At 28.8% G+C, this 121,896-nt stretch overlaps 6 protein-coding genes and 1 non-coding gene across 8 annotated transcripts; 4 read left to right on the plus strand and 3 right to left on the minus strand.

The window, feature by feature from the left end:
• Positions 1–69: 69 nt before the first annotated feature.
• On the minus strand, positions 70–462 carry LOC136074505 (late histone H2A.2.2). The gene has a single exon (XM_065786831.1). The coding sequence runs from the start codon at positions 460–462 to the stop codon at positions 70–72; it is 393 nt and encodes a 130-aa protein (XP_065642903.1).
• A 292-nt stretch (positions 463–754) lies between these two features.
• On the plus strand, positions 755–1,159 carry LOC124810055 (histone H2B, gonadal-like). Its single transcript, XM_065786832.1, has one exon. The coding sequence runs from the start codon at positions 755–757 to the stop codon at positions 1,157–1,159; it is 405 nt and encodes a 134-aa protein (XP_065642904.1).
• An 843-nt stretch (positions 1,160–2,002) lies between these two features.
• Positions 2,003–2,314, minus strand: LOC136074506 (histone H4). Its single transcript, XM_065786833.1, has one exon. It carries the CDS (start codon positions 2,312–2,314, stop codon positions 2,003–2,005), a length of 312 nt encoding a protein of 103 aa, XP_065642905.1.
• Positions 2,315–2,810: 496 nt separating this feature from the next.
• Positions 2,811–3,221, plus strand: LOC124810051 (histone H3). The gene has a single exon (XM_065786834.1). It carries the CDS (start codon positions 2,811–2,813, stop codon positions 3,219–3,221), a length of 411 nt encoding a protein of 136 aa, XP_065642906.1.
• An 8,021-nt stretch (positions 3,222–11,242) lies between these two features.
• trnav-aac (transfer RNA valine (anticodon AAC)) lies at positions 11,243–11,315 on the plus strand. Its single transcript has one exon. It is a non-coding gene; the product is annotated as a tRNA-Val (tRNA).
• A 30,759-nt stretch (positions 11,316–42,074) lies between these two features.
• LOC100214577 (DISP complex protein LRCH3) lies at positions 42,075–99,115 on the minus strand. Of its 2 annotated transcripts, none has more exons than XM_065788503.1 (18): positions 98,921–99,115; positions 98,706–98,847; positions 97,339–97,465; positions 91,437–91,542; positions 85,796–85,935; positions 68,657–68,722; positions 68,347–68,414; positions 62,057–62,168; positions 57,084–57,272; positions 56,484–56,602; positions 56,302–56,391; positions 54,736–54,757; positions 53,961–54,023; positions 53,279–53,339; positions 52,861–52,940; positions 52,589–52,726; positions 52,139–52,216; positions 42,075–42,537 (listed from the first exon to the last, which is right to left on the minus strand). In XM_065788503.1, exons 1-18 carry the CDS (start codon positions 99,051–99,053, stop codon positions 42,403–42,405), a joined length of 1,869 nt encoding a protein of 622 aa, XP_065644575.1. In that variant the 5' UTR covers positions 99,054–99,115; the 3' UTR covers positions 42,075–42,402. The 2 variants fall into 2 exon arrangements, with proteins under 2 accessions (XP_065644575.1, XP_065644574.1); XM_065788502.1 differs by having other exon boundaries at positions 52,861–52,955.
• Positions 99,116–108,769: 9,654 nt separating this feature from the next.
• LOC100202684 (uncharacterized) lies at positions 108,770–121,303 on the plus strand. Its single transcript, XM_065788504.1, has 5 exons — positions 108,770–109,139; positions 109,265–109,378; positions 114,344–114,378; positions 120,425–120,482; positions 120,912–121,303. Exons 1-5 carry the CDS (start codon positions 109,067–109,069, stop codon positions 121,202–121,204), a joined length of 573 nt encoding a protein of 190 aa, XP_065644576.1. The 5' UTR covers positions 108,770–109,066; the 3' UTR covers positions 121,205–121,303.
• The last annotated feature ends 593 nt before the right edge of the window (positions 121,304–121,896 follow it).

Below are 121,896 nucleotides of genomic sequence, written 5' to 3' on the forward strand. Positions count from 1 at the left end.
CGCAAAAATGTTTTTGACAAATGTGTGGCTATGAAAATAGCCTTTTGATTGAAGTGCCAAGACCACTGTTTACTTGGCTGCTGCTGGTTTTGGAAGTTTTTCGTTCTTCTTGGGCAGCAAAACGGCTTGAATGTTTGGCAGCACACCACCGCTTGCAATGGTTACACCCGACAACAGTTTGTTCAGCTCCTCGTCGTTGCGAACAGCGAGCTGTAAGTGACGAGGAACAATTCTGGCCTTCTTGTTGTCTCGTGCAGCGTTACCAGCCAACTCCAAGATTTCAGCGGATAGGTACTCCAAAACAGCAGCCAAGTAAACTGGAGCGCCTGATCCGATGCGGTTAGCGTAATGACCTTTGCGTAAGAATCGATGAACGCGACCAACGGGAAACTGAAGGCCGGCTCTGAAAGATCGCGTCTTTGCCTTGGCTTTGGCTTTACCTCCTTTGCCACGTCCTGACATTTTAGATTTCTTTGTTGTTTACACGAAGCAACAGACGAAATTGTGAAACGAGTTTATTTTGAAGATAGCTCTATTCGTTTGTCTTTAGTTATTTCAAAGTAATGCTCTCGAAATCGACAAAATTTCGACGAATAGAAAAACAGCGTTTTCCGAAACAATGGATTGGCGCGAGCCAATCGTCTTAGCGCGCCGCATCACAAATGGACTCGAATTGGAGAGCACAATTCTGCCATAAATAACTAAGGCGTTCAACTGCACGCTAGAATTAATCGATATCAATCTCATTGTAGAAATGTCTGACGCTCCGAAAACAGGAGGAAAGCAGGCGCCCAAGGTAGCCAAAAAGGGTGAAAAACGAGCTGGCAAAAAAGGCGGCAAGATCGCCGGCACAGGAGATAAGAAACGCAAGAAGAAGAGACGCGAGTCCTACGCCATTTACATCTATAACGTGTTAAAGCAAGTGCATCCCGATGTCGGAGTTTCGTCCAAAGCGATGAGCATCATGAATTCGTTCGTGAACGACATTTTTGAAAGGATCGCATCTGAAGCTTCGCGACTCGCCCTTCAAAACAAAAAGTCTACAATCTCTTCGCGTGAAATTCAGACCGCCGTACGCCTCTTACTTCCAGGTGAATTGGCAAAGCACGCAGTGAGCGAAGGCACCAAAGCTGTTACCAAGTACACGAGCAGCAAGTAGATGTGCTACTACAAAAAGGCTATTTTCATAGCCACAAATCTTTTAAAAAACGGCGTTGTGCGCATTAGAACAAGACAGCTTGTGATATAGTGCGTGAAAACAAACGGGAGATCATTCTGTAAACTAAACTAAAATACGCTTTTAAAAATGACTTAATGAAAGGAGGCACACCCCTACTATAACTATATGATACTTTTTTTTGTTTCTTCTTCTTCCTAATCCGTCACATTTACTAACGCGATGAGCGCCTAAACTGTACTTATGCGATTTTCAAAAAGTTTTGTTAACTTAACATTAGAACTTTTGTTTACGCCAACAAGCTTCTCGTTACGTTGCACATTGCATTCGTTATTAGTTTCAAACTAAAAATGTGTTCGCTCAACTTTTGTTCAAATCGATTGTTTTCATTCGATCTTTATGTTTTGTTTATCTGTAATACTGTCGAGGTTTCGATTGATTGTTTCAGTTCTTCGTTTAAGATATATTGCGCACATATTGATATATACATATATATACATATATGATGTATATATATAGACATGATATACATATATATGTATAGACATATATATCACGCATCTTCGAAAAACCATGCAACAACAACATGACAAAATAACGGCTTCGCAAGGCTTAACTCAAAACAGAGGCAGTGGAATTTAAGCAATACCGGTGCATAAGGAAAAAAAAAAAAAAAAAAAAAATAGCACCGTTTCAACTTCACAAACAATCGCAGCCTCTATAGAGTGCATGCCAGTATATATATATAGTAGTAGTAACATGCCAGATAAAACGTTTTCAACAGATTTGTGGCTATGAAAATAGCCGTTTTTGTTGCCGAAGAGTTTATCCGCCGAATCCGTACAATGTGCGTCCTTGCCTCTTCAAAGCGTAGACGACGTCCATGGCGGTAACAGTCTTTCTCTTGGCGTGCTCCGTGTAAGTCACAGCGTCGCGAATCACGTTTTCCAAAAAGACTTTGAGAACGCCTCGAGTTTCCTCGTAGATGAGCCCTGAGATACGCTTGACGCCACCTCGGCGAGCTAGACGACGTATAGCGGGCTTTGTGATGCCTTGAATGTTATCACGCAATATCTTGCGATGACGCTTGGCACCACCTTTGCCGAGACCTTTTCCTCCTTTACCACGACCAGACATGTTGAATTGTTCAGTTGAATGCTAACTTCTGGCGCGATTGCCGTAGTTTTTATTGCAAGTCGAAGCTAACCCGACATAGATGGAAGCAATGCGAACACGTTGACTGCGCAAAAATAAAGGCGCGCATTTTCATCGTTTGCGTACGTTCACACGGACATTTTCGATTTTGTATCAGCTATAGTTAATTGTATAAAAAAAGAAAGACGAAACGTGAAGCGAACTAAAAAAAATAGCAAATTGATAAAGTCCGCTTTATCAACGCAACGCTTGAAAGTAAAACTAAAAGCTAGAGAGTCTGCAAGATCAGAGCCCGCGGAGTTCATTTTTTTAAGCAAAAAAGACGTTTTTGCACATTTTTTTGAGCCAATCAAAAAGCACTTTCTAAGCGCCAATCAAATTGATGCAGTCTTATAAAGGCGCTAAACTCTAACATGTCAACAAACCAGCGAATTAGTTTGAACTAGTGCTATCTCGAAAGCAGTGCAATTCATCGACTATGGCCCGAACAAAGCAAACTGCAAGAAAATCTACCGGTGGTAAAGCGCCTCGAAAGCAGTTGGCAACGAAAGCAGCAAGGAAGAGTGCCCCAGCTACCGGCGGAGTGAAAAAACCGCACAGGTACCGACCCGGCACCGTAGCTCTCAGGGAAATCCGAAGATACCAAAAGTCAACTGAGCTCCTCATCAGAAAACTGCCGTTTCAGCGATTGGTACGCGAAATCGCGCAAGACTTCAAGACCGACTTGCGCTTTCAAAGCACCGCAGTCATGGCCCTTCAGGAGGCGTCCGAAGCCTACTTAGTCGGCCTCTTCGAAGACACCAACCTGTGCGCCATCCACGCAAAGCGTGTCACCATTATGCCCAAGGACATTCAGTTGGCGAGAAGAATCAGAGGAGAGCGAGCTTAAGGACTTCCTCATTCACAAAACGGCTATTTTCATAGCCACAAATCTGTTAAAAACGTATTCGGCTTCGACCGCGGTAGTGTGTCTGCGCTACTTACCCCAGTGCGTATTTTCAGTGGACCAAATGCGTTCAACCAACAACAACAAAAAACGGTCACGCTTCTAGTGTGCGTTTTAGAGCTCTCTACGACGATGCGCGCCATAGATGTTTAGACTTACCCTGAGAGCGTTGATAATTCTGCGACGGCCACAAAAAAGAGATGAAGCTTCTGATTTAGAGATTTTGCGGAAGACTAGCTAGCTAGCGCACTTTAGGGTGTTTGCCAATATTCTAATATAATATTCTAATATGGGTTTTCCTGATCAACTGCCTGTTTTTCCTGATTTAATTTTAAGTTACTGTCATTCAGCTCCGGAAAAAATAGACTTAAAAAAATAGAGAAATACGCTCTTTCGTTGCAAAAATGTTAATGTTCAAACAATAGACATAGCAAAGTATTAAGTCACGTAAGTTTTAGGACGAGCCATTTTCGCTGATAAAACTCTTTGATTTTTTTGTGCAAATGTCTGAATCCCCCCCTGACTCGAGTAACTTTTTTTTATTTTTTTTAACTCAAGTCTTTGATGAAAACGTTCTATGCCTACGTTCTATCCCCTCAACAAACTCGTTCAGACGAGATAGACACGTTAAAGCTATACTGTACACTGAAACTTTGGCATGTTAATAACGGTATCAATTAGGCTGATAAGAAAAACTTTACAAACTTCATTATTAGCGATTGATTGATAAGCGTTTGTCTGTTGAGAAAGTAGTACACGTTTAAGGTAAAACTTAAAACCAAAAAGTACTTGAAAAAAACAACCAACTCCAAATAAGTTCTGGGAGCGTTTTCGTTGATTTTAATAGAGCAGCTTGCATTTTAAAAAAATCTCCATATTTTGTCAATATACATCAAACATAAAAAAATGACAACCTAGCTCTGAGTTTTTCCAATTTTTTTATTATCATTTGATACATCAAAACTGTTGAATTGTAAAAATTTAAGATTTTATTTTGCAACTTTTTAAAGATAATTTGATAAAATATTTTTAAAGATAATTTAATAAAATATTTTTAAAGTTAATTTAATAAAATATTTTTAATGATAATTTAATAGAATATTTTTAAAGATAATTTAATAAAATATTTATAATTTCAATATTCAAAAAAAAGTAATAACTTTAATAATTTCGCAATTGATTGATTGACTAGTAAGCAGGGGAATTTTATAATATTTTATAAATTTTATCAACAAGGCTATTTTTCTAAATTTACCAAGACTAACTTGGCTGAAAGTAAACAGAAAAAGTGTACAATCCAGTTTTAGAGCTCAAGGTCTATATCCGTTACATCCATCAAAAGCTGGCAAAAAAGTGGTAGTGGCGACACTTCAATATCAATTCAAAATTCAAAAGATAATGACTCTCCTAATTGTGAACTTACGTAAAACTATTATTGCTTTTCGAAATGCATTATGCACTGTGTGCAAAGTGTAACTTACAAATGGTAATTATCCATTAAAACCATTGCTATGAAGATCAGCATTTAATAACTTCCAAATGGCTTTGTTAATATTAGGACCATCAGCTGAAATATTAAAAAGTCGATCGTGATATATCAAATCTTTCATTATGTCATAAATCTGCAAGCATTTTTTTGACATCTTCTGCTGTTGCTCTGCAAATTTTTATTTTTTGTGACCATCATTTGTCATCCCACTTACCTGTTTGGTTTGTCGAAGATTAACCCTATCTGCTCACGATAACGTTTCTGTACCAAGGTCTTCTTCTGTTTTTTTTTTGTCGTTTTTTTTCTTCACCTTTAGCTGACCATTTTTGGAAAGACGGGTTGTAGGAAATATGTAATATCGTTTCTATACACTGAATCCAGACATGTAACTGTTGACAGTCCATATTGATACAAATTTTCATTTTCTGGCCTAGCAGACACTTTAGTCAAATCATTCATCTGTCGTGGAGCAGCTCCACATATTGTTTATGTAGACGCAGAAGGCGTGTCCGTTAATACCTGAGCCACTTTTGCATCTATTATTATTAAAAAAAGTTCATGTTTTACTTGTATTCCTTTACAACTTTTGTTTATTATAGATGGCCGTAAAGAGTATGTTTGGCTTTTTATTTCATCTACAACAACTTTAGTTTTCTCAGGAGTCTCTTTGCAAAATTCTATGCATATAGGTCGACGAAAACGTACAGACAAAGGAGCCGGATTTCGCTAAACAACTGCGCCAGTTTTAACAAATTTGATAGGTACCAAAAAACCAATAAATAAATTCGCATCAGAAATTAGTTCAGATTCCATCGGAAGTTTCTGCTCGTACTCGTTTTGGCCATCACAACCCCATTTACTGTTCAAAATTATTTGTTTAAATTTATTATTGTACACGGAATCCATAGTCAAAATTTTATCTACAGTGTGATCCAATAAATCTTGCAGTTTCATAAATTTTGCATGTGTGTTCGTAATTTCTATTGCAGAAGATGGTGGATAGCAAGTTTGTTTAATTTCTTGCCACTTAATATACGGTGGGAATAAGGTAAAGTTTTTTTCGTCTGTCAACTTTTTCAAGTATAAATATTGTGCTTTAGTTAAATCTAAATCAACAAACAAGCTTAGTGCTTCTTCATCTGTCAGCGAAACGTTTGTGTTTTCCATAAAACTCGAGACAGAGACCTTTTTTTTTTTGGAAATTCTTAATGCTTCCACAATCTTTGCTTCTGTTTTTTCTCCTATTGAACGTAATGCCTGAAGAATGTAATGCATTAAATATATGCTCGAATCCAATTTCCTTAACTAATGTGGAATTTTTTCTTTTTTTACTGGTCTCTGACAAATCTCCGTAAGACATGCACGGTCTTCCACGTTTTTCAAACGATGTAGATGGCTTGGGGTCTGTTATTGCGTTTTTCGATTTTGATAAAAGTACACTATATTTCGAATCTAACCAATTACTGTTGTTAGATAAAAAAGCGTCCACATTCCGTGACGCCTTGGTCCATCATTTATTAAACGATGGAATAATGTTCCTTTGAATATCACTAACAATGAAACACAAGCTATCCTAAGAAACTCGATAATTTTCTTTTAAAATTATTGATAGTGTCTCAGTTGCTCTTTCTCCATCAATATAGGAAAGTAATAGTTGACGTTTCGAACACTTAAAAGCTGTCATTTTAAAGAGTATTTAATTTCCACTGAGAATTTGTTGCAGTTATATAAATATTTCAACTCTTTAAATAATATTTTTTAAGTGACGCAGTGTCCACAAATTGCTGATAAAATTTTCACCACAAAATGCAAAAATAATTGAATGTATGTCCATCAAAATTAATTTTCAATAAAAGTTGGACAAAGAAACTTTTGTTATAAAAGATAGTCTGAAACCACGATAAAAATTTTCTGTTTTCTAACATTTATTACTTTTTTATCTATAACTTTATAAACCGCACGCACCCGCAATATCACGCATCCGCACCTGATTTTTAATAAATCATTTTTATAGACACCTAAGCTACTAATTAATTATAAAAATAAAGCGTCGGGAAGCGTCGGTGACTGCCAAAATTATCGGTGAACTCTTAGAATTTTTATTTCTTACTTTATAGTTCAATTAATTATTTGTAAACAAAACCATATAATTAAAAAAATGAATTTGTTCTAAAATCTTCATAACATGATGCTTTTAAAATCTCCATAACATGATGCTTTCAAAAATATATAATACTTTATACTTATTCATGAAAAGTTTTATAGAAAATAAGCTTCATAAAACTGCCACGCATTTTGAATAATAACTTGTCTTGCTTTAACCTTTTGCCATGCTATTCTTTTTAAAGTTCCTCCTACCCCATCAATGGCTCCTTTTCCGTTGACTGTAGCAAAAAAATTCCACTCGAAAGTTGAAATATTAAATGTATCTTGACAATACTTCAGGAATTTTACCATAAAGCGGTTTTTAAATTGAAAAGATGTACCATCACTCTACAACGTTACTTTGTGTATAAAAGTATGATAATAATAATATAAAAGAAAAATCCTTTAAAGTTAATTCAAGGAAAACGCTGATACATTTTTTATTTGTGATCATTTTTATCTGTTAAATAAGCAACCATATTTTTCAAATCTTTACCATAAACAGCGACAGTGAAGATTATTATTTGAGACTGACTCCAATAAGCACTTTGAACTTGTTTTTGATGAGTACAGCATTAGTTTTGGCTAAAATCAAAGTGTATTAATAATTCACCATCCATAATATTATCTATTTGGTGCCGATAAACGGACGCTTGGTGACGTTTAATTAAATGGTGAATCCAAAATTGAAGTAGCATTTTCAAAAACTTTATATATGTTGCATAGACTGTTTGATCAAACCCTTGATGTAGACCAGGGCCGTGCAGAGGGCGAGTCACCTTAGCAAAATGCTCGGGACCCCAGCTCCTAAGGGGGCCCCTACCAGTGGTTGACTTAAAAAAATTTACCCGCAGAAATGCAATAAACTTCCGGGTTTTTTTCTTCCATCCCTTATAAATTACAACTTTTCACACAAATATGCAGCACAAATGTTCAATGCCGCCAACAATAGAGCAAGCAAGTTTTATCATCGTCAATAGAAATAACCCTGGTCTTGAAAAGCCATTGTTTAAATTTTGTTTCTAAGCTGATCTTGAATATTAAGAAAATGTTATCATGTGATCAAACCAAGTGCAAGACAAACTAAAAAGTGACGTATTATAAAGAGTTGTTTTTACAGGCAATTCGCTAAATTTTATAACTTAATTTATAAATTAATAATGAAAAACATACAATATTAGATGCAATATATCATACTGATATATTACATGTAATATGTGGATATATAATATATATAATATAACAATAACAAATGGCTGCTTTTCTGCAGCCATTTGACATTGGTGACTTTTTTCCTTTATTCAATTTTTTTTTTCCTTTTTTCAATTTTTTCCTTTTTTTAATTTTTTTTTTACTAAGCTGGATAGGTTTGTCAGGGCTGGTCACGTTCTCTTTCCGCTGGAAATGCTGGAAGATGCTTGAAATCATATATTTTCAATGTCTGTTTTAAAAATCAGAAAATGAAAAAGAACCGCGAGATTAGCTTGCATTCAGCATTTTGTTTTTGTTGACAGATTTTGTTTTCTAATTCAATTATTTTCACCTGGAAATCAAGTTTCACATTTCCACATTTTGTGAATCGCCAAATCCTCAATGAAGCAGCTACCTGGAGAAAAACTATAGAACAATTCTCGGATGTGATACTGTTTCTTTGTGAACGTGGATTGGAATTTTGTGGAAAATCTGACCTAATTGGAGATTCTTAAATGGAAATTTCTTAGGATTGCTGAAACTAATTTCACATTATGACCAATTCTCAAGAAACATGCGATGGAAGTTAAACAATCACGGGACAAGGGTCAATGGTTTTAGGTGCATTGAACCAGTCATTGTTTTCAAAATGAATTTATTGGTCTTTTTGCAGCTGAGGTTCACAGGCGAATTGTACAAGAATGCAAGTCTGAGAAGTATTTTTCAATTATGGTTGATGCCACTCCCGATGCAAGCCTTACTTAACATACTACGTTTATCATTCGATATGTACAAGAAAAATAACCTTGAAAATTTTTAATTGAAGAACGGTTTTTTTATCTTTGAAGATTGTCCAAAGAAGAATGGATCTGATTTTGCAGGATTATTTCTGTAAATTTAGGAAACTTTAGAAATTTATTTTGAAAACTGCCGTGGCCAAAATTATGACAATGGAGCCTACATGTCAAGGGTGTTCAAGCAATCCTACAAATAAAGAATCCATTGTCTATATTCTCAACCTGTGGTTGTCATTAATTGAATTTGTTTGAACAGAATGCTGCCTCAAGCTGTACAGATGCTAAAACTTTTTTTAGAACTGTTCAAATCTTCAGAAATGAGGGGAACTCTTCAAAAATTCAGTGATTGCACTGCGTACTTTTGCTTCAACTCCAATTTTTTATGGTTAACTATGGGACAAGAACAAACAAGTAATCCTGTCATTTTTAGTATTGAGTGTCTATTAGCACAAAATCTTGATTTCCATAATGCGATTGAAGAATTTGCAAAATAAAAGACAAAAAAATTTTGTAAGAAACAAAAGCTGGACTACTTAATTACAATTATATATGAGAAATATATACTTTTGTTTTTAGGAGGAGGAGGGGAGGGGGTTGGGCCCCCAAATTAAAGGATGCTCGGGGTCCCCAAAATCTGTGCACGGCCCTGCTGTTCACTATTTGTAACCATATCTTTGTACCAATTTAACTGACGTTAATGCATTCTTCTTTATGCTCTTTGGATGGTGGTAGCATTTGGTTGTTTGAAGAGTTAGCATAAAAACTACATGACAGTAAGACGCAATCTTGAGTGAGAATGCTGCAAAGAATCCATTTGTGTATCCAGTTTGTGTTATAAGGTTAAAAATTACGGACTGAGGATAAAGCGTTGCATATATTAATAAAATGATCATGAATTAGACAATAGCAGGTTTCAAGAGGCGTCTCTGAATATGTGAGTACTTGAGCAGGATGAAGTGCACAAAATTTGGAAAGTTTTATCTCTCTAACAAATTCTTCTGTGTACAGGACATAACATTTAAGTAACAAGTAACGTTTTTGAAAATTTTCACCTCCAATTTTTATAAAGTCTTTCATGCATTCGCGGTTGTAAAACTTTAGTACATGATTGAATACGCTTGAAGATAAATGGATGGGCTTTTTTATCTTTTATATATCTGGTAAAGAGATGTTCATTTCTATTGCTAATTGTTTAATGACATAATCTGCTTTTCGTGGCGACTTTGGTAAAGCCAATTTAACGCGGTTCATAGCACGCGCTTCTAACGAACTTGAATGATAGACGGGTTTGTCCGTTTGACTAGGAAAAAAGAACAAGGAATATCAATGATACCTTGAGCTTTTAGAAGATCTCTGTGTTTACGCTGTCGTAATTTAGCAAGCTCCTTATTTTTCAATTCTTGCTCTGGCGTTGATTGTTGGCGATGAATATTGCTTCGTTCTTTTTCTATTTCTTTTAATTCAGTTTTCTTTCTATATATTCTTTACAAACTTGTTTGTGCGATTTGGGCATTGTTTTAATATTCATATGTTTCCTGTACTTTTATATAGAATATGTCAAATAAGTTATATTTTAAATTAGTTCATAACCTTTAAATGCACAATTATATCAATTGTTTGAATTACTCTTTATAACACGTGCTTTAATTAAGGTTTTTTCGAATTAAATCTTCTTCCTTAACGCATTTGAACTATACGAAATCTATACGATGGATTTAAACATTGAAACGACGCATTTAAACATCGAAACGTCGCGGTCTTGACAAAAAAGAAATTGCATTTTACTTTTTTCCAGATAAGGATGTTACGTTATAAATTTTTAAAAAAATTAAATTTAGGTTGTAAAAAAAAACTAAATTTGTTATAATAACAAATTTATCGCGTCGGTGAAAAACATCTTTTTTCTTTTTAATAACTTACGTTAGTAAGTTACTAAAAAACTAATAATTGAAATAATAATAATATCACTTATTAAAAAACTTATTTAATCACTAATGTTTATTTTGAGAACTAAAAATTAAAAAAATAAATAAAAAAGTTTAAGACAACTCCATGTTTAGAGATCTATGTTTTTTAATCATAAAATATTAAAAATGGCTACCAAGTTTTAAACATCTCCTACACATTTAAAATTCAAATGACGAAGTAAAGATATTTTTTTTAGATGCAATAATTTGTCTGTTAGCTTAAAAAATCTATTTCTAATATTCAGTTTAAATATTTTTGAATAATGGCAATCTTATATGGAATGAGCCTGATCTCATATGGAATGAGCCTGATACATAAATACTAATTGCTCTCAAAAAATTGATTTATAAAAATACTAACGCGGAGGATACAGGAGTTCCATAGTGTAGTGGTTATCACGTTCGCCTAACACGCGAAAGGTCCCCGGTTCAAGCCCGGGTGGAACTATTTTCTGAAACAATTTTATAAATTATTGATTATTTTAATAGACAACTTTTTTTTTTTTTAATGTTTAAAATCACACAAATAAATTGACCAACAAAAACTTCAACATGCTAAATCGATCTACAAAATTAAACATCTACTAAAAAGTGAAAATATTTTTCTGATGTCGTATTGCGATCTAATTGTTTTTAACCGATAAATGTTTTTATTTTCGCCCGATTTAAATTTCGATTGGTTTTAGAAATTTTCATTTTTAATCAATTTGAGATAACTTAATTTTTAAGCTACAGGCCCGTAGGAACAAAAATTATATTGGAGGAGGGGGGGAGGGGGGGGGAACAGTGCTGGATTAAGGGGCCCCGAAATAGTTTTAAGGACCTTTTTTTTTTAGTCAACTTTTATCAAAATAATTTATTTGAAAAATTATTGATGGGGGGGGGGGGGCAAATGCCTCTGCTGACCCGCCGCTTGCTACGGGCCTGACCTATTATAGGCGATGTTCAATTCAACCTACTAGTCTGTGTTTTTTTAACATTTTTTTCTTTGTGGTTTTAAGGTATTTTTATATAAAAAAACACTAACAATAAATCAGTTATAGACAAGTGAGAAGCCTATCTGCAAAAGGTTCTAAGTCCGAGTAAATTGATTTTGAGAAATCGAAGAAAAACTGGCCCCTAATTAGTGCTCCAAAAAAATTGTGCCGGTTAAATTTGTATCATTAAATAAGCACTATAAAATCACGTGCATAAAAAAAAATGCAACTCAACAGGATCTCGAAATAAATCTATTTGAAATATGGACTTAGCTTATTTTGATAATGTCAGTTGAACTTAGATTATTTTTAAAATGTTTGGTTAAATTCACATGGCTCGTTAGTTTATTAAAAAGCATTGAAATATTTTGATTTAATTAGCTTGCGCGAATTATAGGTTTTTTATTTTTATATTATAAATAAGGTAACGGAAAAAGAAGTATAAAACAAAGGGAAAAACAAAATGTTGCAAGCTTTTTATTAAGAAACTGATCAACAACAAAATAAAATTTGAAATACAACAAAAAGTTAAACATGTCTGCTTACCGTATCTTCATCAAAACAACTACATATAGTATCTTCCTCGTCTTCTAGGCGTTCTTATATTAAAGAAACAATAACAATACTTTTTAAAAAATTAAAACGATTATCCTGCTCCCAGTTCACTACTGCTTGCACAAGAATTAAACTTTTGATATCTTTCTTTTTAGCATCTGCAACTGGGACTCCTTTCTGAATCTGAGATGGACAAGAAAAACAGTCACGCCCTATCTTTGTTATAATCTGAGGACTGTTCAGAAAAAATTTAAAATTTGGTTCTCCTTGGACTTCAATATTTTTAAGTGATCCTCTTGTGATTAAAAAGCGTTTATTTTCCTGAACTTTGATTAGCAATGGTTTTTTAAGAACTCTTAGAGATACTGATTTAAAATCACTCCAGTTTTAAAATCTAACACACTCTTTCTGAAATTTTCACTTTTCCCTGTGTACTGTAAGCATTATAGTTCTCTTCTGGGGAATACATTCGTTCAATCTTTGTAATCTTTTTTTCTCAAGTTCCAAATACACAGTCACAAGGCAAGAATGTTTGTCCTCGAACAGAAAACAAAAGTTCAATTGTTTTTACTAATATCGGTGCATGTCTTAACAGCCATAAGCCTGCCATATTTTTATTTTGATCTGCCATATTCATAAAGCAATATTTTTATTTTGACCACAACATGCATCAGAAACTAAACAAACAGTGTCTATGCCATCCATGTTTGTATTGCAGAGCTTGTCAAGTACTGCACTGGAACAGGAAGAACTATTCTTTTTGAAATCATTTTCATTCCAAGTATTAATAGTGACATTATCTTGATTTAATGATTCGTTATTTTTGTTTTCTACAACACAAAAGTTGTATATGTATAGTTGTCTACTGTAATAAGCTTGCTGATCTGGAACTTTAGGGATGACTTGATTTTGGTTTCGAAAATGATGCATGATTCATTCTGTGAAAAAATTTTTCACAAAATGAACATGCATCTGATTTAGGAGAACCAAACCCTAAATTAAAGTTGATTATAAAAATTTTTTGGAAAAATTCATGTCACTGGTAGATTGGGTTCCTTTTCTGCATACAATTTCCATACTGTTTTGATACTTTTAAGCTCTGATGGTAGATAAAGTTTTATAGATTTATTTCAGCTATAATAACTCTCCCTTTCAGGAAGAGTCTTTATAAATTCTATCACAGCCTTTCGCTTATCCTTAAAATTGTGGCTCTTTTTATCACCACCTCTGTTTTCTTTTTTAGGATTACCATGTTTAAAATGTTTTGCAATATTTTGAACACGAGTTTTACCTACATGTAAGCATTTTAGAAAAGTGTTTTTACAAACACGCACAATTTGTCTGTTTTCTTTTTCCATAAAATAACTAATATCACAACTAGACCTATTTCTCATTTTTTGAGGATAAAATTGCTCTTTTGCTCTAAATTGTTGTTTTTTCTGAACAGACAAAAACTTTAATATATATTTGTCTCGGTCACATTTTTTAATAGCATTATAAAAATGAGCATTAAAAAGGTAGAGGTCAGTATTTTTTATTTCAGAACATTAGTATGTCGTTTTGTGTTCATGTCGACAATAGTGTTTTGAAGTAACATTTATGACAATAGTGTTTTGTAAACTAACATTTATATATATATATATATATATATATATATATATATATATATATATATATATATATATATATATATATATATATATATATATATATATATATATATATAGTAAAAAAACTAAATAATTATAACACTCGATTTATTTAAAACATTACTCAGAGTTTCACGCAAATAGCGATCATCAGATGTGTATATATATATATATATATATATATATATATATATATATATATATATATATATATATATATATATATATATATATATATATATATATATATTTATATAAACCGAATCAAACAAGTTTATCTTATATATATATAAGATAAATTTGTATGATTTTGTTTATATAAAACTTTTAATATTCATAATATAAAAGTACACTACTTGCCTTTCCACTTGTTTTCTATTCCTTGCGTTACCCTTAGTAAGACGGTGACTTGCTTTTTCTCCAACAACTATAAAACCTTGAGTAAATTTTGTCTATACTTGTCATTTTTTACTAGGCGAATATTGCTAAAAAAAAACTTGAAGGGCCAACAAAAAGTGGGCTAATTTTAAAATAAACACTCCTTTTAATGGTTGCTAAAAAATCATAACGTCATTTGATTCGCTGCGGACTTAGTACGTTTTTGAAACTGTAACCCTGTTTGACTTAGCGTGTTTTGAAAATGCTGTGATATTTTTCCCTAAATATTTTTAGGATAAGAGTCTTTTATTAGATCTAATATTTAAATAGATTATAGAATTCAGTATCTAGAATGTAGAAATGTAATTAACTCAATTTTTTTATTTTTGTAACTTAGCGCGTTTTGCAGATTGGCTCCTCAAGTGTGAGGTCGTACTGAAATAACCTGCTATATATGAGTGTATTTTCAAAATGCGGTATATCCATTGCTGTGGTATTGAGATAATTGACTTTTTTCGCCACACCATCATGTCTCGTATATTTGGAAAATTATAGTTACATAATGTATATATAATAATACATAATACATAAATTCATAATACATAATAAATAATACAAATACATAATACACAATACATAATACATATACGTAATACATAATAAATAATACAAATACATAATACATAATAAATAATACATAAATACATAAGTTAATACATAAAGTATATTAGATTATGTTAATAATTGAAATATTGGTAAATAAAAAAATACATTTTTTTTGTCTATAAACTTGCATTTTCTTTCAAAATACTGTAAATCCAATTACAGATTATTAGCAAAATGCGATATATCCATTTTATAAACATATTATGGAAAGTTTATAAACTTTAATTTGGCTTGCAAGGTCTTCGCAATTGGCGGATACGTTTTTATAACGGCAAAAGAGAAAATTAAAGATAAATATAAAGAATATTGAAAAAAAAATAATCTATATATAAAAATTTAAATTATTTATTTTATAAGCACAAATAACTTATCAACGATCGTATAAATTAACTTGAAGCAAACACACACCAAAAAGCATTCAAAAAGGAAAAGAAAAAATATATATAAAAAAATAAAAAAAAACTTCGAATTTTTTAACACTTTATAAACTTAAATAAGAAAAGAAAAAAAAAAAAAAAAAAAAATAAGGAAAAAAAAGGTAAACAAAAGAACGAAAAGTAAAGTAAACAAATAAAAAGAAGAAAAAGATAAGAAGAATTTAATAATCAATTAAAAAAGAAAGAAGAAAAAGTAGTGTTAGAAGATTTTTTATTTTTTATTATTTCTTTATTTTTTGTTTTAGATAGACTTTGCATTTATTTTTTAAACCTCTATTTTACACTTTTGTCACTTTAATTAGTTAATACTGCATATACATAAAAATATTTTTTCTAAAGATTATGGCATTCAAATCTCTCTGCAATACTTGTCATAAAAATATAACTGATAATCAAAGAGCCATCCAATATGATCAGTGTAACTCATGGGTCCATGCAAAGTGTACTCATATTAATGCGTACTCTTATAATCTTCTTTCAAATGACTCGTCAGATTTTTATTGTCATAGTTGTTTATCTAAGAGTATGGCGTTCAGCTCGATTTCCAACTTGGAGCTTAAATCAACATTATTATGTAAGAATATACCTACTAGTTCAATAAACTCTTTTGAGACTCCAATTAATCATAAAAAGATCTTTAAAGATCTAAATAAATTTCCCAGTTCTGTTAATTGCAAATACTATGACGTTATTGATCTCAATAAAACTATGCTCCCCAATTCGGAACTATATATTCATCTTAACATCGCTTCTCTACCATTCCACATTGACGAACTCTGTAGTCTTATCAGCTCTCTTAATAATTTTCCCTTAGCAATAGGTATTACAGAATCTAATTTATATATAAACGATACAAATATAACTGATATATACATAAACGGGTTTAATATTGAGCATTGTCCTACTGAGGCTAAAAAAGGAGGAGCACTTTTATACTTACGCTCAAATTTAAACTACGTAGTTCGCAATGATCTTATGATTTACTCATCTAAAAATTTAGAGTCTATTTTTGTTGAAATCGAAAAACCTTGTGAATCAAACATAATAATTGGCTGCATTTATCGTCATCCCTCAATGAATCAACATGAGTTTACTTCTTTCCACTTAACTCCTCTACTTAAAAGGCTAAGTAACGAAAAAAAAAAGATCTTTCTAATGGGTAATTTTAATATGGATTTATTAAGTCACAATGAATCTAACCCTGTTTCTACATATCTTGATTCTTTAACTTCTTACTCACTAAGCCCTTCTATAATTTTACCATCACGCATAACGGCTACATCTAAAACGCTGATTGACAACATATTCACAAACTTTCATTCAACTGATCAATACTCAGGTAACCTTACGATTTCAATTTCAGACCACATGGCACAATTTATTTGCATTCCTGGCATACCCAAACACCCCAAAAAAGTAAAAACTTACAGACGATGCTTCAAAAAATTTAATAAAAGTTTATTTATTGAAGAAATTTCTAATATCAACTGGGAACTCTCTATTAAAAAAGATGATGATGTTAATAAGTCTATGGTTTTTATTTTAAAAACATTTGATGAAATCTTAGACCGACATGCTCCTTACAAAATACTAACCAACCAACAAATTAAACTAAAATCAACATCTTGGATAACGTATGGAATACTTAAATCTATCTCAGTTAAAAACAAACTTTATAAAAAGTTTATAAAATCAAAAAATATTTATAAGAAAAATGAATTATTTACAAAATTTAAATTTTATAGAAACAAAATTTCAAATTTATTAAAATTTAGCAAAAAAACATACTATATCACGTATTTTAATAATAATCTGAATAGTGTTAAAAACACCTGGAAGGGAATAAAAGAAATCATTAATATTAGACCTTCTACACACAATACATCTTTTAAACTTAAATTGAACGAAAATCTTATCACTGATCACACTGCCGTATCTAATATATTTAACAATTTTTTTAGCACTATACATAACAAACTACTTAGCAAAGCCATACCCCAAAACGCGTATTTAGTGACTTTCTTAACATTCCAAATGCTAAATCGTTTTTTATTAATCCTGTTACTGAAAATGAAATATCTGGTCTCATTACAAACAAGCTCAAAACTGAAAAAAGGCTTGGTCCTAATAGCGTACCTACATTCCTCCTTAAACTAGTCCCACACATTATTTCAAAGCCTCTCTGTACTGTTATAAATAACTCATTTAAAAGTGGTATTTTCCCAGATATTTTTAAAGTTGCCAAAGTTATTCCAATATTTAAAAAAGACTCTTTACTAGATTTCACAAATTATCGACCCATCTCCTTGCTTTCTAATATAGGTAAACTATTTGAGAAGGCAATGCATATTAGGCTTTATGCTTTTCTTGAAAAATTTAAATGTTTTTACACCCATCAGTATGGATTTCGTGCCAATCACTCCACAACTCATGCTCTCATTGAAATGACTGAACTGATTAGAAAAGCAATCGATGACAAATATTTTGCATGCGGTGTATTTGTCGATTTGCAGAAAGCGTTCGATACAGTAGATCATTCAATTTTGTTAAAAAAATTAGAATATTATGGGATCAGAGGCGTACCCCTTAAATGGTTTATTTCGTACTTAAACAATAGAACACAATTTGTTGCTATTATTGATTCAAAATCTACCCTTGTAAAATGTTCTAATGGTGTTCCACAGGGTTCAGTATTGGGACCACTGCTTTTCCTTCTTTATATTAATGATCTTCATACGTCCATTAAGTTTGCTACTGTTTACCACTTTGCTGATGACACTAACCTAATTCTAATTAATAAATCCTTAAAAAAAAATTAACAAACACATTAACCATGATCTTGCCAATCTAGTTCAGTGGCTTCGCTCCAACAAACTTTTTCTAAACTCTAATAAAACTGAACTTATTATCTTTAAATCAAATAAAACAAAAATCTATAAACATATGAACTTTAGATTAAGTGGCAAAAAAATTGAACCTGTTAACTCAATTAAATATCTTGGTATAAAAATTAATTCAAATCTTTCCTTTTTATCCCACTGTGAAGACTTAGCAATGAAACTAAGTAGATCTAATGGTATGTTGGCCAAAGTTCGCCATTATGTTAATCTTGAAACACTTTTGAACATATACCATGCTATTTTCGGCTCACATCTTATATATGCATGCCAAGTATGGGGGCAGTCCCATCAACAAGCTCTTATTAGGTTATCCCACCTCCAAAACAAGGCTTTAAAAATTATTTATTTTCAGAATATTAAATTTAATTCTAATGTGCTCTATCTAACTTCTAAAGTATTAAAACTATGTGACTATATTCAATTTTCAAACTGCCAATTTGTCTGGAACCACCAACACAATAACCTACCTTTAACTTTCATCAATTTCTTTTCCAAAAGTGCCAACTCTCGTTATCACCTTCGTTCCAATAGTAATTTAAACCTGTCTGTCTCTAAACATTGCTCTCATAAATACGGACATAAATCTATAAAGTATCAAAGCATTAAAACTTGGAACAACCTTCCTTATGAACTAAAAGCTCTCAATTCATTCTCAACCTTTAAAACTAGATTATTCTACTTTTTATTAAAAAAATATAGTTAGTGTTTATAATTTCTATTATCAATTTTTGTTGTATTTAGTATTTTTTTTTTTTTTTTTTTTTTTTTTTTTAATTTCTATTATATATTTTGTTGTCATTACTATTGCTTATTGTTATTTCTATAAATATTTACATTACTATTATTAACTACTTTTAACTATTACTACTAATATTAATATTGTTATCATTATTATTATTATTATTTTTGTTATTATTGTTATTATCATTTATATTATATTATTATTGTTATTATTATTAGTGGTATTATTAACACCGTTGTTTTTACGTTATAAAGTTATTATTAACATCGTTATTTTTATGTTATAAAGTTTATTATTTTTATTATATATTATGAAAATTAGCATTATATTTATTTGAATTAGATATTATTAACATTAGCAGGTGTTTACTTTATATTAGTAAATTTACTATTTGTAAACTTCCTTGAGTGTAAAATCTTATTTCAGAAATAAATTATTGATTGAAATTATTGATTGATTAAAAAGCTTAAATAACTTTTAATGATTAATTTTATTTAACATATTGTATAACTCTGTGTATTTAATGTTCGGTAATTAATTTAAACAATGTTTACATTCACATTATCAAACATTAAATGTGTATTTAATGTTTGATAATGTGAATGTAAACAATGTTCTGTTAAAATAATGTAAACTATTATGTTTCAAAATTCGCGATTGTGAATTTATATTTATTTCGAAGAGTTAAATATGAGACAACAAATCATAATATTTTTTTAGTGCAGTGTAGTTGTAACAATGAAGATCAGATTTTTAAAATATTGCTTTTTCAAGGAAAGAAGCATCAACTTATTTCTTACTTTGTCCATAGCAGGCATATAAAAGTAGACAAAGAATTGATGCATTGGAAAATGCATGAAATTTTTAAAACATCTTCCTTATCTTCATTGGCCATTAATTTTTTATTTCCGCCTCTATTATTAAGTCTTTTTAGAATTAATGGACAATTAATATAACATAAAAGTCATCGTTATATTTTTTAATGAAATAAAATATTGAAAATGAAACTTTGCATTAGCCTTATTTTCTTTGCAACAAAGCAATTGTCAGTTTAACAAAAAAACAAAATATAAGTATGAAAGAAGAAACAAAAACTAGAATGAAGAAATGTTTTTGCTTTTTCTTGTTTCAAGCATTTTATCTTTTTTTCTATGTGAAATAAGAGATTAGATAACGCATTAATCTTGTCCATCGTAATCCGCCTTTTCATTAATGCAACTTTACAAGTTTGCGCTTGCGCAGAAGTAATACACATTTGCCACAGATTGGTCACAATTAAATATAACACTTTGAAAATAAATTAAATACTTCATACAGTGTTTTGAAAATAAATGCTTTTTAAAAGTACAAAAATATAGGGTTAAACTTCGCTTAGCATATATTCGAACACAATGTCCTTATAACCTAAAAATAAACCACACAATTTCTACATTTTTTTGAAAATGGCGCTTATATATATATATATATATATATATATATATATATATATATATATATATATATATATATATATATATATATATATATATATATATATATATATATATATGAGGCACCTCACAGGATAAGGGACCAAGTCTTAGAAATGGAGTTATTAGCACTACTGTATAATAGAAAGAAAAATGATCAAAAAGTAAAAAAAATTAATTTAATATCTTTATTTTTGACCAAGTTATAGCTGCTTGTACGCCACAACGACCGGAATAGCGTTTTTGAGAAAATTAAAGTTGAAAGTTCGCATAATTTAAAAATGTTATAAATTCAGTTTGATGAAGAAGTTAGTGGTTTTTTCTGTTTTTAAATGCATAATACAGTTTAGATTATGGGTACAAATTTTCACATCAAATAAATTTCAGTAACTCTTTAAAAATAAAAAAATAGAAACATAACTAAAAAATCAAAAAGGTACCAACTCTTAGTTAAGAACAAATTTTTGTATCTGCTTTTCGTTTGGGGCAAACTGCAACTGTTTTTAGCATTTTATTTATATGTCCAATTTGTTTGCAGTAAGAACACGTGGACGGCTTTCTTTTAACCGGGGGCAAACCCATTGAAAAATCTAGATTGCCAACCGTTTCTTGAACTGTTTTGCGAACATTTGCTGCTCTGACCTAGAAATAAAAAATAATTTAAGATAATTAGTGATGTTTTCATTGTTCAAAGCCTAAATGTTAAGTCAAATATATCCGTATTTTAATTCTCGTAATGATGGTAGGTTGAAAAATAAAAAACCTGGGCAAACGTTATCCTGTCAACTTGTGGTTTTGGACAAATTAAATCTTTCCCGCGTTCTGGGACAAAAATTCGGATGCTATCGTAGAGATACCATTATCTTTCTGGTGAGAGAAGTTTAAGTTGTAATATTTGTGGCGTGGTAATTTTTGAGATAAACTGGTGTTGCCATATTGGAATTCTTCCTCCGCACTGTCCGAATCAATCTTACAAGTAATCATTCCAGGTTTATTAAATTGAAATGTGAAAGAGTGCCATTGTTTGATATTAGGAATCGTTTTAAAATTAGGTGAAAGCTGTTCTTGCCAATCATATGTTGGAACAAAAATTTAACCATTCTCGTCATTGACGATGACTGATTTATTCAATTTTGAAATTGGATTACTAGCTTCTATGCATGCAGCAAGCTCTTTGACCGAAGCTACTTCACTTCGCCGAAACTTGAATTTCAGAATCCCAAATCCTGCATCTGGAGAGAATTTCGTGTGACCGACAGCCAAAAGCATAATAGTTATTTTTTGGTTTAACCCAACAGCTACTCTCCAAGAGAAATACTGCATTGCAATGTTGTTTTTATTTTTCCCTACGCAGTTGTCAGCATGGCAATACAGGGTATCTTTGATAGAACATTTATGTTCTATCGAAGATGCCATTTAGTTTGCACCCTTTCCGGTTAACATGTTTTCAGGTATCACATAATTGTGCTGAACACAGGCCGATTCATTTGCAATACCAAAAATCCCAACTTTAAACGGAGTTAAAAAATAGATAGGTCCAGGTTGATCTGGTAAGTTTGGTAGAAAGATTTGCTATGCATAGTCGAAAGAAATGTGTGAAATTTCATTTTTTTTTGCCAGTTTGATACAATCATAATAAACGGAACGCTCTTTCTCAACTAACTTTAGATGTTTTAACAGTTATACGCTCTCGTTTGACTTCTACTTCTAGATTAATCATTTCAGACATTTTTATATTGTTATTCTGACACACACTGCATAAGTCCAAGCGCGGACGTTGGATAACAATAAAAGGCAAGGTCATTCTCCAAATCTTCGAGAAAGCTATAATTTGCAGTGAATGCATTCCAGACAACTTACATGCATTTATATTTTTCAGGTATGCTTTTCTTTGTCTCCCATGACGGAAAAAGTATCATCCGATGATCTCTTATTCCTTGAGTTTTTCCGGGTAGAACTAGTGCATTGTTTTCAGCATAATTTATTATAAATTGAACAACTGCTGTGGCATCTACTTTTGTACAAGTATTTTTGGTAGAACTAGTGCATTGTTTTGAGCATAATTTATTATAAATTGAACAACTGCTATGGCATCTACTTTTGTACAAGTATTTTCGGGTTATCTTCCAGTATTTCCATGTCTACGAGGAGCAATTCCAAACTTAATGACTCGCCTGCGTAGTAGACGGAGACGTTTACGATCAATCCCACACAAAAACAGGAATGTTTTCAAAGATATCTTGTATCCGTGAAACCGATAATCCATCAGTGTTTTGATCAAAAGTTCATTTTGATCTTCATAACAATTACAACACATTAGCCTTTCACTTGTGTGAAGCAGAGCACTTAACTGGACAACAATATTGTCATTCAGCTTGTTTTCATGTTCAAACATCCCATCAATCTCAAAACATTGTAGTCTGTATTCGTGTATTTCTGAATGTGAGAAGCGCGCCAAACAGTTTTTATTTTTTACTCCTTTGTTACATCCACAACCAGATTTTATAAATTTTTGTATTTTTTCCTCATCTTCATTTTCAAATAACTGTGAGTAAAGTGAACGGAGAGGAATTATTGTCTTAATGGTGTTATCAAGAATAACAATGTTATTTTGGATCGTCAGTTCATCCTGTGAAGTTGAAGCCAAAGGTGCATACTCATTCATTGGTTCATCGTGCAAAGTCGAGGTTAAAGGTTGATTCTCATCTATCGCTGCTTCATCGTCGCTTGATGCTTGGTTATCAGATGAATCAGACATTAAAAAATCATCATCGAAATCATTTTCACGATCTCTATATTCAAAGAAATCGTGCAGGGCATCGTTAACTTCTGATGGATCTAAACCATCAGTTCCACAACTATTCAAAAGCTTTACTATATCAGCATTTTTAGAAGTACTGGATTCACGGTTCATTATAATTAAAAACCATCACTATTAAACAAGTCATTAAAATTAAACTTAAAGTTTAATTTTATCTGAACTTTTTTCTACAGCTAACGTGAGTCGGCTCTTATCGTTGGTTTGAAATACTAGAAGAAATTTCGCAACGTATAGTTGTTTATTTGTTATAATTAATTTGGTGTGTATGAACATCACTGTCATGCACTTCTATTTAAATACAAAAAAAACCCCGCAATACATAGTTACATTTATGAATTAAGCGGGCTTATTACGTCAGCATTTGAAATCAATTTGTTTCTAAAGTAGCACCTGTTAAAAGGAATTCAACAAAGAAAAGCATATTTAAAATTATTCTTTATTTAATCTAACAATTGTTTTATCAATCAATAATTGTTGGTACTACAATTAAAAACATAACAAAAAATTTAATAAAATATTTGGTCGCCATACTCGGTTTAAAGGGTTAATAAATAACATACAAATAAGTTATATTTTCAATAACTTCTTAGGATTTTCAACGATTATTGATCAAAAATAAAAAGTATTATGTACTAGCACGCTAAAACGTTACGAATACAGCTTAAAAAATAATTAATGAGGAGTTCTTTACTTCTAGAGGAGAGAACATTATCAAAACAGTTCTGATGAAGAGTTGGTACCTTTTCCACATTAAAAAAAATCCTTTTTTGCAACTACCAAAAAAATTTTTTCACAAAAAAACACCTAATATGTATTGTAATATGATAAAACTATAAAAAAAACAATAATCTCGTTTTTGAATTTTTTGACCGGGCTAACTTTTATGTCAAATATCTCTGTAACTAGAAACTAAGACTTAGTATCTTTTTCTGTGAGGCGCCTCATATATATATGTAATATGTATATACAGTGCCGTTACTTTTTAATTTAGCTTAGATTTAAATCAACAAAAAAGTATACAAAATGCGTACCGGAAAGAACTTCGATTAGAGTCAATCAAAAAAACAGTATGTCGAAAGTACAGTAAATTGAAAATTCAGTCGATCGAAATCTCAGTATGTTGAAAAATTAGTAGCTCATGTTTTGATTAGATGTAACATTTTAATTAGTTGTAGATCAAAATTGTTTGTATTCTACTAATTAAGAAATTTCAAAATTAGGTTCAGTTATAAGCCACCCTTAAAAAATTGTTTTAAGGTAGATTAGGGTATTATGAGCACTTTAAGCAAAAATCGGAATATTTTCAAAAATAGTTATGCAGGATCAAAATTTTTTGCAAATAAATAGTTTTAGGGATTGCTATTAAGGGTCTGCATCTAAAAAGGGTACAAAACGAAACGAAACGAGGAAAAATATTGTTTTGATAAAACCGTTACGAAACGAAACAATTTTTTTATTTTTTCGCAAAATACGGTTTAAAAAGAAATACAATTTTCTTGTTTCGTGATAAATACGGGACAAATTGACAATAAGCTCTTGTTTTGAAAAAACCGGTACGAAACGAAATAAGGTTAAACTTCTTCCGAAATGAAACGGTTAAAAACGAAACAAACAAACAAGAAATTTCTGAGTTTTACAAGAAATACTAATATTTTTACGACAGATAGGGCTAGCATAAAATAAAAAAAGTAATTTACTTTTATATTGAACCAATTTACGCACACATTTTCGATTTTTACGAGAAATTAGTTTTATTTAGACTATTATATTTCACGATAAATTTAAATTTCACAATAAAAAGTAAAACATTTTTATATCAATATTTGTTTCACTTTCGGATAATTCTTCCGGAGTTTCCATTGTTTGTCTTTTGATTCCTGAAGATGTTGGTGTTGAAGGTAAAGAGGAAGAACATAATGGCGTTGATGAAACGTTTTTTGTTTTGAACGATAACTTTTTTTGCTTATTTGAAAAAACTGTTTTGGGTATAGGATTCTTAGGAGGTGTTCTGAATGGAGTTAATGATGGGGGGTCGAGGGCTTCTTCAGCACCGTTTATAATTTTCAAGGTCATGTAAGGATAGACAAGATCATAATTGACTTTTATCAAAGTCAATTGTTTTGCTGTCTGAGTGGAAAGACTGTGTCTTTTATCCTTTATAGTTTCACCGCTGAACACTATCTCACTACAGCTTGATGCAGCTGGAATGCAGAGCACATTTCTTGCCAACTGTGCTAACAATGGAAAAGTATAGGCATGTTTCTTCCACCATTTCAGCACATCAACTTTATGCTTTTCTTCAACATGAGGCATAGTGTGGAAAGATTCAAACTCCCTTTCAATTTCCGTTACATTTTGACTAATGGTGTGGTTATTCTCTGTTCAATCTCTATATTTTGTAAATCGTCGTACTCATCCACACCAGCTGGCACTTTAACTTGTGTAACTTTATGATTATTTTTTTCACTGATCAAAATAACTTCCGATGATGGACGATCGTTGATGACTTTCCTGGTGAACTCTTCCAAGATATCGTAATGTCTAAGCATATATCCTGAAATCATAAACAATAACTGTTAAATTTAGTCTTTTAACAAATAATGAATATTAAAGAATGGTTTTTTTTACCGAGAAATAAAACTTATAACCTCTAAAGTACGGATGAAGAAGGTTTCCCAAGGCATAGTGTTGGCTGTATCTTCCATGTTAATTGAATCGCGTGGCTATGTGTAAATGCTCACTTAGTTTTTTACAAAAAGCAATTTCTCTGTTTTCCATATCAATGTGGTTATGGAGAAAATTGTCAGTTTTATAAAGCATAGTTAGCATATGATGAAGCACTGGTTCAGTGTCCTTGGATATGCAATCTAACATAATCTTCATTTTATTTAATACTGGCATCAGTGAAGCCATCAGTGAAAAGTGGTTGTCACTTGGAATAACGTTCTGTAGTGGGTTGTTATTTAGTGCATCTTTTTCTCTAAGAGAAATCAACATAGTGGATCCATCAGTTAACTTGATTTGGATTTGACACTTTTTACATTCCCCACACTTAACACCTGACACAGAAACTTTATTGAAATAATCCCATAAAATTGTAGCTTTTATAGGCATGATTATATGATTGAGAATAAATATGATGTTGAAAAAATCAAAATTTTCGTCTTTTTAGTTAAGTGGAAATTAATTTGAATGTTTAAGATCAAAAATGTTTACGTCCGACAGATGAAAAACTGGTTTTTAAATAAAATTGCTTTTATAATAACTTTTTTAATAATTTTCAAAAAATATTTTATTATTAAAAAAGTTGGATAATTTTAGGAGGAACAAATTTTTATACAATAAACTAATCAGTTTTGCAGAACAATATCGTATTTAGAAGGTTATATAATAGAATTTGAAGTATTTTATTCAAACAATAATTGCAAACTCTTCATGCGAGTTATATACAAATATATAATTTATGTTTGATGAACTTAAAGTTAAAATTTTATTACAGTAAAACCTACCTACAGTAGGCAATATCTTTTTTAACTTCGTTAGATGTGCCTTAGGAAAATGATGCTATTGCATTGCTTTGTTAATAAAGTTTTTAGTTAAACTTTCGTTAACGTTTAAATGATGCTATTGCATTGCAAAGTTTTTAGTTAAACTTTCGTTTACGAAGCATTAGGTATTAAAAATTCATGAATTGCTCGGGGGCGTGGGAATCATGAAATATCTGTTTGGGGCGGGGAGTTGTGAAATGTTCCGTAAAAACCGATACGAAACAAAATTTTATTCCGTAAATAACGGTACAAATCAAAACAATAATTTCATGTTACGTAACAACATGATACGAAACGAAACAAGATTTACGTGTTTCGTATAAATGCGATACAAAACAATATGATATTTTTTAATTCGTAAAAGCGGAACGAAACGAATATTCACATTTTGTACCGTTTTAAACCGAACTTCCGAGAGGATACGAGCAGACGCACACCCTTAATCGCTACTCATGATCCACTTAGATATTTGGGCACCCAAAACTATTTCTTCAATACACAGAGGTTTTAATAAAGTAGTAAATATGCCAAACCACTAAAATAAAGTTAATTACTTACCACTTTAATAAAAAGGTTTTAATAAAGTAGTAAAATTACCCAAACCACTTGGTACCCAAACCACATGAGCACTTTAAATTAGCTACAAAAAAAAAACATTAATTAAATAAAAAAATACCAACCTTACAATAGAACTAATTTGTGGAATATAATGATTCGTTATTAACAAAACTTATCATCAAAAGATCAAATTTTAAGCCACTTTTTATTGAAACAATACTACTTTGTTTTACGCGCACACAAAAAAAATTAGTTTGTTATTTTTTCAATTTTATTACCTCAAACTTTTGAACGACAAAAGTTCAAAATTTTTGAATTTAAATTACAGAAAAATATTTAGTATTGTTAAAATATTAAATTTTTTTACTATGCTTTGCTTTTACTCAAAAAGCAATCAAAACCACTGCAATTTTAGGAATTTAAACTAGATAATTTTAATGAAAAACACTGGGTAATTTGAGCATGCTCATATTATACAAAAAATACTATCTTTAAATAGAGTCAAAACTAAATGTTTCTATGCATTATTTTTCAAAACAGATTTCTAGCTGACACATTTTTCTTATGAAAAATTAAATTTAATTATTTTAGTATCAACCCAGGGGCATTTGTTTTTAAAAGTTACGTTCTAAATGTATTTTAAATGTCTTTTAAACTTCTTCTAAACATTCTTACATAAAGAATGTTTTAAAGACGTTTAAAAAACGTTTAAAAGATATTTAGAACGTAACTTTGAAAAACAAATGCCCATAGGGAAAATTTCGCACCACAGATTCATTCATGCTAGTATTTTAACAACGCAGAATATTTAATAGCGTTTTAATTTGATGAGAGCCACTATTTACTGCATACAAATTTGATCTAATTATACTGATTCCTGTTACTAGCACATAAAGTTGATTCTAAAAATAATAATAATAAAGTGTGTGCAGAAAAAATAAATGTGTAATCAAAAAAACTACTAAAAAAAATTTTCAATTTTTATTTGAAACTAAGTAATAATTCTAATACATTAAAATAATAATAATAATAATATTTCAAAGAAAACAATTAAATTCTGTCGGCATCAGCTAAGATTTCCGATTTTTGCTTTGGCGTTACCCATAAGCTTGCGCATAGAACAACAATCAAAATTTGCTTTTTTAAATATTTAATTTTTGTGCCTTTTTTTTTGTCTTTTTCATTTTTTGTTTAATTATTGCCAAGCTCTTTTCAATAACTATCAATTCGGGGCAGTTTAAAGGATTTGTCGTTTTAGGCACAATTTTCACGTCATTTTGTTTTTACTATTCCATAGACAGTTTACTATAATGACTTGAAGCTTGATCAGGTGAGAGGTAAATGACGATTTTGTAAACACTCTTTAACATATACTTTACCAGAAAGTGTGGACTCATAAATGTTGGGTGCTGTTTTTAAGCCACACCTGCAAAAAGTATGCCAAATCAAGGCTCTGGAAAAACTAAAATATTTTATTAAAACAGTAACATGTTGTAAACAAAAATATAAATAAAATCAAAAATATATTATTACAACCATTGAAAAAAAAATATTTATTTATTCTTTCACATTTTATGAACACGCTTTAAAAAAATACAACAAAAGTCGTTTTATGAAAACAAAAATAAAACGTTTAAAAGTGTTTCCGTAATGCTTTTAAAGTACAGATATAACCAATGATGTTTTGAAACCGAAAACTCGTCAAGATTTCTGACTCCATGTTTTAAAAAATTCAATTTGTCGATCTGTCCTGGCCTCATGGTTTTATCCATTTCAAATGACTGAAATATTTTTCTCTACCACATTAACTCAGTAATTAATTAGTAACAAAGTAAAGTAATTACGCGGTGTAATACAAATGATTGGAAAAACATTTTGCTGACTATAACGACACATTATGCTTAACATCTTTTATGGAGATATCTGTTTCTGTTAATGATAGTTGTTTTAAAAAAGTACGTCCTTATATCGTGGCGTTAGAATTATCTTGTTCTATCTCCACATTTTGAAAAAAATTATTATAAAAGAGTTATTAATAGTGTTATGTACCTAAGAAAAATAATAATTAAGAATAATATTTTTCTGCCGTATTGAAACCGAAGTTATAAGTAAATAAAAGTTTCGGAGAAAACATAAGCTGTAAAAATGCTTTTATATGCTTTCGCCTAAAGTTTTTTTTGAAATCGTTTTATCTTAAAACTCAAAAATGTGGAGCTAGAAAAAAATAATTCTTACGTCACGATAATCTTTCATTAAATAGTTGGTCATTTATATCTGCTGGTTACAATTCAACGAATCATTTTATTGATATTTGCTTTTTTAACACGGATGTTGATATCATAAAATAAAAACAAACAACACTTTACAATTTCTTTTTTTTTTGTTTACTTTTTATTTTAGGTGCCCCAAGAAGTCCTTACAGTCTTATCACAGAGCATTTGAAAGGTAGTTTACGCCTTCTTCTTTACCGATGTTATAAAACTTGCCCAAAGGTGGTATTGAACCACGGATCTCTAACTTCTGAGGCAAGCACGCTAATTGTTGCGCTCCAGTGAATGACGTCATAGCATCAACTATGGCATAAAATGTGTCAATTTTTAACTTTTCTTTGCCTGTCAAATGATCCACTGATTCGTTACAGTCATCTGATTTGCGTTTTGGACAACGTACTCCTTTATCTTCAGAACTTGCAGTTTTACTGGAAACAAAATTTGGCTTCATCATTGTATTGCTCAAAATTATTTTTCTAAAAATTAGAAATTCTAACAATGAATTTAAAAGAGCTACAATTGTACCGAGATCTCTTGATTCTGACTAAAAAAAGTTTAAAAGTTTTATTTATTTAGTCTTGTATGACTTTCCTAAAAGACGTTGAGTTTCACGCTCGTCCAATTTTTTTTACCAAACTTGGTGGTTCTGTACTATTTTTATTTTTGTCCAAATTGACACTTCCTAGAATTTACAATGCAGATATGTATGCGTTGTAGTCAAGGCTGTCCCGAAAAAATTTCGCCGGATAGAGGAGAGACGAGGTATCTGTTTTTTGACGACTAATAACCAAGGTTTAAAAAAACGCAGCGGTGAGGCGGTAAGGCGTACGCTTTTTGCAAGATTTTTAAAAACTTGACAAGGTTCAAGGTTTAAAAAAGCGTACGCCTCACGCCTCACCACTGCGTTATTTAAACCTTGCTAACAACTAAGTCTGCAAAAAACAGATACGTTAACCAAACTTTTTTTTTTTAATAAAGTTTTTGTAGCGGGTAATACACCATTATACGCCCCTTTCAGGACGACCCTGGTTATAGTAATGCGTTAAACAAATTAATACGTAACATTAGGCGAAAAAAATTTGGAAAAAGCTCTATTAATCAACAAACGCCAATAAATGAAATCCTCATTTACCGTCGGGTAAGAGTTAAACGAAAAAAATAATTCTCAGCAAAATAATGACAGAAACATTTTTTTCAATTTTTTTATTTATTTTATAAACACTGATAATATTGACTCCCGTCTAGAAGGCGTTACGCCCAGCAAGCAGAATAAACAGAAAAACTTAGGTAAGATAAAGATCAAAAATGATCTTTTTGTTTTTGAACCTGCTCTTACCCTCTCTAATGGCCTAAGAAATCGGCCTACAAAAAACGCGTGTAATATAATATATAATAGTAGGTCAACCGCGACATGGCTGTTTCAAAGTGAGCTTTACGGCTTTTTGTTATTTTTGAAAATAATCACTTAAAGAGTGTTACTAAAACTTTTATAACTTTTAAAATACTAGAGATAGTTTTGTTTTGTAAAAAGAATAATAACACCAATAGAAATTTTAATTTTATGACATTTAAGGAATCAATCAAAGCCTATTCGGATTTTAAATAAACGGGCAAATAATGAGCATAGCTAAACTATCTATAAATTTATTGTTACTTTTTATCAAAACAAAAAAATGAAAAAACATCTTTTAGATATTCATTATTAAATATAAACATTGTTAGACCATTATAATTTAAAAAAAGTTTACTTAATATGAAACAGGGATTATCAAAGATCAGACAACAAAATCGCAAAATTATATTAGAGAAAATATTTTAGGCCCCTATGAAATGCAAAGTTGTTTCCCGTCCCCGCCCGCCTCATATTTTAAAATAAAATGATTTTGTCCATTATTTGTTTTTTTGAATTTTTTTTCCATTTTTTAAAAAACTTCAAAAAAAAAAAGTTGAGCGGTATGGCAAAATATGAAAATACTCTTGTGAATTGCTGCATACATGACTCCAACTGTGGTGAAAAAATTGTGTGCTGGAAACTATTTTGTGTAGACGATGAAGAATTAACTGTTCAAGGGTTGTATGATATGGTTTTAAGCTCTTCCAATGAAACTAATCTGCATTTATCCGACCATTTTCTGGAAAAGTGCAAAGTAGGAATATCTTTAGAAAACCTCTACTCTGTGGATGGTTTCAGTAAGTCAATTTTAATAGTGAGAATTTTTAATTACTGTGTCGTTTTTCATATTCATTTGTCTGTTTAAATTATATATATATATATATATATATATATATATATATATATATATATATATATATATATATATATATATATATATATATATATATATATATATATATATACATATATATAGACATCAGTGATGGGCACAGTTAACTAATTTTTTAGTTAACTTTTAGTTAAACTACTTTTTTTTAGTTAAATGCAATAGTTAAACTAAATTTTTTTATTTAAGTTAAACTTTTAGTTTAACTAACTTTTTTCCTAGTTTAGTTGAAAAAGTTTAACTAAATTTTTATTAACTAAATTTTTTATATATCGCCAAATAAATTGTTCTATTTCTATGCACCACTCACCTGACCAAGGACTCCAAGGATTCTGTTATTACTATTTTTATGTATTTATTTATTTAGTGCATGAACTGGACTTTTCAACATTATTTCCGCTTGGTCTGTATCAATAAAACGGTTAGCGGAAACATAAATTCATCACCAAATTTTCTTGAGTTGAAAAAAAAAAAAGTTAAAAAAATTGAATTTTAGTTAACTATTTCTAATTAGTTTAAGTTAACTACTTTTTATAAAAAATTTGTAACTAAAAGTTTAACTATTTTTTTTAGTTTTAGTTAGTAGTTTAGTTAAACTATAATAAAAAAGTTTGTGCCCATCACTGATAGACATATATATCTTTATAATATACATTTGAGTCTTTATGATGAAACACAGTGTATAATAAGAAAAAATTTTGTTAAGTGATTTTCTACTAATTTATAATTGCTCTTTCTTTTAAGAACATTGAGCACTCTATTTTGTAGAATACATTTTAAAATTGTTTAAATATATATATATATATATATATATATATATATATATATATATATATATATATATATATATATATATATATATATATATATATATATATGTATATATATATATATATAATATATATATATATATATTTAAATATATATATATATATGCATATATATATATACATATACATGTATACATACATTTATATATATAAATCTATATATATATATACATATATATTATATACATGTATATATGTATATATTTTTTAAAGATAGACATATATATCTTTATAATATACATTTGAGTCTTTATGATGAAACACAGTGTATAATAAGAAAAAATTTTGTTAAGTGATTTTCTACTAATTTATAATTGCTCTTTCTTTTAAGAACATTGAGCACTCTATTTTGTAGAATACATTTTAAAATTGTTTATATATATATATATATATATATATATATATATATATATATATATATATATATATATATATATATATATATATATATATATATATATGTATATATATATATATATATATATATTTAAATATATATATATATGCATATATATATACATATACATGTATACATACATTTATATATATAAATATATATATATATATATATATATATATATATATATATAAATATATATTATATAAATGTATATATATATATATTTTTTAAGGTGCCCCAAGAAGTCCTAACGGTCTTGTCACAGGGCACCGCGGAAGTGCATTTAACCAGAGAATTCACGCCTCCTTCCTCACCGTGACGCGAAAATATCTCCAGAGTTCGTCTCGAACCTGGATCTCCTGCTTATAAAGCAAGCACTTTAACCACTGCGTCACGGCCGCACTAATATATATATATATATATATATATATATATATATATATATATATATATATATATATATATATATATATATATATATATATATATATATATGTATATATATATATATATATATATATATAAATTATGTTAGTGTATTCTACAAACAGAGTGCTCAATGTTCTTAAAGAACAGAGCAATAATAAATTAAATTAATTTATAAATTAGTTTAATTTATTATTGGAGTTAAATAAAATGGCAAATCGACTGTAGCAACTGTAGCGAAAGTCAATTTGTCATATTTTGAAACAACTCTATACATACCCCCGATAATTTTTTACATATTGAGCCTATTTACGTGCAATCTTTTTATTAACAAGGAGGTCTTACGTAGTGACTAAAAGTCATCAAGCGAGAACCTGTAGCAAAAAAAAATTGTGTAGCAAAGACAGAAATTCTATAAAATATCCACTCTCCGTTAATAAAACTTATTTTGCTACCCACTTTATTGAAGTGGGTAGCAACCATTAAATGAAGAGGTTTTAAAATTATAAAGACTAAATTAAATAGCACCGTCTGTTGGTTTATTTATTTAGCCTATTATGAAAATGGTGAAATTTGTTTATGTTTGTGAAAAATGGTGAAATATGTTTATTGCTGTTCTACGAGTTATTTATCATTGAAGAAGTCAAACGATTTAAAAACGTTTTTAAAAATTTATAGATTTCCCAGAGACAAAGAGAAGAAAACACGTTGGATAGAACGTTTACCTTATGCGAGTTTTAAAACGTCTAACAACATTTTATTATATGATCTGAGAATTTCAAAACTAAAATGTACTATTTTCCTCTCAGATAGATTTTTAGTTTATTCTAAAATTGCAAGGAACCTTCTACTACTTTTTTTTAAATTGGAAATTTCTACTAGGAAATTACTATTATTCTCTGTGACAGGGTGTATGTTACAAAAATGTTATTGTATCAGGAAGTTGCTGTTTTTGAAAGACCAATGATATAAATTCTCTTTCGAAAATGATTATAATTTAGATATAAATCAATGTAGGGGAGAGTGTGTATGAAAGAGCCAGTTTTAAAATGGCGTGAAAAAAACTCAATTGTAATAACTTTTTTTTTTTTTTTTTTAAATTTAATAATTACATTATTGGGTAATATTTTAAGACTAAAATAAAATGGATAACAATGCTAACAATCTATCATACACCTGTTTTAAAAAAAGAAAGAAAACACCTCTTTCATAACATTGTGTCAATGAAAGAGCCACCTCTGTGCCGTGAATAAGCCGTAACTTTTTTCGAACGACTAACAGTAGTAACTTTTTTTTGAACACTATCAAGTGTCTTAAAAATATTAAACTGTTAAATAGACTTCTAAAAATAAGATTGTACTTAAAGTTTTATAACTCTATGATAATCAATGATAAAACAAATGATAAAACAGCCTTAATACTATAGTATTAAGGCTACTAAAAAAACTAGTACTAGTTTTACAAATTATTCAAAATCAAAAAATTAAATGAGAATGAGAATAATGAAATAATAATAAAAATACATAATAATATAATAAATACATAATATAATATAATAAAATGAATCAAACAATACAAAGAAAGTTTTAAAAAACTATTTAAACTTTAAAAAAAAAAAATGACTTTTTCAGAACTTTGACTTTTAAAAATTTTATTAAATATTATTTTAAATTCAAACGGAGCTATGTTTCACAACTTCACAAAAAGTCATTAAAACAACTAATTTCGATAGAATAAGCTTAATGAAATTCATTACGAAATATATATGAAGTCGTTAAAGCGCAAAACAATTATTTATTATAAACAAAATAGTAAATAAAAAAGTCGGTTTAATCATAGCATAAACAGTCGGCTCTTTCACAAAATTGTTTGGTTAAATACATAACCTTAAATTAAACAATTTTGGCAAAAGCTTTAATCTAATATTTTTTATGTAAAGGAAGGGCAAATATATATGGAAAGACTAGTATTTAAAGAATCTGCACGAATATCATAAATCTTCCAAAGTTAAAAGCTCAGCTCTAATTAAAAATTACGAGACAGTTTTATTAGACGATTCCCATAGAAATTGTCTAATAAAACTGTATCAAAGGAACTTTCTTCTACTTTTTTTTTTAACTTCTACTAGGAACTATTGTTCCCTTTGACAAGGTGTATGTTACAAAAATGTTATTGTATCAGGAAGTTGCTGTTTTGGGAAAACCATTGATATAAATTCTCTTTTGAAAAGTATTTTAGATGTTATGATAGCTAGTAATACAAGTTATATGTTTGATGGTCCTAAATTTCTTTTGAAAATATTGTGAAAACCTGTAAACAAATAAATTCTTAATTTTTATGTGATCAAATTCATTTAACTTTAGAATAAGTTAGAAAGTCAAATAGCAAAGCAAAGGCAATTATATGTGATTAAAATCTAACTTTAACATTTAATGAAAAACCTTGGTTAACTACAGATAGAACTCTTTTGTTGTTTGACTTTTGTCCACGTTATCAAAAACATACAAAGTAATGGGCTCAAAAAGCAAAACCTTTTTTTTCTGATAATACTTAATCAACCTAAAACTTCTACTATCTCGAGCGTTAACAAGACTGGTGATTTTATTAAACTTGCATTCACATAATGAAAAACTTTTAATCTAAAAAGTGTGGGCATATATTTTAGGTTCAATAATGATCAAAAGGCTTCCTCAGAGATGTAAATGATAAACAAATAAAGTTTATTTCAGAAAAGTATCGTTAGACATATTTTTTAAGTGTTCATCGAAACCAAAGAAGTCTCTTGTTTAGATTAACATGTATTTTGAAATTATGATTTGCTTAGCGAATATGAAATTTTGCCAGTATAATATTTCATTTTTTTAAACTTTGGTCAATATCTAAAATCATTTGAAGTAGGTGGATTAAAATGTCCTTTTGACAATACTGTTCAATGGCTTTTCTTCAATTTGATTAAAGATAAAGTTTATTTGACTTCCATATTCAATACTTTTATGCTTTAATGCATTACTTAATTGAAATTGAGTGTTATCGTCACAACATACTTTCCTATATTTATTTATAAAAAACTGAAAACTTTCTACACCCAAATCAAACAAAGAACTATGTTGTTTTAAACAAAGAACGACCATATTAAGTTTGTCTTTTTAGGTTGACATCTATTCATTGACACTTTTATTATTTGCTGACATTTGTTAATTGTATCGTTGTTAATTGTAATATGCCTGGAGTTTGCTATTTTGGGATCTTAAAAGCAATCTTTATTTATTTAAAGCAATATATTTTTATTGAAACGTTTATTTACTATTTTTTATTTGATTTGAAACCTGTTTCTTTTTATCATTATTTGACAAAAAGTTTATTGTAATGAAGTAATATGAAATATGAAAGTATCTATAAATTGTTTTTATAAATTGTTGAAGAGTCTTTTTTAATTTTCAGATATTTTATAAGGTAAGCCATTAAATAAAGTATGTGTTTTAAAACAAATTTTGATTAAATAAAAAGATTGAATTTTAAGCAAATTTAGATTAAATTTGTCGTTTTCATTTTCAAATATCAACCTCCAATTTTTTGCCGGCCATTTTAACATTTTAACAACCACAAATATTTTGTTAATTTAAATATATAGATAAATTTATATGATAATGTTTTGTGTATTATTTGGCGTAAATACATTGACTGGCAATAGGAATACCAAGAACTAAATTTAAATACATCAACTGAGGATAAGGGTTCATCAGGGTTCATCAGGGTTTTAGTCATGATTAAAAGTCATAAAAAACAAGTAAACTATCATTTCGTTAAAAAGTATTCAGTTTAACTAAATAGTTTTAACGTCGCGTAAATCAGGTAACGTTCTTCCGCTCTATACGGACGAAAGAAGAAGGCAGTGGTAGGGGACCTCATGTATCACTACAAGCCACTGTACATCCAAGGCTGGCGCAAATGGTGTGTGATTCTCTTCCCCCATCCCCTATCAATGAATTTTATTTTATTATGTCTGCAAATTTAGCTCTTTTAAACCAGCAAATCGGCATATGTAGATCGTATCCGTACTGTCGACAAATGTGAAAAGCGAGGACCTTTTTTTTTTTCTTTTAGACCAAAAAATATTTATGGCATTTTTGCTACAGTCAATAAAAATCCTGGATCCCCCCTGAGACCATTGTTTCGATTTTACACTAAAGTTAGTGTGCTGCTTTTGTATATTATTTAAGTAATAATATTAATTAAAAAAATGTTAACTTAGACTTAATTCTTAACTAGACTTATATTCATCGATAAATTTTAAGTTTCATAGTATTATCTATTAGCGTTTAAAAATTATATTATAACTTTATATGGTCATAATTTTTGAACGCTAAAATATTTCAAAAAATGAAATCTAAAATTTATCGATGAATATAAGTCTAGTTAAGAATAGTACAAAAAATACTTCATCAACTTGTTGCTCTCACGTTTGGGGCAGGGGGGGGGGCGAAAATTTTGGGGCTTTTTTATTCCCAGCCTCCAATCATCGCAATTTTTTGCAAACCCTCATTATTTGACATAAGTATAAACATATAAATGTTTGGAGTTTGCTCCATGTCTGGAAGTTACCTATCTTGAACAAAAAATTCTACGCCTCTGGTTTTGCATGTTCACGTTTAAATTTAGAGTATATGATACGGCAAGCGTGTTTTTGTAGCTTATAAATTTTCAAGTTTTGTTTTATGCGTACTTGCCCATGATATATTAGAATAGTTAATGAAACAGTGAATCAGTCCAAAATATATCAATTTGAGACTTGAAATATTCACTTTTTTTTTTTTTTTTTTTTTTAATTCACCTCCCCAAGGCCGAGAAGGCCACTTCAGATGAGGAGGCTACTTGTGGTTATAACCCTCTCTCAACTCTCTAACTCCGAAACACGAACCTTGATGAACAAGGCCGCTGCGCGGAGAAACAAGTTGAGCGCGGTACTACCAGGGGTGTGGTGGGAATCGAACGTATGGGCGGACTCGATACATTACGCCAATAGTTCTGGTGATTATTGATTGAATATAGTTTATCTGGGGAAGCCAGGATAAACTTTCATCGACAAGAATTCCTAGGAACTTTATATTTGTTTGCTTTTTAATTAAATTATCATTTAAATAAAGTTCAGGCAACTTAAGTGGAATGTTTGATTCTTGTTTGTTTTTTTATGAAATAGAGTATAATTTGTTTTCTCAACATTAAGTGACAGTTTGTTTGCCCTAAACCAAATATTAACTTTATGTAATTCCATATTCGTATCTGAATAGAGATGTTTAATATTATTATTTGTTAGAAATAGATTTGTATCATCTGCAAATATTATTGAATTTAGTTTTAATGATGCATTACAAAAGTCATTAATATAAATAAGGAATAGGAGCGGACCAAGGATTGATCCCTGCGGAACTCCGCATACGACATTTAATGTTCCGGATTTTTCATTATGAACATATTGCTTTCTATCTGTAAGATAACTTTTTATCCAGGAATATGTTGTATTATTTATACCGTAATGCTTAATTTTTTCTAAGAGAATGCAACTTATAATCTATTATATATGAATGTTATGTTACTTAAGTTATGTTATATGCATATTATATTAACTTATGGCGTGTGCTATTGTTGTGTTGTTGTTGTGATGTTGTTTCTTTGCTATATTTTGAGTTGATAGACATTTGGCTGACCTTCACTTGGTGTCTGTTGTTAAAAATGATAAATAATTATTTCATTATTAAAAATCACTGCTTTTAATCATTTACTAAAAGCCAAGACAAATTATTTTGCCATATATACAATTTGTTTTATCTCAATTTGATTTTTTGTCTTTAGCCCTGTTTATTACATGATTTTGCTAAAAATATTTTGGAATCATGATGTACCAGCATAAATTATTTTTCTAAAAGCTAACATGAAATAATAATATTTAACAACTACTACTCTGGTAAATCACAAAAGCTTTTCTCTATAAGGTACATTGATTTTCCTTTTTTTTATGTAATGTTTTTCTTATTTATTTACTTATTCGTTACATTCTTTATTTTAGATTTATCAGGTTTATGCGGTATAGAAGAACAAAATATTGTAAAGTTTTGTGAATTTTTTAAAAACGTTTACTAATGTTAAAAAATGTTGTAAACCCTTTTTTGCAAACTTGAAGTTTGCAAAAAAGGGTTTACAACATTTTTTTTTTAATTTTTCTGTGTTAGCAGTATGTTTATTATTAGAATTGCAGGTTTTTAATAATTTTCTTATATTATTATTTACTATGTTAATTTTTTTTCAAACATTTCCTAGCTGACATATATATTTTTTTAAAGTCATAAAATTATTATATAATTTAATTTAAATGACAGTTTGTTATATATAAAAAGTATTTTTGTGTGCTATTTAGAGTAGAAAAAATATATATATATAGGAAAGATCACAATCTTTGAGATTCGTTTAAGATTTTTCGTTACTACTTTCAAAAAAAGTTAGGTTTAAATGGATGATATTAGGTAAGAAGCAGATATTAGTTTAGAAAATGGAAATGTTAATAGGCAAGGTAATCGTCGCAGAAATGAAAGAGATAGGCATAGGTAATATGATATTAATAATCGACAAAACGCTAGAAATGCTGCTCGGCAAGCAGAAAATAATTCGAACCCAAATGAGGAGAGCTTGGTTAGGCTTAAGACACTTAAGTAAAATCAAATTAACTTAAGAACAAAACTAAGTATGAATTTTACTATTTATAATAACGATTAATAAGTCTTAAAGTTGAATAATTTTATTCTTTTTTATAAATTCAAACATATAATTATGTCCTTTTTTTAGTTGCATTTGTCATCACTTTATTAGCTTGCTTACTGTTGAAACATGGTTTTAATTTAGTAAATTTATACGATGTAAAGTTCACTCTTTTGATCATTAGTCAACAGTTAAGGAGAAGCTGGTATTACATAATAAGGTAAAAATAATTTTATTTACATAATAAAACCAGTTTTTATGGTTATTTGTGTTTTAGCTATTTTGTGCTACGATGTTGTTTTTGTCGTTAACAGTAACATTAACTTTTCTTATGGGCATAAATATTTATTGCGTGTCTTTTTTACTTTTTTCAGCATGCGGCTTTGGAAACACTGTTTTAGGTATTGGCAGGCTTTTCTTGATTTTCCTCTTCTGGTACCTGCTGTGTTGTAACAGATTTAAAAAAAAACTTAACTGATGTTAAGTTCTTTTTTGTCTTTATATCGTTAAATATAAGCAATGAATTGCTGATAAGGAGCCCAATTTAAAATATTATTTATATATAAATTTGTGATTAATTATATTTTTTCAGATGAAATATCAAGTCATGTTGTTATTAATGATTTAATTACTAATAACCCGTATTACGGGTTGCTTTCTGCCAGTTGTAATAAATTATTTTATTATTTTAAAATCTCATTTATTTGTTAATAATAAAATTTATTAATAAAAAAATAAATTTGTTAAAAATAAAATTATTGTTAATAATAAAATTATTGTTAATAATAAAATCTCATTTATTTGTTAATAATAATGATCCAGTTGTTGTTTGTTTAGAAAGTGTCTAGATTGAAGTTGGATCTTTTTGCGACTACACATATTGTTAATTAAATTTCTTTAATGCAATATATTTTTTCATGTTAAAATTTATTTTTGTTTGCTATTTTTTATTTGTTAGTTTTCACTCCTTTTTTAAGTTCTTAAATTTTGAAGAAAATTTTTTTTTATTTAAATTGATTACTTAAGTTCAATCTTTGTTTTATATGAACATTAAAACATAAGCAAAATAGCAATTAAGATAAACCCGTAAATAATAATAAACTGAACCAACAAAATCTAATGGACACCATAACAATTATAGACTTTATATAGACACTTGGGGGTGGGGACTCTTTTCATTTATCCCTTTATTCCACCAGAAAAAACACAGCACAGAAAATCTTTTTTCACCGAATTTTATAAGTCATATAATCATCCTATTATTTTAAATCAGCGTTTTGAAATTCTCCCGCGAGGTATGAACGATAAAAAAGCACGTCACCTGCATACAAACGAAAGAAAACCAAAACTTACCTCAATAAAACGCAATATACAAAAATATTTAAAAAATAATTTAGACATTTACTTTAGACATTTACTTAATTAAAATACAATAGCTAAATTTTTTATAGATTTCGTTTTAGAGTGGGAAAACATACTCTAGAAATTTTAAAATTTAAATTCTAAATTAAACTTACCTATAAGTAATAGAAAATATATACCAAAAGTATTCATTTGAAAGATATATATTTAACGAAAATCAAACATACTTCAATTTCAAAAAACGAAATCGTGTGCCGTTAAAAGATACAGAAAAAAGTTTAATATTCTATGCTACATGTTTGTATATATTTATAACAGATAAAAATAAATGATATTGTCAATTTACAAATAAAAAGTGACATTGATTAGAAAAAAAACCTAGAAATATGAACGGAAGACGAAGAAAAATATTTGAATAAAAAACTTCTAACTAAATCGTTGTTTGTTATACGAATGTTAACATTTTCAACTTTCAAATTATTATTCAAATTATACTTCAAATATGATATACCGTGCTACACAGTAGAAGTAGTTTTTGAACCTTGCAAAGGTGAACTAAAATTTAATGCAACCAGTAGCGCTTGTACAGTTTTACAAAGCCTAGTCGGACTTTTTTCTTCAAGAATATCACCAGGAGAACATAGTTCAACCTAACATTATATATATATATACATATAGATACATACATACATATATATTTGAAGTAAACTGGAGTAAATTTCTTACTCCAGTAAATTTCTTACTCCAGTAAACTGGAGTAATTTCTTTAAATTTAAACAACTTGAGAACCAAAAAAATGCAAATAGAAAAATATTTTTATTGTTAATAATAATATTTTTAAACTACAAAAAAAATTTTTTTTTAAAAAAAAAAGAAATATTTTTATTAATGAGGACAGAAAAAACGGGGTGGCAAAATTACCCTAAAAAATAAACCCAAAAAGTTTACAATGTAAAATAACAGTTTAAATTTTTTAAAAACACATTTACAATCGGTTAAAAAAAATTCTAACAATACTAAATAAGCGGGGAATTAACTAAAAATAAAAGTCTTAAAATCATCATGAAAATTTAAAAAAAATTAGTATACTAAAAAGTTTACCAATTATAATACATGAGAGATTAAAAACTTGTACATGAGTTTAAAAACTTATTGCTTTCTACATTTTATTGAGCAATAAAATTGTACTGTATTTTTTTTTGGGTCCACATTTTTCACAAACCCATTTTAGACGAGCTTTTCTCAAATTGGATCCAAAGGTTTTGCTAATCAGTTGTTTAAACATAACTGATAAATTACTGGGTTCTCTCTGCCATCCATGATCATTGTAGGAGCACCATCACAAGTTCAGGCAACAATATCTTTCTCGAAAGAAATGGTAAAGTTTTCTAAATGAGTTTTAACGAGATACACTGCAGAACAAGATTCAAGATTCTCACTAATCTCGCTCTTAAATCCAAGATTATAAAGTTTATAAATATTATAAAGTACTTTTTCTTAAGCATCATGTAAATTGATATTAACATAGCATTTCATCTAAATACTTGTTCACTCGTCTAGTGTAATACTGAATCCTCTATTACCCTTCAGCTTTTCAACTAATATTTTACTTAGTTTCGCTTTTTCTTCTTCTTAACTTTTATGAAAAAGTCCCATGACATCGAATTGTTCTTTTGGCAGATGCTTGGTACATTTGGCTATTGACTCTTGTATAAAATTAGATTGCGTAATTGCTCTAATTAAAAATCCATCAACAACAGCTAGTTTAGTGACAATTTCTTATTGGCTACAACATGTCATGAAATTAACAATTATTTTTTGTTTTTTTATCACTGGCTCACCATTATCACCATCTTCATGGCTTGACTTACTTAGCATAATTCTATAAATCGTTTTTATGTGGTTTATCATTGCACCAGTAGAGTCATTGCTGTTTGAAATCTTTGTCAGACTGTAAAATCGCATATTTTACATTCTGCTTTTCCATTAGAAACTTCTATTAGAAATTTTCCATTAGAAAATTGTTCCCATATTTTGATGTTTTTTTGGAACTCATCTTGATGGGTTAAAATAAGAGACTTTAATTTTGAAAGGAAAAACTAAAATTAACTGAAAAAATTATTTACATTTATGTTTTGTTGATTCTAATAAACTCTTAAGGCTTGTTTATGACCAATTAGTGTCACGATATAATTTAGTGTAAATAATTGTATATATATTTAGAGATAATTGTATTTTTCTTGGAAATATAGTTTGTATGTACATTTTGTATATTTGTAAATTCTGTGTAATTTTACAAAGAGATATCGACGTTTACATAATTAAAAACTATCGTTTTTAATGTGAAACTATAATATTGATTACGCTTAACAAATACTGGATTAAAATTTTAAATTTTGAATGCTCAAGAAGTTTTAAAAAATTAATTAACGGATATCGGATACTTTTATCGGATGTCGGAATCGAATACACGAGAAGAAAACTGCAGTATTTAGGATTCGGTTTTTCGAACCTTATTGATAATTGATCGATTAAATTTTAATAGGTTACAAGACCAATATGACCTGAGAAATTATTTACCAAAACAAAAAGGGGGGAAATAATAATAACTTATTCTAATTCCTATTTAATATTATTAGGTCTCAAAATAATCTACTCAAATTATAACAATCTATACAAATTCCTATTTAATATTATTAGGTCTCAAAATTCCCCCATTAGTATTTCTGGAATAACTCTGAAAACGATCAAAATTAGGAAAAAAAACAAAAAAAACAATACACAGATTCTTTGAAAAATTTTCTACATTTTGATCTTATAAACTTTTGACGGAAATAAATAATTAGAATTTTAAGAGCATTTTAAATTTTCTGTTATTTTGAAGATTATTTTTGTTAATTAATTTTCATATTAAGTCTTTGAAAAAATAAGTATTTTTTGACAAAGATTTATAAGAAATTAGTACTTTTTCTAATAGAAATTTAAACCATATATTTTTTCTAATAGAAATTTATAACCATATAATCTTATTCCTGAGTAAAGTTATAGTTATAAAAGTAGAAATACTAATCAATTGGTAGCGAAATTTGCAAATTACCCTATTTTACTCCATCTCAATTTTAAATTAACTTTTTATATAATTTTAAATTATATTTTAAATTATCTGAATGCGTTGAATTTCATTTACATAAAACTTTTTTAAGAATGAAACAACAATGTTTATAGATTATTAATTTTATTGATTCATTTGCCAAAGTGAAAACAAACATCAAAATACCCCGATTGCATATTTTGAAACCCTATACAGAATAGGCAGAGTATGGCAGAATAGGCAGAGGTATGTTCAGAATAGGCAGAGGTATGTTCAGAATAGGCAGAGGTATGTTCAGAATAGGCAGAGGTATGTTCAAACTAATTCGCTGATTTTGAAAGGGAAGCATGTGCCCATTTATTAAGAAATATAATTAAAATAAAAGAAAAGCACATTTTATAAATAAATATCAAAGTAATAATAAACTAAGTTTATCAATATAAGTCTTATAAGTTGTTATTATCAACAGGGAATTCATTTTATTTTAGTAGTCTTCTAAGTATTTAAAAAGTATCAAAAATTTGTACAAGAGAATTTTAACTCGTAAAAATCTCAAATAAAGTTCCTCAATTTCAATAAAGTTTATCTTGGTGATGAGGACTTGTTGTTAATTTAAAGAAATGGAAAAAAATCTACTTGTTATAGGGGAAAGGTGCCTATGACGGCATACCGATCATATTTTTATAAATATTGGTGTATAAATATGGCGAAAAAGTGATTAGACCTACATGTCTATACAGACTTTACATTAGTTACTTTACTTATTTTAATTTTATCTTTTGAACAAGGCAAAAAAGCTTGTTTAAATGAAAACGATGACTTCTTCCTATGATGACATACTGACGAGTTAGGTGTGTTGCAATATTGACGAGTTGAGAAAAACATCATATTTGTTACTTCACTAAAAAATTTTTGGTTCAAAAAACACATAAAACGCAATATCTTTTATGCCCATACGCGAAATTCTACACTGCTGCTGTGCAACACAAAAAGGTTAATTAGGATAATTATGTGTAATTTCTGGCATTTCTGAGGGAAGACTCTAAGGTCAAATGAAATCGTCAAGTTACCCTTGATGCTAACCAGCCCCATCCTCCCCTATACCATCATAGGAGCAGTAGTTGCCTATGATGGAATACTTGTGCTTTTTTTATATATAAGATTAACTAATAAAAGAATAAAACTGATGAAAATTTCTAGGGTTATTATTGTTCTACATGTAACTCAATTTCCTTAGCCTTGAAGCGTACTCAATATAAAAGTTTATATGAAGTTGTACCAGACAACTGGTGAATTACCTTACGCATGCAAACTTTATATTCGTCTATAAACTTTTAAACACTTATTCACACTGTGAACATTTAGAAAAAGTTTGGCAAGCTACAATAATTTAAATAGAAAAGATAACAAGTGGATATTAATACTCTATTTAAAAAATTTAACAAAATAAGCGAAGTTTATATGTTTTCAAATGAACAATAATTTTTTGTACATTACACACAAGTAAAAAAATCAAAGTCAAAAGACTATGAACCATATAAAGGTGGATTTTCGCATCAAAAGATAATAAAACTATTAGAAAAAAGGACAGAATAAGTTGTCATGCTATGTGTTTTTGTTTAACCTAAAATGGCATTAGTTATGTTGTAGCCTTGATGGATTAGGTAATAATAAATAGCTATATTTAGTCTCGTAAAATTAATTAAGTAGTATTCAATAAAATTTAAAAAATAAAAACTTGATTTTATTGATTATACCAAAAATTAATTACGAATAAAAAAATTTTTCTTTCGTATTTCTAGAGCTAACAATTTTTTTTTTGTTCTTTAAAGCTATTTAATGTAAAATTGTAATATGTAATAACATTATAATTATAAATATATCAAAGTTTGTTTTTTTCTTTAATTATTTTAATTATAATTTATTTACTATCAATTGCTGTTAGAGGTTATTTTTTTTTTACCATTTATAGAATACAATGACCTACTGACAAATAGGTGCAAGGAGTGCTGGTAAATCAACTAAGGTTTGGGCAATCTATCAGTTAAAAATGTCAATCAATAAAAAAAACAAAAAAAAAAAACGTTTGCATATGGTCTGGTTTATTAGCCTTTGATTTAAAACGACAGTTCATGGAAGAAACTGACCATGCAAGAGTATATATATATATGTATATATATATATATATATATTTTTCATTATCAAATAAAAATTACATTTGTCGACAAAGAGAAGAGACACCAGGCTTCTTTGTTATAACAGTTTCATGAGGCATCAATTGAGTTACATTGAGAATCTTTAAACTTATTTACGTAGGTCATTTAAAATGACTTCTATTTTTTCTAGGAAAGACAGCTAAATTAACTGAAGCAAAAAAACTTTTTAATGTAGCTGTAGTTATGTCATTATGAATGATTTTTTCAAAGTTTATAAAACATCAAACTCTTTTCGCAACAAATAGTTTTTTGTTTGACAAACTAATGATTATGGCTTCTCATATGGTACTTTATCTGGGAGATTGAGAGAGTCTGATGCATGAAGATTTTTATTACATTTTACTTTATTATTTATTTAATAAAGTATAATGTAATATATTATTATTGAGGGTGTAAAAGTTTTGTTACACAGTTAAAAAATTTTTTAACTTTAGAAGTGAATTTTAGAAAAAAATAAATTATTTGTGCATTTTTTTTTAAATAAAAATCGTGTTTGTTGATTCTGTAAAAGTAATAATAAAGTTCTTTAAACTTTGACATCTGAAATGACAGTTTCATAATTTTCGATAACTTTATTAAATAAATAATAAAGTATAATGTAATAAATAATTTTATTACCTTTTTCAATTTTGAACTGTTTGAAAAAAAGGTCTCCTTTAATCCTCCTCTGTTCTAGAGTGGTAATACCGAGGCAGTTTAACCATTCTTTATAAGTCAAGTGCTTTATAAATGCTAATGTCTTAATGACTCCATGTTAAATTTTTTTGAGGGTTGCAATGTCTTTCTTAAGATGAGGTGACCAGGTGTGTACTGGAAATTTTAGATGTGACCAAATATAAGTCAAATAGAATGTTTGCTAAAGATTTAGATTTTAACTACAAAAGACTATTTTTGAGTTTACCTAGCATGCAATTTGTATTTGATGCCGCCATTTCTATCTGGAATTGCCCTTTCAGGTCATCTGATATCACGACCCTAAGATCTTTTTCAATTTTAGTGAACTTAAGTGTTAAACGTGATCCAAGTGTTTCAATCGTTGAAAAATCTTGAGTTCGTCATGAAACAAAAAATTTTTGTTTCATGACGAACAAAATGCATAACCTTAAATTTATCAACCTTGAATGAATGAATGAATGAATGGCATATACCAATGTTCAGACCATTTGACAGCTTGCAAAGATTCCTTGTCTTTAGAAGACTTAATGTTTTCAATGATTTTCTTTCATCCACATATATATTTTAGAGCGGTTTACTACTTTGTCTGGTAGATTATTTATATGCAGTAGGAAAAGTAGTGTGTCATGAACTAAATTTTTACAAGATTACAACCTTCCAGTCAAATGTATAACCATTAACAACAACTTTATGTTTCTGCCCAATTAACCATGCTTTAATCCAATTCAGCAAAGTACCTTGAATACCATCACTTATAGCGTACATATTTGACAGAGATGGTTTGTTCTCATTTTATGATTGAATTGATTAGAGATTAGATTGGTTTTCATTGAATTATATGGAAACCTGTAATTAATTGGACTGTATCTAATTTAATCTAATTGGACAGAAGTTTAAAGTAATATAGACTCTGGCCTTAAAATCTAGCATAATTAACACCTCAAGTTATTTTAAATTTGATATGAGCAGGAGGGAATAAAAACTGCATGTTCATCCAACTTTATTTTGTCATCACACACATGTGCTTTTTAATAACTACTCTGATTTGAATAATATTAGTTATTCAAATCAGAGTAGAACCAATCTAAAATAGGGAGGAGTTTCAGAATAAAAAGTAGGCCTTGGAAATTCGATGTTAATACTTGCAGAGTTCTGGACTATCTGACTATGAAAGACCAAATAGATACAATACATCTCGTTCTTTTGTGCAAAAAGTCAAGAATTTTTGTTGGAGTTTACTCTCATCTCAAGATAAAATATTCAAAACATACATTTGGACAAAATTCAATGGCTGCCTAATTCTTGATGGTAAAACTTATGTCAAATTAGACTAAAGACAAATACCAGGTCACAAATTTTATGCTGGCATTAAGCATAGAGCTGTCAGTGATAAATATAAAAATATAAAGCTAGAAAAGTTTGGCAGGAGCTGTATAATTTGGCAAGCAATTTGTAGCTATAGTTTGTTTCCTATAGAAAAATTTTAGGCTATTTGTAAGTTCAAGTTAAATAAAACACAGGGTTCAATACAGAGTCTGAGCTGTTCATAAGTAGATAAAGATAAAGTTTGTGATAACATTCCTGATAGTAATGTGAAAAACTTGATGTGGGGCTTAAAACTAAAGTTCGTAGTCTTACTCAAGGAAAGGAGATCAAACAATTAAAACATGACAAAATATAGATTAATGAATACGTTATATATAAAAATTTTAAAAGACATCTTAAATAGTTTAATATATGATTAATTAAATAAAAACTTCTATTATGGATGTAACTCTATTTATTTTTTAATTAATTTTATATTTGTTTCAAGGGAGTCTAGACACCCGCCCTATAAACTATTATATATATATATATATAAATATATATATATATATATATATATATATATATATATATATATACATATATATATATATATATATATACATATATATACATATATACATATATATATATATATATATATATATATATATATATATATATATATATATATATATATATATATATATATATATATATATATATATATATATGGCTGTGCTTTATCTATATAATCTAATACCTGTCTATAGTGCATCTATAGTGACAGTGTTCACTCACTCATAGACCTATATGTATGTTTGTATTCTATCTGAACCTCTAGCACGGTTTTCATTCACTTGTAACTAACTATATGTATGTGTGTGTTCTGTCTGAATCTCTGGCGCAGTGTTTATTTACACATAAGTCATTATTTGTAGGTTTGCATTCTGTCTGAACCTCTGGCACAGTGTTTAATCACCTGTAAGTTACTATATGTATGTTTGTGTTCTGCTTGAATTTCTAGAGTAACTTACCAATTACAATTATATAACTTATGCTCACCTTAATTTCCTGTATTTCTTTATATATGTATTTCCTTATGGTGTATCTGGAAAATGTGTACTTCTTCATGATGTATTTCTATATGTGTATCTCTTTATGGTGTATCTGGGAAAGTCTTTAAGATTATCAAATCGTTTCTTTCTAACCGCTTTATTAAAGTCATCCTTGAAGGCCAACACTTTTCTTGGTCTTAATTTATTTTTTATCTACATTATTGATCTTCCCGACAAGCTTACATCTAAAGCGGCTCTTTTGCTGATGACTCAACTTTATATTCCTGTCTTGACAAAAAGTCTTCTCTTTTCGATCGCTTAAAACAGGCAGCCAATCTTGAATCTGATCTCACTTTTGTAACAGATTTGGGCTCACAGTGGTTTGTAAATTTTAACCAAAACAAAACTCAGTTATTTATTGCAAACAACTATTGCAGTACTGTCGACATTCCCATATTAATAAATGGCAACCCTCTTACTGAGTCCTCTTCTTTACGTTTTCTTGGATTATCAATTACTACTGATCTTTCTTGAAAACCATACATACAATCGATTACTAGATTAGCATCTGTTAAGGTTGCTTCTCTTTATCATGCTTGCCATTTTTTCTCTCCTGATTCCATTTTCTCCATATAAAAATCTCTTATTCGTCCCTGTATGGAATACTGTTGTCATATTTGGGCTGGTTCTTCTAATGATGTTCTTTCTCTTCTAGACAAGGTCCAAAAACCCATTGTAAATGTAGTTGGACCCGGTATCTGCTAAGCTTGAGCCGCTTTCCCATTATCAAATGAGCTATCATCTCGAAGGAGCTATCATCTCTAGTTCCATCAACTAAAACTCATTCTCGCTTGACTCTTCATTCATCAAAGTCTCATTCTTTTACTGTATCTGTCCCTGCATGCTTCAAAAACTTTTGTCTAGTTTTTTTCCCGGCACTTCAACCTTTGAAACTCTCTCCCATCTTTATGTTTTCCCAACTCATACAACCTTTAACTTTTTAAGCCTTCTGTCAACTGTTTCCTTGCTCTATAACTCTATTCTTTTTTTTCTTGTAACTCCCAACTTAATAGTGGTTGCTTGCAGCCTTGTTGGGAGTGAATCAGAACTAAAAAAAAAAATGAAAAAAAAGGTGTAATGCTTTTCCTAATGCATTTCCAATATATCCTGTTCAATGTTATAAAGTACTGTTTACAGAAGTAACTTCTTTTGACTACTCTAGGTCCGTCAGATTCAGGATCATCATGATCACCTTGCTACTGGTAACATGTAACCCAGTACTACTTGCCCCTTGTCCTGCAGCCTTGTAGTTAGGAGCTATTGTTTCTAGGCAAAGGCTAGGATAAATAAACTCTGACTTAAAATTCCTCCGATTTTGGGCTCTTGGTTGAATAAAGGCTTAGGATGAGTCTTGATAAAAATACTAATTTTGGGCAGATGTTAACTGCATTCAGCTACTGTCTTGTAAAAGATCTTCTAGGCAAAGACTACTACTACTCCAAAGCTGACAGGGATTCTTTTCATGATTTTCTTAGTGACAGTCCTTGGGCTGAAGTCTTTTGTCTCTCGCTGATTAATTTACCTCCTACATAACCTCCTGGATGTAGACAGGTATAGAAGTTTTTATTCCTTCACATTGGTTTCAAGTCAAGCTTTGTTCTATTTTATGGTTTTTACATTCTTATGCAGCAGCTATATCCAATCGTAATCATTTTTCTCAACTTTTTTGAAAGAACAACTCTCTTGAGAACAAAAGCTATTTTATTATTGCAAGAAATAAATGTAAAAAGGTGCTGTCTAATGCTAAGCTACAATATTTCCAGTTTTAATGACAATAACAAAAACTTCCTAATCTATATAACTATGTTTCAATATGAGTTAATGATATCAAAAAAATAGGACTTACCCTTTCTACTCCAACTTTCCTACAAGCATCTAAAAAAGCATCAACATTCATTTGACACTTCGGCATTGTTAACTTTGGCTAAAATAAAATTTATATAACTTAAAGCAATATCTAAGAAAACATTTTTTTTACAATATCATTACTTTTAATTTTTATAAAACTTACCTAGAATAAATAAACAATTAATATTTTATAAGCTATTTAAGTGAAGTTAATAAAAATAAACCAATATAAGTGCGAAAATAAACCAATGATAAATAATTAGAAATTTATGTAGAATCATAAATAGTAAATATATAATTACAAATTTTATGCAAAAATTTTCTTGCAAAAAAAAACAACAAAAAAACAATTAACTACCTGTATCAATTTAAAAGTGTTTGTGAATTATTAGTATTGATTCTGAAGGTATAATACTCAAGCAAAACTCAAAAAAAGCAAAACTCTTACCACTCCTGCACTAGGTACATGTATCACAGAAATGGTTCCTTTGCGCAAATGATTTACTAAATGACATAAGACAATTCCATCTGAAAGAGATGCGGGAAGGTCGTCTGGTAACTTAATACGAAGTCTTGTTTCAATTGCCTATTATAAATAGAGACCAAAAATTAAAGGCAATAATAGTTATAATTCTTCTCATTAAAATAAAGCAAATTATTTTTATTCAAAAGTTGAAAGAAAAGAAACCTAAAAAATTTGATTCCCAAAAACAATTTAACCTCTCTTAATTTTTCTAATTGTTCAAATTCTTCTTTAGCAGAATCAAAGATTCTTCTCATTGTGTAAGATGATGCTGCATCTAAGAATTTTGAATCTTAAACAAAACAAACAATAAATATCAGACTTTAAACTCTCAACTTTTATATTCAAAAAACTTGTTACAACTATTATTAATATTATGTCATTTATATATATACTAATAATATTAATATATATTATTGTAATATATAACTATTCAAAAGTTTGTTAAGTAAAACAAACTTTCAAAACTTTAAAGATAAAAATAATATTCTATTTCTCAATGGTGGTAATATATTCCAAGAGTGGCCTAATAAAACTTTATTCAACAATAATTTATTTTCATTTGAAGCCATAATTTAACCACCTTTACATTGGTTAATACACTCTAAAACATACTTTTATTTTTTGAAATTAGTGGATTTCTTGGACCAATACCCTCAAATACCACATCTGTTTTCTAAAAAAAAAGTAAATAAGTGTAAGATTTTAACACCAAAACTTAAACCATGATTTCTTACAACAAAGAGACAACTTATTTTCCATACCACTAATAGAAATATTTTTCTTATAACAAAGAGACAACTTATTTTCCATACCACTAATAGAAATATTTTTCTTATAACAAAGAGACAACTTATTTTCCATACCACTAATAGAAATATTTTTCTTATAACAAAGAGACAACTAATTTTCCATACCACTAATAGAAATATTTTTCTTATAACAAAGAGACAACTTATTTTCCATACCACTAATAGAAATATTTTTCTTATAACAAAGAGACAACTAATTTTCCATACCACTAATAGAAATATTTTTCTTATAACAAAGAGACAACTAATTTTCCATACCACTAATAGAAATATTTTTCTTATAACAAAGAGACAACTTATTTTCCATACCACTAATAGAAATATTTTTATTACTATGCTATTAAAAATATCATTAATAATTAAGGAAAAAAAAAGATTTCAATACGTCAAAATTTAATAAACAAGACAATTAGTATTGTAATACATACTGGTGCTAGCGTATTTATATATTTAGTTATAATACATATTGGTGCTATAATACATACTGTTGCTATAGGTAGCGTATTTGTATAAAGCTTAGATTGATCGCTAGGTGATAACATAGGTGACTAAATACACAAAAATACCAAAGTTAATGATTAAATAGGACGCCTAATATTTTGCAATACTAGGTGCTTTTTTATAGTATAAAGCAAATCAAAAAATCCACATTACAAGTTACACATCATATAACTTATACTTCATCATAACTAGCATATTAAGTTGTAATCACTAGCTTATTACCACAATCAACCAATTTGCTTATCAACATATTTAACAAGCTTAGAAATACTTATAATAAACTTATAAATAGTTAGAAGCTATTGTTACATAAAAAATGTCACACAATTTGTATAGCGGCAAAACATATAAAAAAATATATATATATTTTTTTCACACATATTGTACTTTTAAATTGTTCCAATATAATACCCAATTAAAAAATTTAAATCGTTTCAACTTCCAGTTAATCTTAAAACAACAAAGTATATTTATAAAATGCAAAATATAAGCACTATAAATTGTGAAAAATGCAAAATACTGTGAATTGTTTGACAACTTTTATAATAACAAGGGTTCAATGTGATAATCATGAAAAAATTTTTACTTCAAAAGTTGAACTACTTAGATTAAAAATAATAAGCAAAACAACTTCTGCTTAAAAACATAATTATAAAGTAATATTTCTCTATATTTATATCTTAAATAAATATAAAGAAAGATTTTTAGCCTCCATTAATATTAAGCAAAAATATTAATAAAAAATAATATAAAAATTACCTGTTTTGTTTTTATGCCATCGCTAAAAATAAAAATAAATTCTTATAGCATTTTGTAAATGTTCATAGTCAACCAATACCAAAGAAAAAAAATTAATTAACCAATACCAAAAAAAAAATACCAATACCAAAAAAAAAAAAAAAAATTGAGCTTTTAGGGTAACTTGTTTGTTTTGATTTCTTAACATTTTAAAACTATTACTTACGTTTGTCCTTTAAAAACTAATTAAAAAAAAAAATCTCAAATCATAGCAGTTATTTGTCTATCTGCAACACATCTCTAAACATTTGAATATAAGAAATAAACACACACAAAATTTAGAAAGAAAAAAATTATTCTAATGCTTAATTTGGCCTAATTAATACAGACTGTTGCTTAACTTTTTAAGCAGCTTAACAAAATATAACTTAATTTCAAATACCAGATTCCAACAAAATAACTAAAAAAAAGTTAAAGTATAAAACTTGAATCAGTTATTTCAAAAGTAAGTAATTAAAACCTGAAAATCAAACAAAGCTGTTTTCTAAGCAACTATAGTAACTATAGTAACTAATACCTTTCAATATCAAAACTTTTGTTTTAAATAAAATGTTGTAAAAATTAATGTATTCTGGAGAATCATAAAGGCTGTTTTATATACTTGTAACTGAAGAAGGAATATAAGTAAAACTTAAAGTTTATAGCTCATTAACATGTTATCTCCTCTTGACTTTTCAATTTTCAACATTAAAAAAAACCTTTTAAATTTTTCAAAACTTAAAAACTCAACATTTTAATAAGAAAACTATTTCATTTTTAACAAGAATATTTATATTATTGTACAAATAAAAAGCATTTTCTAAAAAATTATGATTAAAGCTAAAATTAACATTAGATTATAAATTAATGCATTAATTATGCAAATGCATTAAATAAATTTATCTGATTATTTGTTTAAAAATTTAAAAAACTTTTTTTTCCTAAAGACTTTAAAAATGTTCAACCACTGAAGCTTAATGGATTTTCTAAAATGAAGAGAATATTAAGATGGCCTGGGTTGCTGTGCAAACTATTTTTGTAAATATTTGTAAGTGTAAACGTCATATGTATGAACTGGCATTATTTCAAACTAAATCTGGAAGCCTAGATCTGCTTAAGTGCAATAAAAACTTACTAAAGTTTTGTACTGCACTAACTAGATGACTCACTCATATGCACTTGGATAACTTTTCTGTGACTTAAATAATTTTTCTAAATTCAAAATGAATACAGAAACTTTGCTTTGAATGTAAATTAAAATTGTTCTAAATATAATTTAAACCTGTGAATGTGAATAACCTTTGGCGTAAACAAATACACAAGTAATTGATTTAACACATAATTCATTTTTTTATTTATTTTTTATTTTATATTCTTATTACATTCAAATTACATAATATAACATTTGTTATATTATGTAATTTTAATTTTAACATTATTTTATATTCATTACATTAACTTATATTTAAATTTTTAATTAATATAACTTATATTTATAGTGAATATAAAAGTATTCAAATATTTATAGATTAAATCAAACATATATACCTTATTAACTCAACATTTGATTGTGAACGACTATTTTTTCTCTCAAGTGACATGGTCCCATGGGCCATATCAAAAGTTTCATTTGGAGTACTAAAAAAAAAAAACAAATTTTAAAACACAGAAAAAAATGTTGTTTAAAAGATTACAAAATATTTATAAAATTTGAAAAATGGAAAAATTACGTGGCTTGAGGTGTAAGTTCTCCTTTTTCATTTAAAACAGGCTCTTGGGTAGATAAATTTAAAGTTAGAGGTGTGGTTCCGATTTTAGACTTTACTTTTTCTGTTGTCGGATTGTTCAACTATAAAAATGATTAAAGTATTCTTTAACTGTTTTTGCCCTAAAACTACAAAGTTTAAATTTAATTCATTTTTTTGATTTGCTATTATTATTTTCTTTTGACAAAAACCTTTATTTATGGCATTTCATTAAGTATCTAATAGAACTTAATTACAAGTTTTAATTAATTTCTGAAAAAGTCAAGTTTCAAAAAGTTAAATCAGAATCAGAAGAAGCATTAATGTCTTTTAGATATTCAGAATTTGAATAATTTTGTAATATCTTGATTATTTCAAAATTAATTAACGTTTATGCTCATTTTTACCTTTTGATTAGTCAAACACACATGGACTGAAAGTAAACACACATGGACTGAAAGTAAACTTATTAATTTATTATATTTAAACTTGGGTATATGAAAATAAACTTATTGTCTTCATTAAAAGACAATTGAATTCAGAGTATGTCAAATAAATAAAACATAGTTAAAAAAAAATTACTACCTTTCCAATTTCAACAGGTGTGGAAGTTAATGTAGTACTATCTATTCTTGATTTAGCAAAATTTTGCTGAATAGTTATATTTGGCGATTGAAAAAAAAAATTATTTCTTTCATCTCCATTGCCATCAACAGAATTTATGAAAGATGTTTTACACTGCAACGTTGTATCAACAAAGTCATTGTCCTGATCCTAAAAAAACATAGTATAACTTTTTTTATATATTAATGAAAATTTTTTATATTTTAATATATATATACATATATATATATATACATACATACATATACACACACACACAAATATTATAATATGTTATTGTTAAACTAGTTAATAATGGATAAATAATATATAAAATAAATAAATAAATAAATATATATATATATAATATATATATATACATATATATATATATATATATATATATATATATATATATATATATATATATATATATATATATATATATATATATATATATATATATATATATATATATATATACACATATAAATCATGGAAAAATGTTTTAAAAACCTAAATTTTTTCCATTTTTAGGACAAAAAATTTCAAATTTAATCCAATTTGATATTAATTATGCATTTTTTGTTTAGTCTGGTTTTTTGCAAATATGTGGTTTAAAGAATATATTTTGTCTTTAACTCTTTGAATTTCTCTAAATATGGGATAGTTATTATCAGATTTGATACAATTTTATGTTTGTGGATTAGCTAAATATATTGAATAATAAATACAATTAATAAAATTTAGAACCTTAGAACATCCAAAAATAGTAAAATCTAATCATTACATGCAAAATTATAAAATTACTTTTAAGTTTTACCCTCTCCCCTAAAACTCAAGAGTAGACTCAATTTGTTCAATTGGAAGACTAAAGCTGAAAGAAGTTCAATTAGAAACACAATCTTTGTAAAAAGTGTATCTGGAAACCCAATGTAAAGATTGCCACTGAGAACAGGTATTATAAAACGTATTATTTTTTGAATGTAAATATGCATTATTTTTAACCAATTCAATCTAATAGAGCTTGATCAACCAAAAAGTCATTATTTCCTGACCATTTGTCTTCAAATAGCCTTGTATAAGTTCAACTAAACATAGACATGTCAAACAATGATATGAGACAGTTGATGTCCACACTTAATCAAATTGGTCAAAGTTAACCAACATCAGCAAAAAACTTCTTTAGTCACAACAATGAAAACATTTGAGAAAAATGGTTAAACTCTAATTGATGTAATCTAATGTTGACATCAAGGACCTTGTCAAAAAGTTGCAATAAACAGAAACAACATTTAGAGAAATATTTTTGTAAAACTAGACATGAAGGCAGACCAAGCTTCCTCAAAATGAGTCTACAACAAAAAGTACACCCAGAGGTGTCAAAAAAGATACAAGTATCAAGCATTTGATTTGGTTACACTAGCTGAGGATGTTGCTGAAATTTACCTCAACATAAAACATATTCAAATAAATGTTACTAACTTCACTATGTTCACTAACCTTAAATTTTAGCCAATATTATATGTAGCATTCAAACATACTGTTTAAAATTCATTATCTCTAGTGATAGACGAACTATGTCAGTTTTTATTTTTTTTGGATGGTTAATAAGCCAAATAAACAAAATTAGCAGTATTTTGTTGTAATGGTTCCATACTAAGTTATTTTTTGAGATACTGCAGTTCACTGACCTTTCATCAAGATAGCATTAAACACCTTGAAATAAGACAAATTTGAAGAGTGTTATTTTCAACTTTAATGCTGTGCAAACAAAGTCATAATGCTTAAACTGAAGACTTTTAAAATTTTTCTTTGAACAGCATCAAGCTATTATTTCAATATTTTCTTAAAGTTTAAAGTTTTTTCCAGCATATATATATATATATATATATATATATATATATATATATATATATATATATATATATATATATCTATATATATCTATATATATCTATATATATCTATATATATATATATATATCTATATATATATATATATATCTATATATATATATATATATCTATATATATATATATATATCTATATATATATATATATATCTATATATATATATATATATATATATATATATATATATATATATATATATATATATATATATATATATATATATATATATATATATATATATATATATATATATATATATATATATATGGTGAAAGAATCACAGATTCATTTTACAAAAAAAATGTTTTTAAATCAAAAATCAAAAAAGAGCTATAAAAACATTAAAGTACAAAAAACAACAAATAAAAATGCATTAGAAAAGAGCATATATCTGTTATATCTTGTTCTCTATAAAAAGTATGAGAAATATTTTTTGAGTACATTCATTTAATTCAATATCAATATCGCTTTTAATGCTCCTTTATATTGATCAAATATCTGAGCTAACGAAGTGAAGACTACACGCAAATATCAAGAGACATTGTATGTCAGTTACCGTAAAATTAGTATTCACTTTGTTAAAAGTGTCTAACTTTTTTTCATCTAAAGATCACCTTCCTGTAGATTTTAAATCATTCATTGTTTACAAATTTGTTTGTTCAAGATGTAAATCCTGTTATATATGCGAAACTTCTCGCCACTTAAAGACATGAATGATTGAACACTACAGAAGAGATAAAAACTCTTTTATTTATAAGCAGTTTCACTCAAAAGAAAAATATTTTACAAATTATAATGATGAATGCTTATTGATTTTTGGATCATGCCAATAACAGAATTGAATTAAAAATATATTAATATAATTTATAAGCTTCTTTTTTTCACCACACTTTCTGAACTCCATGCGATGAGACAAGGTTGTATTTTGACTCATCTGACCACAAAATTTTTTTCCAATATGATATCGACATTTTTTCGTACTTCTTTGTAAATTCTAATCAACATTTCATTCGTTTTGCAGTTAAAAAAAAGGTTTTTTTCTAACTACTCTACCTCTGTATCCTTGTTCTCTAATACAATTTCTATTTGCTTGAGGGGTTACTGTGATATTGTGATCTTCTAGAACTTCTAAAGGTAATTTAGCTGCCAAAACAAATCTATTTTTTTCATATTAATGATATTGTGATTAATTGCACAGGTGTTCTTGCATTTTTGTCCTCTGCCAGCCACACTAGCAACAGTTCCAATCAGATTATGCTTCTTAACAATTGAGGATACTGTTGTATAAGGAATTCCTGTTTCTTTTTGGATCTGAGGGTAAGATTCTCCTTGATTTTTCAAATCAACTACGAGGCTTCGTTGATGGAAAGACAAATGTTGTTTTCTTGACGCCATTTTGTTGAAACACTATATTTTATTTCTAAATTTTAAGTGTATTTAAAAAATTACTGTTTACAATTTTACTAACTAGTTTGATTGTTCAATTCGCTCGATTTATGCTAAAACAATGACCTATTTTGTCAGCATATGATTATGAACCCTGTATACACCCCCCCCCCATATATATATATATATATATATATATATATATATATATATATATATATATATATATATATATATATATATATATATATATATATATATATATATATATATATATATATATATATATATATATATATATATATATATATATATATAACGTGTGGTTACCAAAAATCTGGATATACTTTATCTGACTTTAATTGCCAAAAGCTTTTTTTTTCATGCTTATAAATTTTAAAGCTTATTTAACTATTTATAAATTAATTTATTTGTTTATAGATAATTAATAATATATAACATTACTTACCTGTTTTTAGGTAATAAAAATTAATTAAAAAAATGATGTCCAAGCAAGAAGAGATAAGAAAAGGGATTTATGAGTTGTGGTCAAAATCATAACCCCGAAGGTGATCATGTTTCTGAAAACCATGTAAGACCACAGTGACTGAGTTTTAATGAGGCACACCAGTCTAAAATTTGGATGCAGTCATTCGCAAATCGTTAAAACTCTTACCAAGTACACTGATCAAAGCAGGGTATACCTAATTGACAAGAGCCACATAGAGCAAATCAAGACCGACATTGATTATCTTTATGGCAATTTTCAAGGAAAATCTGTCATCCTTGATAACGAGTCTTACTGCACTCTGTCTCACACAACGATTAACAGAAAAAGCACCTACTACTCTAATGACAGAGACAAGAATCCACCGAGTGTTAAATATCGCAAAAAGGGCAAGTTTGAACCCAAACTGCTTGTCTGGGCGGCTGCTTTTGACAAATGTATCTCCAAGCTACTTTTTGTTGCAAGTCATTTTTTTATCCCTAATTCACCAGCTGTACCAGAGTATCGCCCAACAAAAACTTTTGGGCTAATTTGAAAGGCAAAGTGTATGAGGGTAAGCAAATACAAACCAATACAAAGCTTTGTCTAAATAAATTAACCAAAAAATGTTAAAAAATAACCTTAACCTTGTATTTTCACTTTTTGGATCAACTCGTCTTAGAGTTGGCTGAATTCAAATATAAATCTTCTCGCAATTTATTTTTTGCTATTTAGCTTTCTTATTTGTTTTCTCTCAACTCCCATCTTGATTAGTGGTTCCTAGCAGCCTTATTAGATGCAAGGTTGTTTATAAAAAAAAAAAAAAAAAACAGAGCAGATATCTCTGATCATATATATCAGATATATATTAACTAAGTTAATATAAAAAGTAACATAAAGTTAACTTGTTATTGACATGTTAGCTGTAAAGAAATTGTTTTTCTGTTGTGAAAAAAAAAAAAAAAAAAAAAAAAAAAAAAAAAATTTCTTTAGCAAATACGGTTGCTTTTTTGTTTGAAAATAATAAATTAAATATTTTACTATGTATTATAAATATATATATATATATATATATATATATATATATATATATATATATATGTAAAATTTAAAAAAATTTAAACATTTGTAAAAATTTAAATTGTGTTTATGAAGTAAGCTTACATTTAAATTTTCATTTGTAATGGTAGCTCGCCTTACTCGTGGCTGAATGTCATCTTGCTGCAAGTGACAAACATCATGATTCCTTTCTAATGTAGAAACTTTCTCATTGCCACTTCATTGTAAATAAAGTTTAAAAGAAATAATATTATAAAAACTATTAAATAAACTACAAAATAATAAACTTTACAGAAAAATAAAGGCTTATTAAACATGAATGTTTTATGAACATTTATATTATTATTATAGTACTATGCAAACATGAAAAACATAACTATATAAACACAGACTTGCCCCTTCTAGAATAGTAATAAACCATTTATTTAGCATTTTGGCTGAATTAGAATAGTTCTAATTCTAATTCAGGAATTTGAATTTTATCAAATTTGCAGATAAAATTTCCAAATAGCTTGCGAAGTGCATCTTTTATACAATACCTAATTTATAATTTATTCATATTTTGTGAATTAATTAAATGCACTATACAAATTATCAATAAATATAACTCCATAGGTCTGGATGAAAGACTAGAAAATCACATTTATCTTTTAACTAAAAGCATTAAAAAAAAGTCATTTGACCGAATAACACATTTCAACAAAGATATTTTATCAGAGATAATTTTAGGTTGCCTGGATACAGTTTTTGATTTCAAAACTACAATTAGATTTTTTGTAGCATGTCTTTGTTAAAAGTCAATTATTTTATTAAATGGCTTTTTGTTTATTTTGTAATGTTATGATTGGGTAAAATTATCATAATCTTTCATCTAGTCTTTGTATATTTATCAACTTAACTAGATTATCTGAATAATTTTTGGTTTGAAATTTATGTGAAGTTTAATATTAATATAATATAAGAAACTTGAGTTATAACACATATCTCTTTATTGTCTTATAATACTAATTGTAGTATTATTTACAGTTTTAAAATAATAAAAACATATATTCAAACATACAGGTTTATCTTGATTGCCACCTAGGTGACAAAATAAACCATGGAAGCTGCATCAAATCTGCTCTGCTTGTTCAAAAGGATGAGGCGGTTGGATGAACAAAAAAAAAATCCAGACAATGGTAAAGATTCCATCAAAGATGAAGTAGATAGTGATGAAGTTGCAACTGGTGGTGTTCCAGACCATCTAATTACATTGAAAGACAGAAATTTTGTTAAATCAAGGACAATATAATGATCTTGTTATATACTTATCACTGTCTAAAGAGAAAGCAGAGCTTCTTGCCTCAAAACTAAAGGAGAACAATTTAATTGTAAAAAATCTTCGCATCAGTTACTTCCAAAAGGGGCAAATTAATTTAGCAACATACTTTATAGTAGATGGCCCTATTTATTATTGCCATGATATACATAGTCTATTCAGAGAACTCTCAGGTGTATGCGACCTCCAACTGCTTTCTTTATAAATTCGCTGCAGATAAGCCTGAAAGCAGTACTTTTTCATAATGAAAATGTCATGCCATATTCTATTGCCCATTCTGTACATCTAAAAGAGACATATGACAATATGGATATACTATTAAAAATTGTTATTTGTCAGCCCACTCTAACGTAAATTAGTGATGTGCAAAACTAAGATTTTAAGTTCAAAACAATTCGAAACGAAACTAAGCCACTTTTGTTTAAATTCGATTCGATTCGAAAGTACGCTGCACTGATATTGAAATTTGGTATTTAAATAGTAATAATTTAGTGTGTGACAGAACACAGAACAGAAATGAAACATTATACATTTTATATTTAATAACCAATCAGATTGCAGTTTTATTATGTAAACAAAATACTAAGCAACACAGACTTGACTCTAGAGTCAAATAAAAGTGAATGAAATCAAATAAGACTAGTACCATACAATACAATTACAATGTGTAATAATTCAAGTTTAAAAAAATTAAGTCAAGTACTTGCAATGCAGTGCATAGAATAAAGACTAGGACTAGTATTATATTTACAGTTATAGTTTAACAGATAATACAATAGGGGAGACCGGGGCTAGTTGGCCGCAGGGGTAAGTTGACGAACTGCGTTTATCTTTAGAGCCTTTCATCAGAAAGTGAAAAAAATTACTCAGAAACTTCCTTATTGACCATTTCATCATTCACTGTAGTATTGTCAGGATTCGCGCATGCGCATGGGAGATATTGAGATTTATGCGTTTTTTGGACAAAAACATAACTTTTAGAACATCGCTTCCTTTACAATGAAAATATTTAGTCCTATGAAAAAAAAATTGTAAAAGTTCCAGTCACAATTGGTTTAATATATCCGGTCAGACTTTTTTTTCAAAGCTGCCGTTTTTCAGGATCTATAGATTGTTTATTAAAAAAAAAGCTTTCGGGGTAAGTTGACAAATTTTTCAGGGGGTAAGTTGGCTCATAGCATTTACTATGGAAAAAAATATTTATTTTTATAAAATTATTATTATTTTTTTTTTAATTTTTAACAATATTGAAAGTATTTATTCTTACAAAAAAATTAAAAAAAAAATTTTTTTAATTTTTTAAAAGGTGGGCTACTGTTTGGCTTTTATACGGACTAATATTTGGTACCAGCTAAAAGTAATATTAAATTTTGAGATAAAATTGTTGCAAAAATAAATTTTAAAAAAATTTCTATTAATTTGGCACTTAATAGTGCATTAATAATCATTTTTATAGTTTGCACCAACTTGTGGTGGGGTAAGTTGGCGCAAATTTTTTTTTTTTTTGAGGGCCCAGAAAGGCCCCAAGAAATTTTTTTTGTAAATGAATGCAAATTTTATAAGATACCCTAATCCATACTCTTTAAGACTACACTTTAATATTTTTTAAAAAATGTACTGTTAGGGCTACAGAGCTCATAGAGTAAAAACTGAGCCAACTAGCCCCGATCTCCCCTATAAGTAAAAGTACAATGCTATAATGAATGCAAATGCTATACAGTTATGTAAAGTAGTAGTACATGCATAGGCAATTGTTCCAGAAAGTCCGAGACCTTAATCTACAGTGTACTGTACTGACTGTGACTGGCAGGGCAGTCTGGCTTCGGTACACTACTGCTATGTGCTAATCTCCAAATTTTCGTGAATAAAAGTTAGTTCAGCCACATGCTCAGAGAGTAGATTACATCGCCTTCTTGTAACAATGTTACCAGACGTCAAGTTCAACCTCTCCAAATTTACAGAAGTTGCTGGAATAGCCAATAGTGCCCTCGCTATTCTTGAGAGTTTCAGTAGACGGTGATGATTAACTTTCCACCAATCAAGTACATTGGTGTTCCTTCCAATAGGAGGTTCAATCATATACATTCTGACCTCCTCTTGCACAGAAGCTGCATCATCAACTGGCAGCATCCTATTCGCAGTTGCTGTTGTATGCATGCTGTCGAAGTCATCCTATAAACTACTTGGCTTGGAGGCTGCAGCTGATGTCCGACCAGGACCTGAACCAGGACCAGCACTTCCAAAAGCAGGAGCGGGAGCACCAGCACTAGCAGATGTTCCTACAAAGTATTATATAATATAGATAGATGCAAAACTAAAATAGCAAACAGAAATGAAAACCTATGCATTATTGTTTTATTATTCATCTGTAATTAAATTAAACCACAATGCAGTAAATCTGAAAGTTAAATCTGAACTGCAGGCCATTACCATTACCATCAAGTCTTAATCTGTGTTAATCACGTAACATAAAACGTAATTGAATTGTACCTTGAATTAAGTTCAATGGCACAATGTCCACCTCCACCAACACCAGTACCGCGACGAGATCAGAATTCCTTAGAGTACTGATGAAGACTGTCTACAACAGTAGCTTGCTGTTGTTCAGAGAAGAAGATGGATTTGTAGCGTGGATCAAGAAATGTACATGCTGCATCAGGCAAAGCTGATATGAATTGCGGAAATCGTCGGTCTAGTTTTAACTTTAATTTTTGAGCAATAAGTACACCACAACCTTTATGTGAAGGATCATTGATGAAACGCTGCAATTGCTGATTTAAGCCATGCAAAGCAGGAGTTTTCATAAACAACGTTGGGTAGTTCTTGCCACATAATTCTCTACTTGCTTGTTCAAATGGAGCAAGAATTGTGTGATAGCCTTCAGCAAGCTTCCAGTCTGCATTAGTCAAGTTATCAATTTTTTCACTTATTGCTAGCTCTGCAGATATAGCATCTTTTTCTTCGCATAATCTCTTCAGCATAAAGTAATCCGAGTTCCACCTAGTAGCAACATTGATTATCAGTTCTCGTTCTACCTTTCCTAATCCAACTGCTCTCTGTGCAAATTCTGTGTAGCCTGGCAGCTATGGTGATGTGACACAATACGACGGCTTTTGGAAAGGACAGTCTGCATTCCATCAATTTCACTCACGGCATCATTGATGGTTAATTGTAAAGTGTGATCAAAACAAGAAAGATCATAAAATGATTGTGAGAGATTCGTGGCGCTCTTCATATTACTGCCATTATCACGCAACGCATAAATTGGAACAGTCCGAGGAAGCTCCTAATTATCAATAGTCTTGTCTAAAGATTCAAGAATGCTTTCGCCGGTATGTTCTCCTGGAAACGGCTTTTTTTCTAATGCAAATGTCTTTAGCTCAAATTCAGGGCTTACATATGACAGACAGAAAGAAATAAATGGATCTTGGGCCCTCGAAATCCACTAGTCAGTCGTGAATGAATATGAAGGAATATCTTCAAAATCTCGATATATTTCATTAGTGGTTTTCTGTTTTACACTACAATAAAACTCAGATACAACTGATCTTGAAAACGTAGTTCTGCTTGGCACCAGATATTGTGGTTCCATTAATTTCATCAGTTCTTTGAATCCTCTGCCTTCTACCAAGTCGTATGGCAACATGTCTAGAGCAAGCATGCGACCAACCAAATTCGTTATAGCGATGGCATTTGGATGACTTGACGACCAATGTGCTTTCTTATTAAAAAGGTCATTAACTTTACTTTGCTTCTTATTTTCATTTTTCAGTTCTTGTTCTGCAAGTTTTCTTTTACAATTCTCTTCATTTCTCGCTACACACTCTTTATGTACTTTTGGATGAGCAGCACGTAAGTGAGCATAAAGACCTGTTGTTGCTCCAGTTGGACACTGAACAGGTAACTTGCATGTTCCTATTTTGCAAATGCCTATAATTCTATTGCCATTCGTTTTTTGTCTACTAAAAAATTCCCAGACAATACTTCGACAATTACCATCGTTACTATCCGCTATTGTGGAACTGTATAACTTTTTTCTTTCACTTTTAAACAATAAAATTCGATTAACTTTGGGTTCGCTTCGAAACAAAGATACTATACTTCGAAAATTCGAATTGTTCGAAACTAAAAAAAAAGTTCGATTCGAAACAAAACTTAAAGTCAGTTTCGAATTCGCAATCGAAGTTTCGAATTTCGCACATCACTAATGTAAATGTTACTTTTCCCAAATAAATGGTTTGCATAAAATGTGATTTACTAAACATTCCATTTTCATATAACTATGTACGATTTCATAATATACAAAAAGGAAATAAAACTAAACATGCTAGAACAAAACTATAACCAGATTTGGATTCAGAATCGAATATACATTTAGAAAAGCTTATTTTTGTGATGAGAAAAAAAAAATTAAATTTTGTTTACCGGTGTAATATATAACAAAAAATTTTTTGTTTCAAGGTACTGTTTTGAAAACAACAAATAGTATATAAGTATTAACTTCACATATTATTAAATCAAAACATTATATAACATATAGTATTATTGTCAAAACTAAACAAAATCAAATTTTAAACTTGTCAGTATTGTCTAAAATAATAAAACTGTCTTTAAATTGCATTTGAAACTTTTTAATTGATTTTGTGAGGTATCTTTTGTATAATACTTGTACTATTTTAGTTTTCTCAGCATTTACAAATTATTTGAAAATATTTTACAATTAGTTTGTAAATAATTCATTATTTATTTTATATTACATTATTTCAATTACTTTATTTATACTTTTCTATTTGTATTTATATTATCAAAGTTTGAAATATTATCAAGTGTTATAAAAGTTTTAACTTGTATCCAGACTAGAACAAGTACTTGATTAGGGTGTTAGCCAGCCTGATGATATCTAACACCCTGGTTAACACCCTGTTGATATGTAAAAATGACTTTAATTTTGCTTTAAATTTAAATTCTTCAAAGTTTAAAATTAATATAACAAAAAATCATTTTAAAAGTTTAACTTTAAACTCTTAAAAAGTTAATTATCATAAATGAAAACATAAAATTATTTAACGAAACTCACTTGTTACTTGATAAACTATTAGAAGAAGGTGATCTCTGAATCCGAGATTCTGATGTCATTGTCCATCTCTGAAAATAAAAAGCAAAAAACTTAATATAAAAAAAAATAACTCAAATCTCAAGAAAACTTTAATTTTATTCAGTAGTTTAATGCAGAACTAAATTGGACAATTTTATAGATATTTGATTTGACTATGTTATAGATATTTGTAACAAATCTATTTTAAAACATCGGTAGAAATTAGAAAACAAATTTTAAAGTAATAACTACATTTGAAATAAAAAAATAAAAAAAAGTAAATTAATGCAACCTTTTCTTGTTGTTGTGCAGCTAAAATAAGATACTTTACAATATGAAGTCTGCCTTTCAAACAAATCTATTTTAAAAATAAGATACTTTACAATATGAAGTCTGCCTTTCAAACAAATCTATTTTAAAAAAATTAACTTTAAAAGTATTTATTAAAAATAATGCGAATATAATATAGAAATATAAACTAATACATAATTTCAAGAAAAAAAATTATGTTTGTAAGCATAATTACTAATACAATTAATTTAAGTAAAAATTATTAGTAATTACAATTAATATTATGCATTCTGTATAATTTTCTATATCTTCTTATTAATCTAAATATTAATACGCTAATTTAATAGTAGCAGTAGAAGTGTCATTTCACTTTCATTTTTAAAGTAGTTTCTAGACTTTTCTAATCACGCTTCTTTATTCCTCGCGGTATTTCAAGCAAGGTCTGCAAGCAAATTAGAGCTGATAAATTTTTAGTATTCAAAAAGAATTAATATTACTTATTGTTTAATTTTAAAACGAAAATTTAAAAAACGTTTTTTTGTTGTTAGTTGTTTCTATCTTTCTGATTTTTATAGCCTCTTTTTTATTTTTTATTTACACTACATTTTTTTATGAATCAATTTAATTTATCGTTATTTTTTGTTATTAGAAGGTTTAGTAAACCATTTAGACAAATTGATTCTAATTTGAGTAAGCTCAATATTCAGTTTTATTTTAAGTTGGAATTTTATCTTTTTAAGATGAAAAGTTAAATAAAATGTCTGTTATTTGTGGACATATAAGTTTATATACATAAATTTTAGTGTATCTTAGGGTGACCATTCGCTCTCTTTTTAGGTAGGAGAGTTTGCTAAACTACATGACAGTCAATCATACTAGAATTTAATCGCAGCTGCAAACATCAAAATTAAGAACTAAATGTAATTGACAATTAGGAGCAAAAATATATTTTAGCACAGGCTCTTTTGTAAAAAGAGGATGTCTGGTGTAACCCAAGTATACTTTACATTTCTCTGTATCAATATGTATATTTTCTCTCAGAAAAAATAATAAGGAATAGAAAAAGTAAAAAAAATTCTGCTGGAAGTTGTTAAAAGAATGTTGTGTTATTCTTCTTTTTAAGGTATCTAAATATATATTTATTAGAAACTTTTATATTTGTTCTTAAACCGCTTCATCCTTTTTATTACTTTAGATAAAAATATACTGACTGAAATTGCTTCATTTTCATTAACAATACATTGTAGTTTGCATTCTTTGGTTTATCTATCATATATATTTTAGAGGTTATATATCATATATATAGGTTTAAATATCATATATATTTTAAAGTAATTGCATTTAATTTTTATTTTCGTATATTGCTTTACATGAGACATTTTATTTTTTTGTTTTTGCTCTTTTAAATAGTTTTTAAATAGTTAAATAAAATTGTTTTATAGAAACAAAGTGAGATTCAAAATAGTGTTTTTGTTTTTATTACTTTGTTTATATCTTTGTTATTAGGATAGTAAGTTTTTGTTGATTTTTACTTGAACATTGTTATTTATTACTTTTTAGATATGCTTTCACCACTTTATACTATTTATATTTTGATATATTTATATTTTGATATTTTATAGAAAAGATCATAATTCTTAAGATTCTTTTGGGTTTATTTGTGACTACAGTAGTAATACTACTGTTGATATGTTTATTGATAATGGTCAAGTTAAAACGGATGATATTAGGCTTAAATAAGTTATTAGAAGAAATACTATCAACTTAAAAATAATTGATATTTTAATGAAATGATTAGAACTAGGCAAGCTGAAATTAATTGTCATCAAAATGTAAGAAATACTGCTTGGCAAGAAGAAATTATTTATACCTAAAGCATTAAATTTTTAAAAAGCAGCAACATAGCAATTAACTTGGCTTCCATAATTTAATGTTTTATATGTAAACTATAGTAAGTGAAGTTGCAGTTGTATGCAGTTGGAGAAGATGGTGCTCCATCTGCTTCCAGGGAAGTTATTTACCTAAAAGGTCATTTAAAAGTTATATTGAATATGTCAGCTAACTTAGATCCTATGGTTTATTAACTTTTTTTTTCCAAGAGATGGCATAATTGATGTGCAACCCCGAACATGCAACATTGGTTAGAAACCATGTTAAATTATCACAGTTTTACAATTATGGACCTTCAGTAAAACAAAACCTCTGTTCAAAATTTATGGCAAGAAACTATTTCACCAATATGCTGCTGGTGCATATGTTAAAATTGAAGAGCAGTATCTTGCTTTCATAGAAGTTACCAAAGCAAACTGAGAAGCATGCAATATGATGCCTTACATGAAGATGTAAGCAACCTTTACCTTAAACAATTATAACATTAGACCAGGGTACATTATTCTATTTACTTAGGAAGTCTTAAAAAAAACTTTGAAAATGCTATGGCTATAACTAAAAAGTAATAAAGATCTGGTAAATATTTTTATTTTTTTATCTTTAGTGATGTGTGGTAAAAAAAAGTACACAACTTTATTTTCAAATGTTGTTAATTGATAGTTTATGATAAGTATGTTTTCATGTGTAATAAAGAAAATGTTAATAGTTTATAAAATATAATATGTATATATTATTTTGTCAGATCATTATTTTGTCAGATCAGTTTATAAAATATAATATGTATATAATATTTTGTCAGATCAGGTTATCCTGCTACTGGTAACATGTAACCCAGTACAATCTGCTTCATGTCCTGCTGCCTTGTAGGATACGCCTTTTTAGGCAAAGGCTAGGAGATGCCAACTCCGATTTAGAACACCCCCTGCCTTGGGGCTCTTGGTTGAGTAAAGGCTAGAGATGGTGTCTCGATAAAAATACTCATCTTGGGCAGATGTTAAATGCACCCAGCTACTGTCTTGTAGAAGGCCTCCTAGGCGAAGACTTAAGGGGTAAACAGATTCTATCTGTTAACCAGCCTCGCACCCCTTCTTCATCTATTAGGCTGGCGCAGATGTATTTTTAATACATTGTTTCCAGTTTAGGATGTTGAATGCTGGATCTTCTTGACTCAATGCATGGGTTTGCTTGTGTCACTGTTTTTATGACTAGGCAACTCATTCTATTATCTCCTTATGAGGGTACAGCTCTAAAACTCAGTTTTATGGTTCTGAAGCCGGCTGGTAGTCAGGTTTCCCGAACTCTGTGGTAGCTCTCAGAGAGGCTGATTCCATCAACAGCTGAAAAATATCAAAGTATTAACAGTGCCATGTTGCGCATGGATGGTGTCCCTGTTTGTACTTTTGGTGTGCATTGCGGAGGCCACATTTGGAGCCCTTTGTTACGGCTTAGGGTTTATTAGTGGTGATGAGGCAATTGCTTGGGCTATTAAACGGTGTTCTGAGTACTATCTATGCTTTGAGTCAAGTTCTTCAATCTAATTTAAAAATGAATAAAGTACCAAAAACTATAAAACACAAAAAACCATCATCATCACCAAGTTCTCTAAACCTATCATTCACTAATATTCGTGGTCTTCGAAGTAACTTTTCTTCTGTTGAGTCTTATCACTTGCAAAGTTCACCAGACCTACTTGCTCTTTGTGAGACTAATTTGAGTTCGGCTGTCTCATCTTGTGATCTTAGTGTTGATGGTTATCTTCCTCTGATTCGTAAAGACTCCAATAGTCACATGCTTGGCCTGGGCATTTACATTCGTAAGAATTCACCTGTTTGTCGTGAAACTAGGTTTGAATCCACAGACTATTCTTTTATGTGCTTTCGTTTAGCACCACTTCACTCTATAGTCTTTCTCTTTGTTCTATATCGATCTCCTTCATCTCAAGACTGTACACTTTTTGATGTTATTTCTGATCATATTGACCAAGCCCTCTCTCTTTATCCATCAGCTAATATAGTTGTTGTCGGTGACTTTAATGCTCACCACTCTGAATGGCTTGGCTCTAGTGTCAGTGACTCTGCAGGCATTAAAGCCCACAACTTTTGCCTTTCTCAATTCCTAACTCAAATAGTCAACTTTCCGACTCGCTTTCCTGACAACCCGAATCGTTTACCTTCTCTACTCGACTTATGTCTTGTTTCTGATCCTAGTCAGTGCTCAGTTTCTCCACATTCACCCTTAGGTGCTTCTGATCACAGTTTGATCTCTTTAAAACTAATATCTCATTCTTCTTCATCACCTGAATACCCCGACTATCGAACCTCTTACAACTACAGTAAAGCTGACTGGGATTCTTTCCGTGATTTTCTTCGTGATGGCCCTTGGGTAGAAATCTTTCAACTTCCTGTCGACAAATGTGCTTCTTATATAACTTCGTGATTCAGGCTGGCATGGAATCTTTTATTCCCTCTCGACTTAGAACACCCCCTGCCTTGGGGCTCTTGGTTGAGTAAAGGCTAGAGATGGTGTCTCGATAAAAATACTCATCTTGGGCAGATGTTAAATGCACCCAGCTACTGTCTTGTAGAAGGCCTCCTAGGCGAAGACTTAAGGGGTAAACAGATTCTATCTGTTAACCAGCCTCGCACCCCTTCTTCATCTATTAGGCTGGCGCAGATGTATTTTTAATACATTGTTTCCAGTTTAGGATGTTGAATGCTGGATCTTCTTGACTCAATGCATGGGTTTGCTTGTGTCACTGTTTTTATGACTAGGCAACTCATTCTATTATCTCCTTATGAGGGTACAGCTCTAAAACTCAGTTTTATGGTTCTGAAGCCGGCTGGTAGTCAGGTTTCCCGAACTCTGTGGTAGCTCTCAGAGAGGCTGATTCCATCAACAGCTGAAAAATATCAAAGTATTAACAGTGCCATGTTGCGCATGGATGGTGTCCCTGTTTGTACTTTTGGTGTGCATTGCGGAGGCCACATTTGGAGCCCTTTGTTACGGCTTAGGGTTTATTAGTGGTGATGAGGCAATTGCTTGGGCTATTAAACGGTGTTCTGAGTACTATCTATGCTTTGAGTCAAGTTCTTCAATCTAATTTAAAAATGAATAAAGTACCAAAAACTATAAAACACAAAAAACCATCATCATCACCAAGTTCTCTAAACCTATCATTCACTAATATTCGTGGTCTTCGAAGTAACTTTTCTTCTGTTGAGTCTTATCACTTGCAAAGTTCACCAGACCTACTTGCTCTTTGTGAGACTAATTTGAGTTCGGCTGTCTCATCTTGTGATCTTAGTGTTGATGGTTATCTTCCTCTGATTCGTAAAGACTCCAATAGTCACATGCTTGGCCTGGGCATTTACATTCGTAAGAATTCACCTGTTTGTCGTGAAACTAGGTTTGAATCCACAGACTATTCTTTTATGTGCTTTCGTTTAGCACCACTTCACTCTATAGTCTTTCTCTTTGTTCTATATCGATCTCCTTCATCTCAAGACTGTACACTTTTTGATGTTATTTCTGATCATATTGACCAAGCCCTCTCTCTTTATCCATCAGCTAATATAGTTGTTGTCGGTGACTTTAATGCTCACCACTCTGAATGGCTTGGCTCTAGTGTCAGTGACTCTGCAGGCATTAAAGCCCACAACTTTTGCCTTTCTCAATTCCTAACTCAAATAGTCAACTTTCCGACTCGCTTTCCTGACAACCCGAATCGTTTACCTTCTCTACTCGACTTATGTCTTGTTTCTGATCCTAGTCAGTGCTCAGTTTCTCCACATTCACCCTTAGGTGCTTCTGATCACAGTTTGATCTCTTTAAAACTAATATCTCATTCTTCTTCATCACCTGAATACCCCGACTATCGAACCTCTTACAACTACAGTAAAGCTGACTGGGATTCTTTCCGTGATTTTCTTCGTGATGGCCCTTGGGTAGAAATCTTTCAACTTCCTGTCGACAAATGTGCTTCTTATATAACTTCGTGATTCAGGCTGGCATGGAATCTTTTATTCCCTCTCGACGATTCCAGGTCAAGCCTCACTCTCCTCCATGGTTTTCCTCACACTGTGCTGCTGCGATTGCCAATCGAAACCGTTACTTCCATATTTATCAGCAAAACAATTCTTCAGAAAACAGACGTCTGTTTATTACTGGTAGAAACCATTGTAAAAAGGTTTTGTCTAACGCCAAAGCCCGCTATTCTCAGGTCATGAAATCTCATATCTTATCTCAAAAATTAGGCTCTCGTGACTTCTGGAGAATCTTTAATAATATCAATAATAAGGGCAAATCTATAATTCCACCTCTCTTGTATGGTTCAGACTTTGTCACCTCACCTAAAGACAAAGCCGAACTGTTTGCTAAGAACTTTTTATCATGATCATCTCTTAATTCCACTAGTTGCGTTCTACCTGATATTGCCAACAAACAGGTTGATTCATTGCTTGACATTCATATCACTTCAGCATCTGTATCTAAAGTGATTTCCTGTCTAGACTCTTCTACAGCTTGTGGCCCAGACAACATACCTGTTATTGTTTTGCAGAAGTGTTCTCCAGAGCTGTCATCTATACTCTCAAAACTATTCAACAAGTGTTTATCAGAGTCTTGTTTTCCAGCCTGCTGGAAAGCCGCATCTGTTATCCCTATCTTCAAAAATTCTGGGGAGCGATCTGATTCATCTAACTACCATCCCATAAGTCTTCTTCCTATCATAAGCAAGGTTTTTGAATCTTTAATTAACAAACACTTAGTTTCTCATCTTGAATCTAATAACTTACTTTCTGACCATCAATATGAATTTCGATCTTCTAGTTCTACAGCTGATTTGCTAACAGTAATAACTGACAGGTTTTATCGTGCATTAGATGAAAGTGGAGAGGTTAAGGCCATCGCTCTTGACATTTCAAAAGCGTTTGATAAAGTTTGGCATGCTGGTCTTCTCCATAAGCTTTCTTCTTATGGTGTATCCGGCAACATCTTTAAGATCATTGAATCCTTCCTTTCCAATCGTAGCATAAAAGTTGTCCTCGATGGACAGCACTCTTCTTCATATTTTGTAACTTCAGGGGTTCCTTAAGGTTCTATCCTAGGCCCTATACTCTTTTTAATTTACACTAACGATCTTCCAGGTATTCTCACATCTAAGGTGGCATTGTTTGCTGATGATACTACCATTTATTCTTGTCGTGATAAGAAACCAACACCCTCTGATTGCCTGGAGGGGGCATTTGAGCTTGAAAAGGATCTCACTTCTGCTACAGCATGGGGCTCACAGTGGCTGGTGAACTTTAATTCAGATAAAACCCAATTTTTTTCAGCCAATCGTTATCGCAATAATTTAGATCTTCCTATATTTATGAACGGTGATGTACTCGATGAGTCACCTACTCTTCATCTTCTAGGATTAACTCTTACTTCCAATCTTTCTTTGAAACCATATATCAAATCGGTTGCAAAATTAGCATCTGCTAAGGTTGCATCTCTTTATCGAGCTCGCCACTTTCTTACTCTGGATTCTATTCTCTATCTCTATAAATCTCAAATCCGGCCTTGTATGGAATACTGTTGCCATATCTGGGGCGGATCTTCTAATGATGCCCCTTTCTCTTTTAGACAAGGTGCAAAAACGCATTGTAAACATAGTTGGACCTGCTCTTGCAGCCAACCTTCAACCATTATCACATCGTCGTAATGTTGCTTCTCTTTCTCTTTTCTACAAATACTATAATGGGCACTGCTCGAAAGAGCTAGCGTCTCTTGTGCCATCTACTAAAATTCATTCTCGTGTTACTCGTCATTCAATTAAGTGTCATCCTTTTTCTGTGACTGTTCCTAAGTGCTTAAAAAACGCTTATTCGTCTAGTTTTTTTCCTCGAACATCAGCTCTTTGGAATTCGCTTCCTTCATCTTGCTTTCCTGATTCATATAATTTGCAATCTTTTAAATCGTCTGTCAATCGTTATCTTGCTCTACAATCTTCATCTTTTCTCTTACAGTAACTTCCAACTTTAATTAGTGGCTGCTTGCAGCCTTGTTGGAAGCGAAGATGTTTAAAAAAAAAAAAAAAAAAAAAATGTTTAAAAGTTATATATATTTATATATATATTTTTTGATTATCATTATTATTTTTAATGTTTTAAAGGCAGTGTTACTAGCAGTGTGTAAAGCAAGACTGTTATCCTTGCCAGTCAGGAGATGTTACTAAGTTGTGGTATTACTTGGCACCATTTAGTGCAGGTTGTCTTAATTTCTGTTAATTATTTTTTACTTAAGACACTTTGGAAGTAAGACTAAGTATAAATCTTATTATAATTAGTATCAAAATATAAATACTAGATTTTGTTAAGCTGCATTTCTTTTCTTTTTTTTTTTCAAAATTACAAATTATAATTTCTTGGACCCATCAGATAAGTGGTAAAATTTATATTCTAATTGAAATTCATTCTTTACACATATCTACTTTTATACTCAACTTTATGTTTCTCATTTTTATATTAGATATCATAAGTTTAAGATTATTATAATAACTTTTTTATTATTAGTTTTTATGACTATTATTAATTAGACTATCAGATTTGTTATATATGTTTAGTATAGACTATTTGTTATATATGTTTTAGTTCTAAAATTAGTCACTACATTTTTATATGAATCAATTTTTATCAAATTTTCATAACTGATTATAATTATCCTAAAATTAAATGATTTTATATACTTTTTTGACGTTCAAACATAATTTTTTTTTTTTTTTTAGTTATCATTGCTTTATTAGTTTAGTTACTGTTGAAACATGGTTTTCATTTAGTAAATTTATATGATATGAAATTTATTGTGTTAATCATTATTCAACAGTTATGAAGAAATTGGAATTCTAAACTATTGAGGTAAAAATATTTATTTTTACCTCAATAGTTTAGAAAAATATAAGTTTTGTTTAGTGGTAACATTAAAAAGTCTTATTTTAATGGTTAATTGTGCTACAGCTATTTTGTGCTAATATATATATATATATATATATATTTTTTTTTTTTGTTGTCATTAAAAACAATAACTTAAGTTATGATTATAATAATCTATTGTAACTTTTTTTAATACTGTCTTAAACAGAGAGGAGACACAGTCTGTCTCCTCTCTGTTTAAGGAAAGTTGACTTAAAATAATGCTCCCCTTTATTAATAAACTTACTTATTCTAAAACACAATAATAAATATGTAAAATAATGCTTTTGTAGTTTAAGATCTTTTTTTTTTTTCTTTTTTTGGTATTGGTTAGTTTTAGATATACTAGGCTTTCCTCCTCTCGTGCTTGGTGTTATTAAAAAGAACCTAATAACTTAGGTTACGTGGCCTTTACTAAATGCCAAGACAAATAAAAGCAAGCAAAACTAAAAAGATTATATTATACAGGCCTCGGCGGGAAGCGAGAGCTTCAGCTCTGGTTCTCACCCACACTCCTCTAAAACGTTTTACGAGAGCAATTTACAGCTCTCGCAAAAGTTTTTTTTTTCCTCTCAAAAGTATAATTATCATTGTAACTAAAATGAAAAACGCAAAGTCAAAAAAATTTAGTTAATTAGACAATAAACAGGTATGGTTTTTGCAAAAAAAAAATTTATGTATAAAGAATTTTCACGTCTCAATAAATGACGCTTGTTATGTGTATATTATTGTAGCAATAATGTTGCAAACATATGCTTGTAACAAGTATAAAACCAAATTTTGTATTTAATAAGCAATTTTTATATAAATAAATAGCTCTCGTTAAAGGAGGAGCAGCTCGCATGGCTTGCCATGTTCGTTCTAGGAGAGCTCTTCTCTGCTCTTGTGCTAATTTACTCCCGCCGAGGCCTGTATTATATGACAGGGCTGCCATTGTCCTAATTTTTACTGAGAAGAGCATTCAGAGAAGAGATTTTTACTGATAGTGTTCTTCTGCAGAAAAACCGGGACAATGGCAGCCCTATATAGATGAATATTTTATATTTTTCAGATAATATATCAAGTTAAATTGTTATTTATTACCAACCCATATTACGAGTTGCTTACTGCTAGTATTTTTTATAGCTTTTTTTTAGTCAGTTTTCAAGTCTTCTCCACCCACTATCATCTGTGTTGATGTTCTTTGGTCTAAGAGAAAATGCTTATTTTCTGTAGCAATAAACGATAAACTTCATTCTGAGATATATTGAACAATTTTGACAGTTCATGTTTCATGTTAATTTTGTTAGTCGCCTGTATAAGAATTTTCCATTTTTGGTTTATTTTGAGCTACTCAAACTTATCAAGAATCATTTTAAGCTTTCTGACAAAATAGCAGGTCTCCATGACAGCAGATTTCCTTGGTTGGCACACATACTGTTTTCCAAAGCATTAAAAGTTCATTTATAACTGTTTTTCTATATAACAGATTATTAGCTCTTAAAATGTAAAGCCTCCTTGAAACTTTCCTTCATGGAGAAGAATGGGGAGAATTGGACAGTTGAAAGAACAGTATTGATTGCCAGGAAGATCATTAATAATAATAATAAAAAAATAAAAGAAACAAATTCAGAAAATTTAAACATGATTTCACAAGTCGATACCCAATATACCCAGCCTGCATTTGACATTTGAAGTCATTGTAAATAAGATGGTAGCTATCAAAACATTTATATTAAAGAAATAAACTGTAAGTTAAATAGTAAATTAATTTAGATTATTGTTGTAAAATAAAAGAAATAAACGGAGAACCTATTCCAGCACATTAACAAACTGCTTTAAAATAGAACAAGTTTTACAGGTGCTTTTTTTTTGTGATATTATTGTAAAGTTTTCATGAAAATCACATTTTTAAAATAAATATTTTTCAACCTTAAAATGCTGTTTATATTCAAAGTAGAAAAATTATTATTATTATATATATATATATATGTATTTAAACATCTTCGCTTCCAACAAGGCTGCAAGCAACCATTAATTAAAGTTGGAAGTTACTGGAAAAGAAAAGATGAAGATTGCAGAGCAAGATAACAATTGACGAACGACTTAAAAGATTGCAAATTATATGAATCAGGAAAGGAAGATGAAGGAAGAGAATTCCAAAGAACTGATGTTCGAGGAAAAAAACTAGACAAATAAGAGTTTTTGGAGCACTTAGGAAAAGTCACAGAAAAAGGATGAGATTTAATTGAATGACAAGTAACACGAGAATGAATTTTAATAGATGGCACAAGAGACACTAGCTCTTATGAGCAGTGCTATTATAGTATTTGTAGAAAAGAGAAAGAGAAGCAACATTATGATGATGTGATAATGGTTGGAGGTTGGCTGCAAGAGCAGGTCTAACTTTGTTTACAATGCGTTTTTGCACCTTGTCTAAAAGAGAAAGGGCATCATTAGAAGATCCGCCCCAGATATGGCAACAGTATTCCATACAAGGCCGAATTTGAGATTTATAGAGATAGAGAGTAGAATCCAAACTAAGAAAGTGTCGAGCTCGATAAAGAGATGCAACCTTAGCAGAAGCTAACTTTGCAACTGATTTGATATATGGTTTCCAAGAAAGATCGGAAGTAAAAGTTAATCCTACAAGATGAAGAGTAGATGACTCATCGAGTACATCACCGTTCATAAATATAAGAAGATCTAATTTATTGCGATAACAATTCGCTAAAAAAATTGAGTTTTATCTGTATTGAAGTTCACCAGCCACTGTGAGCCCCATGCTGTAGCAGAAGTGAGATCCTTTTCAAGCTCAAATGCCCCCCCCCCCCAAGCAATCAGAGAGTGTTGGTTTCTTATCACGACAAGAATAAATGGTAGTATCATCAACAAACAATGCCACCTTAGATGTGAGAATACCTGGAAGATCGTTAATATAAATTAAAAAGAGTATAGGGCCTAGGATAGAACCTTAAGGAACCCCTGAAGTTACAAAATATGAAGAAGAGTGCTGTCCATCGAGGATAACTTTTATACCACGATTGGAAAGGAAGGATTCAATGATCTTAAAGATGTTGCCAGATACACCATAAGAAGAAAGCTTATGGAGAAGACCAGCATGCCAAACTTTATCAAAAGCTTTTGATGTCAAGAGCAATGGCCTTAACCTCTCCACCTTTATCTAATACACGATAAAATCTATCGGTTATTACTGTTAGCAAATCAGCTGTAGAACGAGAAGATCAAAATCCATATTGATGGTCAGAAAGTAAGTTATTAGATTCAAGATGAGAAACTAAGTGTTTGTTAATTAAAGATTCAAAAACCTTGCTTATGATAGGAAGAAGACTAATGGGACGGTAGTTAGACAAATCAGATCGCTCTCCAGAATTTTTGAAGATAGGGATAACAGATGCGGCTTTCCAGCAGGCTGGAAAACAAAACTCTGATAAGCACTTGTTAAATAGTTTTGAGAGTATAGACGACAGCTCCAGAGAACACTTCTGCAAGACAATAACAGGTATGTTGTCCGGGCCACATGCTGTAGAAGAGTCTAGGCAGGAAATCACTTTAGATACAGATGCTGAAGTGATATGAATGTCAAGCAATGGATCGACCTGTTTGTTGGCAATATCAGGTAGAACGCAACTAGTGGAATTAAGAGATGATATTGATAAAAAGTTCTTAGCAAATAATTCAGCTTTGTCTTAAGGTGAGGTGACAAAGTCTAAACCATACAAGAGAGGTGGAATTAAAGATTTGCCCTTATTATTGATATTATTAAAGATTCTCCAGAAGTTGCGAGAGCCCAATTTTTGAGATGAGATACAAGATTTCATGACCTGAGAATAGCGGGCTTTGGCGTTAGACAAAACCTTTTTACAATGGTTTCTACCAGTAATAAACAGACGTCTGTTTTCTGGAGAATTGTTTTGCTGATAAATATGGAAGTAACGGTTTCGATTGGCAATTGCATAAGCACAGTGTGAGGAAATTCATGGAAGAGAATGAGGCTTGACCTGGAATCGTCAAGTGGGAACAAAGGATTCCATACCAGCCTGAATCCACAAAGTTATGTAAGATGCGCATTTTTCGACAGGAAGACAAAAGATTTCTACCCAAGGGCCATCACGAAGAAAATCACGGAAAGAATCCCAGTCAGCTTTACTGTAGTTGTAAGAGGTACGATAATAAGGGGATTCAGGTGATGAAGAAGAATGAGATATTAGTTTTAAAGAGATCAAACTGTGATCAGAAGCACCTAAGGGTGAATGTGGAGAAACTGAGCACTGACTAGGATCAGAAACAAGACATAAGTCGAGTAGAGAAGGTAAACGATTCGGGTTGTCAGGAAAGCGAGTCGGAAAGTTGACTATTTGAGTTAGGAATTGAGAAAGGCAAAAGTTGTGGGCTTTAATGCCTGCAGAGTCACTGACACTAGAGCCAAGCCATTCAGAGTGGTGAGCATTAAAGTCACCGACAACAACTATATTAGCTGATGGATAAAGAGAGAGGGCTTGGTCAATATGATCAGAAATAACATCAAAAAGAGTACAGTCTTGAGATGAAGGAGAGCAATATAGAGCAAAAAGAAAGGCAATAGAGTGAAGTGGTACTAAACAAAAGCACATGAAAGAATAGTCTGTGGATTCAAACCTAGTTTCACGACAAATGAGGGAATTTTTACAAATGTATATACCCAGGCCAAGCATGTGATTATAGGAATTAAAGGAAGATAACCATCAACACTAAGATCACAAGATGAGACAGCCGAACTCAAATTAGTCTCACAAAGAGCAAGTAGGTCTGGTGAACTTTGCAAGAGATAAGACTCAACAGAAGAAAAGTTACTAAAAGTTACGAAAACCACGAATATTAGTGAATGATAGGTTTAGAGAACTTGGTGATGATGATGGCTTTTTGTGTTTTATAGTTTTTGGTACTTCATTTATTTTTAAATTTATTGAAGTACTTGACCCAAAGCATGGATAGTACTCAGAACACTGCTTAATAGCCCAAGCAATTGCCTCATTACTATTAATAAACCCTAAACTGTAACAAAGGCTCCAAATGTGGCCTTCGCCATGCACACCAAAAGTACAAACAGGGACAACATTCATGCGCAATATGTTAATACTTTGATATTTTTCAGCTGTTTGAGAGCTACCACAGAGTTCGGGAAACCTGACTACCAGCCGGCCTCAGAACCATAAAACTGAGTTTTAGAGCTGTACCCTCATTAGGAGATGATATAATTAGTTGCCTAGTCATAAAAACAGAGACATAAGCAAAAATTATGCATTGAGTCAAGAAGATCCAGCATTCAACACCCTAAACTGGAAACAATGTATTGAAAATACATCTGCGCCAGCCTAATAGATGAATATATATATATGATATATATATAAATTTTAATGGAAATTTTAACATATATATATATATATATATATATATATATATATATATATATATATATATATATATATATATATATATATATATATATATATATATATATAAGTGTTTGCTGGTTAAAAAACAAATGCATAAATAATGAAAGCTATAAAAAGTTTTAACTTAATCTCAGTTTATAGATTAATACACCAACTTTATAGATATAGTTTCATTATTGAAAAACTGTGATGACAGGTTCAAGGTGAATATGTATTTAAATATCCACAAATGTAAAATATAATGTTAACTAAAATACCTTAATCTTAAATAAACTGAGTAAACCTTTTTTTTTAAATAAACGAAATAAGCTTATTTATTTGATAATTTATATTTAAGTATACCTTCTAAGTTATTAAATATATATATCTTAAACTTACAGCTTAAGAAATAGAGTATTTAAAGGACCAGAAAGCTAAGAAAAGACTGATTTCAAAAAATCTATTTAAAAATGTATTTTAACTATAATAAGTAATAAGGATTGTTCAGAAACTTTCACTGTTTAAAGCCATTGGAGTAGATGTAAAAAAGAATTACAATGGTCACCAAAGGTAATAAAATACAACAGTATTAGAAGGTTAAAAATTATTGTAACTGATAATGCTTTCCTTAAAACAGGCGTTAAGTAAAAAAAAAAAGAAGAGATTACTTCTGTTCATAAAGCACTCAGGAAAATTAAGGCCAAAAATCAACCCAAAAATTAAAGTAAAAGCAATTTTGTCAAACTTTAACTAATTTAAATTCAACAGGAATAGTTAAACAGCAGGAATAGTTAAACAGCAGGAATAGTTATATAGCAGGAATAGTTATACTGGTTTAGTTAATATTTTTTAACTAAAGTGGAACCTCTAACTACTTTTCTTATTTCCTCATTTGAATTAATGAATGTTCTGAAAAATTCTTAAAAACCTATTTATACTGATTAATCAAATATCTCATAATGAGCAAAAAAGTCTTTTAGGCTTGTGTCAGAGACATCAAAGAATGTTTAAGTTCAAATAAAATCCAAATTTTTTTTATAAGCATAATGCATCTAAAATGATTACTTTATACCTTTTATTCTAGAAAATGCTGTTTATCATAGAACAACACTTTTAAAAATTTTACATAATAAATCAAAATAGAAAGAGAAAATTATTTTCAGGTGAATGAAAATAAAGAAAGATAAAACAAAATAAAAATAAAAGACGCGCCTAAAAAGTGAAATGAACACCTTGCCTCCTTCACATTTTCTTGCTTTGTATTTAAAAAGTTAATGACAAAAGGCTACCCACCACATTGCACCACATTGCGCCATATTGAATAAAGTAATTATAACACTTTTGAATAAAATGTTTCCATTTTTGCTGAAATTAAATGGAGAAATTCAGGAGGGATTGGGTGATGAGGTTTATGTGCTCATCGGTGAAAGCTTCAATAAATGTGCCCACCTGTAAATGTTGCAGTAAATAAAATATAATGTGAAGATTATGAGATTTCTGGAAATCGGTATTTATATTAAAGTTTACAAATAGAGTTTATAAATATTGAAAAAAAAAAAAGCACGATTATATATTAAAAACTTATAGTCTTATAATTATGTGTAAAACAAATCCTAAAGTCAAAAAAAGTATGTTTTGGTAGTGACTTAATATAACAGACACATTCACACACACACACACACACACACACACACACACATACACACACACACACACACACACACACACTAACACAAATATGCACTTATAAAGCACAGAAGATACATGCGAAAAAATAAAGATTCAAAAGTATAGCTGAAAAATCTACTTAGTTGTGACTCGTATACTTTGTTAAAACTATTGCTGTTATTGTCAAAAAAGTAAAAAATGAATTAAAAGTTATCAAATAAAAGTTTTAAAATTAAATATTAATAATAAGTAAAGCCCATTTAGAAATGTTTTATTTTAAATAAAGTTAAATAAATTATTTATTTCTTTTTCAATTGAAACAATTTCAATAGGAAAGAAACATGAACATTTTTTAGCCATATTTATTGATTAACCATATTTTCTTTACCTCTACAAATCTCTTAATCATCCCTGCATGGAATACTGTTGTCATATTTGGGTTGTTCTTCTAATGATGCTCTTTCTCTTCAAGAAAAGGTCCAAAAACACATTGTAAACGCAGTTAAACCCCCTCTATCTGTTAAGCTTGAGCCTCTCTTCCATCGTCATAAAGTTGCATCTCTTTCTCTTTTCTACAAATAGATCATGGTCGCTGCTCAAAGGAGCTATCATCTCTAGTTCCATCAACTAAAACTCATTCTCGCTTGAGTCATCATTTAGCAAAGTTCATTCTTTTACTGTATCTCTCCTTGCATGCTCTAAAAACTTCTATTCGCTTAGTTTTTTTCCCCGCACTTCAACCCTTTGGAACTCTCTTCTATCTTTATGTTTTCCTGACTTATACAACCTACAACTTTTAAAGTCTTCTGTCAACTGTTTCCTTGCTTTTTAACTCTATTTTCTTTTTTTCTAGTAACTCCCAACTTAATAGTGGTTGCTTGCAGCCTTATTGGGAGTGAATCAAAATTAAAAAAAAAAAATTTATTAAATTAATAAAAATATAACTAAAAATAAAAATTATAATTTTATTTAAAAAAATAATAAACATGCCTTGAAAAAATTATTTATCCTAAACCAAAACCTATATTAAAATTACAAAAATCAAGCAGTATACTAAAAATAAAATCTGTGTGCAAAAAATAAAGCATAAATGAAAAATTTATTAAACAATTACTACAATACTTCAACTTTTATTCATTATAATAATGTATAATCATTAAAATGCAATAACAAATGAAATACAAGAAAAAAGTAAAAATTCTTTAGTAATCAAACCTGAGCAGGTGGTGATGTTAGAGGGTTGCTTGCAAGATCAAGGCAAGTAAGTGATGTAATCAAACGAAAAGCTGGTGGTATTACAGAAACCTTGTTGCAAGAAAAATCGAGAGAAGAAAGATTTTTTAACTTGCTCAACTCTGCAACAAAGTAAAATCAAAAAATAATATGCAACAATGTTCAAGAAATAAAACTAATATTTTACAAACTTTAATTATCTTTTATTAAAGCTAGGAGCTATTGTATTACATTACTTAAGTATTACCTACAAGGACTATTGAGGATAATGGTGGAATATTTCAACATTTAATTTTTATTAACCAAGTCATATCTGTAATCACATTTCTTACATTAACTAATTGAAAGATCATTTATAAATCTGATTATTTAAAACTTCTTAAAAGTGAATCTTTATATTTCAGAATCACTATTAATGTTTACAGTAAAAAAATAAATGCTATTTAATATTGTCCTATTAAAAGTAAATTATATATATATATATATATATATATATATATATAAAATTTGGTCGCCTGGTACTGTTAGGAAACCCCGAATGTACACGGTGGAATATTTCAACATTTATTTAATTTTTATTAACCGAGTCATATCTGTAATCGCATTTATATATATGTGTATATGTATATATATACATATACAATATATATATATATATATATATATATATATATATATACATATACACACAAATATATATCAGAGGTGTACACTTGTGGTTTCCTAACAGTACCAGGCAACCAAATTTTGTGATAGGCGACTAAAAATATTCCTTTAATGCAATAAAGTCCTTTCAGGTGACTATTGATTTTTATCAGCAGTTCTATTTTGTTTTAATTCTTGAATTCTATAAAAAGAAAAGTAAATCTAAAATTATAATAAAGCTATATTTTGAAAGTCAGTGTCAAAGTTTGTTTTCTGCAGTTTTTATTATTAATTTGAAGATAAGAAAATTGTACGAGCATTTAAATGTATTTAATAAAATACTTCCAAAACAAAAAATTAAAAACTTTTATCATTTAAACAAAATATTATTTTATTTTTTTATTTTTTTACAAATTTTATTTAAGGATTTAGAGATAAAGTAATAGAAATAAATTTGCCAAAAAAAAAACTTTGACAGGCATTGTTAAGAAGCGTTAAGCAGCCTGCATTTTTCGTAAATGTCGAAAGTGTTCAGTTAAGCGAAAATTTTTTTGTAAAATGTAAACGTTGAAAGCATTCAACATTTATTTTTAAATTTTATTATTTTATAAAAATATAGACATTTATTTTTGAATATCTAAATTATCTTTTACTATTGTTTATGTAACATTTATTCAGAAAATATTAGGTCATAAAAAAAACTATTTAACCGTAACTGAGAATTTTTTAAAGAAACATATTGTTTTATAAAAAAAGAATTTAATTTTAAAAGACTTTAAATTAAATATGATTTTAAAAATTTGAATTTAGTTTTGAAGGAATGTAAAATAGTAAAACGTTGAATGAAATGAATGTGAAATAGTTTCACAATTTTTATTAAAAAAGTTTTTTTCTTATCAAACTAATCAATAGTCTAACTTATTCATTACGTAAAACATAAATCTCTCCAGAAAGCAAATTAAAAACTGGTTCAAGGCAAAAAAAACTTTTTTGAAATTGATAGTTTTCCTACCTAAACAAAACACTTAGTACATGTAGATACTCATTACATGTTAGACACTCATTACATGTTCTACCGATTTATCAGTCAATGTATGTACTCTCCTTGTATGTTCTACCTATTTGTTAGTTGATGTATGAAAAATGTATTAAGGTTTTGCTTGTAGTATAATATGTATTTATAAAATATTTACATTATAAACAACTATTATATTGATATTTTGTTTATTTTATGCATTGTAAAAAAAAATCCTGAGAAATTTTTTCCCAGGGTATTATTTTGGGTAGATTTTTTTCAGGGGGATTTTTTCCTGGTACCTTCTTATCAAATCAATATTGTGTAAAGTTCTTTTTATGTAATACATTTATGAACAAAAATTTTTACAAATATTTTATTGGTAACAAATAAAATCTTTTTTTTAAATATAACATTAAACATGTAAAAATTGAAATAAATAAATTGTGATGAACAAACAAAAGATTATGTTAATTATAAGATTGTTTAAAGAAATAAATTAGAAGGTAATATAATCTTTTTCAAATACATAATTTAGATTCTATTAATAACTTTTGTTAAATTATTTAAATCATTTTTAGCCCGGTTTAAAATTAAAACTAATTACAACGGGATACTTAAAAACAACTTCAAATTATCAATAGATTTCAGGCACCTGTAACAAATAAGATTTTAACAATTACAACTTTTTAAAAGCCAAGGGTTTTAAAGTATTTGTAAATACTTTCAATACTTTGTTGTTATAAAAAAGAGCGCCTATTATTTTTATAAAATAAGCTTTCAATTCTAGGGAAACACTTAATGGCGTATATATTGGCATTTACTTTATCAGAAAGTAGAAATGTGAATGTTATCAATAGTTTACTTTTATTTATGCAAACTATTTTTAGTCTACACTTAGCCATACAATGAAAAATGACTAGAATATGCAAGAACTCTGCTGAATGCAAAATTTTTTATAAAAAATAGCAACGGGCAACTCAAAAAAGTAGGCGGGTGACCAAAATTAACAAACTGGTGACTTTCAGTTGCCCTTCTGGTGACCGACCAAAAGTCTGAGTGTACACCCCTATATATATATACATATATATATATATATATATATATATATATATATATATATATATATATATATATATATATACAGACATATATAGTATTGGCCATTAATAACAATCCAGCATGTTTTTACTGATATCATTGGACTTTGATATTAAATCAATAACTGTTCGACTCTTCTTTGATGTAAAAAATGTATATTGATGAGCTTCCTATTTTCTTTCAAATAAATATAGATTCATATAAATATTATGCGATGTGCTAATTATATTGCAATTTTTTTGAAATATATCTCATAATCTTAAATAATTACTATGGCAAAAATTAACAATCCACTCTATTATTTCAAACTTCCTTTAAAATTTCATTTGATTATGATTACAACTGCACTTATTTTCAAACTATTTATAATTATTTGAGAATTTTTATTTAGATTGTTATAATCATTTGGAAATTTTGCGTAAAATTAAATAGAAAAATGATTATCTAATTAACTACAATGTTTCAGCAATAAAACAATCAAATCGACTGGAAATATTATTGATAATATAACAAAAATTAAAATCATAGTAATAAATGAAGAAAATCTTAATGAGAGAAACTGCAAAACATTAAAACACGACACATGCCACTTTTAGCAGAATAATCAGTTGATATTAAATATACAACACAATTCAAAATCTTCTATGTCCTGGAAGGCTTAGCATTTTAAATAAAAGAAATAAACTTATTCGCATAGTGAAAAAAAATAGAAGTTTATCATCTACTGATCTCAGTCAAAAAGGACAAAAAGCTTCTGGTGTTGTAGCTAGTGCTCAAACAATTAGAAGAGTACTACAAAAACACAATTACACGTGGTAAGCTGCTTGCGAAAAACCATATCTATTGATAAAAATTAGAAAACAAGAAAAAACTGGCGTTTAGCTCATAAAATTTAGTCTATGAGCATGCGGCACAACACTCTTTTCAGATATGAAATAAATGTTTAGGTTGATTTAAGAAAAAGTAATGCTGAAAAGAAAGCCACGTAAAAAATTGGACCCAAATTTATTTAGGTATAGAACAAAACATGGTAGTGGTAGTATATACATCTGGGCATGCATGAACTATGAAGGTGTCGGTTGTTTCAAACTATTTGATGGAAGGCTCAATTCTCTAAGATATTTAGATATATTGGATAACTATTTAATGCCTTCTATTGACATTTTCCCAAAAGACATGGGAATCTTCCAACAAGGTAAAGCTTGATACTGCTAAAATTTGCAAGCAATTGTTTGAAGAAAACAACATCAAAACCATATCTTTGCCTGCCAATACTCCAGATCTCAATTACATAGAGAACTTGTGGGTTAAACAACAATCTTGGTAAAATTTAAACAAAAGACCAGCTGAAAGAATTAGTAACAAAATTACTGAATAATGTTCCAAAAGAGATTACTCAGAATGTATATATATATATATATATATATATATATATATATATATATATATATATATATATATATATATATATATATATACATATATATATATGTATATATATATATATATACACATATATATATGTATATATATATATATATATATATATATGTATATATATATATGTATATATATATATATATATATATATATATACATATATATATATATATATATATATATATATATATATATATATATATATATATATATATATATATATATATATATATATCAGCACTCTGAACTATAAAAACAAGGTTGGCAATAATTTGCCAGCCTTTATCGGTTGGCATCAGGTCGGCAAAAAAACCTCTAACAATTGGAGGATATATATATATATTATATGTATATATGTGTGTGTGTGTGACAAACTCAGAGTTTATTTGGGGATAGAACTATTTTTTTGCTGACATTAGAGGGGGGGGGGATGATCTTTAGATTTCCCCCTTCCCCTTTCTTCCCTAGTTAAAACCAGTGCCGCGAAGATGATTTTTTAATCATCATTTTTATCATTTGTGTTTATCTTGTTTAGTTTTATCCAAATAATAATTTAGTAACAAGTTTTTACAATTAAATTTTGTAACAATATTCATTTTTTTAACTAACATTCGGTTGGTAACCGAAGGACAGTTACGTCACATAATTACGTGAAAAAAGCAATTGCTTTTTAATTCATTTTATTGTTCTGAAGAAAAAGCAAAGCAGCTAAAATAAACTGAAAATTATTTATATACTACTGTATTTAAAACCGAAACTTTTTCTATTTTTAATAACAAAGCAAATGAAAAGTTAAAAGATAAAATAATTTTTGGGCGCCCATACCACTCCAGCGGTACTAAAACAGGCCTAGGTTCATCCCTGTATATATATATACATATATACAAATATATTTATATACGTATGATTAGTAAGCGACTGGGGCCAGGGCCGGGGCTAGGTTTTATAACACATAGCCATGACTGGGGCCGGGTTAATGATCAGGGCTGCATTAATATTGATAGATCCTATAAAAATGTTATTTTTAATTAAAATTTATGACATGAATTTTATTTAAAAACAATATTTTATAGGATCTCTTAACTTTAATGCAGCCCTGGCTGGGTTTATGACCAGGGCTGCATTAATATTGATAGATCCTATAAAAGTATTGTTTTTAATTATAACTCATATCATAAATTTTAATTAAAAATAACATTTTTATATGATCTATCAATATTAATGCAGCCCTGGTCATAAATCTGGCCCCGGTCGCGGCTATGTGTTATCAAACCTGGCCGCGACCATAGCCCCGGTCGCTTACTACGTATGATGAAATATTATATTCTAATTTAATATAAAAGTTTTTATTTTGAAAACTTTTTTTTTATTTTCACTTACACAAAAATACAAAAAAATCTATTATAAAAAAAATTTACGAACCATCAGGTAAGGCTGTTATTTGATTTCTTCTGATATTAAGTAGACGTAGAGAAGACAATTCACCCATTGTACTTGGTAAACTTGTTAATTCATTACATGAAACATCCTTTTAGTATAAACAACCAATTAATAAACAACAAAAATTTGAAATGGATATAAATTTATGTTTATATATAGTACACATATATTCATATGTAAATATAAAAAAAATTGTAAATATGAAACTAATAGTCAATTATAGATGTTAACAAGTTTTGGAATTTTAGAGGAAAAACTAAATTATTACCAATTTAATGTCATGCAATAGGTATACTACGTAGCATTTAACATAGTAATAAATTACAGTAATATTATTACATGTGAAACCATATATTCTTTTTAAAAATTTAATTTAACATGGTAAACTTAAACATTGATTTATCAACTGCATTTTTATTAGGCTAAAAGATTTTTGAATCAAATAGTTTAATAAATATAACAAACATTAAACAAAATTAAAAAACTTTAAAAGAAAGTTTAATTGCAAAAATAATTTTGGTACAAACTCATATTTAAAATATAAAAGTTTTTTAAATTTTAAATTTTTATAAAGTTCTAAAACTTGATAAAGCCCACAAGCAAAAACCAATGGTTTTTGCTTGTGGGTTTCTATACACACACTTCTACACAAATTTCAATCACACTAGCACATAAATTTTAACCATCTGAGTAAAAGATTTAGAAAGACCAAAATTTTGAGCTTTAGAGCCAGCAGGATCAGTAGTACTAAAGCAAAGCTATTCAGTATGATGAGCAAATCATCATAACAATATTAGCAGCGGTTGTAATAGATTACATATTACCAGGAGCAGGCTAAGCATGATAACTCAAATCCTGACCTGACTTGAATGATTGAACAATAGCAAGTTTAAATTGAATGACCAATCACAAGTTAATTTAAATATTTTAGATTTTGGGAGAACTACTGCATCAAAGCAAATGAGAACCTATTAAGGATGCTTTTAACTTCCTCCTGGGTGATATTCATAATGGCCATGTAGCAAAAATTGGTGTAGTTACTGTGTAAAATACTATGAATATATAATTAATGTATCCACATGAACCAAAAAATTAAATGCTGAATTTTAGATACGAGGAGATATCGAAGCAACCTATATATAATATATAATATCTTGATAGTGGTTCAAGGAATCTTTTGCAATTTGGAACCTTATTGCCATAAGGTGCAAATGTTCACACTGGCAGAAGATTCATGAACATATAAAAAGGTATCAAACTACTTTGAAGTATCTGAGTATCTTGTTCACTACATTAAAGTGTCTGAGTAACTTGTTATTATTGCAAGCAAAAAAAAAATTGGAAACCCTATTTCACCAGAAACAGTCAAATAAGTGATGAACTTTTATCGAAGTGATGAGTTTCCAAGTATGATGCTAGGAAAAAAAAAGATTTTGTTATTATCAAGAAAAACCAATGTGTCTAAAAAGTTTTACTTAATCTTAATGTCAAGGTCATTTTGTCAATGTTTTGTGCTCTGGAGCTGTATTGAGTGGTGTATTACTAATGGAGTGGTGTATTACTATGCATCAGGTATTTTCAATGAGTATGCATACATCACCAAAATAATTTGGTGAAAATTATCAATGTTGTTAAGTTGAAGTTATCATTGGAGCAAAACTCGAAACTTGCTTTTTACAATTTTACTTTATTTTCAAGAGAAAATACTTCTCAGATAAAAATGTTTATGCTACTTTTAAGACAATGTTGATTGTGATACAGTATTTATTTTTACAATATTCAAAAAGATATAAAAATATATATCAAAGTAATATATAAGTATATATATCTACCCAATGTGTTATGTGTACTTTTCTGATGGCTGTGTTTTTATGTAAAGATATAAATAGATATATCAAATAAAATTACCTTATGTGTTATGTGTACTTTTCTGATGAGCTGTGGCAGCAAAATTTAAAAACTTTCATCACAGCAAAGACTTTGATTTAAAGGCTGATGGTTTGACTTTGATTTAAAGGTTCGGGTATTCTTTGCTTCTAGATAAGGGGGATCACATCCCATCACAGGGGGATTTATCATGGTAAATCCTCTTGTAATGGTATAGGTGAGACTGTTAAAATATTAGTATGCCAAAAAAAATTTAAAACAAGCAACTAATCAGCAGACTATAAATGTTAATTTAATATACTCCTTTTGTAAAGCCAAGATAAATGGAATCTATTTTAAGTTATTTTCAAAGGAAAAAATTTACCAAACTCAAACTCGATTATAAAAAAGATAATTAGTAGAACATTCAGTATCATCATTTTATTCCTATTAGTTCAAAAACAATATAATCATTATAAACAATTATATTAAAAACTATGTAAAAAAAGAACCTTGATTACTAGATTATAAAATTACTAATGTATTTGATATTATTCTGAAAAAAATAATAGAAAAGATATTTCATTAAATATAAAAACTAAATTGTATGTTTTTATGATGAATTTTGTGTTTAGGGATTACTAAAAATGTAAGCAAGCTCAGTATTAAAATCAGATTCATGCATCACAATGGATCAGGTAAAAATTTGTTTTGACCAAAAAAAGATTAATTTCGACACTCGCAACAAAATCATGTCATAAGTTTAGCAAGTGTCAGCAATCTGTCAAGATTTAAAGAAACTTAAAACTTAAAACTAAGTTTTGCTTAGCTTAGAGCCAAAACATAAGTCTAGTTTTATTCAGTTGACTTAACATTAAGTGATGATTTATAATAAAACTTTTCCCCAAGGATTTCGGTGACACTCCTCAAGCGAGTGCTTTTTTTGAAGAGCAAAAATTAGGGCATTTCCATTCTAGTGAGTCAAAAAAAATGAAATTTTAAAATGAATATTTTTTTAATTTGGAAGATGGAATTCAAAAGAAGATAGGCGATATTTTGATCCAAAAGAAAAATTATAGAAGACAAGTGTTTTAATTATTCAAACTTTGCAATAAATAAATAAAATTTTTAAGACAAAAAACAAAATTCTTATTACATGTGATTATGATATTTAAAGTTGATATCATGACCCAGTTTTTTTTTATTCTTAAAGGTAATGATGTCTTTTAATATTTCATTATCATAAATTGCAACTACGTATCTTGGAGGTATCTTAAAATAAAAATATTTTTATAAAAAGAAGTGTTAAAAAGTTTCAATGAAAGCGATTTTTTTTACTTTACGTATGTTTAGGTTACTGAATTGAATGGCAAAAGTATTTTTTTTCTTCCATGACATTTTAGTATTGTTTTTTTGCATCACGCAGACATATCATGCATGGACAAATATTCATCTGTGCGTGATAATTAGTTTCTTTAGCTTTATAATGCTTAAGTCGCATATTTGCTGGTTAATTAGTTTGAGTATAATTTAGTTAGATTCTTGATTTTTAAAGTTCTTGATTTTTATTTGCGAGAAGATATCAGTAGAATGGCTCCAGGATGCAAAGATGTTGCTTTTAATAAGAAAACAAAAGAGAAGGTATGAGACATCATTTATATGTAGAAATCGCATTTCATTTATAAGGTTTTTAGTTTTTATAAACAATTTTTGTTTTCTTTTAGAAACAAATTTGTCACATGCTGATGACCATAGGAGAAGCATATTCACTTTTTAAAAGTGAGCATATTAATTTAAAAGTGGGTAAATCTAGGTTTTATGATCTGCAACCATTCTATGTCAAGCTAGTAAACGATCTTCCCCACGATATTTGCCTTTGCATATACCATGAAAATTTCAGGTTGTTATTGAATGCCCTTCAAAAAAAATGTAATATTATGTCAGACATAGTTGACAGATCTGTGTGTAATCAAAACAACCAATCTTACATGTTTATGGAATGTAAAGCTAACTGTGGGTTGGCAAAGCTTGATGAATATGTTTCTAATGTAATAGATTCATTTGGTGATGATTCCAACAAACAGCTCTTTGTTTTTGACCAATGGTCCTCAGAAAACGCGCAGAAAGTTGAACAACCACTAACATCTTTGTTAGAGGGGTGCATATTACTAAAGCAACAACAAAGTGTATATTTTTGTTTATGTCGCCAAAATGTATCAGATAATGAATTGATTATACAAGTAAGTAAAATTGTAATTTTATTTACTTTTATTAACAAAACTTAATAATTTCGTATTAACCTTTTTGTTATATTTATAAACTAACTATTCATCCATATTTTTAATTTTTCTAAAATCAGATGGATTTCAGTGAAAATTACACCATAATGGAGCAAAGTGAAATTCAATTCGCTTACTGGGTTCATCAGCAACTAACAGTATTCACTGCTGCAGTTTGGAGTAAGAAAGATACACATGAATAAGAACAATACACAATACCTCCTATGCCATTGTATCCAATTGTTTACTTCATGATAAATATACCATCTTGTTCATTATCAAACAATTATTAAGTCCTTATCAAAATATTTGTAAATTACACTTTTTCACTGATGGCCCTTCATCACAATTCAAAAACTCTTATGTCATGACAGCCATGAATAATCTGTACAAATTATCATCTGATCTTGTCGAGATTCATTGGTCATTTTTTGCAACATCACATGGAAAGAGGACAGTTGATGGCATAGGAGGAGAAATAAAAAGAATGGTTTAGACAACAGTAAAATCTGAAAAAATGATATTGTCACAGTTTGGAAGATTTTGTGAGCATTGCAAGTGAAAAAATACCATAATTATATATCCATCTGTAGACAACCACTCCTGGCATGACTCGTGTAAGTTAAAACCATTATTACAGCAACCACACTTTGATAACCGTGGGCACATTATCGAGCCGAAATGTTATAACTAAACTTATTGTTAAAAATTTGATATTATATCTTTCTTATCTTTAATATAATATATTAAATATATAAACATTATTTATCTTTAATATAACACATTAAAATATTGTTTTTTAATCAAATGTGTATTTAAAATAATTAGTACTGATATATATGTTATTTATGATAGTCGCAATTGATTTATTTCCAAAAATAAAATCCAAAAATGACTAATGTTTGCATGTTCCGTTAGTTACTTTTTTTTGTCTGTGCCTGATTTTGGTTTAACTACTATTGTGGAGCAAAGATACATCGTAGAATGCTGTAACTTTGTTATAATCTTTAAAAATGCTTATATTATTATCTTTAAAAAACAAATCACCCGTCACTGATACATTTTCAGAGAAAACAGGGTTCATTTATTACTTTTTTTTCTTTTTTCTGTTTCGTGCGCGACTCCATTAAAAGAATAATTTATTCTATAATGAAGCAACCCATAGCTACCATACTTTGTATAGGTAATATATACATAGATGTCATTTAAATAAAATTGGTGATTACAAATTGCATTATTTTCAAAATAATTAATGCAACAGATGCAATGTTCCATGCGTGATTTTTAGGGTTCCAAACTTTATAAAAAATTCTTAAACCATTATCAAGATATTATGTCTAAGTTGCTTTGTTGTTTTTTCAGATTATCACTAAAATGCTAAATCACCATTATTTCATCAGCCAATGTTTATATTTAGTTAAAGATTTTACAGTTATTATTTATTTATTCATTTGCAGACAAATGAGACCACTGTGAAAACAAGCAAGACCACTGCACAGACAAACAAGTTGTGTGTGTTACTATTCGGAACATAATAAGGATCACACATAGTAGTCAGTATAACAATACCATAAGAGCTACATTATTCATCATTGTCATTACAATGCTTATATTATGATATATTACAATATATTATCTAGGGAATAAATAGAAATAAAATAATAAATTAAATATCAAATAAAAAACCTTTATAAAAGGCAATACAAAAATAAGACATTTAAAATATATAAATTACTAACTAGAGATTGCAACTTTGAAAGAAGTCCTATTTGAGTGGGAAGACCTGTTAATTTGTTGTAGCTAGCTTTTAATATCTTTAGCGGTAATGAACAGATGTGAGCTGGAAGACTTTGAAGATGATTCTGACTATGAAAAAAAAAAAAAAACTTTAATAATGAAAATAACTTTAAAAAAAAAACATTTTCCAGGCTTGTTAGATGGTTTTCTAAATTGGACACTTTCCCACAATTTTTTGCTTTTTCAATCAAAATTTTAAAAAAATAATTTATAATATGACTAAAAATTGAAAGAACAAAGACTTAACAAAATAATGTTCATAAAAACTGATACTTAAAACTTAAGGATTTTAAAAACCCTAAAAACCCCTCAAAATCTCCATCCCATTCATGATGTGAAGGAAATAAGTTTTTAGCTAAGCGTACTCGTAATAATACAATCAAACAATGTGACAATGACTATATATATATTTTTTTTGGTAAGCTACTGAACTGCATAAATTGTTAAAAAGAATCCAGAATCCCAGAAACTTATAGACATAAATAACAACAACAGAAGAAAAAAAAAGGAAATAAAAATAAAATGATAGATACTACTTCAAAATTCTCTCTTAAAATGAAAAAAATTATATTATAAACTGAAGCAAGAGCAAAACAAATAATTTCTATGGAAATCAAAAATAGCTTCTGTGGAAATCAAATGCAAAAACTTAAAAGGCAATCTTATTAAAGAAAGAAAAAATCATAATTAAAAAAAATGAGAAACTTAAACTAGTGACCAAAATTTGTATACAAAGTTTTAAAGCAATTTAGATGTAAATATTCCAGGTTACAATACCAAAGATATTAAAGTAACAGTCTGCGTTAGATGTATAGGTCAGCTATGAGTATCATATTTGAAAGCTTTATAAATTACTATCTTATAGTTATTTTCAAATACTAATATAATAAACTTTAGCTTTTATTTTGATTATAAATATCTTTTAAATTAATTTTGATTTGCCCTTGCCACTTGTAACATGGTCTGTGACACTCGTTTGGTTTTACAGCACTTTTTCATGTGCTTTTTTTTTTTAAAAAAAAAAGTAAAGAACAAGATTAGTAAAAGAAGCAATAAATTAAAAAAATAATTTTTAAGGAAATTAATAAAACTAATTTGCTTTAAATATAAATACAGTAATACCAAGAGTTGGGGATGAGGGGGTGGATGGTTGGAATAAAAAACAATATAAGTATTAACAAAAAAAAGAAATAAAAGTTTTTCTTTTTTTTTTTAATTTCTTAAATTTTAATAGATTGAAATATTGAAGAGTTTTTTAAAATATAAATTATTTTAAATCAATAAATAAAAAAATTACTTTAAAATGTACCTTATATCTAAATAAGATAGGGCATTGAGATGACTAACATCAGGCAAAGATTTTAGCATGTTATTTGAACATATTAACTTTTCCATCATAGTAAAAGATAAAATCTCTTGTGGGAGTTCAGAAAACTTGTTCCTTGATATATCTTTAAAGAAAATACACTAGTAGACTTCTCATTACAAATAATACATATTTCTTAAGATAAAAAAAAATTATACCAACACGAGTGACATCTGCAAGATCATAATCATCTACATATATTGGAAAAGATTTCAGATTTTTTTGCTGTATAAACAACTCTCCTTTATCTACTGCATCCTCAAAACATCGTTCCAAAGAGATTCTACTCATGACTTTTTAAAATTTTTATCTTTTTTTTGCATTTTATAACCTAACAAAACTTAATTAAAAAATAATAAGTCATTTTCTTCTAAAATATATATATAAATAAACATACACACGCAACAACAACAATAACAACAACAGTAAGACCAACAACAACAACAACAACAACAATATGTTTACCAGAAAAATAGATATAATATATTGGCTTTGTTTGTTTAAATCAAAATCCTAAAATACTCTATAAACTGGATAGTTCACTCTCTTATAGCAGAGCTAAATCATGGAGAGCGACTATAGACAAACAAACAGAATAAAAAAAAGTAAAAAAAAATGTTATATCACTCTTATTAAGACAGACATAAAATATTTCTTTCATGCATTTTTTATAACACAGCTATTGTTTACATTTTCCAGGATTCAATAAAATGTTTTTTAGTTTGGATTTAAATATATGTGTTTGGAGATCATAAAAAGAGTAGTAATTATTTGGTAGATAATACTAATCTTTTAAAGCTGAGTTCATGAATAAACATTTCCCAAAGGATATTATATTTTTGGTATTATATTTTTGGATTTATTACATTAGGCGGGTGCTTAAATCTACTTAAAATCACACGCACACACACACACACACACACACACACACACACACACACACACACACACACACACACACACAATTACAATCTATTATATGAGTTTATTTTACTAATTTTTCTGAAAAAAAAATTTTTATATTATTACTACCATACCATTAGTACTGTACAAATTGGTCGGTGGAGTTACAAATAATGCTTACTTATAAAATAGTATGAAACTAATATTTAAGTAGATTTAAAAACCAAATATAATATTTGATTATATTTATGCGTTGCACTATTTAATATTATAACGCTTAAACAAAACAGGAGTCGATAAAATTAATTAATTTGAACAATTTTCTCAAAAATTGCAAGCAAAATTTTTTTAAAAACAAATTTTTCTATAATTTTAAAAAGTTTCAACAAAAATCAGAAGCTTAAACTTCAACAACTGGTTAATAAGTATCATCGGAACCGTGAAATTCCGCAATCACACAATCAGGATTTCCGTAAGAAAAAAAAAACCGGGACTGGGACTCTTAAAAAAAACAAGGTGCGCTTACAACTTTTTTTTCAGTGTGTAAATTACATATATATATATATATATATATATATATATATATATATATATATATATATATATATATATATATATATATATATATATATATATATATATATATATACAGGGCCGTCCCAAAAAAAACTTAAAGGAGGGGGGGGGGGGGGAGTATCGACTAAAGCCAAAAAAAAGTTATATATGTATATATATATATATATATATATATATATATATATATATATATATATATATATATATATATATATATATACATATATATATATATATATATATATATATATATATATATATATATATATATATATATATATATATATATATATATATATATATATATATATATATATATATATATAGTGGCTTGCCATGATATTAGTCTTAGGGAAAAAAACTAAAAAAACACCTTTGCTCCTTCCTCAATCTTTTTCTCTTTCCTTATTTTTTACTTTGGGAATGTTGCCAAAGATGTTATTGATGGCAACAATATTCATTAATAGCAACATTGCTCATTTCTTTTATTGTCATTCTTACCATGCATTTTCAGGTCATGTGTGACAAATCTAGCTTTGTTAGAAGAAGAGTGGGGGAAAAACTTCACTCAGGTTGCATTGTGCCAACCGTAAAGCATCCTACATCTGTCATGGTGTGGTCGGTAATTAATTTTCGAGGTACTGGAAGGCTGCAATGAAAGGGACAATGAGACAAGATCATTATAAGGAAATTCTAAATGAAAGACTAATACCACAGTTAGCACAATGGTTCCCAAATGAAAAAAATACATTTTTATGCATGATGGGGCACCATGTCACAAAGCTAAAACCATTACAAAATTTCTGAAAGAAAAAGACATTGGTGTCTTGGATTGGCCAGGAAATTCTCCGGATTTAAATCCGATTAAGAATGTATGGGAACTGCTTAAGCGGGAAATAGCTAAAAGTGCAATAAATATGAAGCAGAAGTTGATTGAAAAACTAATACATTTGTGGAACCACAGTGATGAGTTGCAAACAGCGGTTAAAAAGTGTATTTTGAGTATGTCACGGTGCATACAAAGCGTAATTTCAGCAAAGGGATGTCATACAAAATATTAGCATTTAATTCTTTCATGATTTTTTAAAATTATTTTCTATTATTATCTGCTAAATATAAGTATTTGTTCTTGAAAAATTGATTTTTATTTATCCTTTTGTTATAATTTAGGGACATTTAAAAATGTCCCTAAATAATAAAAAATTGTCCACGAAAATCATATTTACAACGTCTAATAATATGGCAAGCCACTGTATATATAAAGAAATGTAACAAAAAATGCTCATGAAACTCAATTCTAAAATTGACATTATAAACACGGCGCAGAGTTTTAGTAAAAAATGGCATCAACAAACTTTGCATTTACGTATAGCTAATTAAATTGAATTGCTTTGATTTTGAGTCTACACAAAAATGTTTTTAGTATAACGTGTTAATATCTCATTTGGTACTCTGTTTATATAACATCAGTAGTGTAACTACAAATTCTGGGCTCCGCCACAAGGTCTTCATTGCGACCCTTTATAAAAAAAATTATGCGGATCATTGAAAAAAAAATACTCCACTGTATAACATAAAATAGCATGCTTAAACGCTAACTATGATCTAAACAAAGATGTGTTAATAGCTATGGTGGGCTCCGGAGCAGAATTTTATATTGTTTCTATTATTCTAGGGCCTTCTGCTATTTTATTCTTATAAGTAAGTTAACCATAATAAATCTCAAACGTGTTTTAGTAGTTGAGTACACTTTTAAGTGAGACGGTTTTTAAAAAAAGACTAATAATTTATTTTTCCTAATCATTAAATACAATGAAGTCGCATTGTTTTGGTTTTGAAGGTCTGTGTCATTCTTTTCTTTGTATGCATTGCCATATCTTTGTATGCATTACCAATGCAAAGACAGCTGCCTAGACTCCGCACTCAAATGTATTCGGTTGTAATGAATGTTACTAAAAGTGATCTTTTGAAACCAACCAAAAGTTCAATTTGAGTGAAAAATCTCTAGTTTTGTGTATGCAACCAAAATTTCTATTTTTACATGTGATTTTGGCTCCGTTAAATTAAATCTCTCGCATTAATTTTAGGTTCAAGTGATCATACAAACTATGATATAGTTAAGCGTATGATAAGAAGAGATTATACTTGTGTTATTTTACGCTATACGCAAATTACTTGTGGTAACTCCTGTCATTCTGTTCCGCAATTAAAAAGAACCAGGTAGTTATTAATTTATTTTAACCATAAAATACTCTAAATTACTTATTTAACTGTTTACCATTTTGTATAAATAGAGTTGTTTATAAATAATATGCTTGTTTGTATCGACTTAAAAGTCAATCGCATGTAAATGGTTAAAAAAGATCTTTAAATAAGGTGGTTATACGTAATTGGTATTATTTTTTAATCGCCATCGGATCAAAATTTGATAGCAAAGGGTAGTTTCTTTGCAACGTAATTATGGTAAAAAAAAAAAAAAAAAAATATTAAAAAAGAAATCAACAAATCGAAGATCATTAAACAGTTTAAAATGAAGTGTCAGCATTAAACAGGAAGAAAATGACTTTAAAGTCTACGTTTATGCGAAATAAACATCAAATTATTCAGCTTCTCAGAGACGATGAACCCATGTTTAAAAACGAGTTTTTACACTTGGGTTCATCGTCTCTGAGACGAAATTTATTAATCAATTAACAAAGACAAAAAACAAAGTTATTGAAGTAATTGTTAGTTTGTTAAGTAAATACGCATTTCAAGAATAAAAATAAAATGTAGGCAAACTCAATGAAAAAATTAAAAAAATAAACGGCGAGCTCACGTAAATAATTGGATACCGCGCAATGGAACGAAAAAAATCTTACTTAAAACAACAAAAGATGATTGAAAAGTTAAACTGGTGGCGGAAGATCGACAATGTTATCAATGGTTACCTCATATATGGAACGACGAGTCTGAAAGTAATGAAGAAGCCAATGATAACGAGAATATGGATTTAACCAAGGTTAAGATCCATACAATTGAAAATAAAATAAGTAATTTTGACGAAAAGACTGCAAAAATTGGACATGATCTATGAAAACAACTAAAACTCATTTCCATTTTTAAAAACGATAAAAATTATCCTAATTTATGTAAACGTATTGTGTAACGTAACGTAATTTATGGTGTGACTTTTTGGTGTTACGGTTTTAAGGATAATCAGAAATCAAAGTCAAAAGTTGAAACCATTGGTTGCCAACAACGTTAGACACATTCAATCAAAGACTGAATTAAAATAATGGAGGAACACACCAATAAAGGATATTTTAGCGGATTTACGAACAAGTTGAACATCAGCAAATGAGTTAACAAACAATACTGAGTGGTGGCCTGGACCAATTTTTCTAAAATCTTCAGATAAGAAATGGCTACAATTTCTTATCTGAAGAATGTTGTATTGGTAAATTTTGCATTATTTATTGAAATAAACCAATTGATATAAACAAATTCTCACGTTGGATGCTCTCAAAAATGGATACATAGATTTATAGGTAATAGTCAAGGTCATACAGTTACAAAACTAATTGTTAAACATTACCATGACAAAGGAAATTGTGTACTAGGAACAAATTAACTGCTACCAAGTTATCAAAACGATATTGGCTTATACGAGAACGAGAAGTAGAATAAAAATGCAACAATTGTAAAAAAATAAAATTTTTACGTGCTCAACAATTGATGGATCATCTACCAGCAAATCATCTATAGGAGCTACAACGTGTATTTAGTAATAGTATTGTTGGGGCAATTCTTACAATGCAAGGTAGAAGGAAGTATGTTGCTAACAACTGGTAGCTTGTAATAGGGATGCATAAAAGAATGGAAACATTGCTCAAATGTAAATCTTATAGATAATTTAGATTGTTATATTGATATACATACAACAAAACTTATAGAATGTTACGTTCTTTGGTTAATAGGAATTTTAACACATCATAGACGGAGTTCAAACCGGTGGTCACTGGTGTCACCAACCTCAAGGCTGCCTTGATGTCATTTTCCATCACAGTCCACAGTGTGGTGGTGTGCCAGGTGGTGAACTAAAGTAAAAAAAATACATTTTCAAAAATTACATTATTATATACCATTTTAAACATTCGGCTTTTATAAAATGTAAATATTTTTGTATAATCATCATGGCGTATGCTTCTAAGTTGTAGAATAAAAAGCTAATTTTTTTTAATAAAAATTTTCCAAATTTTTTTTTAATTTGAAAATATTTTTTGTGTTACTAATAAGCATGGAACAGATGTTAGTTTTAAAATCTTTTTTTTTTTTTATTGGATAATTCAATAAAATAAATTATTATCTCTCAAATGAGCTATTACAACACTATTTAGCACGTAAGTTATGTCAAATAAAATGATTTCAAATGATGGCGTATTTGAAGTACCTTTTTTAGTTAAAATTTCACTTATATTGTCGAATACTTTAACGGTCCAAAGCTGTCCAGTAATTTGAGACTTGAAATACATAGTTCAATATGTATATTATCAATATAAACCAAAATGATGTATCCGATTTTATGAGTCCAAAACATTATATGTATATTATTCTAAATGTTTATGCAATAATTGGGTCTCAGCAAGACTAGATAAGTGTTACAAACTTGTTTTATGATTAACACATCTTAAAATACCTATTTATAAGATTTTATAAATGAAATTCATATTTTTATATAGTTAAAACATGAAAAATATTGATATTTGTTTATATATAATACAAGAAAACTTGAACTTAGCTAATCCGAATATTTTGAATACAGTTGTAAATGGCATAAACTTAACTAATAACAACCTGTCTAATTTCATAAAGTATCTTTGAAAAAGGTATATATGCAGAAACTCTAAAATTCGTTTAGAAGAAAATAACAACCAATGGTTACAAAATGAACCAATATTAGTACAATTTGTAATTGATAATAAGAAAATTCTACTAACTGCTTCCATTGATAAAGAAAACTCTGATCTTAACCAATTGTAGTATCTGACAGGCCCTTAGTGAATTTTGATATTTTAGGTAGTAAAACAAAGAAAAGAAGATTGACGCCATTAGTTGCATCATATTCATCTTAAAAACTACTGTTTGCATCAGGTTGTAGTTTGTGCTAAGATGGTCAAGAAAAAGAAGCTAAATTTGTTTTAAAATTATCAAAATATATGAGTTTTAATTCGTAAAATAATTTAAATCAAAATTTCTATATTATTATATAAACAAAAAGTTTAAGCTTTAGGTACCTTTTTATATGGATTATGTAGTAGTTTCATAAAATATAAAATAGAGCCCTGGAACAGAATAAAAATGCTTAAAGTTAGTAATTGGGAATGCGTTTTAAATTTTTAAATACATAAAATCATTTTTAATCAGACTGCCACATTAAAATTGGTCTAGTTTAGGACATTGGTGTTTTTAGAAAAGTTACTTAAGCTAGTAACTTTGCAAAATGAACCGTTACCAGGCATTTCAGGTGTCACTATCAACCAAATAAAAAATCCATAGTACTACATTTGTAGTATAAAAATACTCATTGTGGTAATTATGGGAGTAATCCAATGAAGTTATTATTTTTCCAATTTTATTTTTTTCATTAATATTTGTAAAGTGTTGCGGTTGCTAAGTAATTTAGGTATCCATAGCAACTAAAAGTAAAACTAATGTTGCCATTAAAACCGCAATCCTCAAATTAGTAAACAGTACAAAAATGGTTCTTAAATTTTTTTAAATGACGAGTTATTAGTTTTGTCCAGTAAAAGTGAATTCTGGCCCACTATGCAGTTCTCCTATTTTAGGCATTGTATATTTTGCGAGTCTTTGCAGCTGATTTTAAAAACAATGGCCTGGGATTCAAATTCAAGATTTACAATATTTAGGTATTCTTACAACCCAGCAAGCTTATTGTCTGAGCTGCACAACAATAGTACTTTGGTAGAATGATATTATTATTGCAACTTTCTAAAAATTTCAATTGAGCTGATCAACTTTTTAGAAAATTGCAATTTTCTAAAAAGTTGATCAGCTCGGGATTAACCACCTCACTCTATTTTTCCTATTCGACTAAACCAAACGGGTTAAAGATACTAACATAGTTTAAACCATAGCCTGTAGTTGTTGCATCATCCTAAGGGTTAAAAAAATTAAATTAATCTAGTTAAAATACCGACTTTCAGTTGACTGCAACTCTTTTAATATTTAAAAATGTTTTCTGGAACAAGAAACAGTTTTCTGTTGACAGTTTTTAAATAAATTGCTTCTGCACGCTCTCCCGATATTTGAAATTCGAAAGTTTCATTTTTCTTCCACTTCATTTTCAGTAAATGAAAAAAATGTAACTTTAACTACTTTAAATTGTAGTTCAAAATTTAAATAATAGCGGAATAGCGCTTTAGATCTTTTTTGGTAGCGACCTAAGTCTGTCACCAAGTTTTCACTAAGAAAACGCTTTCGCAACTCCGCTATCAACTAGATAGTCCGCATGTACCGGAGTTGCACCGAGTCGCGCTACCGCTCAGCTCTGGATATAAAAATGTTTGATGAACCATTGGATCATTTTAATTTCAAAATAACTAAAATTTATTTTCAAAATAATCAAAAATAGTTGCATATGTATATTATTAAAAAGGCAATGAATCTCTTTATAATTTAAGAAATAATTTTTATAACCCTTTTTTCAGCGGCGGTTTTAAGCACAGGCAAAGCAGGCATTTGCCGGTGGCCTCGCGCTCAGGTGGCCTCGCATTTTTTTTCTTAGTACAAGTAATATAAAAAAATTTTCTTAGTACAATAAATATAAACAACGAAACTCATTTATTAAAATTCAATATAATGTATGCGTACAGTATTTTTATAAACAGTATTTTTATAAAATATTCAACTTTACATATACATCTATTATTATGTATGTAGCAATTTTTGCGTTATACATAATGCCTGGCAACCATATGAAAGAGTATGCGGTTTCTAGTCTCATATACATTGACAATGACTGTGACAAATATATCTTTGCCCATATACACCTACACGTCTCAAAGGCTTTTTCTGTTTTTCCATCCTCCTAACTGAATGACTTTTTGTTTGTTTGTTTATTTATTTTATATAATATTGTCTTTACATTTTTACTGTTGCACAAGACATAATCTGAGCAGTGATGGGATGTTATGCTGGTTCCGGGTATTTGTTATAGCGGTTTCTCTTTGAGCCATAGATCAGTGTTTATTCCATGTATAGGTATTTTATCCATTGTGGATTCGATGAAGTATGGCTACATTTGCTAATAGTTATTGACAATAGTCCCATAAGCGGGGCTGCCCCCTCCCTGGGAATATCCTTGGTGAGTTGGTGAAGTCTAAAGTTGGAGACTCTCCTTGCATTGCTGGTAAAGCCATCTTGGGTTCTTTGATTTACGACTGGCACTTCCCTTATTATTGTTGTGGCTTTTATATTCACTCCTTACGCTGGCTTTTGATTAGACTCGACGTTACAGAACTTACAACAAAGACTGATTTTTCTTTTACTAATTTATCACATTTACACACTATTTTTATTATTTTACATTAATGTTTTCATGAGGACACTTGTTCCTTCCTTCTGACTTTGAGTCTTTATGCATTTTATGAGTTGAATTCTTTATGTACATTTTAATATACAAAATCCTGGTACGTTTTTGGTTTTATATTGAAAAGATTTGTGGTTTCTGTAGTATTATATTTGTTTGACGTCGCTATGCCATTTTTGTTTTTGTGAGCACTTTAATGTTTTCATTAACGATCTTTTTATTTTTCCTGACAACAATTTTGTTTTTAGTTTCTCGTTTGTTATAGTTTGTTATAGTTTGTTATATTGCTATAGCTATAGTATGATTGTTGTTGGTATAAAAAATGTTGTGTTATGATTGTGTGCGAGTTACAATTTTCTGATTTAATTGATGAGTTTGCGTCTTTATAAGTCAGGAAGGTTAAGTTTTAAGTCAATGCAATCGATCCTCCTAAAATCTGCGAAAAAAATAAATGGTATCGCATTTTGAGTAGTCTTATTAGTGCATCTTCATCCAAAATAAAAAAAATACTTAATGTACATTTAAAACCTATGTGCGTCTTTTGCTTCGTTACGTTCTAATAAATATCCAAAACACAATAGAACACAAGAATTAAAAACTCAACTAATATAATAGAAAACTTGCCTATGGCCTCGCATACGGTAAATCCGCCACTGCCTTTTTTGAATGACGTTTTCTTAAAGTTTACTAAAATAAAATGTCTATTAATCTATTAAAAGAACAATTGAAAAATTAATAAAACAATTAAAAAATTTCAAGATTAAACCTCAGGATTAAGTCTCAGGATTTAATCCCGGGTATTACAAGTTAAATAGCGCGGGATTACAAATCCCCAGTGCAAAGCATAATTTTTAAGCAAATTTCACATAAAAAATTCTCTTCATCTATAATTATAATTGAGACTTAAATCTAAAAATCATGCAAGTAACTAATAGTTACTTGCGTGATTTTTAATAATATTTTTGATTAACTATTTTGATGATTGTAACTAAATATGCTTACAAGATTATATTGCTCGGCCTTTTTAATCATGATTTTTTTTGTTAAAAATACATTTTTTTTTTTAAATAAAAAGGATATTTTTTCATGAGAAAAACGAAGTTTAATTATTAATGTCCACCCAATATAATCTGATAAACAATATTATCTAGGTATAATCATCAAAAAGCCAATTAAAATTAGTTCTTAGCTACGTACATATAATTTGGATTTGAACGTGTAACAGCAATTTTAAATGTCTTATTATATGTTACTTGTGTTTGTTATTTGTCTAAATATTAGAACGTTTCATACAAGGAGGTATAATGGTAAGCTGAATAAAGAAATAACTTTTTTTTAAGTTAAATTTTTCCAGATAAAAAGTTAACCACTACCAATAAAGTTCTGTCAAAAAATTCTATATCCTTATTTTTAATTTAATAATTATTTCCAGATTTTACTCAGGAAAGTCTACAATTTCCATCTGTAAAAGGATGTAGCTGTGAAGGTGATGAATGTAAATGTTGTGTATTTTTGGATATACCAAAAATTTATCTTAATGAAACAGGTGTGATATTCTGTTTTATTCTTTATAATAAAATATTATATAGTTAAATACAAAGATATTAAATTATTATTCTCTTAAAGTATAGTAAATATTATTATTTATAAAAAAAAATTCAAATGTTATTGATGCAGCTAATATTAGAGCTTACCTAATTTAAAAAAAATTCAATTCCCATCATCCTAGTATCTTTGTAAGAGCCTTTACTAAAACCAATAATATTCAATATTGTCTTATTATTATTTTGATTATGCATAATTTACTTAAATTCATGCTGTTAGTGTCTAACAGTTTAGACATAAAAAAATTTTCATAGTTTTCTGTCCTTTTTTGTAGACAGGTATAGAAGCTTTTTTTTTCCTTTCCTTTGGTTTCAAGTCAATCTTCATTCTATGTTATGTTTTCATCTTTTTATGCAGCTACTATTTCTAATTGTAATTGCTTTTTTTTTGCGTGTGCAAGAAATCAATGTAAAAAAGTGCTGTCTGATGTTAATTTTCAATATCCTCAGTTTACTCAATCTTGTATCTCTCTCATAAGTTATGTTATAATCTTCAAGTGTCATTAACAAAACATCTTTAAGTGTCATTAGCAAGGGGAAGTCTAATAATCTCTAATACATGATCTGATCTTGGGTTTAATGTTATTATCTCTCCTAGGGATAAAGCAGTACTATTTGCAAAGAACTTTTCCTCTAGTTGGTCTCTCAAAGTGAGATTTTAAGAGATTGTGGCTGGATAGCTCAGTTGGTTAGAGCGTCAAATGAAAAGATAAAACCTGGACTGTTGTGCAATATGAGTTCAAATCCTGCCACCACTCGTTTGTTTTTCTGTCAATTTTATGCTAAACATTTGCATTTTTTTGTCGATTTGTTAAATCTTGATTCAAAATTTTGTGTCGACCTAAAATGGTTTTATATTGGCAATTTTTTCCTGACCTTATTTTTTCTAATTTCATGGACTGTCTTTTTTTTCCTTGCACATCAAAGCTTTGAAACTCTCTCTCATCTTCATGTTTTCCCTACTCATACAACCTACAACTTTTCAAGTCTTCTGCTTGTTTCCTTTTTTATTTAACAATGTTCTTTGTTTTCTAGTTACTTCCAACTTAATAGTGGTTGCTAGCAGCCTTGTTAGGAGTGAATTATTATAATTTTTTTTTTTAAATCTAGTTCAAAATTTGATATGACCTCTCCAAAATTTACTAAATGTTTTAAAAATGTTACAGAAGGCTTGCTGCTAGAAATCTTAAGCTAGAATGGCAGCACTTAATTGGTTTCTTTTTAGAATTTTTATAACATCCAATAACCTTTGAAACTCATTAAAAGCATTAATATGAATGATTCCAAATATTCTATTGACTTCAAGTTTGTCACGACTTCAAAAATTGTCAATAGTAATGGCAAAACTATTAAATAGTTAGTAAATGAAAAAAATATCAGAATATAAATTGAACAGAAACAATTTTAGTATTACTTTTGATAAGCCTGAAGGAAAAAATGATACATTAATACATTGAATTTTCACTTGGAATCTAAGTTTTGGAATTTAGGACTTTTTTGGATCAATTGAAATTTACTTGCAAAAAAATGCGTTGAATGTTTTGGTGAAAAATTGAATCAGTATGTTTTGTCATTGAAGAAGAGTGTTTTTTACATATGGCGGTGCAGCAGCTATGCAGATAGTAAACAAAATAGTATTTACTGCTGAACAGTTAATAGTAACTTGTCTACATTCTGCATAATATACATTCTGCATAACAAATTAATATCAACTGCTAAGCAGTTGATACTAACTCGTCAACTTTCTACATAACTGCTGAAATAAAATATAAAGAAAATGTAATACAAACAACTCAAATTAAATATATCAACAAAGAAATGCAATAGATACAAGAAGATTAAGAAAATTATCTTATGTTATCTTATGTTGGATTAATCATAAAAAATTGTGCATAATATTTTTTTAATACTTCAAATTTTGTTTACCCCAAAACAGTTCTCTTTTTTTTTCAGTAAGATTTTGCAATGTTATTGAAAGTTTGCGTTAAGATATGAGTTGCCATGCTTCTTCTCTTTTTGCGAGATGAACAATAAATGCTTAGGCTTTTTTTTTTTTTGTATACAACTGACCTTTCTTGGAAAACAACTCTTAATATTTTTTTTTTTTTTTTTTAAGTACTTATAATTATCAAACAAAATTATGGTATAAAGTATGTTGTTGGCATATGGGTTAATAACATTGATAGAATCAATGTTACTTAGATAACTAGTGCCTATTGATTGATGCTGTTGAGTGGAAACAACCTAGTGTAATGTGCAATGGTGTAAAACAATTGCTACTATTATACACCTGTTTGGGCAACCCGAAAAATTTCTCGACTTAAGCAATACCGCAATAAAGCAATACCAAAAAAAGTTTTATTTTGCTTAGTATATTATGAATGGTAATACAGTTGTTAAGCTTGATTCCTTGAAATTTATAGTTCTTGTGATCTATTAGTGTTAAGGTTAGAATACCATATTTGAATGCAACTTTTCTGATTAAAGTATTTTTTTATTTTATATCACCTAACACAGCTTCTTTATCTACTTCATAATTTGACTCTTTACTTATTGACATTTTGTGGAATAATTTTACATACAACAACCAGAACTAACACATTGTAAAATTCATAAATTAAATTCATGTAGATTTTTAATTACTTTTAATTATTTTTTGAAGGATTCGTTTTATTAATATTATGTTTTATTTTAAATATTATGTTTTATTTATTTTTTTTTTTTTAATTTCTTGTTTGCAAGTTATAATTACTTATTACAACATTATAATTATTTTAATAAAGTGTATAATTAATTTTATGTTTTTTTAAATCATTATTCAAGTATACTTATTTTCCCCTTTTTTTTTTTTTTTGTTTTTGTTTGTTTGTTTGCTTGTTTGGACTGCTTTTACTGTACAAAAAATATAAATTTTTAATTTAATTTAAGTCTAAATCTAATGAGGATATGATGTTTAGAATATGAGTATATGAGTTGTTTATGATTAAATCAAGATATGGTGTTCAGGATTAACTTTATAAAGTTCACTGTCAGGGGTGTACCCTTCATTTTTTTCTAACAAGAAATGAAAAGTTTTTATTTCTTATTTGAGTCATCCACTATAATAACCAGTAGTCTGGTAAAAAAAAATTTTTTTGGTATTTTTTCTCTGATTAAAATACTAAAAAAAATATTTAAACGTTTAATTAAAAGTAAATTTAATTAATAAAAAAAGTGAAATGTCATAAGCTGTTAGAAAATATTTTTAAGTAACCTTAGTTACAAACCTCTTGCAACCTTAGTTACAAAGAGATACTGGTAAAGAAGTAACAAGAAATACAACTTTTAAAGATCGTCATTCTTGTCGAAGTCGATATATCTGCTTTATGTTGTTTCTTTTTGTCAAGCTTAACAAAGGTTTCATTAAGTGGAGCAAAAAAGTTTAAAGTCATAACAGCAAAGAAACATTTTATAAAAAGAAAATTATTCTATTAAATTCTAAATCTTCAATCAAATTTAATTTAGTTAAATGTTTAACACTTTTTTAATGTTTTAAACATTTTTCTAGAGATGACATGAATATTCGGTATTCAGCTTATTTAACTACTTTTTTTATTATGCGGAACTCTGCTGAACATTGCAAACTATTCGGTCAAATACCAAATACCAGATTGTAACAAGCAGATTGCATATAGCTTTTTTTTTTTTAATTTTTAATTTTAAAAAATAATTGGTATAATTGATACTTAAAATCTAAGGTGGTAGGTTGATATAAAAACATTTTCATTGTTTGATGATAGCTAATGATTGTGAATTCTTCATAAAATATACATACTTTCAAAAATAGATATTCACTATGTACACTGCCATCCGCAAATGATAAGAAAATTTTAGCAAGTTCTGTTTTGATGATGTTTTGCACTTGATGACTACAACTTGTAAGGGCTTGTTGTAGAATTTAAGCAAACAGTTTCATGTCAAAACTAATTTAATTTGCAATCAAACATTGGTTTATTCATTTTCATTTACATTACTTTTTCTTACAAAGTGTAGATAAATCATCACCAGTGCTACTAGGCACCGGTGATGGTTCATCAGTGTCAAGCAGCCTTTCACTGAGAAAGATTAACCCTTCACTAAATTAATCTTTCTCAGAGCTTTTAAACTATTTGGTGTTTTGCTTGTTGTATTTTAACTAATCCTTTGAAATAAGTTTTTAAAAATGTGTATCAATAAAAAGGCTACCCTGTAATAGACATTCCCATTAAAGTTTAACCATAAGTTAAACCTAAAGTTCTGGTTAAAGTTGCCCTGGACAAGATATCATTTTTAATAAGTTAAGAGTTCTTTGTGGTATACATAACACACAGTCAGAGGTGTACCACCTCTGACTGTGTGTTAATTATTAGGCTTGATATTATAAAGCTCTGCCATGCTGCATTGAAACAGCTGCCAATAAAAGAAACTGACATTCACTTTCTGGCTTCATATGCAAGCGTTATAAAACCTATCATTATTGCAAAGAACATACTTCTTCTTGAGGTCTGTTTAAGCAGATATTGAGAAGTTAATTATATCTATTTTTCTACCACAGTTTAGTTTAAGTTACAGAATAATATGGAACAGAAAGTTTTGGCTTTCAACCAATCAAATATTCCTGGCAATCAAATTATTGGGAGTTGCAGAAATATCAATTAGAACAACTGCAACTGAATTTGAAATATACATGAAAATGATTTGTACAGTTTAATGTACAGGACAAATATCTATGAGTTTTCTTAGTGAAGAATTAATTGTGATCTGAAGTTTTAAATAATCTACAAAGAATTATTCACTTATATAACATTAAAAAAAATCATAACTTCAAACAGGTTGGTTTTTTGTTGTTTTATTTTGATTTTAATATTTTCCTTTTTGTATAAATTTAGGATGTGTCATCATCAAATATTTAGCAGAAGAAGTGGTAATTTATTTAATAAATTTTATGCTTACTTGGTGTCATTATATGCATAGATAAAAAGTGATAGGAATTTTGTATATATTTCATACTTTTATATTGATTTATACTTAATTAATCTTTTCGAACAAATTCACTTCCAACCTGGCTGCAAGCACCCACATATTTAAGTTGGGAGTTATCAAAAAACAAAAAGTATTATTAAGTAACAAAATGAGTTAAAAAGCAGGAATGCAGTTGACAGAAATCTTAAACTGTCAATTGTATGAGTCTAAAAAACATGAAGACAAGAGAGAAATCCAAAACATTCACGTTTAGAGATGGCAATCCCGGGATCCTGAAATCCCGGGATTCCGTACAAATTGTTCGTCCAGAAATCCTGGGATTAGTCTCCGAAATTTCCCAGGATTTCAGGATTGTCTTAAAAAAAGTAAAAGTACAAAAAGTTTCAGCTTAATTTGTAATTAAGAAATTTTGACATAAAATGTAAATATAGGCTTTGGAGTTGTAGCTGTTTATCCTTCTTACAATGTTTTCTTTTTATTCTCCCTCTTTCTGTATTTTATCAAAAATGCAAACTAAAAACATTATTGCTTATTTGCAATATTATACTATATATACATTTTTTATGTTTAATCGCGCATATTTTGTATGATTAAACATATAAAAAATGTATATATAGTATAATCTTAAAGTTAATATATCATTAACAATAAATAGAATTTTAGCACTTGCTAATTGGAAGATTAAACATTTTTTAATAAAAGAAATACCTTTGTATTTTGAATTTTCTAATTCATTCTAATTCCAATGTTTGCATGATTTTAATTTCATTTTTATGTCCACTCAATTTAATTACAAATATGTGCGTAATTTACAAAAGTTTAATTAATGAAGTTATCAAAATATAGAAGGTTTACTAAACTATAAAAGTTTACTTAACGGCCGTTCAACTGATGAAGTTATCCAAATATATAAGGTTTATTAAATAAACTTTAGTTATCGCTATTTTAAGTAGAAATTGTTTTTGAAGAGAAAGGTTATATTCGAGATTCAAATGATTCATTGTTAATTAATGAAACATCTGAAGTTAAAATTAGGCACCAAATTATTGGTTATAACAAAAACATCAGAAAAATTGTAAAAATATTTATGAGGTTACCAAACAGAAATGAAAATTATTTACAGAAGTACGTAAAAATTCAGTTTAGAAAGATCATCCATTTAATCATAGATTGCAAAATCCAATGTAGCATCTTAAATGAGAACATAAAATTAAAAAAATTATTGTGCTAAAAAGCCACTTCTAGATTTAGAATTAGATTCCAACATAGATGATTCAATTAAGATGAATGAGAAAGAATGTAGAATGATATCTGATTTAGTAGTACTTTTACTCCCAATAAAGCAACTGTGGTAGCACTTTGTCGACAAGACGCAACTTTAGTTTCTTCTGACAATGCATAAAAGTTTATGTTGACAAAAAAAAAAGAACAACAATCTGAAATCGGAAAACAATTGTATAATGCTTTGAGTCGCCGAATTTAAGAGTGGAGAACACCGTTAAGGAGCTTAGTATATCTTCGTGGCCAGGTAACTTTATAAAAAATTTTTCTACCAAATACAAGTACCCAAAATGAAAAAACCCAAAATGATAAACCTGATAAAGTGTTTAAACTCGGCAGATATAAGAACAGCAGCAGACTTGAGTAGAATAATGTCAAAACAATTAAAATAAACAAATTAAATGAAGTAATGGAAAAAAGATTTGCAGCAATACGAACACAAAATATAAAGGTAAAAAATAACTTTAATAAAATAATAATAATCAAAAAGAAATATTGTTGTTTGAAAGTAGTAGCTTATGATTAGATCACCTTTAAAAAATATGATTATATATTATCTATACGGCCAACAAGTATGAATTCCGAAAAAGCATTCTCAGTTTTTATGTTCAAAAAATCAAATATGATTATATGAGCGATGAAATGATTGACACTTTCATTTTTTAGGGTAGTACTTTCAAAAACAAATATAACTCATGTATATTCATGCATGTTCATATTATTTTTTTTTATACTGTGTTATCATTTTAAGGTATTGTTTTATAATTTAAATTACTTAGGTTCATTAATGAATTTTATTTATATCTTAATTAAATTAATCACTTTTAAGTATTTGATAAGTACTTAAAACTTTAGTTCTTCTTATGTTTCTCTTTCTACAATTGCGTTTTTTTCTATTCAATCCTGGGATATATCTGGATTTCCCCGGGACAACTTTTTTAATCCCGAAATCCTGGGATTGAGAATTTCCGGGATTTTTGCCATCCCTATTCACGTTTGAGAGAAAGAAAAAATGAATAAAGGTTTTTCGAAAATAAAGGAAGCAGTTACATTAAAAAGATGTAACTTTGTCAAATAGTAACTCATGAGATTTGTATGATTTGTGGAACAAGAGATAATAGCTACCAGTAAGACTGATCTTTGATAGAATAATATTAAGATAATAGAACATAAGACTGATCATTGATAGAATAATATTAAGATAATAGAACATAAGACTGATTATTGATAGAACATTATGAAGATAACTATTAAAAGTAAGCAACTGAGTTTTGCCTTGGTTAATGTTCACCAGCCACTGCAAGCATCAAGTTGTCACAGATAATAGATCACATTCATAATTGGCTGCCTGTTCTAAGCATATAAACATTTATATACTCCAGTCCTAATAAAAAATCATCAAAAAGTGATGATTTTTTATTAGGACTGGAGTATATAAATGTTTCTCTGCACTTCAAAAAAAAAATGCTCCTTTGCTGAATGAGTCGAGTGAGAATGAGTTTTGGTTGATGGAACTAGAGATGATAACTTCTTTGAGCAGGAACCATGATGAACCAACTACATTTACAATGCGTTTTTGGACCTTTTCTAAAAGAGAAAGAGCATCATTAAAAGAACAAGCCTAAAATATGACAACACTACTCCACACAGGGATGAATTAGAGATACGTAGAGGTAGAAAGTGGAATCAGAAGTAAGTTAATGGTAAGTAAAATGAAGAGAGGCAACCTTAGCAGATGCCAACTTTGTAATCGATTGTATATATGGTTTCATCAGAGGTCAGTAGTGAAGGATAATTCAAGAAGATGTAAAAAAGAAAACTTAGCGAGAGAGTTGCTGTTCATTAATATAGGATTGTTGACAGTATTGTGATAGTTGTTTGCAGTAAATAACTGAGTTTTAATGGAGTTAAAATTCACAAGCCACTTCAAACAGAAGTGAAATCAGATTCAGGATCAGCTGCCTGTTTTTAGCAATCAAAAAAAAAAAAGACTTTTTGTCAAGACAGGAGTATAAAGTTGAGTCATTGGCAAATAGAACCAGATGTAATATTTTCAAGATGATCATTAATGCTGATAAGAAATAACAACAAGGATAGAACCTTGAGGTGCTGCGGAAGTTACAGGAAATGAAGAAGAGTGTTGGTTTTTTAAGGATGAGTTTAACAAAGCAATTAGAAAGAAATGATTTGATAATCTCAAATACTTTTCCAGATACACCATATGAAGCAAGCTTATGGAGAAGACCAGCATGCCAAATTGAAAGCTTTAGATATATATCAAATGGAGAAAGCATTTTTTTTAATGGTGAAAAGGTGAAAAATAGATAAAGATAAAGAGCAAAAGAAAAACAAATAAAAAGTGTTTAAAATAGAAGATTTGAAAAAAAAAATACAGTGAAAACAATGAAAATATCAAAGAATAAAAATTGAAAAAAAAAAAAGTTTAATTAATTTATGTTGTTTGCATTGTTTAGACTGTCGTGTATTTTTGTGTATTTTTTATATTGTTGTGTATTTCTATGTTTTCTTTATACTGTCGTGTAATTTTGAGCATCCTTTATATTGACATATACATTTGTGTATTGTTATGTTTTTTATTATTATCAAATTTTTCAGTAAGGACAAGGGTGAACTATTTAATAGTTCAGCCTTGTCTTTGGGAGAAGTAATAAGATCAGTCCTGTGAATGAGAGATATAATGTTAGACATAACTTCTGAGATTAGAAATGAGATTCGGTAATTTGGGAATAATAGAGCTTAGCATCAGACAGCACAATTTTACATGGATTTCTTGCAATAATAAAAAAGTTTTTGTTATCAAGAGTTTTCTTCTTTTGAAAAAGATAAAAAAATGATTATGATTGAATATAGCAGCTGCACCAGAAGGTGAAAATTATGGAGTAGAATGAGGCTTGGAATGACTTGGAACTGATGAGAAGGCATCGGTTCTAAGTCAAGCCTCCATGCTTTCCATTAAAAGCTATGGATGCAGGAAGTTAAATTGGAGGTGCATTTATCAGCAGAGAGAGAAAAGATATCAGCTCAAGGACTGTCACAAAGAAAATCAAGAAAAGAATCCCAATCAGCTTTAGGGTAGTCGTAAATAGTGCTATGATAAGATGAATACAAAGAAGTACAAGAAAAAAAAATTAAAGAGAGCATTGCATGAATGGAACCACCTAAAGGAGAACAAGGAGAAACTAAACACAAGCTAAGGTCAGAGATAAGATACAAATCATGAAGTGAAGGTAATTGATTAGGGTTGTCCGGAAAACGAGTCACAAAGTTAACTATTTGAGTAAAGGATTGAGAAATACAAAAGTTATGAGTTTTAGTGCAAGCAGGTTCAGTGGTGTTAAAGCTAAGCCATTCAGTGTGATGAGTAATGAAGTCACCAATAACAGCAATATTGGCAGAGGGGTAAAGAGAATGGGCATAGTCATGGTATGGTGAATTTTGCAAGATGTAAGGTAGAATGTTACTTCAAAGAACACGAATATTTGTAAAAAAATATATTGAAACAGTTTGGTGGTGGTGATAATATTTTATATTTCATATTTTGGTTACTTTAGACATGGTTTAAGTTAAGAGAAATTGAATTCTTTATAGATAAATAATGGCATCCCAAGTAATTTGCAAACATGCATATAGGAATATTATGGGTAGATGAACACTGTAACAGCATTTCAGACAGAACACAAACATACAAATAGCAACTTATAATTGAGAGAACACTGTGCCAGAGATTCAGACACAGCACAAACATACATATTAAGCAAACTTCGGGTGAGCTAACAAAGTAACCAAGATACCTCCAACTAAATAACAGACAAAAACAGATACCACTATAGACATGACAGATAGTATTGATGACAGGTAATAAACTTCTTCTAGCCTTCATTCAGGAAGCAAATTTTACAAGGCAGCAATACATGGAACAGGTTGCATTGGATTAATTGTTACCAGTAGCAGAGTGATGATTATGGCCATACGCCTGGCCTGACACTAGTTAACAAAAGTTTTGAGAAATTAACCCCTAATAAAATCTTAAGATCCAAGAAAGACAACATATGAATTAGAGAAATACGCTACTAATAAGATAAAAACTAAAAATTGTGCAAAAAACAATACATGCTTATCTGTTTATTGGATATTTTCAAGATGATTTAAAACTTCATAGTGGAAAACCTTTAGTTCCTTTAAATTATAGTTATATAAAAAAAATATAGTTATAATTATTGTTATAGTTGCATAAATATAAAGTTATAATAGTCATATATATAGTCATATAAAATATATAGTCATAATAGTATATATATAGTCATATAAAATACCACATTTCTGATCAAAATGTGAAAGCATCTTTTGATGAGTTTAAAACTTATTTTTTCTTACTTTTCTTACAGACAAATAAAATTTGTTTTATATCCTCAATAGTTTTAACTTTTTTAAAACCTAGAATTATAAGTGATCTAACGAAACAAAATTTCGGTTGATCACTAAGTATTACCTTTACTAATTTCAACACAAGAAAAATGAAATGTCATTTCAATGTATTTTTAGAAAAGGTCAAAACTGAAAACAAAAGATTTTGTATATGCTCTATGTGCTACATAACGCTATATATAGAAATGCAATTTCTGTTATAGCATCTCTTAAACGCATTGACTTTTTTAGCAATTAATTTTTTTTTTTAATAATTTTAGGGTGTGGATATGAAATTTAAAGTCAATAGTATGGTAATATTAGACGAAGAAATATCTTGTAAGTTAAAATTATATATAAGTACTCGGTGTATTTTAGGCGATTTACAATTTATTCGAATTCTTTTATTTGAAATTAGCATGATTTTATCAGCGTATTATGTCCAAACAAGAGCTTTAGATGTTATAATTTTTTTTTGATTCAGATTTTTTTAATATTTAAAGAAACTTTTCTTTTTGTTTATATAATTTTCAAAGCCTTTTTACTATCCCTAATAGTGAATCTAAAGAACACCATTTATCATTTTAATTTTTTTCGTCTTTTCATAATTTACAAACTTGATCATTTAACGGAAATAAGTCGTAGTCAACAAAATGCTCTAATATTTTGAAATTGCTTTAACTACACCGAGTATGAAAAAAAATTTAAATAATTGAAAAATTAGTTAAAAACTTTTTTAAAAGAAATTAATCTACATTTAAACTATAGTGCGAAACCCTCCTCCTCTGTGTGAAGAAGTTCCTTACTTTCGTGAATACGCCAGTCTCTGTATCAAAACGTATAATGTCACATGGAGCCAACAGATTGGAGGATGTATTAAACTTGAAGCCAAATTAATGCATGTTCTAGTGAAGGAGGTAGAGTTTGGTTGCTTTTACTTTCATGAAAAGAAAAATCGTACTACAATTTCCAAGATATATCAACTGTTTCGTAATTTTATGAGTGTGACCAAAAGGGTTTATAAAGAAGAAAATCGCGGTATGGCATCGATGATTCTGTAAATGCAACCAGTAAAACTGGAATCTTTGAAATGTTATGTATTATTTATAATATATTGTGTAAATATTAATAACGAATAATGTAAGAAACATTTTATTTTATTTTTAATGTTTTTTTTTTTAATAATCAAAATGGATACGCTGATGTTTCGAATATCTAAACTAATAATATTAACTTATTAAAAAACCCCTGTGCGCAAACCTCAAATCTTCGAACTACTTTATTTAATATTATTTTGTTTTTTTTTGTTAATTATTATTTTAACATCTTTAACCTGTAAAAGTTAATTATAAAATTAATGTACATTTTTATAAACTTTTTTTTCTCAACAATGGTTTTATTAAGATAAGATGATTTCATTATCGAAAATATACGAATAGTGAACTCTCGCTTAATATTAGTATATTTTTATGGGATCTGTCAGATAGTCATGAAATATTCTTGCATATAAAAGAATCAATGTTTAATACAACTGTTTGTAACCTTATTTCAATTTAGCTTTTTATATAATTTGTAGAAAAATATATATTGTAACAAGCTCGACGATAAGACAAAAATGATGTCTTCTTCTTGCTCCGGCCATTAATTTTATTTGCAAATTTATGTAGGTTATAACATTTCTTCAAAGGCAAAATATAACGTTCAAAAAAAAAAAGTATGTCCCGGTATCCCAGATAAATTAATTAGTTCTAAT

This window comes from Hydra vulgaris, chromosome 01, assembly GCF_038396675.1.
Source record: "Hydra vulgaris chromosome 01, alternate assembly HydraT2T_AEP".
Classification (NCBI taxonomy): domain Eukaryota; kingdom Metazoa; phylum Cnidaria; class Hydrozoa; order Anthoathecata; family Hydridae; genus Hydra; species Hydra vulgaris.

Coding starts and splice junctions, on each gene's coding strand:
- LOC136074505 (XM_065786831.1), bottom strand. CDS start 462: ATGTCAGGACGTGGCAAAGGAGGTAAAGCCAAAGCCAAGGCAAAGACG.
- LOC124810055 (XM_065786832.1), top strand. CDS start 755: ATGTCTGACGCTCCGAAAACAGGAGGAAAGCAGGCGCCCAAGGTAGCC.
- LOC136074506 (XM_065786833.1), bottom strand. CDS start 2,314: ATGTCTGGTCGTGGTAAAGGAGGAAAAGGTCTCGGCAAAGGTGGTGCC.
- LOC124810051 (XM_065786834.1), top strand. CDS start 2,811: ATGGCCCGAACAAAGCAAACTGCAAGAAAATCTACCGGTGGTAAAGCG.
- LOC100214577 (XM_065788502.1), bottom strand. CDS start 99,053: ATGAGTAGAATCTCTTTGGAACGATGTTTTGAGGATGCAGTAGATAAA. Junction 62,169..68,346: donor AATAGTTTATCAAGTAACAA/GTGAGTTTCGTT, acceptor TTTACAATGAAG/TGGCAATGAGAAAGTTTCTA. Junction 54,758..56,301: donor TCAAATGTTGAGTTAATAAG/GTATATATGTTT, acceptor TTTTATTTTTAG/CGATGGCATAAAAACAAAAC.
- LOC100202684 (XM_065788504.1), top strand. CDS start 109,067: ATGTCTTATTATATGTTACTTGTGTTTGTTATTTGTCTAAATATTAGA. Junction 109,140..109,264: donor TCATACAAGGAGGTATAATG/GTAAGCTGAATA, acceptor AATTATTTCCAG/ATTTTACTCAGGAAAGTCTA. Junction 109,379..114,343: donor AATTTATCTTAATGAAACAG/GTGTGATATTCT, acceptor GTATAAATTTAG/GATGTGTCATCATCAAATAT.